General features: G+C 45.2%; 2 protein-coding genes across 9 annotated transcripts; one reads left to right on the top strand and one right to left on the bottom strand.

Annotated features, from left to right (window-relative positions):
• The first annotated feature begins 35911 nt into the window (after positions 1-35911).
• CHD2 (chromodomain helicase DNA binding protein 2) lies at positions 35912-100190 on the top strand. 8 transcript variants are annotated; one of them, XM_083713045.1, is made up of 41 exons: positions 35968-36703; positions 37052-37190; positions 52636-52855; positions 53982-54068; positions 54730-54795; positions 56936-57050; positions 60474-60535; positions 61992-62117; positions 62745-62894; positions 64589-64722; positions 65430-65655; positions 67104-67204; positions 67469-67513; positions 67651-67826; positions 68474-68598; positions 70045-70261; positions 71286-71375; positions 72458-72648; positions 73893-74081; positions 75165-75327; positions 76442-76594; positions 77699-77770; positions 78512-78661; positions 79835-79983; positions 80130-80226; positions 83885-83977; positions 84506-84679; positions 85746-85921; positions 86318-86359; positions 87381-87520; positions 87657-87795; positions 88641-88791; positions 89766-89888; positions 90389-90517; positions 91700-91840; positions 92047-92181; positions 92690-92868; positions 94163-94262; positions 95734-95947; positions 96990-97239; positions 98475-100190. In XM_083713045.1, exons 6-41 carry the CDS (start codon positions 56976-56978, stop codon positions 98806-98808), a joined length of 5211 nt encoding a protein of 1736 aa, XP_083569171.1. In that variant the 5' UTR covers positions 35968-36703; positions 37052-37190; positions 52636-52855; positions 53982-54068; positions 54730-54795; positions 56936-56975; the 3' UTR covers positions 98809-100190. The 8 variants fall into 8 exon arrangements, with proteins under 8 accessions (XP_083569168.1, XP_083569167.1, XP_083569169.1 ...); XM_083713041.1 differs by lacking the exon at positions 56936-57050 and having other exon boundaries at positions 35955-36703; XM_083713044.1 differs by lacking the exon at positions 54730-54795.
• Positions 100191-103271: 3081 nt separating this feature from the next.
• On the bottom strand, positions 103272-138958 carry RGMA (repulsive guidance molecule BMP co-receptor a). Its single transcript, XM_083713239.1, has 4 exons — positions 138754-138958; positions 128871-128986; positions 109431-109942; positions 103272-108355 (listed from the first exon to the last, which is right to left on the bottom strand). Exons 1-4 carry the CDS (start codon positions 138765-138767, stop codon positions 107645-107647), a joined length of 1353 nt encoding a protein of 450 aa, XP_083569365.1. The 5' UTR covers positions 138768-138958; the 3' UTR covers positions 103272-107644.
• Between the last annotated feature and the right edge of the window lie 4919 nt (positions 138959-143877).

Below are 143877 nucleotides of genomic sequence, written 5' to 3'. Positions count from 1 at the left end.
GATAAAATGGATGTCCTGCTTGACCACTTCAGCAGCCTCATTGGCTTCTTTAGATAAATCAGAGTTGTTTAGGGCAGATGCTGAAAATCCAAGGAGCTGATGTGCCACCCACAAACTCCACTGCCACCCAGAATCCCAACTCGCGATGCTCAGCAGCCACCGTGCTGCACTAAAGACTCCTATGCCACCCTACAGACCCCCATGGCGCACAAATGATCTTGCTTCATGCAGTACATAATCTCTGGAACTTGCTCCCACAGGAGCTTCTGAATACCAGTTGCTGGAATGGGAGAATGCTCTTGTGCTCAGGTCCCGCTTACAAGTTTCCCGCAGGCATTTGGTTAGCCACTGTGAGAACAGGATGCTGGACTAAATGAGTCATTGGTCTGATCCAGCAGGCTCTTAAGTTCTTAATAAAGGTCCACCTGGAGGTGTTCTAAATGGTTGGGGGTGGGCAGATTGTTGCATTAGCAGCAGTAACATGGCAGCATGGCAGAACAAAGGAAAGTAGAATAAGTTCACCACTATTGCACTATGATTGCACCAAGAACCTGCAGAAGAATGCATCTGCAATAATGCACCAATCTGGAGGGCCTCCTGTTTATTAAGCCCTTTGCTGATCTTGCAGTTATGTTTCACGTTTTTATTGTAGCAAAAGAAACAGCCCAAAGGTATTGTGGGGATCATCAAGGAAGCCTCTGTTCAGCTAGGGAAAGTTTGCTATGCACCAAAAACAAAAGATGCATGGGTTTTCTTGCAGAACGGTATTTGCTAAATGTTTTCCTTGTTAGGAAACTTGCATAAGGGTGCTCGAATAATGAGTTGGGTGTGTGTGATGCTGGCCCTTTAAGGGAAAAGTCTGTAGTAAATTTCCACTTTCTTGCCTACGTGGCAGGAATCATTTGCAAGGCATGCTGCACTGCATGATGGGAGGGGCCCAGGCCCAGATCCCCTTTCGCCAGTTGCCTAGCAACGCCTTTTGGTATGCAGGCTGCGTGCCAGGTTCCTCCTGGGAGGTGCTCCTGGCGTCTGGTGTGGGCAAGGAAAACAGCAAAAAAGAAATCCATGATAGAGAGCTCTTTCCAGATAACATTCTTAAGCTTGGAAAAAGGGAAGCCTGCCATGAAACCTGTGTGAAATGCTAGCTGCAGCAACGGAGTATGTTTCTGGATAATATGTCTTGTTATAATTTCGAATAAAAAAATAAAAAGAGGATATTGATAAAATGGATGTCCTGCTTGACCACTTCAGCAGCCTCATTAGCTTCTTTAGAGAAATCAAAGTTGTTTAGGGCAGATGCTGAAAATCCAAGGAGCTGATGTGCCACCCACAAACTCCACTGCCACCCAGAATCCCAACTCGCGATGCTCAGCAGCCACCGTGCTGCACTAAAGACTCCTATGCCACCCTACAGACCCCCATGGCGCACAAATGATCTTGCTTCATGCAGTACATAATCTCTGGAACTTGCTCCCACAGGAGCTTCTGAATACCAGTTGCTGGAATGGGAGAATGCTCTTGTGCTCAGGTCCCGCTTACAAGTTTCCCGCAGGCATTAAGACCCCCTAAAATGTCACAAAGTGAGGAAATCTTTGCTTGGGAAAGACAGACAGACAGACAGACAGACAGACAGACAGATGATGGCTGTGTGCACACCATACATTTAAAGCACATGGCTCCCCTCCAGGGATTCTGGGAAATAATTAACCATCCACAATGCTACAATTCCCATCATCCTTGGCAAACTAACACCTTCTTGCAAACTCTAGGCTTTGGGGACTGAGGTACTGCATTTATTAATTAAATACCTACACCCCTTCTTGTAAAGAAGCCCACAGAAGTATACACACTTCCCCCCTTCCACTATATCTCCAAAACCACCCTGCAAGGTATATTAAAAAATGTCCACTGTTTATTGACAATTCTTTCTTTACAGGGAGGTTGTAGGACATTGCAATCAGGAAATTATCCCACTCTTCCTAGTTACTTTCCTTCCAGCAAACCGCCTAGGGGTTTTGTAATTACAGTACATTTGTTGTGCAAGGTTGCCCAATTTGCTGTAGTTTTGCAACCTGAATTAAGACAACCTAGCCACTGAACCACAATGGAGTTCACACTAATCCCCCACCCCCACCCCGATTTGTTTTAACATTCAACATGAGGGAGACTTTGGGAGAACTCAAAAAGCTTGTTCTATACTTTGTTTTTTTAATGGGTCCTAATGCTTAGAGACGCGGGTGGCGCTGTGGTCTAAAAAAGAATGGGAAATGTTTATAATGTATATATAAAATCAGTGTGAACAAGTCAAAACATTAGCAGGATCTTAAACACACTTGTGGGATGCGGGTGGCGCTATGGTGTAAACCACTGAGCCTTGGGCTTGCTGATCGGAAGGTCGGCGGTTTGAATCCCCGCGACGGGGTGAGCTCCCATTGCTTGGTCCCAGCTCCTGCTAACCTAGCAGTTCGAAAGCACATCAAAGTGTAAGTAGATAAATAGGTACCGCTCCGGCGGGAAGGTAAACGGCATTTCCGTGCGCTGCTCTGGTTTCGCCAGAAACGGCTTACTCATGCTGGCCACATGACCCAGAAAAACTGTCTGCGGACAAACGTCAGCTCCCTCAGCCAGTAAAGCGAGATGAGCACCGCAATCCCAGAGTCGTTCGCAAGTGGACTTAACTGTCAGGGGTCGTTTACCTTTACCTTTTTAATGCTTACTAAATATTTATAAATCACACTTTCATTAAAAAAAACAACCACCAAAAACCCACCACAGAAAGGAACTGTTGTGCATCACACACAATTACAGTAAGAACAGTGAAAACATGAATAAATGCTAGCTGGCACAAATGTTTGTCTGAGTAACACAATTTTTAGGAGACTTCTAAAAGAAGGCGGAGAAGCATGCTGAGCCTCTTCTGGCAAAGAGTTGCACAAGGCAGGGACTGCCACACTCTCAAAGCAGAGGCCGACTGAACCTCAGGGGTGTGGAGAGAAGCACAATAAGTGCCCCAGCAAAGGACCTTGGTGATCAAGTTGGTGCGCAATAAATCAGATGGTCCTTAGCCAGGCTTTATTCAAAAACTCTAATCTACTTCTGCCTGCCCCTGACTGTGTACTGTATTCTGCTTTAGAAAGAACAAGTTTGACAAGTCCCTCCCTCCAAGGCACTAGAAATCTAAAAATTAGACATAAGGGGGGAAATGTGGAAAGGCAAGGAGCCCACATGTTAGTTTGCTTAGTTAAAAAGTTTCTGAAATGTTTGAAAAGGCCCTGGGGCCTGCTAAGAACAATGTAGCCCAGCAGTTGTGAGAATTGTGTGGCCTGCCGTTTGCTTGGCACTTCTCCACCTCACTTGGATCATTCATTCATGTAAAGCATTTCTATCCCACTGTTCTGTTGGAAAGGCACACAGAGTAGCTCACAGATAGCTACTTATTTCCTTCACATCTTAAGGGAGGGCATTCCACAGGGCGGGCGCCACTACCGAGAAGGCCCTCTGTCTGGTTCCCTGTAACCTCACTTCTCACAACGAGGGAACCACCAGAAGGCCCTCGGTGCTGGATCTCAGTGTCCGGGCAGAACAATGGGGGTGGAGATGCTCCTTCAGATATACAGGTATATCTCCATGTGTTGCCTTTTAGCCAAGCTACTGTTTTCTGTGCACGCACATGGGCAAATGATTTGGAGTGCTCCGGCATCCTTTTTCAGATTGATTTAAATGAAGTTCCTTTGCACATAGCAGAACTTGCACATTGTTCTTTTGAAACTGAAGCCCCTTGTGTTTTCAGTTCTCCTAGATGCTTTACTTCAGGGCATAATGTGGCTAAAAAGCTGTCTTTTCAGGCGGCTATAGAACACTGGAGACAGGGACCCTGCTGCAGAAATAGCTACTGGTCTTTGGCACCCTGCAACTTCAGACTACTACACACCAATCCTTGCCACCGTGTTTTAGAATTCAATGTAGGAGGAAGGAAAAGGCAGCCCTCCTGCGGCTAGCTACCCCAGTGGTAAGTCAGGGAGAAAAAGGATTAACTGGAGGAAAGGAGCGATTTATGGGATGATAGAGGGATTAATGGGGGAGCAAGGCTGCTTAAGTAAACAGATCTCAAAGGGTGGAGGCTCACCAGGTAGTTTCTGAAGGCAAGAGAGCCCCTGTGTCTCTGAAACCAGTGGGCTCTATAATGGGGACAGTAGAAGCTCTCACAGCCTGCATGGGAGCATCTCTGGAGCCCACCATACTTTTCACTACCAGGGGGACATGCAAATGTATTTTTCCTCAATCAAGATCCCCTCCAAGCTAATATCTGTTCTGTTTGCAAAATGCATGAATACAAGATGTAACAGTAGATATAATCTCTTCTCAATAGAGCAGATTTGTGTGATTCAGATTAGGGAATACGTTCTGAGACCAATTTTGTGGAATTTGACTCTTAGCTGGATTACTTCAGATATGATTTAGTGCATGGATAATTCCCTGCACATAGAAAATTAGTTATCAGGGCAGCCTTCCCCCTGAAACACTCAATTTCTAATTGGAAGGTTTTTATTTTGGTGTGAAGCACTAGCATTAACCTCTCCTGCAGCCCAGAAACAAGTTCATCAGTCTTTATTGCTGGGAAACTGTATTTTCTTAGTGCTCAGCTGGCAGTATTTTTTCAACAAGAAAGAAAGCAGCTCTTTTCCTGCCCAGCTAGGCCAGCCATTGATTGCTGCACATTTGTCCTCAGCAGATCATGCAAGTTTCATGATAGCACTTCCATGCTCCCAGTTAAGGAAGCATTGAATAGGGCTGCGTAGAACACATGAGCACACTTTATTTAGTTCAACAGTTACAGCTGCAGTCAAACGCAGGACATAGTAGTCTTGAAGAAGCAGGGTTATTTTGCTATGCAGCAGCCAAACCAGTTCATTGAGCGAAGCAGACAGAAGGACAAGATCCAAGTAGAGCTTTTGTTCTGGCTTTTGGGAGGAACAGAAGACCAACAGCCTTCCTTCCAAAAGGGCCACAGGAAAACCAACCTGAATTAAGTTTTTCTTTATTACTCTTTTATAGTGTCTTAGGATTGCTACAGCCCTTCCCTATTACATCAAAATCAGGTGCCCATGTGACAGACCCTCCAAGTGTCCCTATTTTCCAATAACAGTCCCAGACTTACAGAAGCCATACCGGTTTCTGATTTGATCCCGGAATGTCCCGCTTTTCCTTAGGACATGGGTAGGCAAACTAAGGCTCAGGGGCCGGATCCAGCCCAATTGCCTTCTAAATCCGGCCTGCAGACGGTCCGGGAACCAGCATGTTTTTACATGAGTAGAATGTGTGCTTTTATTTAAAATGCATCTGAGTTATTTGTGGGGCATAGGAATTTGTTCACCCCCCCCCCCAAATATAGTCCAGCCCCCCACAAGGTCTGAGGGACAGTGGACCGGCCCCCTGATGAAAAAGTTTGCTGACCCCTGCCTTAGGATGTCTCTATTTTCATCAGATAAATCAGGCTTCCTCAACCTCAGCCTTCCAGATGTTTTCAGACTACAATTCCCATCATCCCTGACCGCTGGTCCTGCTAGCTAGGAATCATGGGAGTTGTAGGCCAAAAACATCTGGAGGGCTGAGGTTGTCTGAGATAAATGATGGAGGGTATGGAGTTATGCCCCCCCCCCCAGCCAAGAAGAGTAACTATACAACCTCCACCCCTGTTATTTAAAAATGCCTTGTCATTTAGCTCTACAGCTGGTAGCTAGTGGTGAGACCCAGACTGTTCCAACTTCTCAAATCACTGAAATCACGTTCCTTAGAATCAAGAGAACCTCTTCAGATTAAGATTCAGGTCAGATAAAAACAAGTACCGGTACTTCTTTACACAGTGCTGTCAATAGCTGCTAACACTGATAGCTATGTTGATCCTCCCCTCTTAGAGACAGTGATGCTTCTGAATACCAGTGGCTGGAAGCAACAGGAGGGAAGAGGGCTCTTGTGCTCAGGTCCTGTTCGTTGGGTTTTCCACTGGCATCTGGTTGGCCACCGTGAGAACAGGATGCTGGACTAAATGGGTCATTGGCCTGATCCAGCAGGCTCGTCTTGTGTTCTTAAAGCCTTACGTGGCTCAGAACCCCAAGACTTGATGGAATGCTTCTTCTAACACAAAGCTAACCAGACTTTGAGGTCTTCATCCAAGGCCCTCCTGCAAGAGATGTTTGGATGGTGGCAAAAGGAGAATTTGGGGGGGGGGGTCATTCCCAATGAGTCCTGCTTGTCACCACCAACCTATGCTATCTATTTAGCTCCAGCTTTTAAGTGTTTCCTTTATGCTCAGGTATTCCTTTGTATCTGATGAGCTGTGAATTATTGATCACCTTCTATTTATTGACAACTGTGCTGGTAATAATTTAGGCCAGTGGTTCTCAATTAGCTAATTATTGAGGACCCCCTATTTGTCAAAAGCCAAGCCACGTACCCCCTAGTTTGCACAATTTTGATAACTCTACGTTGGTTACCTCTGCAAAGCAATTTTTTGAACAAAATGTGGGGTAGCCCCTAATAAGCAAAGTATTTTAGGTATACTAAAAAAACAGACAAGGGCTGAGCGGTATCTGGTTTTCAACATCATGCTATATCAGGAGCTAAACACTGCGATATTCCGATATATCACAATGTCTGAAATTGGAGATCAGGTGTGGGGATGAGGGAAGGAACAGTCATGGAGATTGCATGGGTGGGGTATAGCAGCAGGTATTGGCTGAGATCATCGTGCGATATAGAGGGTACCTTGAAATTGTCTGCTCTGTTCTCCCTTGCGTGAGGAACAATATATTGCTTCTTATTGTCAGGTCAAAATCATTATCGCGGTGTGATTTCAAAACTGATTTTGGCCAATATATTTTACAGAGTGCTAAAACAGACCATAAAATTTGAGGTATTATCATGCAAAAATGACCAAAAAATTAGTTGGGGTGGGGCCGTGAACCCCCATGGGAACCGCAGATCCGTGATTTGGAACCACTGATCTATGCTGTAATCCTAACCCCATTTACCTAGCTCCATTGAATTCTATAAGGCTTCCTTCTGAGTAGCCGTGGTTAGACTTGTGCTGTTTGGTATTTTAATGGGATGGTGTGCTTTTTTTGTATGCTTAAAATTGTTGTTTGTTTTTGTTACGTTTTTAGATTCTCTGTTTTTTATCACTTGTACAATGCCTTGAAACCACTTTTCCTTAGTTGAAACCAAGACTACGCCTCGCAATCCCAAGATTGTTGGGTGGATGGTGTTTTTAACTGTAGCTGCTTTTAAATGTTTTGAATTGTAATTGTTTCTAGAATGCTGTGACCTGGTTTATACTGCTTTTACTTTTAAATTGTGTAACTGTTTGCCACCCTGGGTTCCTCAGGGAGGAAGGGCAGTATAAAATTTCAATAATTATTTGTAGAAGCTGTTCAACAAATTGTATTGCACTACTTGTACCAGTCTTCGAGACACTGGTAATTGAGCATAGATAAATTCTCAAAATAAAATAAAAAGGCAATAATTAACAATTAATAACCACGTCCCAATTTGTGCTGCTGCTGAACGTGTGACACAAGGGAGCATTTCCCCCTTGTGCTGAGCATGGAAACTATGCAGAATACATTTTCACTTGGTTCTGATGGATCCATGTTTGTTAAGAGGAGGCTGTTCGCTTTTCGCCTCTGTAACTAGGGCACGGTAGCAGTTCTCTCCTCAGAGAGTGGGTGGAGGGAGGACGCTGTTTGCGAAGACTTTATTGGCTAGGGAAAAGGGCAGAGAGAAACCCGTGGCTCTTTTACACAGGCTATATTTAGTGAAGGCAGCAGCAGCGGAAACAAGAAGGTGCTTGTTATTTGGTTTGTAGAGCTTTCTATTGCTCCTAAATGGGAGTGGTTCAGGGCTGGGTTGTCTGCCCTAGCGCACCCTCCCCCATTTTTTGGGTGCGTGGAGGTGGGTGAATTTAAAGTTGCAGCTTGATACTAGTGGAACTTCTTATGGATCTCAGAAATTTATTGTTAGGAGGTCTTCACGTCCTTAAGCGAGGCATTCCAGGGACAGTACTCTCTTGAAGATTTGTGGTGGTCTTGTATTTTTTTATATTTAAGAAAGATACAAGCAGTGATTTTTTTCTTTAAAAATGTTTAGGAGTACTCAGGGCTGGATTTAGATTTGATGAGGCCCTAAACTACTGAAGGTAATGGGGCCCTTTATATGTCCAACAGTCCTTGAAAACAACAAATTGTCACTGTTTTTTGTGTGTTGAATATATGCTATATGGTAATTTATGGACCTAATAGGTATCTAAAGCCATTTGCACATGCAGAATGTAGGCACTCTATATATAGAAATGAGCAAACCAGTGATATTTTAGGGAGCAGACTAGCAGGCGGGGCCCATTACTTACATCATAGAAGCCTACACAACACAAAACACTGTTGCTGTATGTAGTATTTTATTTGTTTTTATCTCATATTTTGGAAACATACATCTACTTTTTTTTCTTTATGGGGGGGGGGGGCTAAGCTATAGCTTGTTTAGCTTATGTACTGGGGTATTCTCATTTTGACTCCAGAAAACCAACATTTATAGTTCAAATCTGGAAAAATAAATACAGTAAATGGACAAAAGTATAAAGATTCACAAAATGTTTAGGGGTATGTGTACCCCTGCATCACCCCAGGGAAAAAAAGCAAGTAAAATGCACATGGTGGCAAATAGTGTTGTGTTCCTTGAAGGTGGTAGATTCACTGTCCTACATTAGATTTATAGAGATACCAGCAGCCCAGGATGCCTCCTCCTCAAAGCTCAGACTTTTTTCTCTTTCTTCGAGCAGGTCCCTAGCAAAGTAGTAGAGCATCTGCTTTGCATGCAGAAGGTCCAAGATTCAATCCCCAGCTCTGCAGAACTGCTGCCAGTCAATGCAGATAATACTGAACTAAACAGTCTGACTTTGTTTAAGACAGCTTCCTATGATTTCTGGATCAAGAAACCATTTTCTTAAAGATCCCATGGAGAGACATCACTTGCCCATTAAGGAATATTAACCAGTCACTCTATCCCATTAACTCTCTTTAGATTAGGAATGGGGAACCTTCCAGATATTGCTCTACTCCCAACTCACAGCAGCCACAGCCAAGACAATGGAAGCTGGAGTCCAGCAACATCTGGAGAAGCAGAAAGAGAGAGCGCATGTGCACCCACAACCCCCCCTTTTTTTTACAGATTTTGCTGGGTAAAAGTCAGTTCCAGTAAAGTTAAAGAGAGCCTTGAAAAGCCCATCATGAAGAGATGGGAAAGAGTTCTACACTTCTAACTTCTTCCTCCATCTCTATAATTTTCAAGGAAGAAAACAGTAGCTACTATTTCATGGCCAATGGGGCAGTGAGGTGAAGGGGGCCTTCAGAAGCTTTGTGGGCACCGGGAGAAGAACCCAAGGGCACAATTACGCCCACAGACGCCACATTGGTGACCCCTGTTGCAGGGAACTAAAAACTTGTATGGATGCATGTTTGCTGTAAAGATGCTCCAGCAGTGATCCTAAATAGGCATGGATGGGGTGCACAGATGCAATAGTGCAAGGTGATTAATTGGGCCCAACAAAGGCATTTATTTGGGGGCAGTGGTGGTGAGGGGCTACAGATAGGTGTGGTGTAGGAGGCCACAGAGGAGGCGGATGTGGCAGTGGCAAGGAAGCAGATGCAAAGGAGGCAGGGTGGCATTTTCTGCATGAAGCAGCAAAACATCCTGGGCTTAAGAGGCAACCAAAGATGCTCTTAAAGATGATTGTTGCAGAAGGCTAGTCTAGCTGCTAACCTAAGCTTTGCCAAAGGAGCCAGCTATGACTTGGTTTTTTCCCATTCTGGGTGTGACATCCTGGTTTGACTGGTTTATGGCAATCGGGTAAGAGTGTGGAGTAATGCAGAGAAACTGGCTTCTGTATTTCATAATATCAGCATGGTTTGTTCACTCCGTTTTCACAGGGCATCTTCATGATGCGGGGTGCTTCCACACTAGGGGTGCTTTCTGACAGTTGTGTGATGGGTGCTAATCTTTGCCCCCCCCAAGTTTAATCCAGATTTATCCTTTATAATAATAATAATAATAATAATAATAATAATAATAATAATAATTTTTTATTTATACCCCGCCCTCCCCAGCCCAGGCCGGGCTCAGAGCGGCTTACAAGCAATAATAAAAACAAGATGAATGACTACAAACTTAAAAACAAAAATAAAACACAACAATTAAAATAATGGAACATTAAAATATTAAAATGTAGCCTCATCGCAGGAGGAGAAGGAAAAGAAGGGGAAAAGAGAGAGAGAGAGAGAGGGAGGGAATCAAATTGGCTCCAAGCCAAAGGCCAGGCGGAACAACTCTGTCTTACAGGCCCTGCGGAAAGAAATCAGATCCTGCAGGGCCCTGGTCTCATGAGGCAGAGCGTTCCACCAGGCCGGAGCCAGAGTTGAAAAGGCCCTGGCTCTGGTCGAAGCCAATCTAACTTCCTTAGGGCCCGGGACCACTAGGGTGTTGTTATTTATGGACCTTGAGGCTCTCCGTGGGGCATACCAGGAGAGGCGGTCCCGGAGGTACGAGGGTCCTAGGCCGTGAAGGGCTTTAAAGGTCAAAAGCAGCACCTTAAATCTGACCCTGTACTCCACCGGGAGCCAGTGCAGCTTGAAAAGCACTGGGTGAATATGCTCCCATGGCAGAGACCCCGTGAGGAGCCTCGCTGCAGCATTCTGTACCCGCTGGAGTTTCTGGGACAGCTTCAAGGACAGCCGCGCGTATAGCGAATTACAGTAGTCAAGCCTGGAGATGACCGTCGCATGGATCACTGTGGCCAAGTCAGGGCGGGAAAGGTAAGGGACCAACTGCTTGATGCGGCGAAGGTGGAAAAATGTCGCCTTGGCTGTTGCTGTAACCTGCGCCTCCATGGAAAGGGAGGCGTCAAGGATTACACCCAAACTCTTAACGGAAGGCAATGGCACTAATTGGGCCCCCGCAAGAGAAGGGAGTTGGTCCCTCATCCCCATGCCATCCCGACCTAGCCATAGGACCTCTGTCTTCGAAGGATTTAGTTTCAATCGGCTCCCACGAAACCATCCAGCCACAGCTTCCAAGCATCTGGTCAATGTGTTTGGGGCCGAGTCGGTGTGGCCATCCATCAGCAGATAGAGCTGAGTGTCATCAGCATATTGGTGACAGCCCAGCCCAAAGCTCCGGATAATCTGGGCAAGGGGGCGCATAAAGATGTTAAAAAGCATCGGGGAGAGAATTGCGCCCTGCGGCACTCCACACACCAAGGAGTGGCGCGACGACATTTCCCTCCCTAGTGCCACCCTCTGTCCCCGACCAGAGATAAAAGAGCACAACCAGTTACGGGCTATGCCCTGTATCCCCACGTCTGCGAGACGGTGGTCCAGAAGATCATGATCGACCATGTCAAAGGCTGCTGACAAATCTAAAAGGATCAGCAGTCCTGACCCGCCTCGATCCAGTTGTCTACGGAGATCGTCTGTTAAGGCAACCAGAGCTGTCTCCGTCCCAAACCCAGGACGGAAACCGGACTGAAATGGATCTAATGCCGATGTTTCCTCCAGAAACCTACCAAGCTGCTCAGCAACCGCTCTCTCAATTACCTTACCCAGGTATGGAAGATTTGAAACTGGGCGGTAATTGGATAGGTCTAAGGGATCTAATGAAGTTTTTTTTAAGAGTGGACACACCACTGCCTCCTTCAGTTCCCCTGGGAATGTCCCCGTGTCAAGGGACAAATTGATAATTTCAACCAGAGGGGTCCGCGCAACATCTGGACACTCCCTAATCAGCCAAGACGGGCACGGATCAAGGAGGCAGGTGGTGGGCCTACTAACTTGGAGGAATCTATCCACATCAGTAGGGAGTATCCGATCGAAATGGTCCAACACTGGACCTGAAGTCATTCGAGGGGCCTCCAGTTCAGTCACTGTATCTAAATTGGCAGGGAGGTCACGGCGGAGCAATAGGACTTTATCCGCAAAAAAACTCGCGAATGCCTCACAGCTGTGGGTCGAATTTGTGCTTAAATTTGATTGTCCTCCTAAGGACGTTATTGACCTAATTATTCTAAAAAGTTGTGCCGGGCGAGAGCTAGCGGATGCAATGGAAGCTGCAAAGTAAGATTTCTTAGCAGCTTTCATAGCTATCTCATAGGCTTTCATAAGCGTCCTATAAGATGTTCTTGAGGCTCCGTCACGAGTCCGTTGCCATACTCGCTCTAGCCGTCTGAGATCCCGCTTCATTTTCCGGAGCTCCTCAGTAAACCAAGGGGCCCGGTTTCGACGGGGTCGCAGAGGGCGCTTAGGTGCGATCTCATCAATGGCTGCCAAGAGCCGGTTATTCCAGTCCTCAACAAGGTCATCTAATGAGTCGCCAGGAGGAGCAGGGTTCCACAAGGCTTGTCGGAATCTATCAGGATCCATCAGTTTTCGCGGACGAGCCTAAATAGGTTGAAATCCAATAAGTTAAAAAACAACAACACCCTGTTGTCAACAACCCATTTATGATACCTCAATGACCCACTTTACAATATTAAGCCCTTGTCTGGAAGCATTCAAGGGATGCTTCCAGGCTGTTGCTATCACATACTTGCTAATTAAGTTTTCACATTTAGTTGATTGGGGCATCTTGCACGATGAACCTGCTTCCCCCCAAATATCAGACTTTTCACAATAGGGAAAATGGACTAGAAAGTGTAGATCAAGATGTGCTTTGATGCAACATAATGTAACCTCCCTACAAGCAAATCAGAATTAATCCCCAATAATGAGGTTGGCTGGTAGCACCCTACTTGTTTATTGTGAGATAGCCATGCTTTGTTAATTCACTTTATATGAGGATATACATTACATCTTTACCAAGTTGTTCTCTTCCTTTGGTTTTCCAGTGCTTCATCCATCTTATTTCAGATCTCAGTAAGTGTCTTTATTGTGTCTTTATTTATTACTGTTTTCTTTGATTCCATGTTCAAAATCCAAGCTTTCCAGAAGCTGAATAGTTAAATCAAATACAAACTTGTCCCTGCAGAGCTCCAGTCTTCTGAGACAGATTATTGACACAAGAGCCACTTCCTTTCCCATCCCCCACCCTTGCAAATACATATCCTCTGTTGAGAAACTGAATACTTTATGACGCAGTGCAGCTAGAACATTTCAGTAGCATCATAGCACAATATTTAGCGCACATGCAGGTCCTTTTATATCTCAGAACTAGAGGATAAGATTATTTTTTTAAAACATCCCTGTGAATTGCACAACAGTCCCATGCATGCCCTTGATAAAATTATGTGGAAAACTAGTGGGTGTGGAAGTCTGCTGTTGACAGCGGACACCCAGTACAGTATGAGTGATGTGGGAAAGTCCAGGCGGCTAATAATGTAGACAGCACTCAGCACCACATAATTTTTTCAGTTCTCTATTCAGCACGCTGTAGTTCGGGGGCTTCCTGTTTCAATTTCAATATGAAAATAAGGACAGTGAAGTCAGTGCAAATAAGAATACAGTGGTATTTTGGGTTACATGTGCTTCAGGTTACATACGCTTCAGGTTACAGACTCCGCTAACCCAGAAATAGTACCTTGGGTTAAGAACTTTGCTTCAGGATGAGGACAGAAATCGTGCTCCGGCGGCGCGGCGGCAGTGGGAGGTCCCATTAGCTAAATTGGTGCTTCAGGTTAAGAACAGTTTCAGGTTAAGTACGGACCTCCATAACGAATTAAGTACTTAACCCGAGGTACCACTGTACTACTTTTGTTGTGCTTTTAAGACTGAAAGCTGCAGAAACACCACATTGACCATGCAAATGAACAATAATCTGTAGAGGTTTTGAAGGGCAGTATGGGTAATGCATGTGCAGATTTATATGTGAGATGTGAGGTGTGAGGAATTGGTCCATCTAGCTCAGTATTTTCCACAACAGGGAGGGGAAAGCTCAGGCCTGGGTGCTAAATGTGCCCCTTCAGGTCTGTTTGTCTAGGGCTTGGGACTATCCTCAGACCACACACCTTTCCCAGACTGCATCCCTGCCCTGCTTTGCACTCTCCTTTACTGTTTTTGCCTGGCTGGACTGCACCCTTGAATGCTGATAATGCCTCTTGCTTGCCTGGATGGAGGATAAAGAGGACAGAGGATATTTCCCCACCTCATGTCTACAACTACTGGCAGTGGCTTCAGTGGCGTAGGGTGGGTTGTCAGCACCCGGGGCAAGGCAAGTAATTTGCGCCCCCTAACCCGTGGATTTGTGCCCCCTAACTCGTGGATTTGCGCCCCCTAACCCTAACCCCTAGATGTTGCGCCCGGTGCAGCCGGCCCCCCCTGCACCCCCCACGCTACGCCACTGAGTAGCTTTCCAGAGATTCAGGCAAGGAACTTTCCCAGGCCCATCTATAAATGCTGGGGATTTAAGCTGGGAGCTTCTGCATGCAAAGCAAATGCTCTACCACTGATCTATGGCCTTTCCTAATAGGTATTCCATTATGCGCTCAGTTCAGTACATTCTATGGGTGTGAGACCTCATGGGCAGATGATCCTGGTTTGGGGTTATTATCAGAGTTGTTGTCAGAAGAGGATCAGAGCCTAGTCAGAATAGCAAAGAAGAATCCGTGTAAATTGTGCATAATTACACTTTGGGTAATTGTAGTTTATAGAGAAAACAGAAGCAAAATAGTTACACCTGAAAGGATCAGGGGACTAGAATGACAAGGGAAGAACTCCAGAGAAACAATGTGAATGTAAAAACTCCATAGATTCGTCTACCAATACATTACAAAGAAATTGTTGAGGAGAAAGTATAATAGCCAGTTTCCTACAGTACTGTGGGTGCCTCCAGACCACCAGCATCTTCTGAGAGGGATTCAAGTGCATACCCAAACTTTGGGATTGCACTCTGTAATCCTAGCACAACAAATCCACTTTTTAAAATAACATACTTTTTTTAGTTTGGAAAGTAAATGTAAAATGCATTGGGGTAAAATAAATGTAAAATGTGGGATGAATGAATGATTACGAGGAAGACATGTAAACAGTTCACAAGAAAATCAAATGAATGCTCATTGTCATATAACCTCACCATAAGTAAATGCTCAATAAAAACCAGACATAGCCTAACTATGTTGTAAGCTTTATGTATGCAAATCAGGATGAATAAACAGGTTATCTGGAGGAATCCTATGTGACCATCCTTCTTTGTCTAAAGCAGGGGTAGTCAGCCTACTGCCCACTAATGCTTCTTTCTTGATGGTAAAATTTCCTTACTGCCCACCAGTGCTCGATGGAAGGAGGATTCACTAACTCTGATGTAGTTAGTGCCTTAGGTTCTTTGGCTGAGGCAGTTACCACAGACCATGTCATTTTCTTGAAGCTTTTTCTATGTGTCTAAACTTGCAGATACTGTATTTATCAAAGTCCAAATTCAGAAAGCACCCAGTCTGTGGGCTTCTAAGTGATCTACTGTCAGGTATTGGTTCAATGGACAAACTAATCTAAATTTTACTGGCAAACTAATATTTAGAATCAGAGAAGCTGAACTTTCACATTTGGTTTCCTCATTATCCTCTGGTGTTTGTTCTTAACATCCTCCTTGGGTCACAAGGCAGCCCCACTATTAGAGTGAATAAACTTTTTCAGCTGGCTGGTCGTGAAACGTCAACAAGATGATCATGCTGCTGTCTACTGTGGGTTCACCATCTTTGTTGCAAAGGCTTAAGGCAAGATCATCAGGAGCTCATGAGGCTTTGCAGCAGCTAAGTTAAAGCGCTGAAGAAACCTTGGTTAAGTAGCGACTTTCTGTGAAGAATAGTAATGATTTATAAAATCACAGTCTCTGGTTCTCCCTTGCCCCCTCCCCAATTGTGCAATGCCCTCACTGGCAAGTCGGCATTGTCATTTGACATCTATATCCCCAAGGCATTTGGACACCACCATTTCAGAACCCATGATCATATATGTGAAATTAAGGTGGAGGGGGGAGGTTTGGGCGAAGATGCATCACTTTACACTTGTTTACACTGAGTATCATTTGCCATTTTACTGCCCATTCACTCCATTTGAGAGGTTATTTTTGGAGCTCTTCACGATCCCGTTTTGTTTTTAATTATTTTATTGAATTTATATACCGCCTTGTACCCGGAGGTCTCAGGGCAGTTCACGGAAAAGAATCAAAATATAAAACCACAAAATATATAATTAACCCCGCCAAACTCCCACGTAGGATGTTGATAGAATCAACCAAAGTATCATAAGCAAAATTGGCCACCTAGTCACTGGCTCCCAACTAACTCTAGCTTATTTGTGAACAAGTTAAATAGCACAGGCGCCAATAGTTTCACTTTGCACCTCATCTTGCCCTGACGGGTCTGAAGGAAGGAGCTTGAGGGACTGTTACCATCCAGTGCCCTTAGTGGGCCTCCCCACAGCTGCCACCATTGGGACGACCTTGCCCTGAGGGGGGGGGGGGGAGTGCTTTTCTATACAAGTTGTCTTTTACATTCTTTTCTCACTTTTTAAAATTATAAATCTCTGTTCATTCTCATGTAAACCGCTTTATGAGGTCCACCTGAAAAGCGGCATATAAATACTACGGAAAAATAAAGCTCTCCATTCGGAATACTTTCCATTGATTCTTACTTTGATATTAACTTTGATTGTACAGGGATTTTATCGTCCCACCAAACACACACAAAAAATCATGTGAAGCAATGCATAAATTGTTTATTTAGTCGAATTTACATTGTGATGCGGCATCTGTGGGAGCGACACACACCGAACTTGACAGATGGAGGGAACGTGGGGGAAGGGCGAGTGATGACCCTGCGCGCACGCGCAATAACCGCGCCAACCCCCTCCCCCCACCCCATCAGCAGCTTCGGCAGCTTTCCCTCCCTTCGCGTATTTTCTGTAGCTCTGCAAGAAGCGTGAGAGGGCGGGGGGGACGGTGAGGTGTTTCGCCATCGAAGGGGCCGGGCGAAGGGTACAGAGAAAACCGTTGCAAAGATGCAAGGAGAGAGCGAGGGGCAGGGGGGCGGCGCGGGAGCAACCCTAAACCCGCCAATCAAGAAGAAGAGGCAGCTGAGGGACTCGCGTCTCAGCCAGTTATAGTTCGTGGAGGGTGGTGAGGAGGAGGCGGGAGCAGCAGCTGTCGGAGAGCAGATGACAACAAGGCGGTGGCGAAAAAACGAAGCAATAGGGGACCCCGCAGCCCCGTGACAGGCGAATGCCAAAGCAGAGCGACCAATGGGCGTGAGGAGGAAGGAAGGCCAATAGAAAAGCGGCTTGCCCGCATGCGCAGCTGGATGGAGGTGAGGCGGGTGGAGAGCTGCGTCGTGCGCGGGCCCCGCCTCCCTCCCTTCTCCCCCCTCCCCCTGCCGCAGAGCCGTTGCTGAGGGAGCGGAGGGCGGCCATTTTGTGATGCTGGGTAGGGGCGCGGGTGGGGGAGGGGGAGGAGAGGAAGGCTTCGCTGAGAGGCAATGAAGACGGGCACAGACTTCACTTCCCTCGCTCCCTCACACACACGCACATACGGCACAAGATGGCCGGGGAGACAGGAGCCTCCGCTGGTCGCTGCTGCCGTTTCCCTCCCTGTCCCGGGCGCCTGTTCCTCCGGCCACCCCCCTGGCCCGAGGCGGCCGCTCGCTTGAGGAGTGGGGAGGCTCTCCGGCTGGGCCCAGGCTCCTGAAATGGGGGGTGGCCTGTCCGACCCCCAACCCCTCAGAAAAACAACCGCAAAGAGAGGCGCCTATGCGGCGGGGCTGGCTCGGCTCGTCCTCGGGGCGGCGGCGGCGAGAGCGGCGGCTTCTGCGCCCGGCGAGCACCTTTCGGTATGCCCGCCTCGTCTCTCCCGCTTCGGGTGGTAAGTATCGTCCACCCTTTCAGCCCTCCATGTCCTCCTCCTCCGCCATTGTCTCTTTGTCCTTGAGAAAGGAGAGCCGCCTGGGAGAGGCAGGTGGTGGTTTGTCGGGAAAGAACCTCCGGCAATCACTTTTAGCCGTCCCTCGACGCCTTTTTTCACTCGGGGCAAAGGCGGATTTAGGGTCCTCTTCTTCCAATTGGGGGTCCTGTCTCCCCACCTCCCAATTAAAATCGGTGTGTGGGGGGGAAAGGTGCTGAGTGTTAAGGCTTCCTGGGACAGGACATGAGAACCGAGGCAGGAAAGACACAATTCACTCCTTCGCCTGGGATTTTTTATGATTATGGGAAGGAAAAGGGCAAGACCTAAGCCCCCTTCCTAATTTTCCCCATTTCGGGGCATCTTGGCAGCTGGAGTTGGGCGAGGGGGGTGCCACGTAAAAAGAGCGGCAGAGGACGGAAAAAGACCCGGTTCCTCGCCCTTTACCTGTCAAGTCTTGTGTATGTATTAAAACTCACACTTTGATGTGTGGTTTCTTAATCGGAATTAGGGGTGCCCATGAGAGGCTTCTGGGGGCAAGGGCAAAACCTGATAATCAAGGCTGGGGTGGAAAGAAGCCAACACCCTGGCTTCTTTCTCGCTTTATTTACTGAGCATGTTCTTGTTTGTAATTTAAAGGGGTGTTAAAGTACCCCTTCTCCATTTTGAAGGAGTTCCTAAATTGAATTAGGGGTTCTGTCTCTATGGACTCCCGATCTAGGCGCAGAACCTGGTCTTCAAGGATGTTGGTGTCAAACCAGAGCCGCCATTTCAGCCAGAGTTTTTCTTCTCTCTTCTCTGTTGCCTCCCCCCATCTTATGCACCATTTCTTTTTTTTGGGGGGGGGGCTAATTAATCCGCAACATTAAGGACTTGATGCACTTTCCCCTTAATATTGATTGAAAAAGGTCTGTGAGGGGTTTTTTTTGCAAACTATTTTCTTGCTATAATTAATGCTGAAGGGCAGATATTTTGTAATGCAGCTTGTTGTTGCCCCAATGCAGCATTTGTGTAGGGCATCATAGGGTGGGGGTCTGCAGCAAATGTAGACTGCACCCCTTTACAGTATTTGGAGGAGGGAAATCAAAGGTGCCTTATATGTCTTCTGCAAACTCCTAAGTACTTTGAAAAAGAACTGTTGTTCACCATTGCTTCTGAAAAGGGGAAACAATCCATTTCTATTTTGGTAAGAACAAAAGACGCCATGTCTGTTCTTTCTCTCAAATATAAAACTTGTTTTTCTGTATGTAGGGTGTTGGCTTTTAACTCTTTCTAAACTACCAGTAGAAAAACAGGCTGTGGAAAAAACTTTACTTTGAAATGATATGTTGAAAAAATATATACACAGAAAATTTATTTGTGCGTGTGTTTTAACCTGAAAGTGCCAGTGATGCCTTTTTATGCTTTGGGCTTAAGATGAAATATTTAGTGAGTTTATTTAAATGCATAAGGATTTTTGGTATGTGCCAATTGTACAGTTGAGTGAACTTCTAAATTAGAACTGGAAAACATAAGTGGAAAGTGCAGCTTAGTAAAATGGGATGCAGTAGGATAAAAATAAGAAATTAGGAGTTTAAAAGTCATAGAGGGGATTTTTTATTTTAAGTATGTCAGTATATCTCAGAAGCATCAAATTTTCTGTTGTTCTTAATGGAGTAAATTTAAAATCTATTTCCTTTTACCTGAATTAATAGTAAATGCTTAAAATGGAATATTGAGCAATTGCTTTTCCTTGGCTTCCTGGAGTCTTTTAATACTTGGATGCTATGCCTTAAAATTTGGGGTTTCTGTTTGTAGAAGAACTGCAATTATATTTTGTTCAGGTGTTGTGTTAACTACTTTGTCCTTGTTCTAGAATCTTCCTGTTCAGGCTTACCATTTAGGTGGCTTGGACACTGTGTGACATAAGAAATTTATCAGAGATAAAGTTCTACCAATGAAACGAGTAGCTGGTATATCTTTAGCATGTTAGCAAATTTATTTTATATTTTTGAGGCTTATTAGTTTAAACTGATGATAGAACCACTATTTGCCATTCAGATAACTCAGTTTTATTTTTTAGGTATGTATATATAATAAAGAATCAATATCAGTGGTTAATGTATCTTCTGAAATTGTGATCTTCTAAAAAAGAGGAAATTTATAGTGTGCTCTTACGAATAAAGTTAAGTGTGACCAAGTTACATAAAGACTTCTACATCAATGCAAGAAAACAGATGAATTCAAGTGCAAACATGAAGGTGGTAGAATTTAGATACTTCACGGGACTGATAAAGATGAAAACTTCACAGAGACTCAAAAACAACACTTAGAAGATTATCAGTTTAGGTTGTCTGCTTTGGAGTTTCAAAGTGGTGGTAAAATATTAAGTGTGTTGCTGTTTGATGTAACTACTCAGAATTTTGAGATTAAATACTGTATAAAGGGTAAACACTTTTGAGAGTAAATGCAAAGGGTAAGCACTTTTGACTAATACTTTTATCTTCAGATATACTCACACTAGCTTGAACAGTGGTTTAGGGATAAACATCCATAACGATGCTGTTACTATTTTGTATATGAAAGTGCAAATTGAACAAAAAGCCTGTTATGCCTTTATTAGTTATGTTATGCTAAGTTAGAAAATTGCTTAGCTTTAGAAATGCAGCTAGCACAGACAACCCTTCCAAAACATAATATGCCGCTACGACAAATATGAAACACTTTTAGATAAACCTAAACATGCTTTTCCTTGTTTAGGTATTCGTGAATGTTTACTACTTCTGTAACAACTGTGTTTCAGATGACCTGTACAGACTTGCTGTTTGTTAAGGTAAGAATGGTTCTGAACTTCATTTTTTATCCTGTACACTGTTTTCAGTATGCTGATTTGTTATATATAATTTCCCCTAATAAGAATGAAATAATGAATTCTGTTAAAATTTAATGCAGTGTGGTTGCTTCTATTTATCTTCTTAATTTTTAATTGAATAAAGAATAAATCTAAGATTTCTGACTAATAAAACGAATAGTGAGAATACCTAATTGGAAATATTTTCAGTTGAAAATCAACAGGACTTTTTCTAAGTAAGTGGCTTATGGTCGCCATCGAAGGTAGCAATAGGATATGCTTCAGGAAGCCAGTGATAAATAAGTGGCATTTACTTCTAAATTTAGATATATTTAGAATTAAATTGCAACTTTAGGAAGTGAATACGCAGTGGGCAAGAAAATGAATCTCAGCATTGAGAAGAAAAGGATGGGCGACCTTGAATACCCAATGTAACTTTAGAGAAGACAACATATATTTACTTAAAGTATATTCCAATAAACACCTCAGTAGAATGCTATTGGAATGTAGGACCTATCTGTAACTGTTTAAAAAGTTTTTAAATTTTGTGATTCTTTGGAACAAAACACTCGTGCTCAACAGCGCAGTTGGCTGTGTTGTGTGTTCCTATTTTAACACAAATTTGTATGTTTTCTTAAAGATCGCATCAGGATTCTGGTAACTGGGAAGATTCAGATGGCATCAGAAGAAAACATGTCATGCCCTTCAGGTATGTTAGTTTACCTAACTTCTAATAATAGCTATTTTGTATCTTCTGCGGTTTGCAGCTTGCAAGTTTTTTTTTTTTACAGAGTTCTTGCTTCTGTTTAAATTAAATACTTATAACTTCAAAGGCCCTGGGTAGTATTGCCCATGTCATCTTCTAAACAAGGCATCAACCATACATACGTCTTTTTAAACAACTGAGGCACTAGAAAATACGAATATTGTTTTAGCATTACAAATGAAAGTAGCTTGGAATAAATGTGTAGCTTTATATAGCACTTAAGTGCTCAAAATGACTTGCATATATTAGCTCAATCATTCAACAAGTCATAGGACAGATTATGGGGCCTAATGCCACCCGTAACACGTTAAGGTTGAGCAGAGATATTAACCAGACACCCCAGCCTATACTTTAAGCCATGACATGATCCCATTTTCTGATGCTGATTTCTAGTAATCCCATTTCTTAATGCATTGCGTCATATACAAAACTGAAGACCACCACGGTAAAGTACATCCTGTTACTTTACTTTTGGATATCTGCACTTTGGTAATCTCAACTATGTTCTGTCTTGCTCAGTCACTGATTTTTGAATGTGTTGTTTTAAGGTAGTTATAGTGCATAATATATTAAGTAAATGTACATATTTGTAAGCTGCTGTGGAGCCTTTTCAACTGAAGAGCACAGTAAAACGCTATAAAGCAAATGCAATACAAATTTGGAATCCCAAGTCTGATGGTTGACACAATTTTCAAACTAAATTTGTTTAAAGTCTTTTCATGTTTTGACTGAACAATAGCAAAAGTCAGTGCTGCTTTGTTTAGAAATAATTATTTAATATTCAAAAATATTTCTTATTAAAATGCACCTACATCTTTAGTGCAATTTAAACCCGTAATGCAGTTTTCCCCAACGTGGTACCTTACAGATGTTGCTGGAGTATAGTTCTCATCTCTTACTTACCATTGCCTGTGCTGCCAGAGACTGATGGGAGTTAGGGTCAAAACATCTGAAGGGCACCAGATTGGATTAAATAAATAAATATATAATGCTAATGTAAAACACACAATGGAATCCGATGCATGTTTGCACATAAGTAATTTCTACTGAGTTCAGTTGTGACTTGGACTCTTGAATGTGCATAGGATTGCAATCATAATTAAATAAAATGGACTTAAATTGGGAACACTTAACTGCAAACTGTCACATCTTTTGTAGAAGAGTTCTTCCCGGTACATATGTGACTTTACATCCAACTGAACAGCTTGATCATAAACATTATTTACTTCATTTTTTCTTCTAATTTCCCCTGCAGAGCTCAATTTTGGTGTCAATGTCCACCTCTCATCCTCATAGTTGCCCTTTAAAGCAAAATGGTAACTGCCCCAAGGTGACCTAGTAAGCTTTGTGACCCAGGTCTCCAAGGTTTTTAAGTCGGTACTGTACTATGTCCAGTACACCTGACTGGAATGATACACTGTAAACTAAATAGCAGTTTTAATAGTAATACAGGGATTCCACCTTTTTAAAAACAACAATAATAATTTTATTATTTATACCCTGCCCATCTGGCTGGGTTTTCTCAGCCACTCTGGGCAGCTTACAGAATACCTAAAAACATTCTTTGATGTAAAACTCACTCACAAATCTGCTTTTAATTGAAAGATAAATTTATACTTCCTGTGCCACTCTGGTGAATATCATAGAACACAGACCATGATATTTTAGTGTTGAAAGTTCAGAGGGAAATGCACAAAGTTTATTTGATTCAGTCTGTGCTCTGGATTCAACTGCAAAAACCTCACATAAATCCCTTTAGTATTCTAGATTAATTCCCATGGCATGTGACAGGAGATTGAAAAACACCTGTGCTCTCTTGAGGGTCTAGATGTGGTGCAATTGGAAGATAAGTGGTTGTATATGTAATTCAGAGATTGAGTTGAGGAGCTATTTGGATATTTAAATACCTGGTCAAAAGCAGCCCCCCCCATTGCTAACTTTTATAGTTTTTCTTGTTGGAAATTACCTGACTCTGGTAATTAAATAGTTCTGAATGAAGTAGCAAGTTATTAACATCTGAAAATTTTAAAATTATGTTACCTTAAGTTATCTTGTCCTTTGAATGTATTTAGTGTCATGTGTTTTATACCATACTTTATTCCCGAATTTGTGAATGAAATAATCTTAGTAGTTTGTTTGGTCTGAATACAATAATTTTTCCAGAAATTAAAAATTCCCAGTACAGCCAAACCTCTAATGTATATTTTTGGAAATGTTCTACTTTTATATATTGAAGTTAAGGTTTGCCAGGGGATCTCATTGTGGTCTGCTACATGGTGAGATCATACTATTAATTTTTTTATGATGTCTTGAACTTCTTGCTCATTCATCTTATTCCTGTTCCAATCTCTAAAACTAAAGCCTTTTCAACAATGGCAGATAAGAGAAAAACCTAAATTGTCAAGTGACTTAATAATGTATATGCCAAAACTGTTTTTTAAGCACAGCTGTCTGAAAATGAGTTCTGTGAATTTGTGGGACTTGAGTTGAAAAAGTACTCTGGGACAGGACACTCATACTTGAGGTTGATTTCTAACTGCACTCAACTCGCTAAGAAGCCTGGTGTTTTCTTTGGCACACAGCAAAACAAATGGATTCTGCTGTATTATATTTTAGCTACAAATTGGCAACATACTTACAAAACCTGTGCTAATTCCCATACTATTTTTAGATTTACATTTGGGTAAAGATGTTTTAACAGTATTGCATGTTGGAAACAGTTCATCTGGCTCAAATCTTGGCTAAATGTGTGTGTGTGTGTGTGTGTGTGTGTGTAATATAGCCAGAATAGATTGTGGAATGAGATCCCATGAAGGAAGAACGTGAGTCAAGTGCTGAACATTTTAATTACCAACAACTTTGACTGTTTAGAAAACAGATGACAAACTATAGTATATTTCACCTTTGAAATGAGGTTTTAAGAGTGATAGGGAACCTCTTGGCCCTCCAAATATTGTTGGCTTCCAAATTCCCTCAGCTCGAGCTAGCATGGTCAATGGTCAGGAGTGATAGAAGCTGGAGTCCCAGCAACGTCTGGAGGGCAAATTTGTAACTTGAAATTGCTTCACCTCTTCCTCCTAAAAAAAAAGTGGGGAGAAGACTGGCAGTAAAGGCAATACAATCACAAGGTCACTTTGTATCTTAAGCAGTTCTGCACACAGGGCAAATTCTGGTATTGTTGTACCCTGAGCGAGGGCAAAATTTGCTGCCCCACAAAATATTTCTTATTTTTACAACAATTCCTTTTGGTACAGCTGTTTTTAATGGAGGTATTATTATTATTATTATTATTATTATTATTATTATTATGCCCTTTGGCTCAGTGTCCTGTGCAAGGGAACTGCCCGCATCACCCTAACTCCAGTGCTGCTGCACGTCATAATAGTACAGTGGTGGTTCCTCTGTTTTGCTTCCAGAAATTCTTCAGCTTCATTCTGTTGTATTATGCTTCAGGTTTGGCTATGGAACAATAGGACAGGGAAATAAGCTTGCAGGATAAATTCTATATTGTGGTGGTGTCAATTTGATGATAATTTTTGACAGAGGAAGCTTATCATGATGTGAAAATTGTAGGCTGCTATTCAAAACCTGATACATACTGGGGTGTACAATTTTGGGGGACAGATAGGATTTAGCTTGGGGTGCAGTTTTGAACCTGATTTAAAGGGAAAGAACACTCACTAAACAAATAGCTTGACTTCTTTGTAGATGTTGACAGAATCATGTTGCTGATGTATTTAAAATCCATTCAATGAATCTAGTGTGTTAAAACATGTCTTTCCAGGTATGTTGAAGATCTGGATGTGTAAAATATCTGATGCTGATTGAAGCACTGGTAAGTCACTTTCTTGTGATTTAAAAAGTTTTTTTAATCATATATGTTGGATATTTTTATGGAAATGTCTTAAATTATGGATCTCTGGATCTATAATTTTAATCTTGATTAAAATAGCCATTCAAGAATGATAATTAGTAGAATCAACTGGTAAAACTTATAGAGCTACAGCAACCAACACGGTGCTCTTCAGATGTTCACAGAATCATAGAATTGTAGAGTTGGAAGGGACCCAGATGGTCATTTGTTCAACTCCCTATAATGCAGGAATCTCAACTAAAGCATCCATGACAGATGGCCATCCCACTTCTGCTTAAAAACTTCCAAGGAAGGAGAGTCAACTACCTGAGGGAGTCAGTTCCACTGTTGGACAGTTCTTAATGTCAGAAAGTTCTTCCTGTTGTTTCGCTGGAATCTCCTTTTTTTTCTTTTAACTTGAATCCATTGGTTCAGGTCCTATCCTCCAAAGCAGGAGAAAATGAGGTTGCTCCATCTTCCGTGTAACAGCCCTTTAGATATTTGAAGATGGCTGTCCTGTCATTTCTTCTCAAGTCTTCTCTCTACCAGGCTAAAAATCATACCCAACTTCCTCAACCGTTTCTCATAAAGCTTAGTTTCCAGACTCTTGATCATCTTGGTTGCCCTCCTCTGCACATTTTGCAGCCTGCCAACATCGTTTTTAAACAGTGGCACCCAGAACTGGAGACAGGATAGAGTGGTATTATTGCTTCCTTTGATCTGGACACTATACTTCTGTTAATGCAGCCTAGAAGAGCATTAGCTTTTTTTGCTGCTGCATCACATTTTAACTCCTTGTGGTTTCATGCTAAGCTAGGACCCCTCAATCCTTTTCATATGTGCTACTGGTAAGCCAGGTGTTGCTCATCTTATATTTGTGTAGCTGGTTATTACTGCTTAAGTGTAGAACCTTACATTTGTTCCTATTGAAATTTATTTTGCTAGTTTTGGCCCAGTTCTCCCAATCCTATATTCTGTGGCACTAGCTATCTTTCCTAATTTGATTTTATCTGCAAACTTGATGAGCATCCCTTCAATTCCTTAATCCAAGTTGTTTATAAAGATGTTGAACAGCAGGCCTAGGACAGAACTCTGTGGCACCCCACTCGTTACTTTTTTTTCCAGGATGAAGAGGAATCATTAGTTAGCACTTTGGGTTTGTCCGTCAACCAGCTACGATTCTACCTAAGTTTCCTCATTCAACCAGCTTTCTCGCAAGAATATCGTGGAGGACTTTGTCAAAAGCCTTACTAAAATCAAGATTCACTACATCCACAGCATTCTCCTGATCCACCAAGCTTGTAACTCCTATCAAAAAAAGATTCATATGGCATAACTAGATTTTGAGATACCCATGCTGGGTCTTGGTAATCACAGCATCTTTTTCCAAGAGCTCGCAGACCAGATGTTGAATTATCTGTTCTAGGATCTTTCCTGGTATCTACGTCAAGCTGACTGGTCAGTAATTATCTGGGTCTTCTTTTTTCCTCTTTTTGAAGATGGGGACAACATTTGTCTGCTTCCAATCTGAAGGGACCTTACCTGTTCTCCAAGGATTCTCAAATAGTATAGACAGAGGCTCTGAGATTACATCTACAAGATCCTTTAGTACCCTTGGATGCAGTTTATCAGGCCCTGGATATTTAAATTCATTAAAGTAGCTAGGTGTTCCCTTACTACCGATTCCTATCTTGGGCTGCAACTCCTTCTTGCATCATTTATTCTGTTATCACCAGGTTGAGCACTGCTTTCCTTTTTGGTGAAAACTGAGGCAAAATAGTTGCTGAGTGGATCCGCCTTTCTGTTACCTAATAGCATTTCCCCGTCTTTTCCACGCAAAGGACCTACCACCTGTTTTTCCTCTTCAAACATAGCCAAAGAAAACTTAGTTATTATTTTTAACCTCTCTTGCAAGCCTGAGCTTTAGTCCACCTGACCTTCTCCTTGCAAGTGTTGGCTATTCAATTATACTCTTCCTTTTATATTTATCCTTCCATTTATTATACATGTCCTCCTTAAATCTCAGCTCATCTGTTAGCTCCTTATGCAACCACACTGGCTTCTTTTGATACCTCCCATTTTTGTTTCTTGTTGGAATTGTCTGCACTTGTGCCCTCAGTATTTCATCTTTAAGAAACTCAAGTCCATCTTGGACTTCTCGTTGAGTAGTTGACCATATCTCATCCAGTAGTTCCTTAAGCTTTTTGAAATAAGCCTTCTTAGAAGCCCACAGTACATGTTGGACTACACTCAACTTTCCCTTGTCTCTTCATCATGAAACCCACAAGGACATGGTCACTTTCCCCCCAAGGTTTCCACTATTTCCACCTCATCGAGCAGTTATTGAGGATCAGGTCCAAGATTGATGAGCCCCCTTCCACCATCTGGGAAGGGAATTTGTCAGTGAGACCTTAAATTCTTGGTAGAGTTCGAGTTCCAACAGATATTAGGGTAGTTGAAGTCTCCCATGACTACTATATAGCTCTCCTTTTTTGAATGTTTGGTAATCTGCTTTAGAAAGACATCCAAGTCTTCAGGCTACCTTGGAGGTGGCAGTAAGGTCACTATTGTTTCCCTCTCCTACAGTCTTTGCCCATTTACTCTCAATCTGTCTTCCATGCTCCAGGTTGTGGATTTCTTCACTGGTGTACACATTATTTATATATAATGCTATTCACCCTTCCTGTTTAACCTGTTCCTTTTAAACTAGTTACACCCCTCAATTTCTACATTCCAGTCATGAGTCTCATCCACTGGGCTTCAGTAATGCCTACTGAGTCATATTTGCCATTCTGTATAGAGCTCAAAATCGTCTTCCTTGTTTCCCATCCTCTGTGCATTAGTATACAGACAACTGAAACAATTCCCTCCAGCTGCTTCCTTCTTGTTGTTTCATTCCCTTTAGCAGGTTTCTGTAGTACCACCTCAGGTTCCTGTGCATCAATGACACTATTATCCCCAGTACCAGGTGTTCCCCCAGGTGTAATATTGTTTCCCACCCCTTCAGGATTTAGTTTAAAGCTCTCCTGATCAGGTTTGCGAGATTCTTAGCAAACACAGTCTTGCCAACCACTGTGAGGTGCAATTTATCTCTTGCCAGAGGTCCTTCCTCAAGGAAGCAGAGACCATGGTCCTAGAGCCAAACTTTTCTTGATGACACCACCTACGCAGCCATTGGTTTACTTCCAGTATTTTCCTCTCTTCAAATGGAAGGAGTGATGAAAAAACCACCTTTGCTCACCTTTCAGTTACTGCCCAGAGTCTCATAGTCCCTTGTTATACATCAAAGGCTGTGTTTGGCAGTAATGTTTTTACCCACATGAATCAGAAGGAAGGGGTTGTGGTCAGTGGGCTTTATAAGACTCAGCAACTTTTCTGTCACATTGTGAATCTTTGTACCTAGAAGACAGCACACCTCCCATGTGTTGAACTGTTCTTGAACTAAAACTTCCATCATCCCTTTCCATCAGCTATGCTGGCTGGGACTGACATATTCTGTAGTCCAGCAACATCTGGAGGGTACTACATAGGCTATTCCTGCTCTGGGATGAACCACTGTAGGCTGCAGGGAGAGAAATTACACATTTGTATACTTATACAGAAATTACTAAGGACAACCTAGCACTCTGGGCTAGTCTGTAATATGTGCTGGTGTTTTTTACATGGGAGATGTTCAAATGCAAGATTCCCCTACTTGCAGCCCAAATTAGTTTAATCCAGGAAAAGCTTTACTCTTCTTAATTCTGTCAATGTTCAGTTTTGTGGGCTGGTTTATATGATTAACATGTGTGTTGATATGCAAGTTCAAATCCGTTGTGCATGTAGAGTACTAAAATTGTTGCCTGTTCCAGACTACTCTGGATTGTGTGGTTAAATCAGTTAGCCACTCTACCTTATGGGACTGAAAGTGAGTCTTCGTGAGAGATATAGTACATAAATTTCTTAATTTTCAAGTATGCTATGATATTTGCAATCCTGTAAGCATTCTAGAATACTTTCTGTCACTTTATGTCTGTTAAATTGAACCTTTTGAATGTGCATACTGGTTTGTATACGTCTTAAGATTTTTTTCAGTCATCTTTTTGTGCAGTAAGCAGAAAGAAGGGTATGCTAGACACTCCTTTAAGTTTAGGAAGTCCAGGCTTTATTTCCCTTATATTTCCTATAGTCACAAATGTTGGTGATCAAAAATGTATACTACTGTTCCAGGGTACCAACTTGTTAAATTAATTTGAGAGTGGTGGGAAACCTTTCAGTCTTTGGAGAAGAAAAATTGATTTTGCTTAAAAGAAAAAAAATGCTCTCATACTGAACACAAGTAGCACTTGTGTGGGAGAGCCACTTTAAATAGCATGCAGTGGACGTTGCCTTCATATGGATAGCCATTCTTCTAAAGTGACCCACTACATATAGAGAAGGCTAGTGTTAGATCAGTATATGGTAGCTCCGCCATGGAGTGGCTTGCTTCACAGATGCCACTTACGTGGTGTGATTTAAAATAGCTGTTAAGGTGTGAGGTGTTTTGTGGCTTTGCTCAGAGCAGAGATTGGGAACCTGTGACCCTCCAGATGATGATGGACTTCATCTCTTATCACTATACCAATGGTCAGGAACTATGGGAGCTGTATTCCAACAGCTTTTGGAGGGCTGCAGATTAGCCACCCCACCAGAACTTAAGTTTCATTTGCTCAACAACCTCATGCCACTTAGGCACTTTTTAGGACATTTAAGTTCGTTTGGTACTCTCTTGTGTTGACTCTTGCAACTATTAAGTTCCTAATTCCTAAGCATAACTCTCAGCATATTGCCATATTCTTAAGCATACTGCAGTATTCTTCAAACAGGTATATTTGAAATTCCACTTTAGCAGTAGATTTTAGATTCATAATTGGTAACTATAAGTCATTGAGTGAAAGTGCTTCCTGTACTAAAGTGCTATTATTCAGCATTTTTTATGCTATCAAGCTATTCTTAACTCCAAAACTATGACATTTATCCGGAATTGGTTGCTTTGAATTGAGTGCCATATTTCAATAAACGTCTGTCAAGACCAGTGCCTTCAAACCTTCTGTCTTCAGGGGAGGCTTTCCACATCATGCCTGCTGAGCAACCAATAAGTTGCATGGGATTCTGAGCATGTTCTAGGGTAGACAAACACCAAACATGATGAAGCCTGAATGACACAGAGATCTATGTATTAGAACCTGCCCAACATTCCTCTATGCCTGTTGCATTGGAGGGAGTTTGGTATTGGCATCCAGAGTGAGGCAGTCCAAGACATCTTGGTGTCTTAGAAAATCCAGAGGTGTCCCCCCCATAAAAATATTGGTATATGATATCCATAATTTGCTATCTTTCTTCACCTAGCAGTCCTCCTTTCAATTAGCTTGCCCACCATTTTGGATCTTGTTATGCTTCTGAGGAAACACAGAATTCCTTGGAACATTGCTCTAAGTCAGCCTTTAATTTGTGATCTCCTGCTGACTGTTCTTTACATTATTCACCCCACGAGTCTTCCTGTTGCTAACAAGTTCAAAAGTGTTTCTTAGAGATTTCTGTTCACCATCGGTCTCTTTACTCTTCTCCTTTTCCATGTTCTGTATCTACCATGGATTGCCAGTAGCAATTAGTAATAACCCAAATGTGTGTTTATCTTGGCACTTTGCAAAGTATCAACATGCGAGTCAAACCTGAAGCTTAACATTATATTTAGACAAAAATGTAAATGTTTGTTAAACACTGCTAATTAGTTCTCTTGACCTCTACATGCTACTTTCAACCGTCAGTCTTATAGGAAGCAAAGTATTGAATATGCTGCATAGCTTCCTAAAATATCTATGCACACACTTAAAATGCTGCTGAGCTTATTTTGCATCCTTTACTTCAGTTTACAATGTTGCTGATTTTAAAAGAACCTTTGTAGAGGTATATCCTTCTGAAAGTACTAAATAATAAAATGTGGAAGAAGGTCAATACTGCAATATTAGTGTACCTTGATCCAAAACACTTTTTTTAGTTTTCTCTTAAGACAGGGAACCTATGGCCCTGCTCTTGTTGGGACTTGCAGCTCGCATCATCCCTGACCATTGGCCATTCTGTTTAGGGCTGATAGGAGTTGGTAGTCCACAACATCTGGAAGGCCATAGGTTCTTCATCTCTGCTCTCCTAGTGCAGGTCAGTAATCACTAAATACTTGGTTACGACTTGGCTGAATTTATATTTGACCAGTTTTTTGTTGGAATGACCCAATGAAAAATGGATACAAAGGAGTGGTAAACTGCTCTGTATGCCATAATTGTAGAGTATATTGGAGGATAGGATCACTAAATGAAGAAAGCAGATAGTAGTTTCTAGAAATGGAGATAGGTTTCCTATAACCTACTTTGAGACAAGTGCTGCCCTGAGTTTTTGTGGATGTACCATAAGTCTGGCTATGGTCTTCTACTATGCTGATGCATCTACAGAACATTGTGGTAATGGTAGATCAAAATATTTTTTCTGGGGCTGAAAAAAACACTTGAAATGTTTTTATATCTGGGCGAACCAGTTAAGTGTTCTGTGAGGCCTAGCTTCAGTACTCACTTATATTATTAGACTTTTTGCTCATTAAATTTTGAATAGTTCCATGTTTCAGGTTTGGCTGCAGCAGGGTTTCTATGCTATAACCTGAAGTAAGGAAATCTCTGGTCTTGATATTGATAATCTTACCGTTTGTACATTAATATTTGGACAATGATTTTGTGAGAAGTGCCAACATGATTTAACAAATTAGCTTAAATTTGAAGTTTTCTTCAAAATTGAATTTGTAATTTCAAGAAAATGTGTTGCCCGAGAGCCAAAATATTATTACAACATTCTGTTGTATTGACAAATGTGCTACAAGTTTAAAATCATCCTTTTTTATTTTATTTCATAAAATTTATACACTGCTTGATGGTAAAAACCCCACATACTTCAAAGCGCTTTAAACCCTGAAGATCTCTCCACCATAATTGGTGCTGTCTCATTCTTTAAATGCTATTCCTTGAGACCACAGTCACACCCACTGTAACAGATGGGTACAGTTAAGAACTGCACAGGAAGGAGGTGGCAAATGTGAAAGGGCTACAAAACCAGACCATCCAGAACACCCGGTTGCCCTTGGGTGTCAATATAGAATTGAACCTGGTGAATAATCATTCTTAAATCAGGAGAATTAATTTGAAGGGAATACTTACTCCTCTTGGAATTTGTAGCAGGATTATAAATTTTTGCTGTTCTGTTTATACTATTCACAGGGATCAAAATGAAACAAATCCATTTTTCATTTGGATCTTGGGGCCAGTCATATAACCAAAGACCAAGCTGAGATAAATTAGTCTCTAGCCAGTCCTACCTTCTAGTAATGTTCTCTGCCCACACCTTCCCATGACTTCCTCAGTCCTTATTAAATCTGTAAGGACAGCAGAACTTGTTTAGTCCCCTAGTAGTACTGTATTGCTTATGTTTTAAGGCTATTTGAAATCTTCATTTTGTTGCATCTATATAACATCCAGGTGTAGTGCCCATTGGTGTGGGAGTTCACTAAACTGAACTACATATAACCAGGCCTTTGGCTGATTTTATGGCGTTTTAAATGTGTTCGTGGGAGAATATTATGTATTTTGTGTTCTAAATTTGTATTTTTATGTTGTGAACTGCTCTGTGATCTTCAGATGAAGGGCAGCACACAGATTCAACAAGTTAAATAATATTTAGGGCTGTGTCCCATGCTAGTTCTTCTCAGAGCAGGCACATTGAAATGGATAAAAATAAGGTAGCCATAGGTCTACTCAGTTTTCTTCTGACTGGCATGTAGCATAACCCATAGTTCTTAAAAGTTTGGGAAGTGATGTATTCGCCAGCTGTGCACCTTATGAATTAAATGTGTAACCACACAGAATTGTATGAAATTGAACAAAACTTTATGAATTCAAAACAAAATGTTTCTTTTATGGATTTTTTTAAAAAAAATATTCCTTATAGTATTTTTGTTGTGAATCTCATGATCATAAAGACTGTGTCTAGAACCAGTACATTTCCTTTCTTGTTTTCGTGGTTTAAAGTAAAAAAATCTGCCTATGTCCTTCCCTATAGCAATCTTGGAAAATGGCTGGTAATTTTCTCAATACCTTTTAAATGCTCCTCTGACGTCACTAATTTTCACATTTTTTGTTATTTGAAAATACATTAAAATGTGTTCAGATATGATAATTCAATGTTGTTTAAGGATAAAATTACCTGTATTCCAACAGAATTTTTCTTTTAATTTTTTTTATAAAGAGTCCAGACAAAGGAAGAATCTCAAAGGGAGACAACGAGTTCCAAATCAAGATGGCAGTTCCACAGATTGAGAGGTTGAGGAATGAACTATTGCATGATTGCTGATTATGTCCAACCAAGAGGGGCACTTTAGGATGAACTTCAGTATAATCTAAACCAGAGAAGATCTGGGCTAATGATCATCTGATAAATGGATTTTTAAAAAAATCAAATGATTTCTGACCCTTCCAATATAGCTTATTTGATATTGGGGATGGAATGGGCTGACTGAATTTTCAAACCAGGAATGTATGCATACTTTTCTCCCCTGTTGGCAGAAGTGCTGTGCTACTTTAAATGGCTTAAATAAAAGTGGTTTTTTTTACATTTTTATCTTGTTTGTCGTCTTTCAGGCTTAAAGGTTCTTAATGTATTGATCTTTCCTGTCACTGGTTGTATTGACAAGAACTGTTTGATTACCGAAATAATTTAATATTTTGTGAAATGATATTTCAAATACTTGCTAACTTTTCAGATTGCTGTCTGTTTTTAGTAGGATCTTATTCTTGGTTGGGGCTTTATATTCTGTGTTTTCTGGCTAGGTGCAAAAGGTTGTATCCTCCTAAGGGTTTCATGTCTGCCTAATCTAGGATAAATGGTGGTAGATGTCAGCAAGACATTTTCAGAACAATGCCACTATCTTAGAATGGTACAAATATGTGGAGTCATCTCACCATCACACTATGACCTAGAGTCTCCTATGACAGCTCTAGCGTTGGATAATATACACATATTGAAAAACTGACTCTTTTTCTAAACATTTAATTATAGTTTTATTTCCTTATGGTGTGGTATGTGGGTCTGATTTTCTTGATCATACTTAACAGTGTTTTAAATGAATTGCTGTTTGTACAAATCTGTAATGCTTTGATTCTACCATGTTGGTTAATCAACCCTAGCTAGATAAAGAAGTTAGGTTGAATAATTGCCTATGCACACCATTAAAGTTAACCTTATGCATTTTATCGTATTACTGAATACCTATTGCCACTTCATGTCTACCAAGTAACTCAGATCTGGTAGCTTAGTAACTTGATACATAATTTTGGGGTTAGAAGGTCCATTTTATTTCTGACACTGCTGTGAATAATCATTAAGGGGAAACTTGATCTAAACTGCCAGATTGCTGTTGAAGATTTTTATTGATGGGTATGATGTTCATGTTTCTGATATTAATGTTGTAGAGATGGCAGTTGCCCAATTACCCATTCTTAATGTGTATTCTGTATGGCTTGCCTAGTGGTGGTTTGGGTTTAGGCAAGACACCTGAGATTCTGACTAGTGTGATTCCTTGGGTATTTAATTCTGCTTGAGGTACTACTCAGAATCTCAGGTGGCCACTAACTTTGACCCAAAGGTGTTCATCAATTTGAAGACTTGGAACCTACCTTCAAGATTAGCCTTCTTCCATTGTAGAGAATTTTCAACTAAATTCTTCAAATTGCTCACTTGAAATTATGTATTGTGTACTAGCTTTGTTGGGCTGAAATAATGTGGGGAAGTGGCAACAGATTGTTTCTAGTGATGGAACTTGTCATTTGCTTGGACCTTCTGCTCTGTCACTGGAGGATAGACATTTGTCCATCCATGGTACTTTTCAATGGTATAACATGCTTTCCATATGTTTGGGGTTAGGACAAATACCCAATATCCCAATCAGGAAGGGAATGGTCACTGGACAGACAAGCAACTCTTGTGCCACATTTTCCATAGGAGTTCCAAATAGTTTTGTTAATTGTTGATGTTTTGAGATGTAAGCTTTTGTCATTGGAGTGTGGCTGAAATGAAGAGCTCAGGAAATGGGTCATAATACCATGACCATGTTAGAATTATTTTACACCCTCTTGGTAACCAGCAAATTGGAATTCCAGCACAACAATTTTGGCCTTTCCAAATAGAACCACCAGGGTGGCGCTACTGAGTCAAAAGGGCTAATAGATAACTCTTTTTGTGCCCATTGGAATTACTTTTATACAATTAATGGCTTTGGGCTATTTGTGTCTCAGTGCCTATCAGAAATAAGCTACTTGAAGAATTGCTTTAAAAATTACCCTTTGGGGGAATTAGCTTTCCCATGTGAACCACTGGTGCCAACCCACTGGATACCATTCTTGCTTCCATTCCTTCAAAATGGCTTGCTACACCACAACTTCCTGTCCAAAGAGGAAGTAATTTTAGCCCAAGGACAGTGATCTAAGGCAATCCTCTCCAACAAAAGCAACCAATAATATCTCTTTTGGCTTGGAAAGGGTGTCTGAACCAGATGGGGTTAAGTTGCCTCCTCCACAGATTGGAGTTGGGTATGAAGATGCCAGTGATGGGGGGTATGCACCCTTGAGGTGGAGGCTCCCCCTCTCTTTTTGGGTGGAAATGAAGGGGTGGGTCTATGGTACATCACCTGAGTTGTGGGGTAAATGTAGAGAGTGTCAATCAAAGGCAGAGCTCAGAGCTGGGAAGAAAGCTCTAGATGGCGGCTGTGCCTTGGAGAGCGCATTGAGCCTCCCTGCTTTTTCCCCCCTCCTCCGCCACTTTTGCGCAACTTTGCCCAACTTTTTGGCTACCTCAGGGGGCTCCTGCGGCCCCTAGCCTCTCGCGGGGACTGTCGTAGGGGGCATCGAGCGTTTTTCGGGCAGAAAAGCAGCTTTTTGGGGCGCTCTCCCTTCGCCTTGTTGGAAAGAAGCAGCCGTGGAGGCAGCCCAGGTCGTTGTTTTTCCTAGCTTGGAAGCCATGGCGTACCTCCATTTTTGTGCGCTCTCTTAATGAGCTTTTTTCTCCGGATCTTTTTTACCCATCTTTTGGCTTTAATTATCGCCTCTGGCAATTGAACGAATGCAGATCGTTTGGGATTAAACGCCTTATTTTATTGTTTTTCAAAAGAAATCCGGCTTTTTTCTTTCGTTCTCCGTGTTGCCGTTGAAATATTTTGGAGCTAATGTTTTCCCACGACCCGAAACTAATATCGGGTTGGACCTGGCGCCGGTGCCTGAATCAGGTAGGTGGGCGATTATTAATTACCATTTTGAAGGTTTTTTGTCCTTTTTGAATACTTTTGATTTTTTCCCCCCCTCGACCGGTTTAAACGACCCTGGAATGACGCAATAAAATACCGAGAATACTTGCTTCCAGGGTTACTTTAGGAAAGTTTGTAGGATGCTCCCCAGGGCTGTGTACCCTCGTGGTTTTTTTTTTTTTTTTAATGTATAATATTATCCGTTTTCCCCGTGTTGATCAGCGTTCTGCATTATTGTAACAAATACCATTGCAGCGTCAGGACTTTGTTCTTGGTATTGAAAGCCATAGGCACAAACTGGGACCTTACCTTTCTTTCAACTTTTGACAGTAAATACCTGGGCACAGGACTTCAAAGCAAACACAGCCACCTCTCTACCTTTCTCTTAAATATTTAAGAATAAAAAGATGATGAGAGATACGGATAAAAGCCAAGGAGAGGAGGGTTCAGTCCACAGCAATGCTTCGAGGTATGATCTCTCAACTTTATTATTTTTTTATTAACCTGATTTCATTGTTTACCTTTTGACACCCTTGGGTTACCACCAGGAGAGAAACAAAATATATATTTCAATGCTTTTGATTTTTTTTCCTAAGGAGTGACCTTGAGCTTGCTAATATGCCACACCCTGATTTTCTTTTTTTTTTTGGTTGCAATTTCTGGAAGTTGTGGTGTGATTGAAAGGCCCCATGCCATAGTTAAAAGGTAAAGCACCTTTCTACAGATGGAACATTTTCCTGTATATTATGCAAGTTTTAGCTTCTGAATTTTGTGTTTTTGAGGGGTTTTGTGCTGTGAAAAATGACCTTGCCTATATAGCCACTGCTGCATTGCACCATTTTACATATAAGGGATTTTTTTCCCTTTGAAGAATTTGTGAAGTCTAAACTTTAGTTGAAGGCCAGACAGAAGCCTGATAGTATTGTAAATAAGAAACTACACAAAGTTTTATGAATGAAAAAAAATTCATTTTATAATAAAAACCAGAACGTGTGTGTGTGGTTGACACCCTTTGCTTCATATTCAATTTGGCTTTACAGAACTTTGATACTGTTTTAGGTATTTTAATATATTTTGATACACTTTAACCAGATTTCCCCATTGATAGTAGATTCTTCCATTTAAAAGAGAAATGAACTAAGTGGGACACCTTGGAATCTTGTCTATTTTCTTTTTAACTTGGAGTAAATTTTTATGTTTGGGATTTTTTGTGTATTTTTTTTTCCAGGTGTTGGGATGGCAAGTCTAATAAAAATATTTTTAATTTGGATCTGTCACTTTTTTGCTTAACCCTGTAGCAAGGGAATTCTAGCTGTGTGTCCCTGATAATTCTGATGATAATTTTCTGCAACATATTTACTGACCCTAGCTTGTTTTGTTACTTAAAATCCCATTTTCAGCTTTTTTGTGTTTATAATCCTGAAAATAATTTGTGTACCAACCTGTTCCTTGTTGTAAGTGTATGAATGATATATTGTGATGTTTAGATTTTAATTCAATAGATTATTAGAATTTGAATTAATACCATGTGGTAGAAAAACCCTAGGGGTTGTGGGTGTTTTCCTATAGTATGTTATGCACTAAGAGATTCAAAGTTTAAGCAATGTAAAATATTACAGTGGATGTGGATATATTTAATTGATGATTAAAACAGAAGGCAGCTGCAATTTTTGATGGGGGTGAAAAAGCCATTTGATTCCCACACCTAGGTACAAGAAAGCATGGATCTCTTTTTAGGAATCCATAATTTTCAACTCACAATTCAGACATGCAGTTGTGAAAGTCAAATTGCTGACTTGGTAACAACATTGTTTTTGAAATTAGCTGGTTAATCGGTTAATCCACGTTGATAGAAACCCACTGCATTTTAGTAATAAATTTGATAAACTGAACAAAGGCGTTTAGTATCGCGAGGGGCAGCAAACTAAACCTTTAAAAAGCTGTGAAATGTGAATTGAATTAGAAAATTAGATTAACCACCCCTTTGACATCCCCCCTTTTTTTCTTCCCCATGGGTATATTATTTGCATAACCTCCACACATGAACTTTTGCTTTCCTGGTAAGCATTATGTTAACACCTTTTGTATTGAAATAAAGATCCCTATTCTCCCCCCTCCCCTTGCAGTTCTTCAAAGGAAGATATTTACTACTAGCAATACTTTCTCACGGGGACCAATGGAAAAAACAATATTTACTGTAAACAATTCCTCCTTGGAGTTCATTTTCTGAGCTGTTGGTTGTCTCAATGTTGTAGAAGGTGTATCTGTGGGGAAAGTACTTTTAGGAAGGCCACCTCAAAATTGTACACACACATCCTACTTGCAACTTCCTTTCTGTATCTGATTGGGGTGGAGAAACGTGTCATAGATGGTTTACATCAAGGCCTCTCTTGATTGGGAGTTAAGTGATAAGCTTGGGGTGCTGGTTGAAGGGTGGGTAAATGTGTATATGAGACAGAGAGATGGGACTAGTCCCATGCTCCTTATATTGTTTTTAGGAGAAAGAAGTAACTTACCTTCCTTTGCTTCCCCCACCATGCAAAAATTGGCTCAAGATTTCTTTCCCCTAAGTGTTTCCTATGCTTTGGTCCACAAGAATACATTATGCAGAGAACACAATTCCTACCGGGAAATATTTTGAGAACACATTTTGTTCTTGCAGGAAGTTTTGCTTTCTAATACTTGCTCCACAGTTTTGGAATAGGGATTCTATGTGGCTCATGATCTTTAGGGTCACTTGTTGTTCTCCTCTTCTTCAATATGCTATTATATTGGATGGGATAAAAATCCCAAATAATATACAACTCAAGTCCATGTTCTGATGCAGCTTGTCATTGCACAATGGTTGCCTACTATAGTTTCTCTGGTTTTATAACCTTTAATCCTATTCATAATTATAATGTTACACACTTCTTAGCCCAACAAGTGGATGCTGTGAGTGAACAGTGAATATTCTCATGTGGTTATGGGCAAGTATGTTGAATGTAAAAGCTGTGGTGGCATATTCTGCAACAAAACCTGTTATGGTTTAAGTTGGGTGGAGAACCTGTGGCTTCCCACATGCTGTTGACCTACAATTGTCATCATTCCTGACAATGGGCCACACTGACTGGGCCAAAGGGATTTTTTAGTCCAACATCTGGAGGACCACAGGTTGCCCACCTTTGGTTTAGGTTATAAATAGCTTGGAACACTTCCAGTTGTTTGGAAAAAAGATTTCTTTCAAAGCCCAAGCTATTAAGAACTTCACACAAGGTTTGTCATGGAACCATATTATTCCCAATATGCTCATGAACCAATTAATTTTAAATTCCCATACCACTGCATGTCAAAATGTTCTGCAATGCTTACAATAAAAACAGAAAATCAAAACACAATGCAATATTTTAAAAAGAATAGAGAAATGCACTCCCTCTTAAAACCTGGCTTAAGTCACAGTCCGATGCATGTTATGCGGAACTAAGTCCTGTTGAACACAGTTGGGCGTCTTGTGTTAATGAAAAGCACTTTTCAGCGATGAAAATGTTTCCTGTTGCTGCCTGAAAGCTAGGGAAGGAAGATACCAGGTTAATCTTCCTGGCAAGGGAATTTGCTAACTGGGGTGCCACCCCCAAGTAGGCTGTTGATTGGGATGGGCCACCAGTGCCTCTCCAGCTGTTGCTGTTCTGTACTTTCCATCATCTTTGATCCTTGGTCATGCTACCGGGGCTGCTTGAGTTGGGAGTCCCAACAGTTTCTGGATGGTCACAGGTTAGTTGCACCTCCTGCAAGATCCTTAGCTACACCATATTTAAGATGGGAGCACCTGCAACAAATACTACCTATACATAAGTTGTTCCATGAGGCTGCACAACCTGACCCTAAGTATAAGTTAAAGAAAACTTGCTTCCAAGTAAACATAGTTGGGATTGGGTTGTTACTTGGAAGTAAGCTCTGCTGTACCCAATGGAGTCCTGGTAAACAGTACACAGGATTGGGGCATTCAATAACACATGAGAGGAGTCTGCATAACGTTACGATTTCTTGCAAATAGCTGTTTGAGACTTGTCTTTTGTGCTGTTCGAAATGCATGCTCACATCGCAAATTCTTCGGTATGGCAACATTTTATGTTTTCCTCCATGCACCACAATCTATAAACTAGTTAAGACTACACATAGTTAATATAGCATTTTTGTTATGCCCGCTAACGCTCTCCCTGCAGGCTGGGGGCTTTATTTCCAGAGCAATTTCTCATTAAAGCTGTAAGCAGTAACTGTAAGCTGCATCTTGCAGATTTCTGTTAACAAGCACATTCAGCTAGTGGCGGCCATTTTATGAAGCACCACTCGTATTTAAAATGAGGATTTTTAGCTGGGGACAATGAGCAATGAGGGTGGAGGGGAGAGAGGGAGAGAATTACTGGCGGGGGAGGGGGGCCTTAATATCTCTTGCGGTGTGAGGCACAAAGCATTTATTTTGGGGGAGAATAAATGGGCTTGGTGGGTCGGAGCAAAATAAGAAAACACTAAGCATTTTACTGCAGGTCTGCTTTGTCACAAAATGGCTGTTCCTTTGTGCCGCAGAGCTGACAGACATACTGCATTGCACTGTGTACTCTTTTTTTTTTTAAGCACAGCAGGAAGTTGCTGGTGGATAGTTCAAAGGCCATCTTGGGCTGGACGAGAGCTCTGGTTGGCTGCCGGCTCACTTGGAAACAGGAGGGTCAACAACGGCAGAGCTCTGTGTCAGCCGGAGCCCTGCCTTCCTGATGACATCACAGTACTCTCATTTCTCACAGCCAGACAGCTTTCTGCCTGCTCCAGCCAACCAGGGCGGATTAGAAAGAAGCCTTTTGCATGCAGCGTGCTCACTTCTTCTGCGGTGCTGGAAAGCAAGAGGCTGAGAGCAACACAGCGCTTTAAAAGCATGAAGCTTTTTTAAAAAAACGAAACAAAAACTGTGTGATGGCAAAATAAAAAAAGGATGTGCGTCTTCATAGCCAGTGGAACATGACCAATAAACCAGAATATGCCGCTAAAAAATGCTGGGTTTTCCCTTGAGTAATCTACTTCCCCTTATGCTCAAACCATTTTTGGAAGAATAGCAAGAGAATGGCTTTTCAGGCAACATACTTTTTGAGGAACGAGCTTTTTTTCAGGCTAGAGCACACTTCATCGGCAGTCTCGTCAGATATTGGGGAGAACCCAACCATTTCTCCCTAAGCTATTTTGCTTTAATGGGTACAGAACGTGTGTATGTTTAACTATGTCTGATCTGGCTGCAGTTTAACAAAGGAGAACACAGTCCTTTATACTGAAAGAAGACTGCTATTTGGGGCAGCCTCACACATTAGATCAAATTTAAACAGGGATTTCACAACAGGAAGGTTATGTTAATACCCTATAATCCCCGGCACCTGGCCAGGTGTGGAATAATTCAGGTGAAGCACTTTTACAAACATTTGCTGAAATGTTTCAAATTGAGATTTAATAATGACATAGGTGTCCGCATTCACAGCTGCTGAAAAGCCACATTGCCTATCCTGGAAAGCTCATAATTTTGGAGGTGTTGTTCCCTCAGGTGTTTAGGGAAATGCATTCTATATATTTTACACATATTTCCTCAAAATAGGTGATATTCCCTTAACAATTCAAGCCAGCTGGTAGTGCTTTGGCAACCTTTGAACTGAAAAGTTTGTGTTTCCTGTACTGTGAACTCTTGCTACTTAATCCCAAACTTTTTTGTTTTGGATCCTGTCTGGTGCTCCATTGAACTTTCTGAATCATTGCAAAACTCACCCTGATCTCTCCTTTACATCAGAGGTTTACCTTGTGAAGAGTATAGGTCAGAAGAGTGCCTGTGAAGAACATATTTAATGCAGTTAAAGATGTAAGAGATCTGGAATGTCACAAGACTAGTGTTTGTCTTCCGCCTTCCTCTGACTTCCCCATTGTTTGAGATGTGAGTCACAGATGGCCTCATTCTTGCTGTTTGCAAGCTAGCAATTGCTGCTAATTAATGTAGAAGCAGCCCAAGTAACTGGATCTGGTTTAATGAAGAGAAGAGGAATGGCCTCATTCTGCATAACTTTAAAGTGCCATTGTCTCTTATGCCAATGAACACAAGTACAGGAAAACAAAAAAGCCCTTACTCTGTGTACACAAATAACCTGATTGCAGACTTGCAGGTTTTCAACTTGTGTGCCCTGTAACCCTGCCTCAATTTGTAATTGTTCGGTCATCAAAACTGTTCCCACCCCAAAATGGCAGAATATGGATCTGAGTTTTTAATTGCTCTGTGAATTTTCATCCGTCTTGTGGGCACTTCACACATGAAATGGTAAACGCCAGTGGGTGATATTCAGTAGGTTTGTCTACTCTTATCAGGACTATTTTGATCTATTGGTACATGTGCACCTTAAATCTGGTAGGCTGCTCGTCTACAAATGATTCATTGCTTTCCAGGCACATTTGCCTAGGCACCTGGGTAGTTTCCATCTTTTTGAGGTTTAATTATTTTTAGCAGACCATGCCCACAGCGGCTCACAATAAATATTTTTTTAAGAATCAACAATTAATCACCAGGCATGCTGACAGCTTCAAATAGGACAGAGTCAAAAAGTCAGCTTCAGTACTACAGTGACTAGAGAGAAAATGCAAATTTCAAAGGGGATTTGCATCTGATGGACTCTAGTCCGTGAAAGCTTGTGCCACAATAAATATGTTAAGCCTTTAAGATGCCACTTTTAAGCTTTTAATGAAGTGCAAATGCAAGATCAAAAACAGCAGCGAAAACAAAAAGACTAGCTAGCCAAACTCTCAATTCCAGTGCTGGTATTGCTGAACTCCAGGGGAGCACAGAAGAGTTCAGTCTGAATGCAGGTAAGATATTGTCAATTTGGAGGGAAGATAGGCTGTATGCCCTCCCTTCTAATCCCTGGATCCAGCAAGGGTTAAAATCTAAGCAAGGATTAATTTGTTGGAATAGCCAGGCCAGCTTCTTTGTAATGGCTCCCTAAGTATGGGTCATTAAGGTAACAAAGGAAGTGGCTCTGTGCCAGAGGCGAAATAGGTGCCCCCCCTCAACTGGCTGGTAGTTAGAAATACAAAGTCCAGAGTAGAAGCTAGAAGCAGGAGGCAGGCCAAAGCCTGAGAGACATGCTTGATTTCTGCTTGAATCCAACTCTCTGGCTATGGGAGAAGCAAGACCACTTTGGGGTGTTAATGCTTTCAGCACCTCTAGCATAGGCTTAGGTTGTATATGTGTGTAAATAAACCATATATCTTAAATCAGGCATAGGTAAACTCTGCTCGCCAGATGTTTTGGGATTATTACTCCCATCATCCCTAGCTAATGACCAGTGGTCAGGGATGATGGAAATTGTAGTCTCAAAACATCTGGAGGGCCGAGTTTGCCTATGCCTGTCCTATATAAACCACAGTCTCCTCTGTTCCTCATTCTGAGGAAACTAAACCCTGGGTAAAGGTAAAGGTACCCCTGCCCGTACGGGCCAGTCTTGCCAGACTCTAGGGTTGTGCTCTCATCTCACTCTATAGGCCGGGAGCCAGTGCTGTCCGCAGACACTTCCGGGTCACGTGGCCAGCATGACAAGCTGCATCTGGCGAGCCAGCGCAGCACACAGAACGCCGTTTACCTTCCCGCTGGTAAGCGGTCCCTATTTATCTGCTTGCACCCGGAGGTGCTTTCGAACTGCTAGGTTGGCAGGCGCTGGGACCGAACGACGGGAGCGCACCCTGCCGTGGGGATTCGAACCGCCGACCATGTGATCGGCAAGTCCTAGGCGCTGAGCTTTTACCCACAGCGCCACCTGCATCCCTGAACCCTGGGTAGGCACCTGAAATCACCCACTACTCAGAGATTGGGGTGGCATGCAACAATACATTGGGTATGGGTACCAAGCTAGCTTGTTTTCACTTCAGGGAGACCCTTGTGGCATCTGCAAAGCAGGCAGCCTGGGAACATAGGGAGCTGCTCTATGCTGACTTTGGTTCCTCTAGTTTAGTATTGTTCACTCTGATCATAGGGCATAGAATGATTGGTAGCAGCTACCTGGCATTCTAGGTTGCGGTCTCTCCCAGCCCTATCTGGCGATGCTGGGAATTGAACCTGGGACCTTCTGCATTCAGAGCAGGTGTTGTACCGCTGAGCTACAACCCTTTCCCAGGTTTATGGGCAATGGTTTAGGGTTAGGCTTAATTCTACAGCGAACCTGGTGATGTGGGTTTAATGTAAAATTATGAATTGGAAAATTGTCCTATGCAGATTAGTCTAATTTGATTAGGCTACGTTGTGTCAGGAATTTTCCAGCTTATATTGGAAACATTTTTGATGCTTCAGAAAGTGATCCAATTTAGCAGGTTTATTTGTGTTTGGCAAAACTTCCAAGTTTGTTTAATGTTGTATTTGCAATCACTCTGCATTTATTGTTCTTAAAAAAAATACTTGCATACATTCATGCAAACAGGAAGCAACCAATGAAAATGGCAAAAAAAGGCAGATCGGTCTCAAGGATGCTGAATAGCAATGCTTTTTATTAGTGGACATTCATAAAAAGTGTTACTCTTCAGCTTCTTTGAGATTGATTTGCCTTTTTTGGTCACTAATTAACTTGTGAAATGATTCCCACCCACCCCCGCCCATTCCATACTACCTGACCCTGCTTCCAGTAGAAGTGCTTGATTGTGGGCTGTGACTCACACCAGTGTTGCTTCCTAAAGGTGGTGAGAGGTGTGTTTGTGTGTGTGTGTGTGTGTGTGTGTAGAGAGAGAGAGAGATGGATCACAATTTCAGAAATTATGCTTAACCCTACTCAGTTTGGTTTCCCTTCCTGTTCAAGAAGACAAGAGTTTGCAAGATTCTTGTGAGGAGTTGTGGTTTGTGGGTAGGTCAGAGTCTTAACAGAGCCAGTGATACCACAGACCAAAAACTTGAAGAAGTGATACAACTTCTTTAATTAGAATTATAGTTGCTCAAGATTCTGGCCGTGAGTTTCTGCAGTCATTGAAAGCAAGATTATTATTATTATTATTATTATTTATTTATTTTAAAAGCTGAATTTCCTTGGTTTGGGTTCGAAGAACACAAAGTTCTACCAAGTTAACATTTTCCATGAATTTGTGTGTGTGTAACTTTGAGCCTGGGTTTTATCCACCTTCAATGTGCGTTCAAAGCAAATTTTCACCCTCAAAGAATTCTGGGCAATGTAGTTCACCCCTCACAGAGTTACGATTCCTAGCAGCCCTTAAACAAACCACGGTGCCCAGAATTCTTTGAGGAAAAGAGTGTGTTTTTAAAATGTCGTGTGTACCCAATTTATGTCACACCCAGAAATCAGTTGCATTCAGTTACGTTATACTCAAAACTAGGCCCACTGAAATTAATGGGCCTAAGTTAAGAATGGCCGTTAATTTCAATTGGATGCAACCCTGTATCTCCCCCTCCCCATGCTTATGCCTGAAAAAAGTATTGTGTAACTTGAAAGTAAGCTCTCATCTGTTGGGGTGCTCCCCACCCCCATCACATTGCTGGGACAATTACTTCATCTTTTGAGTCTAAAGTAGCCTTTGGTTTTTCCTCTCTCTTTAGTGAGTGTGAACTGGGAAGAGGCTTCCTATAGAAGTTGTCAGAGATGCTCTTTAATCATGGGTGGTGGTGATGGGCCATTATGCTTGATCTCTTTCTTTGCTGCACTTTTTGTTCACTCAGTAAAACATCCGTATCCCTGGCAACCTATTATTCCCTGATGGAGGCCACATTCACAGGGTTAAATCCAAGCAACTCCCCCTCTGGATGTTGAAACTCCAGATGTCACAGAACAACGGAAATCTTGTGGCCTTGCAGCAAAAGCAGCCTATGGGGGCGTATGCTTGGGAGTCAGGCCCCTCCAGTTTGCATTCAGTGGCTGTCTGGGAACGGGCCTGTGTGATGTATTAGGAAACTGAAAAAGAGGGTGAATATGAGGATCCTAGAGGGTTTTTTTGGGGTGGGCGGGCACAAAGAGGAAAACGGTTATGAGAAAGTTTCCTAAAAGCAATGCAAACCATGAGAAAAAGTGTGCTGTGACAGTGTGTCGCATGGGGGAGAAAAGGAACTTCCTGAAAGGTTATGCCATAGTAAGTTTTTTAGTCTTCAAGGTTCCGCAAGAAATCTCTTGTTTTTGCTGCATGATGCTAAGGCCACATTCATACATTTAAAGCACCGTGATACCGCTTTGAGCAACCAGTTGCTTTCCCTGGGGTACTCTGGGAATCATAGCTCTCTGATCTACACCCTTCATGATACAGAGTTTCCAGAATTCTTTGGGGGAACCCATGGCTGTTTAAAGTTGCATCACGATGCTTTACATGTATGGAGTGAATGTGGAATAAGATGGTCATTTTGAGAGAGCCTTCAGGTGTCCTTGGAGGAGAGAAGGGCCATCATCACTGTCCTCTGCAGATATCAGCTTAGCAGGAGGTCAATTCACACAATAGAGGAACCAGGACTTGAGCTTTGTGGCACCTGACCCTTGGAAATTCCCTCAGGTTAATTATCAGACAGAAGCTGTATCTGTTACCTTTTCTGTACCTTCTGAAGACAAACCTTTTAAGTCAGGGGTCAGCAACCTTTTTCAGCCGTGGGCCGGTTCAACCTCCCTCAGACCATGTGGTGGGCCAGACTATATTTTGAGGGAAAAAAATTGAACAAATTCCTATGCCCCACAAATAACCCAGAGATGCATTTGAAATAAAAGCACACATTCTACTCATGTAAAAACACCAGGAAGGCCCCACAAATAACCAAGAGGTGCATTTTAAATAAAAGCACACATTCTACTTATGTAAAAACACCAGGAAGGCCCCACAAATAACCCAGAGATGCCTGCCATTTTAAATAAAAACGCACATTCTACTCATGTAAAAACACTGATTCCTGGACTGTCCGTGGGCTGGATTGAGAAGGCGATTGAGCCGCATCCAGCCCACAGGCCTTAGGATGCCTACCCCTGTTTTAAGTGGAGATGTTTATCCCAGTCTATATCTGCTTTGGAATTGTCATTAGTATGTTTTATGTTTTTGTTTCGTCAGTTATGGATCTGCAGCCCTGGCCTCCTTAATAATAATAATGATGATGATGATAATCATAATCATAATCCTCATCGTTCAAGCTGGCTGAGGCTGATGAGTGTTGGAGTCAAACAAAATCTGAAAGGCACCACTTTGGCTACCCCTACCAACGAAAGTTTGAGTTTAGTACTGTACTACATTTTCAGATGAATATACATAAACAGAGCAACTTTCTTATGGATGAAATTGCTCGAGAGACGTGTCTATGAAATGCGCTCAGAGATCAGGCATGTGCACCACCTCTTTTAAGTTTGTTAATAGCAGCTTCCAGCAGTTGAAGGGGAAATCCCCTTTTCTACCAAAAGATGCATCACAGAACTGGGTGTGTGGCTAATTTTGCAGGTCCTTTGACTGTCGGTATGTGGTTTGTGTTAGGAATCTGAAAACCCTTTAGATTTCTCTGGGGAGGAAAAGTAGCTTCATTGTCCCATTTAAATCTTGCCTGTGGCTCTTGTGTTTGGCAGAGGCTGAGCCTTTTCAAATGCTGTCTATTTTCCTGTATTTACTTTAAAAACCTGTTGGTCCTTAAGAAAAATTCTAAAACATTTATTAGTGCAATATCTTTATTAGATCAACCAAATGATCACAAAATACTCAAAATATTTGCACACTATTTTGGGGACATTTTTGGTTGGTCTAATAAAGGTATTGCCCTAATAACTATTTTGGCTTATTTAGTGTTGCCCTATTTCAAAAAGTAAAAACCAGGGCATCCTGAAAGTTGTTAAACCCCCCCTCAAAATTTGGAAAACCCCCCCCCCAAATTTTGTAGTACCACCTTTCGGAAATCCCCCTCTGGACGTCAATTCCGCCTTTGAAATCCTGGTAATATGCGGGAAAATCTGGACCTATCCAGCCCTAGATCATTTATTTTTGGTAGCCCATTGAGATACTGATCTACCACAAAGTAGCCCATGTATATTCTAATTACGTTTATCCCCACTTCTCCCTAACACGGGTTGCCACCGACCCAGAAAGCACACACTCTGGTCTGCTCTTATGCCTTTAGTATCAGATTGATTTGTATAAATTGGAAAATGGAGATATTAATCTCTGTGCCATGAAAAACTCCTGGTAATTCTTACAGATCAGTTCACAGCTAGGAGGGTGCCAGCTGAAACTTTGGTTACTCTACTTTTTGCTTGGCAGCACCAACTGATCTCTAAGCTAGCATTCCCAGACCCTCTTCAGCAGAGGCATAGCTAGGGGAGGCAGGGGGCACTGGGTGCCACACCATGGAGGGTGGCACTTACCGTGGGGCCTGCAGCACGCCTGAGCTGCACGTTTCTCCTGGGAGTAATGCAGTGGCTTGGGTGGCGTGGGCCTTACGTCTGCCTGCCTTTTCTCTGCTCGAAAAAGTGCCGCGGGCCTGCAGGGCGCTTGTGCGGAATGTGGTTTGGACACTGGGATTCTGGCATGCCCTCACCTGTCCCAATTTGGAACGTCACAAATGTGCTGAAGAAGAATAATCACTAGAAAAGTGCCTCTAGGCACATGCAGAGTGCATTTCCCTCGCACTTGAGCAACCACAGCTTCCTGCATTGCAGCTAGGATTAGGAAGAAAGGCCTGAGGCTGAAATTCAAGCCCTGGGGTGCTCTATGTGGCCCTCAGAACTTTCACCAGGTGGCACCCAGCACTGGCCCGTTTTTCCCCACACTCTTGGTGACTGCTTCTGTCTGGCTGGAAAATGTGTTTGAACTCTGATAATGCCTCTTTCTTGTCTGGATGGAAGACACAAGAGGGATGTCTTTGTGTAGAGACCAGCCTCTGCCCAACCCACCACTGGTGTGTGGCCAATGAAAGGTTGCCCAGAAGGTAATATGGCCCTTGGGCTGAAAACAGTTGTTCCACTCCTGTTGTAGGTAAACAAACAATGGCTGGGCACATGCTAGCTTCTTCTCCCTTGTGAAACGGAACAGTTGTGTTTTGATAGCCTTTTAAGGTGTGGCATAGCTAATGTGGTGACCTTCAGATGCTGCAGGACTTCAGTGTCCATCATCCCTGGCAACTGGCCATGCTGCCCAGGGTTGGTGGAAGATGGAGTCCTATAGTATCTGGACATGGAAGTCCAATAGCAGGCCAGGATCATTCAGTGTGCACCTTAAAGGGTTACTTCTGTTAATTTGTCAACTAGCCAAGGGGTGTTGCTTAGCAACCAGGTAGAGTTGCATGATCTTCACTGTAGTAGCATGTGCACTGATTGGTTGTATAGTTCTGAGGGAGTTTTACCTCTGTACATTTGGTTGAGTACCTTCCTTCTGTGTAAAATACCTGAACTAAGAAAGAAAATCTCTTATTCCTTTCTCCTCGGATTGTACCGTTTTGTTCATTTTCCTCAGTTATCAGGTTTTCTTCTCTATTTAAGTGCTAACATTCTGGCGCTCACTGCATGGGCTGCCCCTGACCTAGTTTTATTTACTGCCAGTTTTGATATGTAACATCCTTTAGCCTTGCTGCCTGCATCCATGACTCCTGCTCCTGTTTCATCCTCACAGTAACCCTGTGAAGTAGGTTAGATGTACGTGTTACCCAGGGATATTTATGGAGAGTTTGAACACGGCTCGCTTTGCTCCTTGTTCCAACACTCAACTGCTCAACCACATTGCTTCTTTTACTCTTTCCCTCCAAAGACCCCGAGACTTCATGTCAAACTCAGCAGCCTTACATATGGAGAGTTTGGGGGACCTGGGGTAGCTCAGTGTAAAGAGCCCGAGACTTTTAAACTCAGGGTCATGGGTGCAAGCCCCACCTTGGGCAAAAAATTCCTGCATTACAGAGGGTTGGACTAGATGACCCCCGTGGTCCCTTCCAACTCTACAATTCTATGATTCTGTGTCTCAACTGAATCAGTCAAGACGCTGAGGATTAAGCAACTAAACATGGGGGCAACTCCCCTGGTTAGTTCAGAACACTTGATGATTACAATAAAGCCAGGAAATGGGATTTTATTCCTTTTACTCTTTGGGAGGAGGGCTCGGCTCGTGAACATATATTTGTTGCAGTTTGAATGTCCCCTTCTCTAGTTCCCCCAAAGAGGTAACGGAGGGAAGGGCCATAGTTCATTGGTAGAGTGGCTGCTCTGCATGCTGAAGCCCAGGCTCGGTGCCTAGAACACCCTCTTGTCTGAAACCCTGGAGAGCTGCTGCCAGTCTGTGTGGGCAATATTGAGTTGATGGACCAATGATCTGACTTGATATAAGGCAGCTTCCTCTGTCTAGGAAAGGGCTGCAGTTCACTGGTGGGGCGTTTGCTCTGAGTGCAGAAAGTTGCAGGTCCAATTCTCAGCATCTCCAGGTAGACTAGGAAAAACACCCACCCACCCACCCTCTGTTTAAACAGCTGTAGAGTCAGGACTCCTGGCACTTTGAAGAGCCTCTGCTGGTCAGTGTAGACAACCCTGAGCTAGATGGACAAAGTATGAGGCAGCTTCCTTGTTCCATGCTCCAAAACAGGCAGTGAATACATAGCTGCTGTCCAGTTCAGCAGCTAGTGTGATGCAGGCAGTTTTCTGAATCCTCTGCACATTTTTCTTAAATTTGCCTTCTGTCCTCTCAAGTGTTTTTCAAAGGCCATTCTGCTTAATTGTGCTTTTCACAACACACTTCTTCCCTTTGGGTTATCGGTGAAGAAAACAACGCAGGGAGATCTGTAAGATGGTGGAGAGAGGAACAGAGAATCTTTTAAAATGGCTTCTGGCACTCTGCCTCTGGAGCTGTTTGTGTCTGTTCTCCCCGCCACCTCTCTGCCTGAGTACCTCTATATTGCCCTCTGCCAGCTTCCCAAAGAAATGCATTTTGTGTTTTTGACCTTTTCCCTCTCATATTAAAATAATTCAACTTGTATTTTTTTTTTTTAATATTGTATTAAACCCTGCTGGAATAACATTCCAACCTCTGTGCCAGATATCAGTTTAAAGCCATTTCTTATTTTAGCCACAAATATTTGGATTTGAAGTATTTCTTAGTTTATAACCTCCCCCTCCCCCTTTCTTAAAGAAAAGCACAAAAAATGCAGTTGGCAGTGGTTCTTGAACTTTCTTTCTCTTTGGGCCACACTTTCAGGAGAAAAAAATTGCTTGCACCACAACAAATTTTTATTGATGAGAAATACATCGGAAAGAAACAACCCACAGCAGTGTTGGATTTTGAAAAGATATCTGTTTGTATTCTGCAAATAAAAACTATATTTTGATGCTATACTATCACGTACCCACTTTAGCAAAACAAAAACAAAACAAGGCCACCTAGAGCAGTTTAGGTTTACAATCAAAAACTGCCTTTCCCATGGAAAGCGAGCGAGGTCCCAACCAAAAAAGAATGGCAACTTAAAATGATGCAATATGCGCAGCTTGCGGACCTAACTCATAGAATAAGAGAACAAGAAGAACATAGGTTTAAAGAAGATTGGACAATGTTTATTGAATATATGGGGGGAAATTGTGTACATTCGAAAACGTTGGCAGCATTAAGATAAATTCAACAGTGTAAATAAGTTATGATGGATGTAATAATGGAATACACTGAATGGTTTAGTTTATATAAGATATGCAGGGATTTATGTTACGCAAAATGAACCAGGGAAAGAGAAGAAGGGAAGTCGTTGATATTTTATGGTAGTCCAGCAGCATCTGAAGCGCACTAGGTGACTCACACCTGCTTAAGAATAATAACAACAATAACTTTATTATTTGTACCCTGCCCATATGATTGGGTTGACCCAACCACTCTGGGCAGCTTCAACAGGTCTTAGGTGTGTGAACTTGCAAGATGGTTGACAATGATGAAACCCTCTCTTCTTCCTCCACAAGTCACTCAGCATCAGAAGAGGTCTCGGGGTCTGACTCGGCCAGCCAGTCCGACAGCGAGCAAGGAAGCGAGCATGGGAGCGAATCCAACAGCAGCTCGGAGACTTCCGAAAGCCAGTCTGAATCCGAAAGCGGCTCGACGGGCTCAAAATCTCAGCAGACACCTCTGGAAGCCAAGGAGAAACCAACATCCAAGAAAGAAAGGCTCGCCGATGTCAAAAAAGTATGTTGTTCCCTTGCTGGTGGGTATGTCTAACTCAGTTGGGTAGCCTTTGGCGGAGGTGGCAAAGCACAGCTTGGTCTCTTGCCAACTACTACAAGGTCTTCTGTTTCCGGGGTTTCAGGTTTTGGTTTGATATCCTGATATTCATCTGCCTTTGCCAACCTGCTGGCTGTGGCTGATGGGAGTTGTAGTCCAAAAGGTCTGGAGGGCAATGACTTGGCAAAGCCTGAATTGTGTACCCTTCTGGATTATTTTGTGTGTCATTGGAATTTGGCTGAGTTGCCTCTTGGGTACCGCTGAAGGAAATTCTGAAAAGAAGGGACAGTTTGATTGGAAGGTTTGCAAAGAGCTAGTCATGATGCGTTAAAATAAAATTTAAAAAGTGGCAGGGAAAAGACATAGAATGAGGAATGTATTAAAGGTCTGCAGAATTAGAAAGAGTTTGTAGGAAATTCTATCTTGAAGGAGAGGCGAGCTTGCAAAATCCACACACTCCATGCTATTCCTACTTTTGTTAGATAAGAATTTAAGGGTTTCTCTGCTGGATCAGGTGAAAGGCCTATCTAATCCAGCATCCTCTTCTGACAGCAGCCAAGCATTTGCCACTTTTGGAAGCCACAAGCCATCCTTGAGTGCCGGCGATGCACCAATATAGGGGCAGAGGCAAGGAACTTGTAATCAGTCTGTGGAACTCACTGCCACAAGATAATTTTGTTTATTCATTATTTATTTAGCATATGAGTGATGGCAATCAACCCATCTGCATGGCTTTAAAAGCAGATTGGACAAAATCACAAAGCCTTGGTATGTTAGCTGGCCGTGATAGTGGAGTTGAACCTCCATGTTGTTGTTTTTATTTTGATTATGTACTTTGCGATTTTATATTCTGATTTTATCCTGTGAATCGCCCTGAGACCTGTGGGTAGAGGGCGGTATATAAATTCAATAAATAATAATAATAATAAAGTTCTTTTGAGTACTGATCCCTGGTTGTAAGTGACAAGAGGAAGCTCGCTTCTAGCCTTGCAGAGTTCTTGGGAGCATAAGAAAGAGGGAACATCTGTTGACTGCCCTGAATCCATGGATGAAGGATGCAGTACAAATGTGATTATGATTTATTTTGCAGATGTGGGAAGAATATCCAGATGTTTATGGGGTGAGGAGGTCGAACCGAAGCAGGCAGGAGCCCTCGCGCTTTAATATAAATGAAGAGGTAAGGGGAGGGAGGATAAAGAGGAGGGGAAAGACATTATTGGGAATGGCCAAGCCATTCTGTTCAGTGTTGCCTTTGAAACACAGAGGTGGCACCATGGCAGCTGCATTTTTCCATTGGACGTGCCACGCGCCATTCCTGCAGTCTGACCTGAGCAAGCAGCACCCATGGAACGCCCCTGAACTTTCAATGTTATGGTTAAAAAGTTCCAGTTGCATAATCCGAATTGGAAGTCTGATGTGGTTGTGATGTAAATGCTGGGAAAATGATTGCAGGAACGGCTGTGCTTGGAACCTCAAGAGGGACACCATTGAGATGAATTCATGTTGTGTGTATGTAGGAGTGTGTGTTTGCATGATGTTTCATTTCACTAAATCATTTCCCTCCCTTTCGCACCTGTAGATAATTAGTCATCTCTTGAATTCAGTTCATGAAATGAACTCAGTTTGGGGTTTTAATCATCTGTTGGCTGAGACATTTCTCTCCTTCCCTGCCTTCCATCAAATTCTGCTAAGAACAATGTGGTTCTGGAACTTGCGACCTTTTATTTGCTGTCCATTTTGTGAGTTGCTTTTTCCTCCCCCCCTCCCTTCAATATTCCCCCACAGCCTACCAATTTTTAAGGAGGGTAAGCAGTGGTTTCGCCTTCTGTTTTTTACAGATGGAGAAAATGAGGCTCAGGAAAGTTCAGAGTCACACTGAAAATGTCCAAGTTGGAAACCCAAAGGTAGGCACCTAAATTTATATTCAAGCACCTGAAAATATAAGCGGCACCCGCATCTCCCATTCGGGAGTCCTCTGAAAATGGGTCCATTTATGCTTGGGTGCCTATATATGGATTTAGGTGCCTAGCATCAGGCACCCACGGTTGAGCATTTTGTCTCAAAATGCAAATTATTGTTCTTGGCCCCTTGCGGCCAACTTGGAGCTGAGTTTTGATTAGATTTGGCTTTCCTCCGTGTGCAACTTGATAGCACACTGACTTGTGTTGCATCTCCAGGGTCAATGCTGGGATGCATCTGAGGACCAGTTGCTGGGGTGCACAAGTGAGGGAAAGTGCTGTGGCATTCATATCCTGCTTGCAGGCTTCTCAGATGCATCTCAGAGCATGTTGCAGGACTAGATAGCCTGTTGGTCTGATCCAGCTGCCAGGCTGTTCTTACATTCATAAAAAAGGTGGTGCAGAGTTGGCCAGAGATGGTCTTGTTTCCTACCTTTTAATACACCTTTTAATAGACACCTGCCAAAACCCTCGAGGCATTTTACATTTTTATAATAAGCACTTCTGGATTTAAGATCTGTCCATCAGGACAAACTCACATACTAACACATAAGGTCAAACACACACTTGCATATTCAGGTTAGGGATAGGGAGCCAGTGGCTCTCCATATACTCCTGGACTACAACTCCCAGCAACCCTGACTATTGGCCATGCAAATTGGGGCTGATGGGTGTTGGAGTACAGGCAATTCCCTGTTTGCGTGGGAGTTGCGTTCCAGGTCATGGTTCGTGTTGGCGGTTGTGCATCAATCGAACACACACAAAATAGCCTCTACCTGTATATCAGCATCTCGAGGGCCACAGGTTCTCTATCCCTACAGTATATATATCTGCATTCTGCAGTGTTTCTCCCGCTTGACTCCCCAACACTTTCCACAAATACCAGCTGTGTTTTACTCTGTAATGCATGGGGTGTGTTTGTGTGTGGACGCAAGGAAAGTGCTTAAGCAAATGCTCCCCTCTATTGTCCACCCAACTTCCCCTCCTTTTTCTGCTGCTCTGGGGAAACCCCCCTCCCAAGTCCCAGATGTGGGTGGTCCAACATCCCTTCCTCTTATTGCCTCACAACAGTAATTAAGCAACCAAGCGCCCTTTGCAATGGTGCTGCCTGCCAAGTGCCAAAGCCTTAGAGCTGCCTCCACGTTTTGTTTTATAACTTTCACAGTAATGGTAAGCCTGTATTCTCATCTCCCATATTACAGATGAGAGAAAACAGACTTGCTCACTGAGTGAGTTAATGATGGAGGCAGAATTTGAATCTCAGTCTCCTAACTATCACACTGAGCCAGCTCTCAAGATGCTGGCAAAGAGATGCACCCCGTTTCCATACTACTCACCCATGGCACCCATTTTTCTGCAGTACTCTGTGGCCAGATTGTTGCTCCCTTCCTGTCCTATGATACTTAGTGATCCCACGATCACAGATGGTGTGTGTCCCCCACTTCAACTCCTCCACCTCCCAAGCTTCCTAGTTTCCATTATGAGATGGGAAATGAGAAAGCCGGGAGATACTTTGCAGACCATTGTAGTTGTTTGCTTTAGGGGTGATCAGGTTGCCTGTGGCCCTTCAGAGGCTGCCAGGCTTCCAGCCATGCACACAGGACAAAAATGAACAATGAGATTTGCTAGCACAGGAGATAGTGAGGGCCACCAACTTGGATGGCTTCAAAAGAGGATTAATTGAGGAAATGGCTATCACTGGTTACAGGCCAAGATGCCACATTATGCCTCTGAATACCGGTTACTGAGAATTTCAAGTGTGGAGAGGGCTGTTCCATCCAAGTCATGGTTGTGTGCTTCTCAAAGGCTTCTGATAGGTCACTGTAAGAACAGCATGCTGGTCTAGATGGGCCTTTGGCCTATCCACCAGGGTTCTTCTTATCTTCTTAACTCTTATCAACACAGACCATCATCCACATTGGTGGGGGCTACTGGGAGGCAGATTCCAAGAAAGTCTGGAGAGTTACAGGTTCCCCATTATTGACAAAAATCCACAGATCCTCCCTCCCCGTCCCCCAAGAAAGGTCAGATCCAGTGGGCTGTTAGCATGCCATTTATGCCAGCTTTTGTTTTCCTTTTTCCCAAGTTCTGCAAATACTAGGCTCTCTCTGTAACGATGGCCCAGCATGCACTGTGCTGGTGATGTCACACCCACCTCAGATCTCCGCTGCAGACGAAAGCAGCTCCCCCTAGGGGCTCAGGTAAGTCCTGTCCTTTTTTTGTTTTACAATATTATGTGGTCTCGTAACTATTGGGCCCATTTCCTCCATTGCCATTGGCTATGCTGTAAGACAAAGCGTTGAAAACAAAAAACAAAAAAATACACACATATGTGTCGTTCAGTAGGAAACTTTTGCTTATACCACACAATATTGTAAAACCCAAAAAAGAACGCTCCTCTTCCCTTCTGAAATGGAGGTGGAAACGCAGAGTAGGCCCATAGCTCACCACATGGAACAGAGGCTTCCTTCCATGGAACAAGGAATGGGGAAGTTTGCTGGCGCACAGTTAGGAAGATTCACTGCTCCCTCACTCCTGCCACCAAGTGATGGTTTGGCTTACTGTTGTGTCCCAACCTGGGTTCGGGATTGGTCTCACTTCAAAGGAATCACAAGCAGTAAGCCGAGAACAAACCTTGGTTGCAGCTTGTGGTTTGTTTGGAGCGACACAAAGCCCAGTGCCGGGTTGGGACATAGTGCTAAGCCCGACCTGTGCAAGTAGTAAAGCGGCTGCAGTTTTGTCACTGTGCGCCAGCATGCTTGCTCGCTTGCCTTAAGCCATAGTTTGCCCCAGCACTGTGTTACACCAGCCTCCCTCAGCCATGGATGGAGTTCAAATCAGTTAAACTGAGCTGATGCAAAATTTCTGCATGTGGACACTGTGGTTGCTAAACAAGAGGCATTTCTTCTTAGGCTGTTCTGGGAATTCTGTCTCACTTTTATGTTTTTTAAACCAACACCATTCAGCGAAGGAACACCTTCACCTGCGTCAATTTGCACATAATCCCAGAAGACACGAAACCTGTTTCTAACTGGGACATAGATACATGAGATACTGGGAAATACATATTTAGTGTTCTCTTAGCTGTCTCCCACCCCCAGGTTCGTCTCCTTATCTGATTGGAACAGGACAAAACGGGGCACTTAAACCTCCCCCCCTTGGGCAACTTTCTAATTGAAATTGCTCCCTCCCAGTCCATTTCCCACTGCTGTTTTGCCCATGTAACCCTAGAAGATCCCTTGCTGTCTTACCTCGTTTGTCTTTCATTTAAAAAAGGTGCTCTTTTCTTCATTATAATGTACACAAAATAAAAATGAAGGAGACAACACCTACAAGCATGTGAGGAGTCGTATGGGTGGAAACGAGACCTCTTGTTTTGGCCTGAAAATGTCTGAAATAGACACAACGGGTGTGTAGGCAAATGTTGGGGAAGGTTTGGCAGGACCCCTCTCCAAAATAAGCCACAGAATGAAACTAAGCTCTTCCATGTCCACTAGCAGTGGTTTGATTTTGCTGGTATGTTTTGGATTCGACCTCAGGACTTCTGTGGTTTTCAGGTCCACACCGGCCACATGGCTGCCACTTTCTTCTCATCTCCTCTCCTGCCCCACCCATAGTGACATGACCCTCCACTTTTGTGTGGGTGTTGGCAGTTGGGAGGATTCTGCGAGTGCCATCTTAGGACAGACTGGGCACGAGATGCCCTACTAGGCTTCTTGCCTGATGACAAAGCTCTGAGTTCAACCTCTGGCCTCCAGATACTGTATTTTGGATGACAGCTTCCTGATAGGAGTTACCTTAGACAGCCAGGACCTGAAGCAAAGCTTGGGGAGGCTCTTATCTGCAGCAGAGAGTGCCAACGAAGGGTGAGACATGCCCACTAGCACAGCACAGAAGCTTTGTGGTGATCGGTAGCTGGCAGGTGGGACTGCCTCGTGTTTTGGGGCAGGGAGCCTTGAAGTTGACAAGTCTGGGCCTGTACGTTGGTGCATGTTGGTGCTTGCAAAAGGGGGCTTGCTTAGGGTTGGCTGACATGTCAAGCATTAGTGGTTCTTGGGAGGTGAAGGTTGCTTAAAGTAAGCAAATGGTTCACATCACAGAGCCATAGAACCGTAAGGTTGGATAGGACTCCAAGGGTCCAGCAGCTCAACTCCCAAATCAAGGATGTAAGTGACAGCGAATAAGCATGTTCCCTTGCCTTTGAACTCTGCAAAGCTCTATTTCATTCTGTTTTGGGTTTTTTTGCCCCCGATGTGCCTGCCTCAAACCCCAGAGAGCTGCTGCCTACCCGTGGAGACAACACTGAGCTCTCACCCCCCCCTTCTTGACCATCTCCCTATCCCCTGTCACATGACTCTTGCTTCTGCCCCTCTTCAACCCCCCCCCCCATGGTTGTTGATTGCTTTCTCAAGGATCTTGCTGGTATGGGGGCAACTAGGGGTGTTTTCTTGCCATGGTGCTGCGTGTTTGTCCATTGTTGAGAAGCTACTTCTCTTTGCCTTTTAATTGCAAACCGCACTTGTATGTAACACATGCCCCCTTCTTTGGGGTCCTGCAGAACAACGGTTTGAACTTTCTGGAGACGGGTGGCTGACCCTCTTCTTCCCAAGGGACAAAATTCAGCCTTGGAAAAGCCTTTGGGGGCTACATGCTAGTGATGGATGTGGCCTCACACACAGGAAACCCAGCTGCCCTCCTCATCTTTGTGGATCAGCTGAGGAGGGTTTTTCCTTTTCGCTCTTGCTCATCAAATGATTCATCTCATGACCAGGGAGGGGGCATAATCAGGGTGCTCCACTGGGTGGAGATATTTCTGCCTACCCTAGTACTCTTTTTGCATTTATTTTTATTTTTGCTACCACTGACAAAATGTGTATGTTCTTACTGGAGAAGAGAGGAGATGCAATGGAAACAAATTGCTTGGGAGGCTGAATCAGGCCAGCTCTGATCTAGAGCCTAGCCCGTCACAAACTTTTTTAGACATGGAAACCCATGTCCTTTAGAGAGGTTGTCAGAGTCACACGTGGGGAAAGGCTGTAGCTCAGTGGTAGATGATCTGCTTGGTATGCAGAAGGTCCAAGGTTCAATCCCCAGTATCTCCAGATAGGGCTGGAAATGCTTCCTGCCTCAAACCATAGAGAGCTGCTGCCAGTCAGTTCAGACAATACTAAATGAGATGGACCAAGGGTCTGACTCTGTACAAGACAGCGTAAAGGTTATTGATAGCGTAAAGGTTATTGATAGATTGCCTTGTGCACTTGGTTTTGTTTTGTTACTCATTTTAGTCTCCTTGCCTTTTGGGGTTTTTATTCCTTGCTGTGTACCCCCTTCTTCACCCATTTGTGCACCTGTAGCAGAATAGACCTTCTTTTTGGGTCAGGGCTGCAGGCGTTCAGGTGCTTGCCCAAATGGCAGATTTTTTATTTTTTTGCTTAGGCAAGGAGAGCCATCTTACTAGTGTTTTGTCCCGAGTAGTTTGGTGTTGCAGCTTTTGCAGTTTGGGTGTGAACGACTTCCATGTCCGACCACCGTTAGCTGATTGTGAGCATTCAGCAGCAGCCAGGTTGGCCTCCTGCGACCAGCCTCGTTCACGGTTCCCCTTCCTCTCTCCTTTTTCGTTTAAGGGAAATAGCGAGTCTGAGAGCGAAAGCCCCAAAAGAAGAGGCCAAAAGCAAATGAAGAGAACGTAAGTTTTGAGGGCCCTGTAAAGCTCTGCATCCTTATTTCTATGATTGATTGATTGATTGATCACATTCTAAACCACCACCTCAAGGTGACTTCCACATAAGAATATTAAAAACAGCTAAGAACACAAAAAACAACAAATGCATTTATAACAAGACTAAAACCCTAACAGATTGATCCTCATTGTGAAGGCCCATTTGTCCAGCTGAGAAAACCAGTTGGAACAAAAATTTCATCCATTGATTCCAGAAAGTACAGCTAGGCTGGGAGTGGGCTGTCATATCTCAACAGGAATGCTGTTCCACAAAACATGGGCAGTCACACTAAACACCATGCTCGCTGAGTTCCTTTTTCAGGAGGGCTATAACATGGGCTGTATTGTTTTTAATGTTTCGCCCTCATATGCCTTTCTCTCCTTCTCTAGGGCAGGGGGATCATATAGCCCTCCAGATGTTTTCAGGCTACAGCTCCCACTATCCTTTGATCCATTGGCCATGCTGAAGTCTAACAATATCTGGAAGGCTACAGGTCTCCATTCATACTCTAGATGCAAAAGGGGGCATCTTCTGTGTAACAGTTGCACAGAAGAGAGAATTTTGGATGGTGCAACTTTTTCCTCACTCTAAAAGCAAAGAGCCCTCCTTGTTGTTGTTTTGTTTTTAAAAAGGAAAAAAGGCAGGGGGAAAGTTCTAGCCAAAGGAGTGGTGGTAATGTTTTTCAGTGCAGTCTTCCACCCAGGCCAAGCTGTGAGTGCTGAGCTTCTGGCTGAAGACCAGTAACTCTATATCAGTGGTATTAGTGTAATGATCAAGAGGCACATAGAGCACATTATCCTAATGTGTATAATAGAGTAAAAAGAGTCAAATCAAGTACAGTTGTACCTCTGGTCACGTATCCTTCCGGTTACATAAACTTCAGGACACGTAAGCAGCAAACCCGGATGTATATTTCCGGGTTTTTGCCACGCACACATGCACAGAAGCGGATCCTCTGGTTGCGGAAACCTCAGGATCCGACCGGAGCTCCAGAACAGATCCCATCCGCAACCGGAGCTACCACTGCACAAAAAAACACCATAGAATGAAATAAAATGAGTGTCAACATTTTGCTCTGTTCACATCACAAACTCCAAAGAGGAAAAATGGCAAAATGTCTGGGGTCAGTTCCTGGTGGGTTTTCCCTTGCTTGCAGCTTAGTACTTGGCCGCACTGAGTGCGACAGATGCCTTTTGATCTGAGACGAGTGAAAGGACATAAAACGCATCTGATCATCCTGGCAGATTTGACGAGAGGGGCTCTGCAAATGTTTTGTTGCACATCTCAGTAAAAAGGAGCAAAGCAAGGAGGACCTTGGGTCACCGACTCAACTTCTCCAGAGTTGCAGGAGTGCTTGTGTGTTCCTTCCGGAACCAGACATTATAATGATAACCCTTGTTGGCGTTCTGCTTATAAATCTAGGGAACGTTGGAAGAGGGAGGGCTCTGAGGACGATGGTGAGGAGGAAGACGGACAGGAACAAGGCACCAGCGCAGAAAGCGAACCAGAGCAGAAGAAAATAAAAGCTCGGAGACCTGTTTTGAGGAGGTAAGAAGAGGTTGGGCGGGTGCTGCCTTCCTTGGGTTTTCCATGCTTCCCTCACCCACCCACAGACTCTGCTTCTGGGCTCTTTTAACAAGTAGCCTGACCTACATATATGTTCAGGAAATGAAAATTTTCCTGCCCTTCCCTGGCTGGGCTTGAGGCTCCCAGGGGAGACTGGGCTTACCTCCCCCTATCCTCAACTGCTTCAGTTGGGCCCCCTTGCTCTCCCCAGCTCCTCTCCTCCCCGACACACCTCCCCTCAGTAGGAACCACCACCACCAACAACCCCACACAAATATAAAATGGTGGAAACAATTGATGGGCTCCCATTAGCCCCAGACAGCACAGTTAATAGCCAGGGATGATGAGTGATGTAGTCCCAACAACATCTAAAGCAAACTCTGGCCCTCCAGATGTTTGGGACTGCAATTCCCATCATCCCTGACCACCGGTCCTGTTAGCTAGGGATGATGGGAGTTGTAGTTCCAAACATCTGGAGGGTGGGAGTTTGCCTGTGCCTTATCTAGAGGGCACCAAGGTTGGGAAAGGCTGTCCTTGCTCAGCAGCTCCCTTTGTATCCCACGGTCTGTATAATACACACCGTGGTATGTTTTCATGCTCGTTTTTTAGAGCAGCGAGCAAAGCGATTGCGAAAAAGGTCTACAAGCCCCAGCGTGGAAAGAGGCGGAGGAAAACAGAGTCATCTGAGGACGAAGATGATGATGAAGATGACGAGGCACCCAAAAGGCAGACCCGGCGCAGAGCAGCCAAAAACGTCAGGTAATGGCAGGCAGGAGCCCTGGTGCACGGAAAACGACCATTTCTAGATTTGTATATGGGCAAAAGCAGACCAGTGTCTGCATGTGAACTCCTGTGTTGTCTTCAGTCCTCTACTAAGAGTGGCCTCTTGAGAAAATTCCCCAAAAATGTTATATTGATGGTATTTGATGCCTTGGAAAGTATAAAAAATGTACAAAAATGTCCCAAAAAATTGTTGGAGATGTGAGGAACCAAGTGTCAATATGTTCCATATGTGGTGGGTGTGTAAAAAGATTAAAATATTTTGGAGTGATATTTATTTGGAACTTTAAAAAAAAAAGTTAAAGGTATCCCTTCTTAAACAAACCAGAATCATTTCTACTCGGTATAACAGGCCCTGACATTCCTCAGAACGTAAGAAAGGTTTCCCTATATGCTACAGTAGCTGCAGGAATATTTATTGCTACACACTGGAAAAGTGATAAAGTCCCCTCCAAATCAGAGTGGCTATTGAAAGTTGTAGAATATGCTGAGCTAGATAACCTTTCAGAAAGGATCAAAGATAAGCCAAAGCAGAAGTTCATCTCAAATTGGGAAGTTCTCAAGAAGTATCTTGAAAACAGCTGCTGTGACTTAAATTCTGTAATAGCCTTTGAATAACCTCTGTAAATAATTTCTACAACAAGAGAATGATACAATTATTTGTACTTTATTACTAAACAAATGGACAAATCTATGCAATAGGTTTCAAGAGAACAAAATATGGAAAAGACGGGAAGTCTGACGCTTTGGAAGAAAATTTATTGTTAAAATGTTAGTTTTTCCCCCTTTTTGTATCAGTTTATTGGTAACAATGAACTCAAGTTTATGTTGTACAGTTGTAAATAAGTATAATAAAGCATAATGAATTTTTTTAAAAAGAAAAAAAAGTGGCCTCTTGAGGGAATGTTTTGTGTATCAAGTCGGAAGGTGCTTTACACTGAGTCAGATCACTGGTCCATGTAGCTCAGTACTGTCTACATCACTGGTTCCCAGTTAGCTAAGTGCTGCAGACCCGTTTTTCAAAAGCCAAGCCATGGCCCCCCTGCTTTTGAAGATGTTTATACAGTGGTACCTCTGGATGCGAACGGGATCTATTCCAGAGCCCCGTTCGCATCCTGAGTAGAACATAACACACGACTGCGTGGGTCGTGTTTTGCCACTTCCGCGCATGCACGTGATGTCATTTTGAGCGTCTGTGCATGTGCGAGCGGCGAAACCTGGAAGTAACGCGGTCCATTACTTCCGGGTTGCCGCAACATGCAATCCCAAAATGCTTAACCTGAAGCTACTTCAACCCGAGGTATGACTGTACGTTTTTGTTATGTGAATGGTGCCACCATAACCTCCAACACATCTCAGCGTAAACCTGGGGCGCATTCCCATGCAAGAGCGTGACACCCCAAAAATGAGTGTTTTTGGGTGCCGCAGTCTCATGTGAGTCGTGCGTCTTGCACGTTTTGGGGTGCCGTGCTCTCATGCTAATAGGACAGGGGACCCAACACGTCAGCAGCCATGGGGGTTGAACCCAGCACTGCCTTGTGACCTCGCCACTCCAAGAGGGATTGGAGCCCCACAGCACAGCAGAATATAAGCACATTTGTTTTTATATATATATATATATATATATATATAGAAAGAGACTTATGCTGTTGCCTTTTTGGTCCTGCCCGAAGTTATAAGGAAGACGATGACTTTGAGACGGACTCGGATGACCTGATTGAAATGACAGGAGAAGGGACTGAGGAACAGCAGGATAACAGCGAGACCATCGAGAAAGTGATAGACAGCAGGGTGGGCAAGAAAGGAGGTGAGTGTCTATAAGCAGGGGGCACCTGCCTTGTGCCAGTGGTCTCACTTGGTATATTTAACTAAACTTGGTCAACTCCCGACAGGGTGATGCACAGGTACAGATAGAAAAAAAAAGCCCCCCATGCAATAGCGTTCAGCAATAAAACAACATAAATGCAAAAAACAGCAGTGCCATTTAACCAACTGAATTATAAAACAAAAAACTTAAAACCAGCTGTTCAATATGCTGGAATGTCTGGCCAAAAAAACAGAGGCTTCAGTTGGCTGCGAAAAGACAGATACCAAATTGGGATGATTTTAGAAGGGGCCAAACAGACAACAGAGAAGGCGCCCGTCTGGTATTTAATGGGAGGGAGTTCCCAAGCATTTTTGCAGGTTTGAAGTTTTCTCACTGCAAAACTCGCTTCTGCAGGAGGCCGTGATGGCCACCAACTTGGACGGCTTAGGAAGTGGATTGGGCAAATGCACAGAGGACAAGGCTTTCTGTGGCTACTAGCCAACGGCTACGCTCTGGTTGGAGCCAGATGTTGCAAACCAAAGGGGTTGGTGGGGGAAGAGTGCTTTTGTGCTGCATCCTGCTTGCTGGTTCCCCACAGGGATCTGAGTTGACTCCTGAGAAAACAGGATGCAGGACAAAGATGGGCCATTGCCCTGATCTGGTGGGCTCTTCCTAACGTTGATTAACTTCTGCTGTCTCTTTGACAGCCACTGGCGCTTCCACCACTGTCTACGCGACAGAAGCAAACGGGGACCCTTGTGCCGACTTTGATCCTGAGAAGGAGGAAGGGGAGCTCCAGTACCTGATTAAATGGAAAGGCTGGTCGTACATCCACAGCACGTGGGAGAGCGAAGATTCCCTGCAGCAGCAGAAGGTCAAAGGGCTGAAGAAGCTGGAGAACTTCAAGAAGAAAGAGGATGAGATCAAGCAGTGGTACGTCTCCTCTGTATTCAGGGGTCCTCTTCCCTAGGAAGGACACTTGCATGAAGCAGGATGCAGGTCTAGCCACACGGAGCGAGCTCCCACACCACTTCCATGTTGGTGTAGTGGTTAGAATGTTTGACTAGGACCTGGGAAACCAGGGTTCAAATCCCCACTTGGCTGTGAAGCTCTCTGAGTGACCTTGGCCCAGTCACGATCCCTTGGTTTAATTTAGCTTCACAGGGGTTTTAAAGGTAAAGGTAAAGGGATCCCTGACCATTAGGTCCAGTTGTGACCGACTCTGGGGTTGCGGCGCTCATCTCGCTTTATTGGCTGAGGGAGCTGGCATACAGCCTCCGGGTCATGTGACCAGCATGACTAAGCCGCATCTGGCAAACCAGAGCAGCACACGGAAATGCTGTTTACCTTCCTGCCGGAGCGGTACCTATTTATCTACTTGCACTTTGACGTGCTTTCAAACTGCTAGGTTGGCAGGAGCAGGGACCGAGCAACGGGAGTTCACCCCTTTGCGGGGATTCTGATCAGCAAGTCCTAGGCTCTGTGGTTTAACCCACAGCACCACCCGCGTCCCTTCTCACAGGGCTGTTACATGAGGATAAAATGGAGGGCAGGGAGCCTGCATGTCGCTGTGAGCTCCCTTGGAGGAATTGTGGGATCAACTCTCAGTGTCACGCCTGAAGTAGGTGTAACATCCTCCCCGCTTCCAGATATGAAATTGGGGCTCTGAACGCTGCTCTTGATTGAAACCTGCTTCAGCTTTTCAAGTGGCTTTAAAATCTTCATGGAATAGTTTGGGCAGGATAGCGCTCAGATGCTCTGGCTCTCAAGGGTCGCCAACCTTTGGGGGCCAATGTCCACATTTGGAGTTTTAAGGGGGTGCCAGTCACAAGATGGCAGCCACGGGGTGTGTGGCATAACACAAAATGGCTGTTGTTGGGGGCATGGCACAATGCAAGATGGCTTCCGTAGGGGTGTGGCATAATGCAACATGGCTCCTCTGGGGCCATGGCATAACACAAGATGGCTGCCACATCTGAAAGAGCAGAAAAAGAGAGAAGGATACAAAATGGTGCAAGACTACCAAATCAAACACACTCATCGGTGAGGAGGAAAGGCACCTATTGTCAGCCACTGCTCTTACAGAAAGAAGCTCCTCTTCTCTGTTTAGAATAGGAGAGAGGGTGGACGTTCAGTTTTGGCACCCAGTAGAAACATGGTCACGTTTAAGAGTGTGTGTTCAGTGTAAGAGAGACTTGAGCCAGTGCAAACAGGAACTGAGCAGGAAGAGCAAACAGTCTCTTTCACATTGTGGATTTTTGAGGAGTTAGGTTTGGAGACCTTTTGTGGGCACCTCAGGGCAGCACATTGGCAGCCTCCTGTTCTAGCTTTTACCTGCACTCACTCTGCAAAGGGCCTTTATCTGTCTCTTTCCTGCACAGGCTGGCAAAGGTGACTCCCGAAGATGTGGAATACTATAACTGCCAGCAAGAGCTGGCTTCCGAGTTGAACAAACAGTACCAGATAGTGGAGAGAGTGATTGGTGAGTCCAGAGCTCTGTGTTCGCCCCACGTATGCCACTGAATGCTAGTTACCAGAGTCGCAGGTGGGGAGAGAGTGCTCTTGCACTAGAGTCCTGCTTCTGAGCATCCAGTGGATGCTTTTAGCCACTGTGAGGACAGGGTGCTGGACCAGATGGGCCCCCTTTGGCCTGGTCCATCTTCAGGGCCCTTCTTACATTCTTTTGATGGTCTTCACAGTTCTACATCGCTGTATTTATTGGTGCTGTTCTGTTCTTGATACGCAGCTGTGAAGACGAGCAAATCGGCAATCCCCGGGTCTGAATTTCCAGGTAACTTTTAACGCTTTTAATGGCTTCACTGAAACAAACGTCGCCAGTTTTTTTAGAAGGGGCCTCGTGTAGGGTAGCACCTGTCAAAGATGACACCAGGCCTTTCCTGTTTTGTTGTTTTGTTTCAACACCTGTAGCTCACAACCGCAAATCCTCCTCCACTGATCCCGAATACCTTTGCAAGTGGATGGGGCTTTCGTACGCAGATTGCAGCTGGGAGGATGAGGCCTTGATAAGCAAAAAATTCCAGCACTGCATTGACAGCTTCAACAGTAGGAACAACTCCAAAACGATGCCCACCAGGGATTGCAAGGTTTGTCTGCTTTTCCTTTACCTCTCTGGACTTTGTTTTGTCCACACACACATAAAATAGATTTGATTTCTCTCCAGCGGATAGTCGCCAGCTGGAAAAACCATATGCTTTCCTTCGTAAATGTTGGTGAACCTTTCATCTATGTGATGCACTCTTTGTAATAACAACAACAACAATAACAACAATAATAATTATTATTATTTATACCCCACCCATCTGACTGGGTTTTCCCATCCACTCTTGGCGGCTTCCAACAAAATATTAAAATACAATAATTCATCGAATATTAAAAGCTTCCCTAAACAGGGCTGCCTTCAGATTGCTTCTAAAAGTCATATAGTTGTTAATTTCTTTGACAACTAATGGGAGGGCGTTCCACAGGGGGGCGCGACTACCAAGAAGGCCCTCTGCCTGGTTCCCTGTAGCTTCACTTCTCGCAGTGAGGGAACCGCCAGAAGGCCCTCAGTGTTGGATCTCAGTCTGGGTGGAGACGCTCCTTCAGGTATACTGGACCGAGGCTGTTTAGGGCTTTAAAGGTCAGCACCAAGACTTGGAGAACCTGCACGGAGAACCTGGTTGCCCTTTCCAACTTTCAAACCCTTCAGTTTTATTCAGTTGACCAAGAGTCGATTATCTTGCCTTCCCAGGTGCTGAAGCAGAGGCCTCGATTCGTTGCCTTGAAGAAACAGCCAGCTTACATTGGTGGTGAGAACCTGGAGCTCCGAGACTACCAGCTGGAAGGCCTCAATTGGTTGGCTCACTCGTGGTGCAAGTAGGTGAAAGGAAGTTGGCTGGAGGGATGATCGGGTTTGAACTTGAGAGTGAATCCAAGCTTTTCGGGACCCTTTTCCTTGGCTTTGCCCAGTGTTGTTCAACCTGGGCTGGTGGTGGTGGTTCACCTGCAAATCACAGGCATCCTCTGTTGTCATCAGAACGGGGGGGGGGGGGGGCTGCTTTATCCTAAGTCAGGCCTTTGGTCCATTTAGCTCAACGTTGTCTACACTGACTGGCAGCATCTCTCTGGGGGTTTCAGAACAGTGTGTGTATGTCTTTCCCAGCCGTATCTGAAAATGGCATGGATTTAACTTGGGACCTTCTGCATGCAGAGCAAATGCTTTGTCACAGAGTTACAGCCCAAAGCCCAGATTTGGGATGTGTTCCTATCCATGCCTATGGTCCACTTAACTTCACCTTTTGTTGTGCCCCTGGCATGCGGACCTGGGAGGTTAGCTATGAAGGAGTGTGGCCCTCCAGCTGAAAAAGATCCCCCACCCCTGATGTAGACAAATGCTGAGCTAGATAGTCAGCTTCCTTTGTGATTACATTTCTGAAAAATCTACTGCTGTATATTGTATATTCAGTGACTGGGGCCCATTTAATTTTTTTAAATAGTTGCCCACTGAGCAGAGTTGGGGTTTTTTTGGATATAATTGTTGGAGGTGGATGGGAAGTGTCTGCCGTTTCCTGAGCTCTTTGCAGGATCGTTTGGATAAAAAAGCAATTAACAAATGAACTAGAAGTACCTGCCAAATGTGCAAATCTGTTTTCTTAAAAAAGAAAAGAAAAGGAGACTTTGACCTTTGCTGAGAACATTATATAGTTGTTAAAAGTTTGTTTTTTTTAAAGTAAGCATGAGACATGCTCTTAAAGGGAGATGCCCTCTTCCCCCAAATCTGTAATAGTAATATACTGTTTCATCTGATGAGAAACGCAGGCTATTCCCAAAGAATGTTCTTAAGGTACTTTGCATTTTTGCAATGCAATGCAATCTTTAATATAACTTTGTGGAGGTCTTGGAAGCCTCACCATGACCCTGCTAAAATCTCTTCCCTCCCACTTTCCCTTTCTTGGAAAGCAAGAAATGGCTCCTCTGGCTATTGGCTTCGTCAATAGGAACCAGTTGGTGGATTTATTTCGGATTCTTTTACGCTGCTACTCATGTGTGCAAGATTCTTGTGGTATCCACACGATGTTGTCCTCGTCAAAACGTTTCTGCAGAGTTGGGTTAAAACAAAAAACCCTTTCTGTATTTTCCACGAAAATGGTAAATCTGAATTAAAAGAGGAAAATAAGGAGGACAATGTTTTGATTAGGATGGCATGCATGAAGAAGAAGTATAAACCTTCTGGCTTATACGAGAAATGCGTTGGAAATGTGAGCTGACCAGTGAGTCGTGGGCATTGATCGTTTCCTCCTCTCTTCTCCTGTGTCCTTTCAGGAGCAACAGCGTCATCCTGGCAGATGAGATGGGCTTAGGGAAGACCATCCAGACCATCTCTTTCCTCTCCTACCTCTTTCATCAGCACCAGCTGTACGGCCCCTTCGTGATCGTGGTGCCCTTGTCAACGCTGACCTCATGGCAGAGGGAGTTTGAGATCTGGGCCCCGGAGATCAATGTGGTCGTCTATATCGGAGATCAGATGAGCAGGAACGCTGTAAGCTACAGCCCAAGAAGCTGGGTTAACACAGAACGTGCAAATGGGAGCGTATCTCGGGGTGGGTTTTGCAAACACAGGGTCAAAAAAAACTCAGCATTCCTGAAGGACTGGGCTGGCAGTGCATTGAACAGATAATTACTTTTGTAAAAACTACAAACTGTTTCATGTCAATGTGTTTGGCTTTTCTAAAGAAGTAGTAATGCAAAGTGAATGTTGAATCGTCCTCCCCAGGGCAAGCCTATATTGACTGTGCAATCATTATTTCTCTTTTCTCCTTATTTGTATTCTTCTTATTTGTAAGAAAGTGCTGAAGCCCCACTAGAAATCTTGGCATACATTCAAATGTGGGGAATATTGCATTAGTTTTCCTCACTACCGTATTGGCCTGAATATAAGCCACACCCGCAAATAAGCTGCACCTTTAAAATTCAAGGGGGGGGCGGGGGGAAAGACAACAACCTGAATATAAGCCGCTCCCTTAAAATTGGGTTACAGGCTGAAAATTGCTGTGGTTGGTAGAATTGTAACTCCGAGCCAATTTTAAGCCTTTGATCTTGCAAACCTGCAAAAGTTATCGTACGATCGCTAAACTCGCAAATCGCTATTCAATTGCTACAGTTCCGCAGGCACTCATACCCGTAAAGGGCAAATGTAGAAGAAAACCCTACGGGTTAATTTCACAACAGTCTCAAGCTCACAAACCGGCAATAAAGCATTTTTTTTTGTTCCGTTTTACCGTATGTCTGTTTCAGCAGTGATATCATAAAAGCCCATTTTTGTAAGGTCACGAATTTAAGCTGCACTTTAACTTCACAGTTGGAATTTGGAAGAAAAAAAGCGTGGCTTATATTCAGGCCAATTCGGTATCATGCTAGCACTGCTTTCCTTTCACACTGATGGAGCAGCTGCATTGCATCCCAGGTCCAATCCTTGGCCTCTCTGGGTAGAGCTAGCAAAGACCTCCGTCTAAGAACGTGCCTTGCCAATAAAGCTCATGCTTGAACTTTTGCCTCCTCCTCAGATCCGTGAGTATGAGTGGATCCATGCGCAGACCAAGCGGTTGAAGTTCAACGTACTCATCACAACATATGAGATTCTCCTGAAGGACAAGGTGATTGCATAGACAAGGGCAGGACTGTTGTCTTTCTCCTTGGAAATGGGCACTCCTTTGTATACCACTGGTGACAAGAACCTCCTCCTTGTTTTCATTGGCTCTCCTCTTGCAAAACGTCTGTGTTCAATGGTACATCTTCAGCTTAAAAACAGGGCATGTTAAATGAATTGCGGAGCAAGGATTTTAACCCGGGTCTTCTGGGCCACAAGGGACTCTGACTTGTTAACGCAGCTTCCTTCTCTCCATGCAGCTCCTTCCTGGGTTGCAATACTTGGGGGGCCAAGGACCCTCTGTAAAAAGCGGCTTGCTTGCTTTGTGTCCCTCAAGGCACCATGAGGTAGCCATAGATCTCCTCCTTGCTCCCAGAGACACAGCACTTAAGTTTTGCCCTGCTCTGAAGTTGCCATTCAGACATGGAGGATAAGGCAGCCAGCCACGATGGCTCTGCTCTGCTGCTGCCGTCTGAGGCAGTTACAGTTCTGAATATGCTGGAAGGGGAGAGAGTGCTCATGTGCTTGAGGGTATCCAGCTTCCCTGAAATGGGAAGGGGGCCAGGTCTCAGCGGCAGAGCAGATGAGTTACGTGCAGAAAATCCCCAGCTCAATTCCTGCAACAAGCTTGTTGCAGGGGATGGGAAAGTTCTCCTTCTGCCCAAGACTACAAGGAGCTGCTACCAGTCAGAGTAGACAGTTCAGAGCAGGATAGAACTGCTGTTGGTATGTGGGCAGAGTGTGTAGCCTAGAACTTCCCCCAGAAACTTCTGCAACACACTGGCCCCACCTGCATTATAAAGCAGTATCCTATCCCTTTAAACAGTCAGGAAGAGTGACTGATGGTCAAACCGTTCTGGAAATTGTAGCTCTGTGAGGATAGTAGGGGTTGCCTCACAATTCTCAGCACGAACTACAGCTCCCATGATTCTTTGGGGGAAGCTGTGGCTGTTTAAAGTGGTATCATAGTACTTTAAATGGAGATGGGGCCTGCGATTTTCTGTGCAGAGTTCCTTTGGCAGATGTAGAAAAGAGCTTGCCAGAAGAGCTAGTAGGTTTGAAAAAGACCTTGTTGATGTGTTTCTCTAGACCGTTCTGGGGAGCATTAACTGGGCCTTCTTGGGTGTGGACGAAGCGCATCGCTTGAAGAACGACGACTCCTTGCTGTACAAGACGTTGATCGACTTCAAGTCGAACCACCGGCTGCTCATCACTGGGACGCCCCTTCAGAATTCTCTCAAAGAGCTCTGGTCCCTGCTGCATTTTATCATGCCGGAGAAGTAAGCCTCCTTACTATGCATCAAAAGTTACACCTGCCCCCAGGGCAAATGGAGCACAAAGGGCGCAGAGCGGTAGGAGCATGAGAGTTTGGAAGAAGCTGTGGGGGTGTTATGAGATGTTGCAGAGGGAGCCACCAAAAGTGCAGGGATAGGTATTCTGAGCAGTCTCTTAAGCCTTCCTTCCTTTGTTCCTTTTTTGGAAAGGGCTTCTAGACTCTATGGTCAAAAGTGAAAATAATAATAATAATAGTAATAATAATAATTTTCTCATTATTTATACCCCGTCCATCTGGCTGGGCTTCCCCAGCCACTCTGGGCGGCTTCCAACAAAATATTAAAATACAGTAATGCATCAAACCTTAAAAGCTTCCCTAAACACGACTGCCTTCAGATGTCTTCTAAAAGTCTGGTAGTTGTTGTTCTCTTTGACATCTGGTGGGAGGGTGTTCCACAGGGTGGGTGCCACTACCAAGAAGGCCCTCTGCCTGGTTCCCTGTAACTCAGCTTCTTGTAGTGAGGGAACTGCCAGAAGGCCTTCGGCGCTGGACCCCAGTGTCTGGGCAGAATGATGGGGGTGGAGATGCTCCTTCAGATATACTGGACCGAGGCCGTTTAGGGCTTTAAAGGTCAGCACCAATACTTTGAATTGTGCTCGTAAACGTACTTGCATGCTTCTAGTCCTTAATACAGAAAGAGTTGGCTTGAAAGGACATTGCCAGTGGCTGGGCAGGGAGCTCTGTACAGAGCTCCTTGCCCCTTGCCCCCCATGATTAGCAGCAGAAGAAAAATAGAGAATAAGATAAAAAAAGAGAGAGATGCAAATGTACTCAACAGAGCTCCAGTTCTTCCAAGCACAGAAAATGGCATAGGAGTTTGTGGCTGAGTGTGAATGCATGCATGGACATGGGTGTGTGTGTGAGCATGTTCCCAGGTGAGTGTGAATCCAAGTGTGTGTGCCTGTGAGTACAAGTGTGCATATATGTGAGTGTGCAGACTCGGGGAGGATGCCCGGCACCTGCCCCTTTCATCTTCACCCTGCAGCCTCTTTCCTTCCTTGCCAACACAAAGTGAGAATCTGCTGCAGATGGTTTTGAAAGCAATTCTGTTCTGAACCTGCAAACTAGTGTAGAATTTGGGTAGCCTTTGATATTTTTTGAGGGTGGGTGGGTCAGAAAGAGGAGGAAGAGGGAGTCCTGCTAGCTCATCTTCACCATCCCTTTTTTGTGCCCTGTTTTCACTGTCAGGTTTGAGTTGTGGGAAGATTTTGAAGACGACCATGGGAAAGGGCGCGAGAACGGCTACCAGAGCCTCCACAAAGTCTTGGAGCCATTCCTCTTGCGCAGAGTGAAGAAGGACGTGGAGAAGTCCCTCCCTGCCAAAGTGGAACAGATCCTGCGGGTTGAGATGTCTGCCTTGCAGAAACAGTATTACAAGTAGGTGCCTGGTGTCATGGCCAGGACTTCCCAGAGGCTGTGCTGTAAGAAAGATTCTCAGTACGCCTCAATGCACCATGGGGAATAAGTTTATTAGATAAAGGCCCCTGTGAACCCCAATATCTCCCCACAACCCGAAGAGGTTGCCTGATGTATCTCTGTGTGATTTATCCATTCCCCATCTCTGCATGTGATTTGGAGTATTTGTTTCCCTCCTGATGCAAAGATAGAGTAGCATTAGCTTCCCGCAGGAGGTTCCCTGTTGCATCTCTGCATGAGTCACTGCCAGAGTCCTATCTGGGCCAGTGACTCGTGTAAGGGCACAGGAGGCAGGTTCCTCCAACACTAGTAGTTTTTGCTCCTGGCATCCTCTTTGCCAGCCTGGTCACCCTCTATATGTTTGGGCCACAAGTTCCACCAGCTTCAGCCACCTGTGGTTCAAACTGTCTGAAGGGCAGCCGTTGACAGAAGCACAAACACCCTTTCAGCTTTACAAGTGGCCTCTGAGTTTTAATTCAGAACCAATGAGGCCCTCCGCTTTCTAGAAGACACGGGGTTTGCGTAACGTCAGGCTGTTTAAATTGCAAGTGGCAAAAGCTGCATTGTCCTTAAATTCCAGGACCATTAGGAAGCAGGGAATGCCTTTCATAGTTATAAGTGAAATCTGCTGCAAAATGCAGCAGTATGGAGTTTGCCCGGTCAGCCACACCCTCGTCCAGGATATTCCCTTCTCCCCTGCCCCCCTTTTATCCTCCCATCAAATTTCTGTGGTCGTGGCACTTTCTCTGTTTTCATAGTTCTCATTTGTAGGGCCCTTCCGCCACCTCAAATACCTTGAGGGTTTTCCTCCTAAATATTATCTTTTGTACTTTTGCTTTGAGCATGATTGCTACAATTGTGGCTGAATTCAGGACCCATGCTCACATATGAATGCCTTACTTCCCTTGTGCTCAGTCTCTGTGAACTTGCAGCACACCCACTTGGTTAGGATCGTCTCCCCAAGTCCCCTTACTAGCCAGCCTTGGAAGTAACACAGTTGGGAGTTCATGTCTCCTGACGCCCCGTTCCCGGCTTGCTCTGCAGGTGGATTTTAACACGCAACTACAAAGCGCTCTCTAAAGGCACGCGCGGGAGCACGTCCGGCTTCCTGAACATCGTGATGGAGCTGAAGAAGTGTTGCAACCACTGCTATCTGATCAAGGCCCCCGAGGAGAATGAGAGGGAGAACAGGCAGGAGCTGCTGCTGGTGGGTAACGTGGAGGGAGGGAGGGAGGGAGGGGGACAGCAAGGAGGGAGCACATTGGCCCATGTGCTGGTTACATAAGCCTGTGGTGCGGCTGCATTCAGAATGCTGCTGCACAGCCGCTTCACTGCAGCAAGGTCTTGCAGAGTTGGAGAAGGGTCAGAAAAGGGGAAACCAAATGGTCAAGGGCATGGAGCAACTTTCCACTATGAGGAAAGATAGTCGCATTTGGGACTTTTTTTTTCCAGCTAAAAGACAAGTAAGAGGCAACATGATAGATGTTTATACAATATGCAGCATATAGTTAAACTGTGGAACTCCCTCCCACAGCATGGTCACCAACTTGGATGGCTTTAAGAGAGGACTGGGCAAATCCATGGAGGAGTAGACTTATCAGTGGTACTAGCCATAGCGGCGATGCTTGGCCGTCATGCTTCTTACCACAGGTGGAGAGAGTGTTCTTGCACTTGAATCCTGGTTGACGGTTTCCCACAGGCAATCTGAGAACAGGATGCTGGACAAAATGGCCCATTGGCCTGATCCAGTAGGCCCTTCTTATATTCCCCATTGCACACTGCTTCTGGACATCTGCTGTGTTAAATGTGTACAAATGTGTAACACTTGTATAGCAGTTTTAAGTGTTTGAAATCCTTCACATGTATTGTCTAGCTGTAATCCATGGGAGAGCTCCGTAAGGCTCTGTTAGGCTACATTCCAGTAGCCCCACATGACCCAGAGGTTGCTTCACACCTAATTTCTTCACCCAGGCAAACAGAATCACAGTGCAAGAATGCTTTCCGGCCATGCAGAAGTACTTGAGCAGGATATGTGAGGTCTGTGGCCTGGAGCAAGTCCTAAGGGCCAGATAGATTATCTTAGAGGGTCATACTTGGCCCCTGGCTCTTAAGTTCTCCACCCCTGTTGTAAGTTAAGCCAGCAGCATTGTCACCCATATTACAGATGGAGACACTGAGGCTAAGACAGATCGGCTTGCCTAAATCCCCCTATGTCAGTTCACGGCTGGCTAGGCGAGATTCAAACGAGGGATCTTCCTGATTTGTAGGGCTCAGTCCAGGTTGGAAGCGCCATTTGCAAATGACCACCATGTCCCCTTCAGTCTTTAATCAGGAGCAGCGGGAAGCTCATCCTCCTGGACAAACTCCTGAGCAGGCTGCGCGAGAGGGGCAACCGAGTCCTCATCTTCTCCCAGATGGTGAGAATGCTGGACATCTTGGCAGAGTATCTGGCCATCATGCACTACCCTTTCCAGGTGAGGCTGCTGGGGTGAAACAGGCACGAGCTGCTGGCTTGCTTGGTTCAAAGGAGACGGTCTTAGATAAGCTTCAGACGTGGAAACCAAAGGGGCATGGGAAGAAAAAGAGGGGATGATGCATTTTGTATTTTTATTATTGAATTTATACATCATCCATCCTCCCCAAAGAACCCACGTACTCCTTATGCATCACACATAAGTCTGCAGAGGACTTCCCTTTGATGTTAAGATACTGTGGGCATACAGAGACAGTGTAGTTCGGTTTCCTGAGAATCTCGGCTTTTATTTTAAAGCGAGCAAGTTTCTAGTCCTTACAGTGTTCAGGGGGCACATCTCAGCCCAGCAAAAGTACATTTGCTGGTTTGGCATGGGACTTCATCCAGTGAAGCTGAATGATGGAATATTCAGGGTGCATAGAAGAAAGTCATTCAAGCACATCATCAAACTATGGAACTCACTCCCACTGGAGGCAGTGATCGGATGGCTTTAAAAGAGGATTGGACAAATGCATGGAGGAGAAGGCTATCAATGACTACTAATTGCAAGAGCTGTTCTCTGCTTCTGCATATCAGAAGCCACAGGGCGGAGAGTTCTCTTGGCCTTGGGTCCTGCTTCCCACAGCCATCTGGTTGGCCTCTGTAAGAACAGGATGGTGGACTAGATGGGCCATTTGCCTGATCCAGAAGGGCTCTTCTTATATCCTTATGGGACCCTCTGCACTGAAATCTGCCACTGAGCTTTCCCCTTTCCACGTGGCCTCTTGTGTCTTATGCCTCCTCATGCATTTTTTTTTTTTTAAATAAGCGCTTCCACAAGCAGTTCCTGGCTCAGGGCTTGTAATGGGAGCTGCGGAGGCACCTGGTGCCTGTTGAGGCTTCCCAGGCACCGTCCCCTGCGGCAACAAGGTTATTTTTAATCACTGTTATTTTTAAAGTGTTGCCTTGCTCCAAGCTGGTAGAAGCTGGACAGGGATTTGAGTTTCTGAACCATCCACTGCAGCAGTACCCAGGGTATTGTTTGTTTTTGTGTGAGTGTGTGTAAGTGTGTAAAAGCAGTGATTCCACCAGTGTCCTTTGATTCAATCACTGTTGTTCTTTGCAGCGCCTGGACGGCTCAATCAAAGGCGAGATCCGAAAGCAGGCGCTGGATCACTTCAATGCTGACGGCTCAGAGGTAATGATCATTGTGACCTGCCCATTCAGAGGGAGGGCAGCAGCTGGCGAGGTCTTCTGAGGGGAGGCAGCGAGTACCACAAGAAAGGGCATGTCGTGTTTATCATCTTTATCAGCCATTCGTCGCTGATAAAGAGGGTGGATTACACCGAAATGGCGAAAATGACCGGGAATATCAGAAACCAGGAAGATAGAAACTTTAACAAGGAATGGGGGCAATTTATAAGTTATTGAAGAGAACACTGTAAACGACTAAAAACTTTGGCAGGATTATAGTAACACTTCTAATGTAAAAATGGATTTTTAAGATAAATGGAGAAACTATAAGATGCAATAAAAAAAAGTTTGACAGTGGAAATCATGGAGGGATGAAGGGAAGCCTAAGGGTTCAGGAAATCTTATTATTATGATTAATGTTTAAATTCAAATGTATATTGTAAAACTGAATTAAAAAAATTAAAAAAAGAAAGGGGATATTGTTGCAAACATTCTGCAAAAAGTTTTTCTGGGGATTGAAACTTTTCCTTTCTATCCATGCTTTGTCCCTGGCTAGCCTACCAGATCTTTTTTTCAGCCTCTTATCAGAAACATCTCTGTGCAGAAATCTTCCCTCTAGTTCCTCAAAGGTTTTCCCTCCAAAGGAATATGTGTGTCTATGTGGTTATTGTATTGCATATCACTTCTTTGGAATGCCTCAGGGATTCATGTCCTTAGCGCTGAGGCCCCTTTTTCTTCTCCTCAGGACTTCTGCTTCCTCCTGTCCACGCGAGCTGGTGGCTTGGGGATTAACTTGGCCTCTGCTGACACGGTGGTCATTTTCGACTCGGACTGGAACCCTCAGAATGACTTGCAGGCTCAGGCCCGGGCTCACCGGATAGGGCAGAAGAAGCAGGTCAGAGAAAGAGCCGAAGTTCTCATGTTGCAGCCATGGATGGGTGGCAGCAGCCCCTAAGATTCTGGAACGCCCACAAAGTTCCTGCAGGCCGTTTTCCAGGGTTGTTTTTCTTCGGACATGACAGTTACCTCTTAGTTCTGTGCCAGTTATTTTCTTCATTCCGTAGGTGGAGAGGGAGACGGAAAGATAGAATTTGAGGTAACACCAGGAGAAAGGGATATTTTCTGCCCAATTTCAGTCATGGAATCCTTTTTTTGTTTTTTTAGAGGTTTAATAAGACGCTGTTATTCATTGCTATCACTGAATTTCTGTCCCGTCCTTTCTTCCAAGGGTGCCCAGGGTGGCAGACATCTAAAAGTTTAAAAGAGGATCAGACAGATTCATGGAGAAGTTTTTTATTGGTATTTTAAAAACAATATGAAGACCAATAATAATAATAATAATAAACATTTGAAAATCATCTAATAAGTTTGTTGGGAGACCCCCCTATTTCTCTCCCAGAGCTATATTCCCAGAGTTTTCTGGGAAGAGGGCTTGATTGTTAAACCTCCCTGGAATTGTAGCTCTGTAAAGGGAATAGGGCAGGCATGGCCAAACTTGGCCCTCCAGCTGTTTTGGGACTACAATTCCCATCATCCCTGACCACTGGTCCTGTTAGCTAGGGATGATGGGAGTTGTAGTCCCAAAACAGCTGGAGGGCCAAGTTTGGCCATCCCTGGAGTAGGGGGTCTCCCAACTACTCTCAGCACCCTTACCAAACTACACTTCCCAGGATACTTTGAGGGAAGCCATAACCATTTAAAGTGGTATCATAGTGGTTTAAATGTATGGTACAGACGGGAGCCTTTGTAGAGAGGTATTTCCACAGTTGGTTCAGACCTCTACTTTAGAAGCAGCCACAGTCGTAAGACATTAAGGGGAAACAAAACCTCTAAGCTGTTTACGTGTGGCACCTCCTCTGGCTTGCAGGGCAGGAGTCAGGGGCAAAGTAGTAGCTCATCATGCAGAAGGACCCCTCAGGTTCAGTCTTTGTCATCTTCAGTTAAAAGATGTTGTGTTTACGGGAGAAAGAAAAGCTTTTGTTGGCTTTCATGCTCTGGGGTAATAGAGGAACCGGTATCTGACTCTGGAAAATGGAGCTTTTATCTGTATCCCCCCCCCCCCCCGCAGGTGAATATTTATCGATTGGTTACCAAGGGGACGGTGGAAGAAGAGATTATCGAAAGAGCCAAGAAGAAGATGGTATTAGACCATCTGGTGATACAGCGCATGGACACCACTGGTCGAACTGTTCTGGACAACAACTCTGGCAGATCCAAGTAAGGGGGATGAGAGAGGGTGGGGACAGGTTCTCTTGAGGACTGCAGATCCAAACTAACTAGTCTCTCTTGGGTGTATATCAGCCTTCCTTGAGATGCTGCCCTCCACTAGGTCCAACGTCCACTTCCTTTTTGTTCCCTTTCAGCACAAACCCCTTCAACAAAGAGGAGCTGACGGCCATCTTGAAGTTCGGTGCGGAAGACCTGTTCAAAGAGCTGGAAGGGGAAGAGTCTGAGCCACAGGTGAACCCAGCCGGAAGGGTTTTTGGTTGGCACACTTTGTTAGAGATGGTTTCCCCCTGAAGGTTGTATTCAAAGCTACAGTGGTACCTTGGTTTTCGAATGTCTTCGTTGACGAACATTTCGGTTTTGAACACCGTAAACCCAGAAGTAAATGCTTCGGTTTTCAGACGTGCCTCAGAAGTTGAACCGGAAATGCTGCTTCCATATTGAGTTTTCCGTTTTGAGGCTTCCATACTGAGTTTCGGTTTTGGAATTCGAATGGTCTTCTGGAATGGATTACGTTCGAAAACCGAGGGTCCACTGTAGTCCTACCCAGACCCATAAATCAAATCAAATCAAATCTTTATTGTTACAGTCAATGACCAGTATTCAGTAGACCCATGAAAGTTATTAGAGCTAAGATAGTTGTGTTAATTAATTTCAGTGGGTTTACTCTGAGCAGGACCATCCCAATGAAAAAAAAATGCAAGAAAGCAAAGTGGCTGTCCAACGAGGCCTTACAAATAGCGGGGGAGAGAAGGCAAGCAAAATGTGAGGTAGTGAAAGATACAGGAAATTGAATGCAGATTTCAAAAAAAAAAAAGCAAAGAGAGACAAGAAGGCCTTCTTAAACGAGCAATGCAAAGAAATAGAGGAAAACAACAGAATGGGAAGAACCAGAGATCTGTTCAAGAAAATTGGAGATATGAAAGGAACATTTCATACAAAGCTTACCATGATAAAGGACAAAAGTGGTAAGGACCTAACAGAAGCAGAAGACATCAAGAAGAGGTGACAAGAGTATATACCAGGTAGTGGGGTTGCTGACCTTGAGCCAGACATCCTGGAGAGTGAAGTCAAATGGGCCTTAGAAAGCACTGCAAATAACAAGGCCAGTGGAAGTGATGGTATTCCAGCTGAACTATTTAAAATTTTAAAAGATGATGCTATTAAGGTGCTACACTCAATATGCCAGCAAGTTTGGAAAACTCAGCAGTGGCCAGAGGATTGGAGAAGATCAGTCTACATCCCAATCCCAAAGAAGGGCAGTGCCAAAGAATGCTCCAACTACCGCACAATTGCACTCATTTCACATGCTAGCAAGGTTATGCTTAAAATTCTACAAGGAAGGCTCAATCAGTATGTGGACCGAGAACTCCCAGAAGTGCAAGCTGGATTTAGAAGAGGCAGAGGAACCAGAGACCAAATTGCAAACATGCGCTGGATTATGGAGAAAGCTAGAGAGTTCCTGAAAGACATCTACTTCTGCTTCATTGACTATGCAAAAGCCTTTGATTGTGTTGACCACAGCAAACTATGGCAAGTTCTTAAAGAAATGGGAGTGCCAGATCACCTCATCTGTCTCCTGAGAAATCTCTATGTGGGACAAGAAGCTACAGTTAGAACTGGATACGGAACAACTGACTGGTTCAAAATTGGGAAAGGAGTACGGCAAGGCTGTATATTGTCTCCCTGCTTATTCAACTTATATGCAGAATTCATCATGCGAAAGGCTGGGCTGGATGAATCCCTAGCCGGAATTAAGATTGCCAGAAGAAATATCAACAACCTCAGATATGCAGATGACACAACCTTGGTGGCAGAAAGTGAGAAGGAATTAATGAACCTTTTATTGAGGGTGAAAGAGGAGAGCACAAAATATGGTCTGAAGCTCAACATCAAAAAAACGAAGATCATGGCCACTGGTCCCATCACCTCCTGGCAAATAGAAGGGGAAGAGATGGAGGCAGTGAGAGATTTTACTTTCTTGGGCTCCATGATCACTGCAGATGGTGACAGCAGTCATGAAATTAAAAGATGCCTGCTTCTTGGGAGAAAAGCAATGATAAACCTAGACAGCATCTTAAAAAGTAGAGACATCACCTTGCCAACAAAGGTCCGTAAAGTAAAAGCTATGGTTTTCCCAGTAGTGATGTATGGAAGTGAAAGCTGGAGCATAAAGAAGGCTGATTGCCAAAGAATTGATGCTTTTGAATTATGGTGCTGGAGGAGACTCTTGAGAGTCCCATGGACTGTGAGAAGATCAAATATCTCCATTCTTAAGGTAATCAGCCCTGAGTGCTCACTGGAAGGACAGATCGAGAAGCTGAGGCTTCAGCACTTTGGCCACCTCATGAGAAGAGAAGACACCCTGGAAAAGACCCTGATGTTGGGAAAGATGGCGGGCACAAGGAGAAGGGGGTGACAGAGGACGAGATGGTTGGACAGTGTTCTCGAAGCTACAGGCATGAGTTTGACCAAACTGCGGGAGGCAGTTGATGACAGGAGTGCCTGGCGTGCTCTGGTCCATGGGGTCACGAAGAGTCGGATACAACTAAATGACTAAACAACAACAACAACACTCTGAGCAGGATTAATTTTTGATACAAGCTTGTATGTTTCTATGATACCAACAGAGGTGAACAACCCATACCAGTTCCCAAGCTGGTGTCCCACAAGGAATAAATTGATTTCATTTTTTATTCTTTCATTTATAGGATTCCTTACCTACCCCTTTCACTGCAAGGTCCCAGGACAGGTTACGACGATATTATAATACAGTTATAAAATCAAATAAATCAGTTTATGATTGTAAAACTAGCAAGACCTTTATAAATGGAACAGGGGACTTTAAATTCAACAAAAGGAAGTGGATCCGCCAAAACAAAATACGGTGGTACCTCGGGTTAAGTACTTAATTCGTTCCAGTGGTCTGTACTTAACCTGAAACTGTTCTTAACCTGAAGCACCACTTTAGCTAATGGGGCCTCCTGCTGCTGCTGCACCACCAGAGCACAATTTCTGTTCTCATCCTGAAGCAAAGTTCTTAACCTGAAGCAATATTTCTGGGTTAACGGAGTCTGTAACCTGAAGCGTATGTAACCCGAGGTACCACTGTACCTTAACTTCCAAGGGTCAGGGTAAAAGAGGTGTGTCTTCAGCACTGGGTGGAAGCTGTGGAACAATGATGTCAGGCATTGTGGGGAGGGAGTTCTAGAACTGAGGGGCCATCACAGAGAAATCCCTCTCCTGGGCTACAACTGCCAACACTTCTGAAGGTGACGGAGCGACACTTAGGTACTCCTCTGCCAGTAGCCTGGGAGGGCCTGTAGGCAGCGATGGAGACAACTTTTCAGATATTTGAGGCCTTAGTAGTAGTTGCTCTGTGAGCAATGCAGAAAATTATTTGTTGTGAATCTTAATTTTGGTGTTGAAAGGGGCACATTTCTTTACAGTCGTACCTTGGTTGCCGAACGCCTTGATACTCATATGTTTTGGCTCCCGAATGATAGAAAACTGGAAGTGAGTGTTCTGGTTTTTGAATGATTTTCAGAAACCGAACGTCCGGTGTGGCTTCTGATTGGCTGCAGGACACTTCTTCAGCCAACCGGAAGTCGTGCCTTGGTTTTCGAACAGTACCGGGAGTCGAACGGACTCCCGGAACACATTCTGTTCGAGAACCAAGGTACGAATGTACTTTTGAAAGAAGCAAAAAACCAGGTGTCTTTGCTTTTAGAAAGTTTGGGAAATGCTGGACAACGCTATGCGGTCTCCTTCCATCTTCTCTAAAGCACTGAGCACACTTCTCCCACATCCCACCCCACTGAGTTCATTCTTACTCAATATTCGGTTATTGCAGATTCTCTCTTATGGGCTGTGATTCCCTCCTGTCTTCCAGGAAATGGACATCGAGGAAATTTTGCGCTTGGCCGAAACCCGAGAGAACGAAGCATCCACAAGCGCCACAGATGAACTTCTGTCTCAGTTCAAGGTATGGATCTATGTGGGTGGAGCATAAAGCAACGTTGGCATGTTTTCAGTTATTATTTATTGAATTTATATCGCAGCCTTCCTCCCCAAGGAACCCAGGGGCAGAGGATAAGACAATTTAAAAATGAAATGAGAGCATTCTCAAATAGGAGCCCAGGAGTGGAATATGACCAACCCTGTGAAGATGTGATGGTTTCAGATCTTACAAGAAGTACCAGCACAGATGGCAGATAATTTTGCCAGTGGCAGTAGAGCAATTGTGTCCAAACTTCATCCCCACCTCACTCCGGAAAAATTCCTGTAGACACTCATGATTGTGACCCGGGTTCAAATTCCTTCACGGTCCCGGTGGCCTTGGAGAAGGCATGCACTCGCAGCCTCAGTTTCCCTTCATCTTAGCAGGTTCCTTCTCACATGGTGTCATTGTGAGGAGAGACACACACACACACAGAGGCCATGGGATTGGTTCGAAATATTTTTTAACCTGGTGATGAGGAATGAAACCTGGCACGTGTTTTATCCTTTGTAGGTGGCCAACTTTGCAACGATGGAGGAGGAGGAAGCCGAGCTGGAGGAGAGGTCTCAGAAGGACTGGGACGATATCATCCCGGAGGAGCAGAGGAAGAAGGTGGAGGAGGAGGAGCGGCAGAAGGAATTAGAGGAGATCTACATGCTTCCCAGAATCCGCAGCTCAGCTAAAAAGGTATGGCCACGGCAGGGCGTGTCCTCCTCAAGTTGAACCCAGACCAACCACTGCCATGTCCCAACAGCTCTTGTCAGCTAAAAATGTAAGAAGAGCTCAATTCATTCAGGCCAAAAGTCCATCTAGTCCCCCTGCAGCCACTCGGGTGCCTTTGGGAATCCCGCATGCAGGAGCTGAGTGCAGCAGTGCTCTTCTTTTCTACATTTAAGGCATTCACACAGAGCCTGCTGCTTCAGTGAGGGACATACAGCATTTATTATTTCCTCTTAACAATGTGGGGCACTTGATAGGGAGATGTAAGCAAAGGCGGGTGATTGCCCCCGAAGGGTTTACATTATAAATTTAGGGAGTTGGGGACGTCGGAGACTGGGCTTAGGAGGTGAGAGAGAGGGCAATGCAGGACTGGAGACTGCAAAATGGGTTAAACGGGTCCCTTGCAGATTTCAGTTTCCCCTCTTGCACAATCTGCTTTTTGAAATGCAAAGCATGGCCCCTCGTTGGGAAGGAACATAGGAGGCTGTCTTACATTGAGCCAGACCATCAAGCTCAGTATCACCTACTCTGGCTGGTAGCTGCTCTCCAGGGGTTCAGACTGATCTCTCCCAGCCTTGCCTAGAGATGCTGGGGATTTCACCTAGGGCCTTCTGCCTGCAAAGCAGATGCTTTACCACTGAGCTGTGGTCCCGTGCCTTTAAGGAATAGCAGCCTTAAACCGAGTCAGACCATTGGCTCATCTAGCTCAGTATTTTCTACACTGGTACCAGCTCTCAAGGGTTTCAGGCAGGGGGCAGTCCCAGCCCTAGCTGGTCTCAAACCCGGGGCCTTCCTCATGCAAGCAGATGCTTACCACTGAACAATGGCCCTTCATGAACAAGTGGGTCTGCTTTTATAGGCAATAGCCAGCACATCAAAGCTCCAGCAGGACACTGGAAGCCTTTCACCCTCCTCCTCTGCCAAAATATCTGGGGAATCCTGAAGTGATGAGAGCTCAGGGGCTAAGATACCTCCTGCTGCAAGCAAGCAAGCAAGCAGCCTGGCTGATCTGTTGTCCTTTCTGCCCCCATAGGCTCAGGCCAATGACAGCGACTCCGATGTTGAGATGAAGAAAAAGCTGCAGGGGTCGTCCGGCTCGGAGAGCGAGACGGAGGACTCAGACGATGATAAAAGACCCAAACGAAGAGGGCGGCCCCGCAGCGTCCGGAAGGACATGGTGGAAGGCTTCACGGACACGGAAATCAGGAGGTCAGCACTGATGCCTGATGGGGTTTCATCTGCATTTATTCCTCCCCCTGCCCAGGAGTCTTGAGCAGGCTCTGATATGTCTTAAACTCATTTTCATTTAAGCGAAAAAGCCAGCTGGTTTTTTTTACAATCCAGAATTACTTTATTTACCTGGCAGCTATTCCCCTCCACACAGCCAGCAAAGCTTTGTGATAACCCTTGGAATTCGAGGGAGATTGTGGTACTCTTGGGATGGTGGCACAATCATGATTTGGGAGCTGGAGTTAGTAGGATCCCTGAGTGCCTTTTGCAATAGTTAGGTGACCAGCTCCACAGAACAAGTTTATTCAAGTAGGAATGCACTTGCTGGAACTCTTCTGACAGCTGTTGCCCCATTCTTTTGTTTGAATCCCGCAGGTTTATCAAGGCCTACAAAAAGTTTGGCGTTCCCCTGGAACGGTAAGTGCTGATCTATTTAGTTGGGGGTGCCAGGGATTACACTGAGGGTACTGTTACTATTTTTAATTTTACTGGATTTTTCATCATGGCTTTCCTCCCGGCGAAGCCCAGGGCAGCAAACCATACATTTTTAAAGCAAAAACATTACAAAACAGATTATAATATTCTAAAAACAATTAAAAAACATGTTAAAACAATTAGAAACATTCATTTTTTATTTTCTTATACGTCACCTTTTTTTACGATGTAGCATATTTTAATAAAAAAATTATAAACAGCAGCAATTGCAATTCCATCCAATGATCTTGAGGTTGCCACAACATTTGTGGGCCACCAATTTTTGGATAGACTGGATAGTTTTCAAATTCTGCCTGAAAGTTGATAATGATGGAGGCAGACATACCACACTAAGGAGGGTAATTCCCAGAGTTCCCTGGGAAGAAGGATTGATTCATTAAACCACTCTGGGAATTGTCACACTGTGATGAGAATGGGGGTCTCCTCACAACCCTCCGCACCCTTAACAAACTACAGCCCCCAGGATTCTTTGGGGGAAGGGTGTAGGATGTGGCATTTCATTTTATTATTTCATTTTTATTGATTTATCAATAGACATGTGGTACAGACTAACACATGATACAAACCATAACAGAATGATACACAGAGCATATTCAGTATATAAGTCAAATTAAAGAGATGCAATTTAATATGGCCAGTTTCTTAAGATGCGTCTACGTAGCCCAGGAGTGAGTCATAGGAGGAGTACATCTATGGGTCTCCCTATTTATATAATTAAAAAAAAAGGGGAGACCTGTCTGCATCAAAAATGTCTGATTTGGCTCTGCCCCAGATTACACGTCTATGTCTGACCAGATGTTCAGATAAAATCACATCCCATACATTGATAAACGATGCCTCTGGAACTTCTGATGAGTTCCAGTGTGGCACTGGGCTATGAACAGTCTGCCACCACAAGGGAGCTGTTTCCATTCACTTTATTGTCCTCTTCTCCCTCTTCCAGGCTGGAATGCATTGCCCGAGATGCGGAGCTGGTAGACAAATCGGTGGCCGACCTCAAACGCCTCGGGGAGCTTCTTCACAACAGCTGCGTTTCGGCCATGCAGGAGTACGAAGAACACCTGAAAGAGAACCCTGCAGAAAGTAAGTGGAGAAGAGTCTTGCATCCAGGAAAAAAGGATTGGTCAAAGCACTTGGATCCTCATGCTTTTCAGATAAGCAACTCACCCCTTCCCCCCCGTTGCTTGTAGCTGAAGCATCTGTGGCTCTTTTTTTCCAGACAAAGGACCAGGGAAGAGAAGAGGCCCCACCATTAAGATTTCTGGCGTCCAGGTGAACGTGAAAGCCATTGTTCAGCACGAAGAGGAGTTTGCAATGCTGCACAAGACCATCCCAACGGACCCGGAGGAGAGGGCAAGGTGAGTCTGAAGGTTCCTGGGTACGCAGGGAAGAAGAGTGCAAGGAGGCGAGAGTTGGCGTAGAGCAGGGGCAACAGACTTTCAGCTGCTTTCCAGATTGCAGCTTTGGTTAACCTGTAAATTAATGGGACTCATTGAGCTTCAGGCTCACTCCTTCATCTTGAGACTCCCAGCTTACTTTCCTTTCTTGAATGAGATAGGCAGAAGAGAATATTCACGAGGGAGCCCTCAGCGGGTCCAGAATGGAGTCCTGCCTCTCAGAAGGGGTGTTCATCGTATGTTACATTCAAACCAGTGTACCATCTCTGGACATATCTAGTTGGGGTGCACAAACAGTTGTGCTGTGGACTCGTGGTTATTTGTATGTAACACTCAATGTATCTAGCTGTGTACACACCATAGTGGAGCTGTGCTCAACAAGTGTACACTCTTTTCACACACCAACACTTGTACATGTGTTGAGGAAGCTTGCACCTCAGTGTGATGGGTGAAGAAGCCTAAAACACTGGAAAGTTTAAGTGAGAAAAACACAAATTTGTGCCTTGTCTCTCTCTCCCTGTCCCCCTTCTGTTGCAGACCTTTAGAGGCATAGAAAAATAACTCTGATGTAAAAAGTGAAGAGAGACACTGTTGTTCAGTGGTTATAGTGTTGGACGTAGACTTGGCAGGCCCGTGTCCAAATCCCTACTCAGCCATGGGTGACCATAGGCCAGCCACCCTTAGCCTAGCTTACCTCACAGGGTTGTTGTGAAGATAAAATGGGGAAGGAGGAAAACCATATATACCATCTTGAGCCAAACAACAAAACCTCTTACCTGTTTTTCTGCTCTCCCATTAAATTACAGGTTCTGCCTGACTTGCCGTGTGAAAGCTGCCCATTTTGATGTGGATTGGAGTGTGGAAGATGACTCTCACTTGTTGGTGGGAGTATATGAACATGGCTACGGGAACTGGGAGCTCATCAAATCAGACCCAGAGCTGAAATTGACCAACAAGGTACAAGAAACTTCACCTGCAGAGGGAGGCCTGGTTTGCATGTATAGCACTAAGCCACGGTTAGTTTAGCCAAAGAGTGGTTTGTTTGGCTGTGCAAACTCAGCCAACAGACTAACTGAGGTTTGTTTCCTCCCAGCCAAATCACAACGTGAAGCCACAATTTGCTGTTGGCTTACAAACTGTGACATGTTATGGCTATGGTTTAGTGTTACGTTTGAAACCATAGCCTTGCTTAACCATGGTTTGTTAGGCCACTCCACCCTAGACGCTCACTAAGCTGTGGAGGCAAAGCTAGCTGGAAAACGAAAGCTTTGGAGAAACAAGATGCGCCTTGTTTTCAGGTCTGTGAACATGGTTTGTTGAACGAGCCATAGCTACAACAAACCATGGCACACTGTCATGTGTGAATGCAGGCAGTGCGTGTGTGTCTGCAGACAAGTGTTTGGCTTCCTCCAAAGACAATTCCAACCCTCCACTGAGCAACCAGGCTTAAATCAAAACAAGTAATAGCAATAATGGTGTAAAACAACATGTCTGGAAGTCTGTTGTGCTCAGGGAAACTGGGTATAAATTTTGTGGTTCAACTGGCAATGTATTTTGCTGTTGACTACACCCCGCAAAACTCACGGAAATCTGGGCAGAAGAAAAAGAAACGAGGAAATAGGAAGCAGAGGGAGGATTTCTGATTGCTTTGATCCTGACATGGCGTGAGCTTCTGTGCAGACCTGGCCATTTATTTATACTCTTAAAGAATGCTGCCTTCTAGAGCAGAAAACACTGCTCTAGTGTCTGGATTACTGATGGGTGTCCAATTCCCCCCACTTTGAATTCTTAGTCCACTTCCCCATTTTCTTAGTTGTAGCTTTCTGTATCTTATAATTGGAAAGTATATGGGGGGGGGGCTCTTGCTGTCAGACCTTTGCTTTCGTTGATGCCCATGTCCTTAAAAACATTTCTCTCCCCCCCCCCCCAAGATCCTTCCTGTTGAGACAGACAAGAAGCCTCAGGGGAAGCAGCTCCAGGCACGAGTCGACTACTTGCTGAAACTACTCAAGAAAGACATGGAGAAAAAGGACGGAACGAAAGAGGTGGAAGAGGTCAGTTCCACCATGGATGAATCGCAGCAGAAAAGGCAGAGTCACTAGACCAGGCCTTGTGCATTTCACACATCTGACTTGGCACTTCAGTAGTGCACAGGTCAGCTTTCTAGTCCCTGTGGAGGCAAATGCATGATTTGGAAACATATGGATGGGGCTTTGCAAAATCTCTCAAACCAGAGTGAGGGCTGAATAGGACCCCCAGGTCTTTTAAAGCATCATATGCCAAGCCTGGTGCCTTCCAGTTTGGACCACAGGTCATCAGCCCCAGCCAGCACAACTGTGCTTCTGTTAACATCAGCATCATGCAGCCATGCCGCCTAGGGCTGATGTGAGTCGTAGCCAGTCCAGAACTCACGAAGAGGGGGCACCATGTTAGCAGAATGCGCCATGTGCCACAAGGCTCTGCATCTCGGTCTGTGTGTCATCTGGGAGGGAAGCTTTCCTTGGGAAGTTGCAGTTCTCCTGCTCTTGACTGACTTCTTCTCCTCTCGCTTTAGACCAAGGCGAAAAAGAGGAAGCCCCGCACAAAGAAGGAAAACAAGTCTCTCAAAGGGAGAGATGAGCATGGGAATGAGGTCTCCTCTCCTCGACACTCAGACAACCCCTCAGAAGAAGGAGAGGTCAAGGTGAGCCCAGTTTGGCAGGTCTCCTGTGATTCCACATGCCCACCTGTGTAATATCTGATGTGCAGATTCTATTGTGTTGAATAATATATACAGCTGGCAGATGAAGAATTGGAAATTCTCTTTTTTGTCCGTCCGTCCCCCATATTCTTTTTTCCCTCTCTGTGGTGTAGTGTGTAGGGAGTCAGTGTGGTGTAGTGGTTAAGAGCGGTAGATTCGTAATCTGGGGAACTGGGTTCACGTCTCCGCTCCTCCACATGCAGCTGCTGGGTGACCTCGGGCTAGTCACACTTCTTTGAAGTCTCTCAGCCCCACTCACCTCACAGAGTGTTTGTTGTGGGGGAGGAAGGGAAAGGAGAATGTTAGCCGCTTTGAGACTCCTTCGGGTAGTGATAAAGCAGGATATCAAATCCAAACTACTACTACTACTACTACTCCTACTCCTACTCTTCTTCTTCTTCTTCTTCTTCTTCTTCTTCTTCTTCTTCTTCTTCTTCTTCTTCTTCTTCTCTCTCGCGCTCTCTCTCTCTCTCTCCTTTTCTGGTCTGTGTTTTTATTTAGATAAGCTTTTTAGCTTTGATAAAACAAGTATTTGATATTTTTGTATTCCTTTTAAAATTTATCCCTCCCCCCCCCCCAAAAAAAATTCCACCAGGAGCTGGTGGCTAAGATTTTGTTTCCCAGATGCCTCACCTCAGGCACAGTCAACAGAGCCCCTTCCCCTGTTCAGCTTCTGTAGTCTTTCTCCGCTCCCCACAAAGATAGCTTTGAAAACTATGTGACAGGTTTTTTTAAAAACAACAACAACAAACAAACAAACCCATAATGGCTGTGAACATTAGCCTCATGTGGATGATCCATGCCATTGCTGTTCTTTTCAGATTATGGCTTGTATAGACTATAAATTGGCCCTTCAGATGTTTTGGACTACAACTTCCATCATCCATAGGCAGAGGTGTTATCACAGTTCAAGGATTCATTCCAGCTAGGTAGAAGCACTTAAGGGCTGGTGAGGAAGAGAAGGTAGGATAGAGGAGGGGCCTGGATAGAGTCACTAGGGCCCGATACAGAGGCGCAGGGGACGAAATACACCACCACCTAACCTGCAATCCCTCAGCCCTGAAATAAATGAAATAGGTTTGATTTTTCCCCCCTCCCCTTCCTGCTTTCCCCCTTTCCTTGCAGGAGGATGGCTTAGATGGCAGCCCTGTGAGAAAGAAGCAGAAGAAGAAAGAGGACAAAGAAAACAAGATAAAACAGACAGCAAGCAAGAAAGAAAAGGAAGAGGAGAAAGAGAGGAGGAAGACAAAGGGCAAAAGAGAAAAGGTACTGGAGATTGTCTTTGCTCCACAAGGAAAAGTCACATAGGAATCAGTTTAGCAACCCTGGGTGAGATACTGAGTAATAATTTCTCACGCAGAACTGTATCAGGAACTGGCTTCAGGCTGGCCTCATCCCTCTCCTGTGTGAAACTGCTGCAAATTCTGTGCTTTGTTTTTATGTTTGCCATGCCTCGTTTTGTCTTTTTACAGGCCAAAGGCAGCGATGCCAAATCTGTAGGCAAAGGGAAGAGATCTCAGGGCCCCGTCCACATTACAGCTGGGAGTGAGCCCATCCCCATTGGAGAAGAGGAAGAGGATGACTTGGACCAGGAAACCTTCAGCATAGTAAGTTTTTCCTCATGGGGTCAGAGAGGAAGGGGTCCCATTCATTATTCCAGCCCCGTATGGTTTAGACTAGTTGATCTCTTGCATCTTTGGGCTTCAGAATTTTTGCAAGCTACTTTATTCAAGTCAGCAGCATGTACCTTTTCATTCATTTATTTAGAAGCATTTTATATATGGCTTTGTATTTCAAGAAACCCTTAAGCAGGGCACAGTAGGCAGTGGTATGAGCAGGTTGGGTTTATGGCGGGTGCTTTGGACTACAACTCCCAGCATGCCTAGGTCAGGGCTGATGGGAGCTGTAGTTCAAAACATCTGGAGAGCACCAGGTGTCGAAAATGTTGAAAAGGCAGAATGAATGCTGGAAGTTCTGTCCCATATGTGGTGGCATGAGCACAAATCATCCCGAATTCACAATTTTCAAAAGATGGCTAGGGCCACCCCCTGTAGGAAGGTGGTAAATAATCCTCAATAACGTCTAGCTTTGCTCTCTCTGCTGCTCCCCTCCCAGTGCAAAGAGAGGATGAGGCCTGTCAAAAAGGCTTTGAAGCAGCTGGACAAGCCAGACAAGGGACTGACGGTGCAGGAGCAGCTGGAGCACACGCGCAGCTGCCTGCTGAAGATTGGCGACCGCATCTCAGAGTGCCTGAAAGCCTACTCAGACCAGGAGCTCATCAAGCTCTGGAGAAGGTAACCAGCTCCACCTACCCACTTGCCTTCCTGCCTGTCAGACCTTCCACTGTGCTCTCACGCTGGTTAGCTACTGAGGTCAGGTTTAAGGAAGCTGGCTTGGCCCACCTAGCTTGGCCCACCAGGTTTGATCCCTTGGAGATCTGCCGGTCAGTATGGACCTTGGTGGACCATAGATCTGACTTGGTATGAGGTAATTTCTTTGGTCCCTATACCTTTGGGGGAAAGAGCATCCAATTTGTGTGCAGAAATCCCCAGATACAATCCCCAGCTATTCCTGGTAGGGCTTGGAAAGACTGCCTCTCTAATGGCCTGGGGAGCGGCTACCGGTCAGTATGGACAATATTCAGGTAGAAGGATCAGTGGTCTGCTTCTTTTATAAAGAAGCTTCCTGTTCATTTCATTTATTAGACTTACTAGTTGCTCGTCACCTGAAGGTCTCCAAGCAACTTAGCAGCAAGGACAAGATATACAACGCACCCTGTGCTGTAAGCTACCCTGGCAGAAATGTAATATAGGGAGTGCAAAATGTAGGAAGTTGCCTTATACCGAGTAAGACCATTGGTCCATCTAGCTCAGCATCATCTTCTCTGATTGGCAGCAGCTCTCCAGGGTTTCAGGCAGGGGACATCGTGTCTCTACGTAGAGATGCTGGGCATTGAATCTGGGACCGTCTGCATGTAAAACAGATGCTCTCCCACTGAGCTTTTACATTGCAAAATATGTTGGCTTAGAATTTAGATTTAGGGGTTTTTTTTTAATGAAAGAGTTAATGATACCAGAGTTTAGACAGTAAAAGCATGTGTTGTAAAACAGCTAATAAAATGGAGTAAAAAAACAAACATCAGGGAAGGGCAGGGTAGGAAATCAAGAAGAAATAGGTTTAAAAATGTTTAATGTTCTGGAATATTTTTGGAGGTTTAATAAAAATGATTGGGGGCGGGCGGGAAGAATTTAGATTTAGTCTTATAAGAATAAAAACTATAACATTACTGCCACACACAGCACGGCAGGCTGGATTTCTTGGGTTATATTTGATTTGACGTTCTGCATGGCTCAGGCCTTGAATGTACAAAGTAATCCCAAAGAGAAGAGATGCCTCCTGAGCATATGCAGAGTGTGCCTCTCCAGTCTCAGCTGGGTGATCTCCAGATAGACTGCATTCAGGTGGAATCAAGGGATGGGGTCTCATCCGGGCTAGACTGATAGAGGAAAGGGGTAGGCAAATTGCTGTTCTGTCAGTTCGCTAAAGGGAGGGAAATGAAAAAAATGAAATCCATTCGCCTCCTTCCAGGAACCTGTGGATATTTGTGTCCAAGTTCACAGAATTTGACGCGAGAAAGTTGCACAAGTTGTACAAGATGGCTCACAAGAAGCGGTCGCAGGATGAGGAGGTGAGTCTGAAAAGCAGAGAAGAGTGGGGGGTGGGTGGGAGAAAGAGAGAGAGAGCACGCTAGGCTCTTGTCACTGAAAGGCAGGATACAAATCTAATTTTAAAAAAATAAGCAAAGGAGATTTGTCCTGTAGAACAGACTTTGCCAAGCTGGTGTTTTCAAGACGTTTTGAAGTACAACTCTGGACAGCTACCTCTGTGATGCTGGGGCTGATGGGAGTTGTGGTCTAAAACATCTGGAGGCGGCAACAGGTTGGTGAAGGCTGCTGTAGAAAATAGGCGGTGCCCTTGAGATCCCTTCCACCTCTCTAGTTCTGTGATTCTGTGATGCACCCTTAGAAACCAGAAGGAGCCTGGGAAAAGCTTTCTTGATTTGGTCTGCAGATGTACAGTATTCTCTTTTGGTTCCAGACACACTCTGCATCTTTTGCATGGGCTGGCTGGGAGTCAGAAGGCTCAGTAAGGAGGCTATAGAGCCAGAAGAGGGCTGGAGCAATGGTTCTGCCAGGAAAAGTTGCAGTTTTGGGGAGGTCGTTTGTTTGCTTTGATAAATAAGGGGAGATATGCTGGATAAGAGGTATATAAAGCTATGCGTGGTTTAGAGCAGTGGGTCCACAAGTGAGTCACCAGGCCATGTAGGATTCATCAGCGAACACAGGTGGTGTGCTTACCCGCCCATGAATAAAAACTCTGAATAACTTTGTTAAGTACTATAACAATTTCAATGAAGTCCAGATTGATAGGGACGTTAAGTAAACTTTTTGCTTGGAGGCCTCAAGTAATGGCAAAAATAGGCAAACTGGCAGTTAAAATGCACCAGATTGATGGATGCCGAAGATGCAAAGTTAAAAATTCACGTGACAGTCGAATCAATGGGTCGCCATTCTGAGTAAATTTGGACCAGCAGCATACCATAGTAAAAAAAAGGTTGGGATCCTCTGGTGTGGAGAGACAGTGAGCAGAGGAATGTTTTTCACCTTTTCTCGTAATACTAGAGCTCCATTGAAGCTGAATGTTGGGAGTTTCAGGACAGACAGAAGAAAGGACTTCCTCATTCAGCAGCATAGTTAAACTGTGGAACTCACTCCCACAGGAGGCAGATTAGCCACCAACTTGGATGGATTGGGCAAATGTGTGGGTTATCAATGGCTACTAGCAATGATGGCTATGCTCTGCCTCCGCAGTCAGGCCTTACACCTCAATACTATTCTCTGGGGCTCACAGGAGGGGAGATCTACTAATGCACTGAAGTCCAGCTTTGGGGGTTCCCATGGAGGCCTCTGGTTGGCTGCTGTGAGAACTGGATGCTGTGCTAGAAGGGCCCCTGGCCTGATCCAGTTCAGGCTCTTCCTATGTTCTCACGACAAGATTTGTGTGGGAAGGGCCCATTCGCGCTGTCCTCAGGTGACTCAGTCAGTGCCAGGAGCCTTTTATTGTGAATTAACTGCCCCCCCTCCCCTCGTCACCCGCAGCAGGAACAAAGGAAAAGGGAGGAGGCCCTGGGAGGCAAGAAACCGTTCCGGTCGGAGGCATCCGGGTCCGGCCGAGATTCCGTGATGTCTCAGATACCTCATGGACCTCATGCTCAGAAGCTCCACCAGCCTCCGACATCGCATCCTTCCCAAATGCACGGGCACCAGAGGGAGAACTACAACAACCCAAACAAGAGGCATTTCAGCAGTGCAGGTCAGAGAGCAAGCAGGAGCCCACAAAGAACCTCCTCTCCTTATTCCTCTAGGTAGAACTTCTCCCTCCAGATTGAATGGATGGCCATTGCTCCCCAACCTGGCTTCTTCCAGATGTTGCTCAAGTCCTGTCAGCCCCAGCGAGTATGGCCAGTTAACAGGGAGGATCCATCAACCTCCAGGCTGGACTACTATAATGCACTCTATGTGGGTCAGCCCTTGAAGGCAGCCTGGAAATTGCAACTAGTGCAAAATACCGTGGCAAGAATGCTGGTAGGGGCAGGAGGCTCTGAGCTTATCATTGTCCTTTTAATTTTTTTTGCCTCAAGATGCCTTCAGGAATCTTTTATTGTAAAAAAATGGCATTTTAGAAATTGTGTTTATTTAGCTGTATACCGCTTAAGGGAGCGGGTGGTGCTGTGGTATAAACCACTGAGCCTCTTGGGCTTGCCGATCAGAAGGTCGGCAGTTCTAATCTGTGTAATGGGGTGAGCTCCCGTTGCTCTGTCCCAGCTCCTGCCAACCGAGCAGTTCAAAAGAACGCCAGAGCAAGTAGATAAATAGGTACCGCTGCGGTGAGAAAGTAAACAGCATTTCCGTGCGCTCTGGTTTCCGTCACGGTGTTCCGTTGCACCAGATGCAGTTTAGCCATGCTGGCCACGTGACCCGGAAAGGTATCTGTGGACAAATGCCAGCTCCCTCGGCCTGAAAGTGAGATGAGCGCCACATCCCATAGTCACCTTTGACTGGACTTCACTGTCCAGCGGTCCTTTACCTGTAACCTTATACCGTTCAGTGCGAAACAAGGCTTATAAGTGCTTCACAAAGTATAAAAGCCTATGATACATTTTGGCTTAAGGGTTTGTACGGAGGGACAGGCAGGCTTTGTACAGTCCATTGTGTCAATGCCCAGGACTGATCTGATCGTGGAGAACCCCCGCCGCGCACATCAGCTTCCAGGGACCCCTAGGGATCCTGTGCTGCCCATTCAAGGGCGTTTCGTGAAACCGAGTTGAGCCTTCCCCTCCCTTCCGTTTGTGCAGAGCGAGGTGACTGGCAGAGAGACCGCAAATTCAGCTACGGCGGCAACAGCAACCAAGTGTGGGGTGGAGAACGGCATCATCAGTATGAACCTCATTGGTACAAAGAGCACCACTACGGAGACCGCCGGCCACGTGGTGAGCCTCGTGGTGAACCTCGCAACTACCGGCTGAACAACCCAAGCCGCAAGCGGCCATATGAGCAGTACAACAGTGACCGAGATCACCGGGGCCACAGGGACTATTATGACAGGTGAGCCACCAGCAGCAGACCTTGGTCGGGTAGCTGATTCCCTGCACTCAGCAACCAGGCCTCTCCAGCTCGGCCCTGAGCTGTTTCGTGTCCTCCTCGCCCCCAGGACTCGCCACTAGGTGGAGGCCTGGCTTTGTTGAATGAGGTGACAACTTAATTTCTATCCAGGCCCCAGCATCGAGCAGCGACGTCAGAGTATTCCAACAAAAATGGGAGAAGTGGGAGTGGAGATGGCCAATGTTGGCTTATTCATCCCACGTTCAGGACTGAAATCAATCCAGTAAATGCAATCTGTATTCACTGTTGTTTTTGTTTTCAGTTCACAAACCATACGCAGTTGATTAGTAGGAGTAGGAACAGTTTTGTTTAGCTGTAAGCCAAAACAGAGAAGAAAGACGGATTTGAGCCACAAGCTTGGCTCTCAATTTCCTGTCAGCCAGTGCAGTAGAGAAACATACAAGGTAACATCGTTTTCCTTGTCCGTCTGCAAAAAGCACATGCGCTCACTTGGTGGAACAACACCCCCACCCCGGTCGCTAAAGGCAAACATTAGATTACTCCCCCCCCTTTATGCACTGCATTTCCTTTGCATTGAAACGAGCAGGGTGGAATAACGTCATGACGATGGAATGAATTTGCATAATCAATTATGTTAGTTGTGTAATTTCACCACAGTCAGACAAATGACATGGTTCTGGGCAGAAGATGACTTGCAGTGGACTGGAAGCAGTGCCGCATGTAGACCAGCAATAGGATGATCTCCTGCTCTCAGCTTCCTCCTGTCAATTACTGTGTCTTGAGGAACTCAGGGTGGGGGGAGCCAGTCAGAACACTATTACAGAGTGAGGCCAACAGAGATCGGGGGAAGGCAACTTTCCCTTAAGACTGGCTGGAACTCTAAATGTTTTCTTGATTATTTGAATGGGTTGGACATAGTCTTGTTTCGGTAGACGTGGAGCCCTGCACTTCCCAAAAAGAGGCGAGGAGAGAGCTAGTTGGGGACTAGGGGACTGCTTTCTCCCATACAAACTGCCCCAGGTCACTATGGTCTGCAGGTAGGTCATTGCATGCGGACATGGGCCTGTGATTTGCTTCTCTCCAAACAAACCATGTTGAGAAACCAGCCTGGTGCCCTGATGGCCTGTGGCTCCCACCAGCCCCGGCCATCTGGGAATGGGATGTTTCCTCAGTCCCCACTTCTGAGCCGACTGCTCTCTGTGTTTGCTTCTGCCTAGGCATCACCATGATTCGAAGAGACGGAGATCAGACGAGTTCCGGTCTCAGAATTACCACCAGCAGGACTTCAGGAGGATGCCTGACCATAGGCCTTCCATGGGCTACCATGGCCAGGGTCCCTCAGACCATTACCGGCCTTTCCACCTGGACAAATCGCCGGATTACAAACAGCTTCTCCCCCCTCCTCACTCCCAAGTCTCGGACCCTCGCTCCCCACCCTCACAGAAATCCCCACACGACACCAAGTCCCCTCTAGATCACCGGTCACCCCTAGACAGGTCATTAGAACAAAAGAACAATCCAGATTATAACTGGAGCAGCCGGAAAACTTAGATTTCATGGTTGGGAGATCAGGCGAGAACCTCATCTGAGGTAATTTGGCCTGAGGTAAAATGGCAGCTGCTGTGGTTCGTAACCAGAGACACTGAATGTGCTGCTGTTGGGTCCTACATTTGCAGAAGGATCATAAGAGCTGGACCAATTGTGGGGGGGTTGCCTGGATTTCTGCCCCAATTTCTCCTCACATAATCCTGCTGGCCAAATGTTTGGAGAGTTGACTTCCCTTCACTCGAGTGACCTGTTGCGGGGAAAAGGCCAGGCCCACCCTGGGTTTTTGTTTTGTTTTCTGTGTCTCGCGGCCTAACTGGTATCCCATGGACATTTCATGGAACTTGAATCGATGGCTGCCTGAGGCACAGACGGAGGAAGGAGACCTGTATGGCCTCGCTATGGAGATCCAAGTCATTGGCTGGGATGGAGAATGGGAATGGAGGTGCTGGCCTGTGTGGGTTTGCCCCTCTTGAACGGTGGAGGTTTGCAATAGGGGTGAGGGATGGGTGGAGGGGAACAAGTCCTGAGGTGGCTGGCGCAGCCTTTCAGTAACAGGACCTGAACATCTCCAACTGTAGGTGCCCGAGACTTGCACATATATATATATGCAAGTCTCTGTCGCCTACAGTTGGAGATGTTCAGGTCCTGTTACTGAAAGGCTGCACCATTCATCTCAGGACTTGCTCCTCCCCACTCCTCCCTCACCCCTATGCCAAACCTCCACCATTCAACAGGAGCAAACCCACAGGTGCCCAAGCCTTGCAGGACTTTGACATCTCCAACTGTAGGTGCCCGAGACTTGCATATAGTCTCAGGCACCTACAGTTGGAGATGTTCAGGTCCTGTTACTGAAACACCAGGGCTTGGGGGGGGGGGGAAATGCACTCCCCCACTGTAGGTTGATTCTCATTTCTCGTTTTCCCAGGAAAGAACATTAACTGCACATGTTAGAATCTGTATTGTCTGCTGTGTGCCAGGATTGAGGAAGTAGCGCTGGGTTTGGATCCCAGTTTGGATGAATTCTTGATGGATTTGGGAATGGGGGAGGAATATTATTTCTGGGGTCCATTCCCAACATCTGCATGGCAGTATTGTCCCCCACCCATTTTTTTCCAATATCTACAGGCTGGAAGGACTAAGCTGTGGATTTTTGAGGGGGAGGGAGAAACAGAACATTACCCCACCGGCTAAAAGAAAAACAACAACATCCGCAACCAGTTATTGATAATTAATTTATATTTGTGACAAAAAGAATTGCCACTGTCCTAGTGATTTCTGATGTAAATATGTTTGTTTATAGAGTATGTATTAAAAAAATTTTCCTACATTGTAGGCTGTACTTTGGATTCTTGTATATTAAAATGTGACATGGACATTTTCAGAAATCGGACTGACTGCTTGTTTTCTGTTTGCTACCGCCGTGCGATGAGTTCCTTGTGTCGATTTGTTGGATGGTTTTGAGGTTTGGCTTATCTGGACTGATTCCAGGCTACAGCAGACATGTCCAAACACACTCTCACATGCAGTCCTACATGTGCAGGCACATGTTCTCACACACATACTTTCTCTCACCCATGAAGCACTTGGCGAGGGGGAGAATGCTCTGTTTCCTCGAGTTCCTTGGATGAAAGGCAGGATATAAATCTTGGTCTTCCCTGCTATTTCCTGTGCAGAAAATGCAGGACATTTTTCTGGATGAACCCACCATGTAGGCACACGTTTTCCAAAATGAGGCTCACCACTTCATTGAAAACCTCATTTTATGTGCACATGTAACAGCGGGATGATGAGCGAAGGGTATCCTGCCTTCCAGAATCTTAAAAAATGCTCCTTAAATTGTTTGTCAGATGCTCAAGCTCCAAGCTGCGGAATATTCTTGAATCTGACCTTTTCATCAGATCCTGCACCAACTCACCATCTGTGTTGTAAGCACTACATCTGTATAAAGCTTGCCTGACCAATGACCTTGCATGGGTGTTGTCTCCTGGCTAGTACCTGAGCAAACTGGCTCAGTTCCCAGGTGCTGAAGAGGCATGTACACTGCAATTCAATAGATCAGGATGGAGAGCCTCGTCTGAATGGGAAACTTTATGCCCCAAGTTTGGCCTCCAAGTCTATATATGGCCCTCAGGATTCTCTGAAGCACGCGCGCGTGTGCGCACACACACACACACAAATAAATTCACCTTGCTTTGCACTTTCCTGGTTTAATTTTTTTTTTGACTGGCTGGCCTGTGTGCTTGAATTCTCACACAACTTTTTGCCTGCCTGGATTGAGGCTAGAGAATTGCGGCCCTCAGACTGAAAAATCACTCGGATGACTTCATGGGGTCAGCCAAAAATGCGATAAATGAATCCATTGACATAGAAGACAACAGCTATAACATGATGGTATGTATACTTATGGCAATATTTTAGAATCTTGAGTTTTAGCTTCCGTATTTGTGGGCATTGACTACCAGGCTTCCATTAAACTGAAGGTAGTGGACTCGCTGGAGGTTTTCAAGCAGAGGTTGGATAGCCTTCTGTCAGGGATCCTTGAACTGTGATTCCTTCTTTGCAAGGGGTTGGACTCGATGACCTTTGAGGTCATTTCCAACTCTACAATTCTGTGATTCTATGCTTTTATGCATCAATCATTTCTTCAGATAACATGAAATGTCACCCTGCATTGACAAGTATATATGTAGGTTTAGAAAGGGGCAGACATTAGCAGCTTGGAGGGTAAGGGGAAGCCTTTGGAGTTGGCTCTTTCTGGCTAGAGCTGTCTTTCCACATCACTTTTTGTAACAGAGGCTTTAAGGTTTAGTGACAGGATGTTGGACAAGATGGGTCTTTGGCCTGCTCCAACAGGACTCCTTCTTAAGTGACAGTGGAGCAGCGCTCAGCAGAATAGGATGCCTTGAGTACATCCTGGCAGCCCTGGTCTTTAATCCTCTGCCTTACTTAACCCCTCCAGGCCAGTGCATTTTACAGAAAACACACCTCTGACTTCTGTCCCTTGGGCAGTTGTACATAGCACAACAGATGGGGGAAGTCCACCCCCAACTAACTGGTTTCCTGCCTTCAGAAACAGTTTTGTTTGGTTGTTGGTTGGGCTTGTTTTCTTGGAAACCTGGCTTTGTTGAGACCAAAAGGGATTTACTGGCCTTGCCCTGTTGCTCAACTCTCACAGGTGCTTAACTTGCCTGGCTGCTTCCCATCTTCCGTGAAGCTTCCTCCGCTGGGGCTCTGCCTTACACCCTGGGATTCCTCAGAGTTGAGTAAGAGCAGAAATAAAAGCATTTTCATGCAGCAGGTCATTCATGGCGAGAGGACAGGAGGAGAGAGCCTAACAAAGGATTTTCCACACCTGTAAGCACTGGAAACAGGAGTGAAATTTCACAGCTGAGACGTGTTCCCCATAGAGACAGATTTTATAATGGAAACACTGACTCAGCCATTTATTCCAAGAGTCTTGGCAAGGGCGAGCAGTCTGGTTTCGCAAGGAGGCCCAGAAGTGGAAGAGAAGGGGGGTATTCAAGGAGGGAGAGTTCATCTGAAACCTGTTGGGTCTGTGGGAGGTATTAAACCCCTGCGTAGTTATTATTAGTGTGGATCGCACCCTTTTAGTTCCATAAATGCTCTATCTAGAAGTTTGGTCGTCTTATTCTTGTGATAGATCTCCAAAGGTATACAATGGACACATTTCTCTAGAAACCCAGAACATACATAAGTAAAGCCCGTTAAGTTTTCTGGAATTCTGAAGTTTGTGGATGTTTATCGGAGGTGGCAGGCCTCTGCACACCAGTTGCCAGGAATTGTAAGGGGGCAGAGCACTGTTGTGTTCATGTCTTCCTTCAGGGATTCCCAGAGGCATCTGGGGCTGATCGCTGTAAGAAGACGATGGACTGAAGGGGCTGCTGGCTTGAGCCAACAGGGGCCCTTGTATTTTTACAGTTCCTAGATCACACTTCAGCTGAAACATACTTGGCATAAGTTCTAGAAATTTGACGGCCGCAACTCTAAAAACTCACTCGAAAGGAAGAGCTATGGGGTGGTTTTGTTTCGTACAAAGGGGTGGCGGGGAGGAATCAATGTTAGTTCCTTAATAATTTAGCTGGAAGTTTCAGTAAGCTGATTCACACAGAACACAGGTACAAGCTGCCTCTACATATACACGCTTGTGGGGAAAAGTGTATGTTTGTTGATCTGCACAGACCAGCTAGTAAGTACACAGGTACCCAAACTGTACACATGTGAGCATCTCTAGGGTTAGGACAGATTGGGAAGACATTTCAGTTCTTTAAGAGACCTCACACTGCCTGGGGCTGATGGGAGCAGTAGCACAAAACATCCAAAGACCACTGGGTTGGGGGAAGTTAGGCTAAGCAGTTAATGAAAAGGAAAGGAAGGCACATGGTTTGCGACTTTTCTCACTCCTACAGTAAACTGCATCACAAGAAAGGAATTCACTGTCCATATGGTTGGGAAGAAAATGTTTTACTTGCACTTTTCATCAATAAATAATTTACAGTATTTACAGACAAAATTCTACACACAAACACAAAAGAAGCTGGGAAGGAAAAGGGTCAGTGAGGCTGGAATTGTGTCTCCCCCCCACCCTTGTGTTTTTGTTTTTTTTTAAAAATCTATTGGGTTTTTATCAGCTTCACTTCACCTGCAAGCCAGAATGAGCCCTATAATGTAAACCAAAATAAAGTGCTTAAAAAATATTTTTTAACATTAGAGATATTCCTATAGTTGGAAAACCTTGTTGAACTTTTTGGACTGTGAGGTCAACTGGAGAGTAGGAGGAGGAACTGCAATGGCAATGAAGAAGGGCCATCGCTACCTAATTTGAAGACCTTACAAAGGCCATATACATTTAAAGCACTATGGTACCACTTTGGTCAGTCATGGCTTAACCCCAAGAATTTGGGGTTAAGGAGGAGACACCCTAACTCCCTACCAGAGCTACCATTCTCAGATTGTTAAACCAATCAATCCCTCTTCCCAGGGAACTCTGGGAATTGTAGGTCTGTGAGGGAATGTGTGTTGAGGTCTCCTAACAACTCTGAGAACCCTTAACAAAATATGGCTTCTGGGATTCTTTGGGGGAAGCCACAACTGTTTTAACATGGTCATCACAGTGCTTTAAATGTATGGTGTGAACGTGGCCTCCATTTTTCCAAGTAAGACAATTTTGAACTAAATATGGTGAAATGAAGCTTATGAGCCTCATCTCCAATATTGCTCCTACTCAGAGTATGCCTGTTGAAATTAATGGACATGGCCAACTTGAGTCTATGAATTTCATTGAGTCTACTCTGAGTAGCACCCACAATTTTGAAACACAAGCAGCATTAGCTGTTGCGAGTTGCCGGTGGATTAGAATGAACCACCAAGGTGGTGAGCTCAACTTGCACACCAAGGACAGAGAAGCTGTGGCCCTCCAGAGATTGTTGGGACTCCAACTCCCATCAGCCCTGACAGTTGACCATAGCGGCTTGCAGGCTGATGGGACTTGAAGTCCAGCAACATCTGGAGGGGCAATACTTTGTAGCCCCTCTAGCTACAGTGAGCGCTTCTAGAGTACATGAAGGCCAAGTCCCACTTTTCAGCCTTAGCATCTGCCAATCTCCTCGTTCCTTCCACATGACTCCCGAGTTTGCACACTTCACAGCTCAAGTTGAGAGCTCCCAATTTCAAGATCAATGATGAAAGGAGGAGGAAAGGGCCATTGGTGAACAAACCATAGAATGAAACAGTCAACATGTATTTTTCTTTAAACCGTTCAGGAAGGAAAAGAAAACTACACCCCTGTACAGTCACCAATGTGAGGGCACTCTATATATTAGAAGACACAATCCTATACATCAAATGGCTACTAAATTGTGTTCCTCTGCTGCTTTTTCAGTGTGGGCAGCAGAGATGCTGGTGGGTGGAAGTTTGACTGCTGGGCAAATTTCAATTGATCACCAAGTATTATGGGGGTAGCACCTTCCATGTGAGCTGGTTCCTCAAAGATGCTGCTCTTTGATTGCTTAGTCCTCTGGCCCACTACAGGGGTCTCCTTGGGGCAGAGGAGATGCTGTAGCAAACAAATGAAAGAATTTGGGGTTATGAGCTCCATCTCTTTCCCACAGAGAAAGAGCTTCTGTATAGGAAACAGCACAACACCCACACGAAGGTTGCCACATGTGACATTTTGCATATATGCAAGTCACTGCGTGTACAAATGATGAAATACACAGGTGTGCAGTCACTGTGGAACAATGTCGATGGCTGTGTTTTATGGGTGTGCATCTTCTGGGCTTTGGGATGGTCCAAGGAGCACCTCAAGCTTGTCTTCTGTGGTTGACCTGCTGGCTGGACACATCTGGGAACTTCCACCACAAAACTGGCACGGCTGGTGCACAGATTGCATTTGACATGTACAATGTGGCCCTAAGTGAGGATGGGAAAAGTGGAAGAGGCTTGAAATGTCACACTGTGAGCTGCCAAAGAGAGTCAGGGGGCAGGGGATCCAAGCTGAAGATGCCATTTGCCTGGAATCTCTATCCAGGGTCAGTCAGAGTTTTCCTAGACACTCCCTGGCTTGGAAACTTCCATGCAGGAAGACAAGGTGATGAGACACAAAGGAGAACAGGCATGCCAAACTGTTTAAGACTTTTCCAAAATACTGAGGCTTACTTTCCCTGCCCCCCCAAAAAAACCCCAAATTAAAATAGAGGTATGGTTTGCTCTCAAACCTGAAAAGGTCAATATTTTGAATAGTGCTGTGCAGGAAAAAAAAAATTTCTGCATTTTATTTGACCCTTTTCTACCAGTTAATGAGAAAGGGGGGGGAATCAAAAATTAACACAGGGAAGAAATACTTCTGATTAAATTCTCATGAGTTGAGTGCAGGGGTTTTTGTTGGGCTTCCCTTACTTTGGAGGTGGTTAAGGGTGCTTGTGAGTGACCTTTCATTCCACAAATCATCTCACCGGTGGTCTGTGCTCTGCAGCCTTCCTGGGTGCCTGCATTGTCAATCAAAGCCCAGGGGAAGACATCACAAGGCAACTCCTCCCTTGGGTTTTTTTCATATCAGGATGCCCAGGCAGCTGGGGAGGCTGCAGAAAGGCTGGAGAATGTTACTGGAAATAAAACAAAGACTACTCTTGGCCACTTTGCAACCATAAGTCCCAAATCTTGCACACACGGACAACTGAAGCACCCTGAGAATGAGGTATAAAAACTGAAGCACCTTTAGCAGGTGAAGAAAACAAAGAAAACAAACTGGAGGACTGATATCAGCACAGCACTAGTTTAAAGTGATCAACGGTGAGACTTTACCCATTTTCTAAGGAATCTACTTCCTGAATTTCTGCAAACCCAGAGCAGGAATGCAGAGATCCAGTAGGTAGCCTCCTCAGAGGGCTTCTCTTCAGCAGGAATTATGGATCATCTGATCACCACACCTGTGGCTCATGCATAAAGGAGGATTTCAGGGAGCAACTGCAATCTTCAAACATAGGCTTGGGAATCAAACTGGAGTGTAGGGAAAACAAGCACGTCTTTTTGGAACTCTGAAGGTTCTCCCCCGGGCTCCCGATGGCTTGGTGTGATTTGTTCTCTACAGCACAAAAACCCGAAGGAGGATTTTGGGTCACCTAAGCAAAGGACTCTGAAAGGAAGCAAGTTCTTGATGCCCATTTCTTGGACACCACGGTAGCCTTGGTTGTACCAAAAAGGAAGTGGCACTTTGGGCCACCGAAATACTGGCCTTGTTTTACCCCTCTGAAAGCACCAGAGGAGGATAGGAGGAAAGAGGAATTAGCAAATAAGACAGCAATCCTTGAAGAAAAACAAAGATCTGAGCTGTAGGGAAGGCCTTCTACAAAGGTAACGCTGGATCCATGTCAAAAAGCACAGCATCATCCCACAATGCCTTCCCTATTGGAATTCTGTTCTTTCCGTTAAAAGGGACTACCATCCCCTTAGGGCTCCCCCACTGCTGGATGCTGAGAAAGTGGTAAGAAGCACGTTCTTAGAGACTGGGTCTCCTGTACACCATCCTTCTGGGGCCAGAGGAGGTGAAGGCCTAATGCTCATCCTTTTCCCCACCCACCTGTGCAAAGGCAGCTGCCAGCAGCTGCACACAAACAAGATCACAGAAACTGGGTGTGCACCCACAGCTGTTTGCACGTGCAATGGCAAGTCTCACATGTGTGAGGGTGTGAGCACGCGAGAGCCAGTTTGCCAAGAGCGTTCGGCACACCCCGGGAAAAGCAGGTGCATTGAACTAGAAGCCAGCTGTGGAGGAGAGAACACGACTCTTCTGCTGCCCGTGCCTGACTAAGCTCTGCTCGCACATAACCCTTTGAACGGATCTTTCTTTCTTTCTTTCTTTCTTTCTTTCTTTCTTTCTTCCACCTCTGTTCAGTCATGATCCTGCAGTTCATTTCTGGAACTGGCAACTTGCCACTGCCTGTCTAAAAAAAAGCAGCAGCCTACTTTGACTTTTACACAAACGCCAATGTCACAATCACCACAACCATTTGTAGTACAGCAAACATGGAGGGATCGGGGTGGGGGGACAGTGAGAAGCCTCCCATTATCCTTTCATATCAGAGGAGGAAGGGAACAAGAGCAGGGGTCAATCACAAGTTCAGAACTCTTTAACATAAAAGGAGGCCTTCACTTGGAAAGAAGGTTCAAACCTATTCGATCAATTGCTTTTTCTGGGGGTTTTTCCCCTGGAGAAAAAGCAGTCACTAAAACTGTTGGCTCTCAGCTGGCTCAGCCTCTTAGTTACCCAGTACAATTGTTCTCTTGTTTTCCCCAACTCAGGAGGTCTGCCACAGATGTAGGCCTATAGGAAAACAGCTGTCCACTGGCTCAAGCATGCCAACACCCCCAGAAAAAGGAGAAGTGTGGGAGGCTCCAAGGGGGCCGTATTGCCTGTCTCCAAGTCTCGTGTCCGTTCGTAGAGGTGCAATTTGTCTTTGTTGGAGTGCAGCATTTTGACGTCTTCAAAGGCATAGTAAGCAGCAAGGGTAAAGTTGACGTCGCCCGTCGTCAAGAGGTCGAAGACACAGGACTGGAAGTATAAGTCCTCCACCGGAAGCTTCTCCCGGCACTTTGCTGTGGCTGTCTCATAGGTGAAATGCTCTGGCAGAGACGGAGAGCTGGCCCCTTTCTGGCGAGCCCGGTTCTCTGTGGTCTGCGCGGTCGAACGGAAGGCCTGGAAGTCTATCTGCTGGTTAAGCGGGCAACCCCAGAGACAGAGGTAGAGGCCCTGGTTGTCTCCGTCTTCAACCGCTTTCACCACCTCTTCAGGCATCCTCACAGCAAAGGTGAGGTAGCGACCCACCTGCCTCACCACAATGGTAGTGCCAATATACTTGGCCTGGATCTCAATGTGTTGGCCGGACACCTTCTCAGTGATCTTCAGGCTGTTGGCGCCATGCTTGTCACCACCGTTCTTGGAGCCATCAGCAAAGGCCGCTGGGAGTTCATCCGTTTCGGCCTGGTAGACTTTCTGCTCCACACATTCTTGGAAGCTCTTGAAAATTATGGTGAGCTAAATAGGGAAGAAAGGTTGGAGGGTGGGGAGAGAGATGGTATGAAAAGGGAGAGTTACTGAGATTGGTAAGAGCTCATTGATCCAACCATAGCCACTCATACACTTCTGTCCCTTCAGTGGAGGGGTGGCTAACTTGCCCCCCAGTCCCAGCCAGCATGGCCAATGGCTGGGGATGATGGGACCTGTAGTCCCAGAACTCCCTAGGGAATGGGGATTGATTGTTAATCCACTCTAGGAATTGTAGCTCGGCAGGGGAGGGGAGAGAACAGCTCTCAGCACCCTTAACAAACCACAGCTCCCAGAATCCCTTGCAGGGATAACGTGATATCCCAGTGCTTTAAATACATGGTGTGACCAGCGTTAGAAACTCAGATACATAACCTAATCGCCAAATGGCACCTTAAATCTAGGTTGAACAACTGAATGCCTAGGAAGCATTTTTCCCCCTGTGGAATTTAAAAAAACTACTATTATTCATTTCATTTCTAATCTGTTTTATGTTTGAAAAAAATAATAATCTCCAAGTGGTTTACAATATATTAAAACATTGAATACAACAATCTAGAATAAATCAAATTCAAGGGAAATATTTTGGATCCTTCTCCAAGTGTCATTTTGCTTTCCCTGTATTTTTTTACCTACTTAATTTATAGAGCTGCCGCATAGCAGAAGTATTCTAGGAAGCCAGTGTGGTGTAGTGGTTAGAGTGTCTAACTAGGACCTGGGAGATCAGAGTTCAAACCCCCACTCACTGGGTGACCTTGGGTCAGTCACAGCCTCTTCACCTACCTCATAGGGCTGTTGAAGGTATTAATTGGGGAGGGGGTAAACCATGTACTCCTTGGAGAAAAAGGTGGGATATCAATGCAAGAAATAAGCTCTTCTGGACCCATGCCAATTGCAAAATGCACCTGGCACCTGGGGAAATTTCAAACATACGGCGTGAATGTGGACCTAGAGATGTGCCTACTTTATTCAGCTATGTGAGACACAGAAGTGGGAATTCTCAGCAAAGCTGCTGTGAGGTATCGTCATCTTGAAATAACAGGCACTGAATAGGTCATGCCTTTACCTTGCTAGTAGCTGTCGCCGTGGAACCTGGTAAGACAGGTGTGTTGGTGACCTGCACATTCAGGTAGTTGTTGTTGATGAGCGGCCACGCCCCTTGGACTATGCAAGTCTGGAAACTGTCAGAAAAAGTCCTCAGGTGGGGGTCTCCAAACAGCCCACAGTGCGTATAGTTGGGAGGAGGAGAGTGTTTGTGGAAGCTCTTCTCATAATGGCAGATTTCCGGGCTGTCTGAGCGCTCCTGGCTGTCGCCTCGGGGCAGAGGGCGGACCCGCGGCTGGGAAGTGGGGCCGTCTTTGGAGCAGTTGTGCTGGGCCATCAGGTCGTCGATGCCGTGGACGGCGGAGTGGTAAGCCAGGTCTCCGCGGCAGGTGCGGGCGGTGCGGTGAGTGCAGTGAGCGTAGGCTCGGAGGGCCGTGCAGAACTCGGGGGTGTCCTCTGCCCCCACGTGGTGGGGCCCCGAGGTGGCCGCCAAGAACTCAGAATTGCACTTCATGATTTTACACTGAGACGTCACTGTGGGGGGAAAGGAAATAAGGCAGACACCTTTAAAACACGGAGAGATTTTGAGAAGTTTTAGGCAGGGGAAAGAGAGAGAAGAAACTGTTCGAGGCCAGTAGGGGGAGATGTTTTCCTAAAGGTTTTATGTAGTTTTAAGTTCTGGGGAAAACAGCTTGATGTGTTGTTTCACATACACGTCTCCATATAAGGCCAAATTTCCAAAGCCAGGTGTCATACATAAACTTTCAATAAGACGTGTGTGTATTAGAGAGAGAGAGAGAGAAGAAAAAGAACAAATGCAAAAGTCATACTTTCCCCCAACCTCTCAGACTGTCACTATTTTGCAGGACAGATTCAAACACAGGCTAGAAGTTTAGGTTTGTGCTTTTAAAGTGAATTGAAGCACTCGTGTCAACCTAACACAACAAATCCACTTTAAACACACACACACTTACTTTTTGCTTATTGGACAGTGACAGGGGTATGCTCCGAAAAGTGTGGAATAAGAAAAAGCAACGGGACAACACATTGGAAAAGTGCGGGGTGACCCTTGCTTTGATGCAAAGTTGTCTAACTTCTCCACAAGCAGATCAGAATGTGTGCTCACTGAACAGCCAATGTCATCTAATCTCCCTACGAACCAGGATGAAGACTCAATAAGCAGGTCATCTTAGAAGCAGCCCCTTCAGCTGTAGAACGGAATAACGGGCATCTTCTCCTGTAACTGACAGGCAGCATGAAGCTGCCTGATTGGCCAAGCCTGGTATAAATTCCAGGAGTCAGTCCTGTGTGCTCTTTCCTCAACAAGAGAACCTTCTCCCTGGAGCGTCAGGAGCTGTCTAAAATACTGAATCAGGTCATTGGTCCAGCTAGTTCAGTTCTGTGTCTACATTGACCAGCAGTGGTTCTCCAGGATATTGGACGGGTCTGTGTCATCAAACCCTCCCCCTGCCCCCCCACCTGAACGAACTCTCATTAATGCACCTGATCTGAGAGCTGGAAGCAGCCCCTCCTCACTCATCTCCTCTCTCCTGCTTGAAGGAGATAAAGGCTTTTACTGAGAGTTGAGCATCGCTGGGCCACTCAACCTCTGCTGCAGCTGGTTGGCCACTCTAATTGGTTGACAAAGGGCCGCCTTCAGCACCTCTGCTCAGTGCCAATGCCTTCAGATTGCAAAACACCAGCGTGACTAAACCCCCTTGGCCCGCTAGTGCAGAGGAGTCAAGATCCTGCAATTTGCTCTGTGTGTGTGTGTGCGCGCGTGCAGAGGGAGGGAGACATGTGGAACGAGTAGCACAAAACAGCAGAGGAGAAATCTATTACAGCAACTATGCTGACACCCCACAATACCACAAGGGAAATCCAGGCTGGATAGTGGTGTGAGTGAGAGGTGGTGATATTTATCTTAGCCGAGAGCCAGAGGTGTAAATCCAGAATTCTCTGCTCCAAAATCTCCAGCTGGGCAGGATTGTAGGTATACAAAGCACACAGCTCACATTATCTCAATCATCCTTGCAGCAGAATTTAAGGACCTGTGTAGGACATACATAGTATAAAAGGGGAGGTCCCTGCCCCAACCAGCTTACAGTCCAAGGATTGTTGTAAGGATTACTGCAGGAGTGAGGAACCTCAGCCTTGTGACGTAACTACCTCCTCCCAGGCTGACCCTTGGGAGTCTGCACAAACCATTCCCTTATCCTCTTGATGCCTGTCATCTCCACCATCTAGAGATAAATGCCTGGGGATCATGAATACCACATCCTGTGAAATTCTATCAGTTGTATTTTATCTGCACAGTCAGAATGAATTTCAGGAACCCAAATGATTTTTCTGTGCAGCCTGAGAACAATGTTATAGTGAATTGTCATCACATGTCTTCACTTACCCACCTGCCTGGCTCACAGTTGTGAAAAATATTATTACATTTTATGAATGGTCCATGTCACCATTAAGAAAGCGGTAGGAACAGGCCTATATAGATGTGGACTGTCCCTGGATCAAGTGACTTTTCTTCTTTTACGTTCTCAACTTTCTTAACCTAGCTCAACGCTGCCATCTGAACAGAATCAATCACAGTTGTGATTGAAAAACAAGACTTTTGGGCAGCCTTGCCCCCAAATGGCAACTAGACGTTCAGTTTGGGTGACTGTAACCTTGGTTGAAGGAACTATTTGGTGCCTGGCTTAAATATCTGAGTTTCTAACACTGGCCACTGCAGCTGCCCCCAATTGCTCTGAGTCAAGAACCCTGCTGGATCAGGCCAATGGCCTATCTAGTGTAGCATCCTGTTCTCACTGTGGCCAATCAGATGCCTGTAGGAACCACACAAGCAGGACCAGAGGACTCTCCCTGCCTGTGGCTTCCAGCAATGGTATTCAGAAGCATTTACAGTGGTACCTCGGGTTAGTAACTTAGTTAGTTACGGGGGTCCGTTCTTAACCTGAAAGTGTTCTTAACCTGAGGTACCACTTTAGCTAATGGGGCCTCCCACTGCCGCTGTGCGATTTCTGTTCTCATACTGAAGCAAAGTTCTTAACCCGAGGTACTATTTCTGGGTTAGCAGAGTCTGTAACCTGAAGCATCTGTAACCCGAGGTACCACTGTACTGTCTCTGGCTGTGGAGGCAGAGCACAGCCATCTCTGGCTAGTGAATCGGTGCAGTCTAGATGGTGGGGATCCTGTCTTCCCCCCACTCCCCCAGTCTCCCATCTGGAATCTGGGCAGGGCTAATGCCTGCTTGCCGTAACTCCATCTCCTCCCCTCCTCTCCACCCACCCTCAGGGCAACACGCTCCGTACAGCCAGCAGCTTTGGCGCAGCTCTGGACAAACGGATTTGATCCGAAGCCAAGAAAACCCTGTTTGTTCAATTTTACATAATCCATTTTCCATCAACTCACAATACATCTGCGTTTCGGCCGCGTATGACTTAGCACAGGAGCAGGCTTCGCTGGCTCCAAATGCTCAGGGAGAAGGAAAAACTGAACCACAGGACTTGGGGGTGCAGTGGGGGGCAGGCGGCGGGTGAGCCAAACGAGATGCTGCCCTGTGCCACAGTCTGCGCAAAAGCAAATCCAGTATTATCTGGCTGTGTGCACGGTCTGAGTCCGCACGGGCACAGAGGATAAATAAATGCAGGATGTTGCTGCAGGCTTTAATCCCGGGATGTTTGTGTTTGCTTTTCAAACGGCCACGTAACCATTACACACATCGAAGATAGGCTTCCCCAAACTGGTGCCCCACAGATAGAATCACATAATTGTAGAGTTGGAAGGGACCGTAAGGATCATCTACTCCAACCCGCCGCAATGCAGGAATCTTTCACCCGTGATGCTTGAACCCACAACCCTGAGATTAAGGGTCTCATGCTCTGCCGATGGAACTATGCTGCCTGATGCTTGGGGGAGTTGTAGTCCAAAACATCTGACGTGCAGCAGGTTGGGGAAGGCAGCTCTAAGCTTTAGCATGGTAGCCTGCATATTTCTCTTCATTTCATTGCCTTCTAACCCAGTGATTGCCAAACTTGGCCCACCAGCTGTTTTGGGACTACAACTCCCATCATCCCTAGCTAACAAGATGATGGGAGTTGTAGTCCCAAAACAGCTGGAGGGCAAAGTTTGGCCATCACTGCTCTAACCGCACTGCTTGTCATGCACAAGATAAACCCATGTGCTGATCTGCCAATGATGTGAACTTTAGTCTACGACAGTGTCTGCCATAATGCATTAGTTGGTCCAAAATACATACATCAGCTCCAAGGTTGGCATATATTTTTCCAAGTTTGGGAGTGTGAATACCAGTTGCTGAGAATCACAAGTGGGGAGAGGGGCTGTTGCACCCAGGTCATCCCAGAGGCTGTGAGAACAGGTTGCAAGGCATACGAAAGGCAGAGAACATCAGGCCATCCACACCATACATTTAAAGCAGCCTTTTAAGCAGCCATGGCTTCCCCTAAAGAATTCATAGAATTGGAAGGAATCCCAAGACTCATCTATTCCAGGCATCCCCAACCTGTGGCCCTCCAGATGTTTTGGCCTACAACTCCCATGATCCCTAGCTAACAGGACCAGTGGTCAGGGATGATGGGAATTGTAGTCCAAAACATGTGGAAGGTTGGGGATGCCTGATCTAGTCCAACTCCCTGCAATGCAGGAACCTTTAGCCCAAGATGGGGCTCAAACTCACAACCCTGTGGTTAAGAGCCTCATGCTCTACCGACTGAGCTGTTCCAACTGCTGCGTATTATATGAGAGGGAGACAACCTCTTCCCTATGCACTAGCTACTGTTGCCTGGAGCCTCCCTTGCCCCAGCCCTCCTGCCCTGGTGGTGATTGATGCCTGCTTTGAACAGCGCCCCTCCATAGGCATGGCAGGGCTGAAAGGGACTCACAGGAGGCAGGCCAGTCCTGCCAATGACCAGAGCAGGAATGAATGGGGTTTGTGGGCTGGCCCTGACAGGCCATTAAGCTTCTGAGCCTTTGAACTGCTAATCATTGAGCTGAAGACCTTTGCCAAAGAATAGGGCGATTATCACAGGCTTGTTTGCATGACAAAAAATCAGGGAGCAGGGGGAAAGGGTCCCATAAAACTGATTTGAAGGGGGGAAAGGGACTGGGGGAAGGGTGGGAAGACCCCCAGAGACCCTAGCTAAGGGGTTGGCTGAAGAAAGAGAGACAATGAAATCTGCGAAATCTTTTGGGTGAAAAAGAAAATGAGGACTCCAATACAGGCCAATAAAGTTACCACCACGTGCAAAGGAATAGGGTCAGATTTCAAGAGCAGAGGGAGAGGCGTGAAAGTAGAGGAGGGGGTGAAAACAGAGCCAACATTCCTTACATGGCAATTTTTATTGTGTAATGGAGCAGAGGTTGCAGGGTGCAGAGAGGAAAGAATCTTTTTCGGAGGCAGGGGGGCACCTGGAAGATTTTAGGGCTGGGATTCCACAGTGTTCTTGACATTTGCATCCTTCCTGCCTTTCCTCTTAAAGCGGGGCTGGTTTTCATGGACCTGGGCATCATGGACCAGAAGCGAAAGTGGGCAGAGGGCTGGTAAGGAATATAGTCTGAGGAGAGTCTCAAGACCTGGATACAGAGAGTGCCTCACCTGCGCTCTAAGGAGCTGAATATCCCTCCTCACTTAAACCCAAGTTAGTTAGATTTTTTAAAAATTCCTTTAAAAACTAAAGAGATGTTCTGCAAGGATGTGCTCTACGGGGAGCCAGCTTCAGGGATCAGGCCCGTTAAACAGTATGCAAATTTGAGAAGAAGGTTGGCAACATCAACCTCATCCTGTGGTTGCAGACAAGAGAGATCGTCAGGTTGTGCACCCACAGCAATGACCAGAGAAGGAATGATGGTGGGGAGGAGTGCAGAGAGAAGAAACACCGTAGTGCATCTGTAGCAGCACAACTGGACGCCTTTGTCTGCCCCAGCTGAAACTAAACATGTCTCTCCTGCATCGGTCTCCACAACCGCAGCAGGCGCTGTAACCTTTGAACACTCTGACTTCACCCCCAAAGGCCCAGCCCCCTCAAGTACTTTATTGTGGGGGCCGAAGCCCCCATGGCCCCTAGGAGTTGGCTCCTAAGGACCAGAACATGGTTCCTCTAGAACACAGCATCTCACTTCCAACTTTTCCTCACTCTGTTATGGGACTACAATTCCTATCATCCCTGACCACTGTTCCTGCTTGCTAGGGATGATGGGAGTTGCAGTCCAAAGTTTGAAGCTGGAGTCCAAAGCCTGAAGATTCAAGTTTGCGAAACCCTGGCATAAACAGAGAGCCAACAATCAAAGCAAGGCACCCTCATAGGCAGGGAGGAATACCTCCCCCCCCCAAAAAAACTGCAAAAGGTAAACTTCAAAGCCTTTGGAAAAGGAGTGTTTCTAGGAAGTGAAATCATAAACCTGGGCTTGAAAAAATGATTTTTCCCTTTTTTACATTACAGGCCTGAATGGCACCGCCATGCCCATGGCTGAGATAGTAAAACATTTTAAAAGAGGGTACCTCCCTCCCTCCCTCCCCCCTCTCTCTCTCACACACAAAATCTTCCCTTAGCAGCTAGAAAGCAACAAGGGGCACTTCAAGACAGTCCCAATTTTCAAGCAAGATTCAATCACATACCAGCAACTTTAGGTTGCACAATTACAGCTGAATGGGAGGTCTTGCACAATGAATTTGCTTCCCTCCAAAGACTGGATTTTTTTTGCGATAAGTTACCAGAAAGTGTGGGGCAACACCTTCATTGATGCAATGTCATCTAATCTCTGTGCAAAAAATCAGGATGTGTGCTTGCTATACAGCCATTGTTTTCTATTCTCCCTGAAAACAAATCAGAGCAGATAAAAAGGCCACTTGGAAATGCCCCAGGCCTGGCAAAGATCGGTTTATGTGCTGCCTGGGGCTGATCGGAGCTCTAGTTCAAAACAGCTGGAGGGCACCAGGTTGGCAAAACCTGGAGAAACAGCTGCTGTGATGGCAAAACCTTTCACAGTAAGACCCCTTTTTTTCTCACAGTGGTGCCTACCCTGTGCCAACTCAGGTATATCAGGAGGACCCACCAATATAGTATTTTAGGCAACTAGTAAAGATAAAGGTTTTTCATTTTCTGTTCATATGTTTTAATTCCGATTGCCCTTTTTGGAATTGCTACTATAGTTTTGGCTTTGTTTTTTAAAGTTGATTCTTTGATGTTATGACAGGGTTTGGAAGCAGGGATTGCAATATATATTTTAATTTTGTTATGATGTCTGGATTTGTTAGATGCCTTGAGTTTCTTCTGAAAATCAGGTGGGATGCAAGTTAAAACGATTTTTTTTTTTTTAAAAAACTTGTTCTCTACTCTGGGCGCCTCCGTGTGTAGACAAACAGTGCAGATTCTATTGGATTCTTGCAGTAAACAATCTTGCATTATGGCGGAGATTTTGCATATAAATAACACCTGCATATTTCACTCCAGCTCCAGGGACTTCAAGAAGCTTCAGCTTGCCTTCACCATGAAATTATTGGCAGCAAGATGCTTCATTGTGGGAACTCATGCTTTTGGATTGTTCAGCTCAACTCAATGCGCATGCGCACGCACAAACACACGTTTGCTCTGCCTTGCACACATGCACTCCCAAAGAAGTACAGGAAAAGAGCCCCAGGCACATAACTCTCAACAAAAACAAATGCATACAACAGATCACTGCCAAAACATTGCAGCATTCTCAGGCGGAGGTGTTGATTCCAGTGAAGGGTGGGGTATAAAGGATCAAGAGCTGAAGATTAAAAAAGAAGAATAAAAATGGGTGTCTGGCAGAGCACAACAACTTGGGCTTCTCAGCAAAATCGAGAGGCAAATCGTTTGCGGGAAATGGGTTTCTGCTGATGTCCCCGCTCCGCAAAACTCCCTTCCTGTCCCCACTCCCTTAGAAACTCTCTGGAACATCTTTCAGAAGTGCTGAAGTATTAGTGCAAGATCTAGCTGTCTAAGCAAGAGCTCATCTGGAAGCGGAGAGGTTGGTTTGGGAAAAAGGGCACTTTTAAGGAGGGCTTCATGTGTTAAAGAGGATGTATCAGCAGCATTCATCAGCCAAATATCCATGCCAATAACCTACGCAAGTTACTAGGCCACAGTTTTTAGCTGATCGTCACACCTGCCCAGATGCTGTGACAAGAAAGGAGAAGAACTGGATCCCCTCAGAGCTGATTCTTAAATAGCCACAGCAACTGGAGATTTACAACTTTGATTTAAAGATGGTTTTCCTTTCAAGTGCACATCCAAAGGTTGCGGCTAGGACCATGTCTGGGTTCCCCCTCTGTCCCCCTCATAGCCCTCCCTTTCTCCTCCTCTCCTGACACCACCTATTAGTCAGTGGAGAGCCAGTGTGGTGTTGGAGAGCCAGCGTGGTGTAGTGGTTAAGAGCGGTGGACTCGCAATCTGGTGAACGGGGTTCGCTTCCCCGCTCCTCCACATGCAGCTGCTGGGTGACTTTGGGCTAGTCACACTTCTTTGAAGTCTCTTAGCCTCACTCACCTCACAGAGTGTTTGTTGTGGGGGAGGAAGGGAAAGAAGAATGTTAGCTGCTTTGAGACTCCTTAGGGTAGTGATAAAGCGGGCTATCAAATCCAAACTCTTCATCCAAACTATTAGTCAAAATGGCTACATTCTACCTCCACTGTTGGAGGCGTTATTGCCTCTGAATAGTGGTTGCTGGGAATCCCAGGTGGGCAGAGGGCGGTTGTCCGTGGGCTTAACCACAGGTATCGGGTCAGCCAGTGGGAGAACAGGATGCTGAGCTAGATGGGTCATTGGCCTGATCCTGCAAGGCTTGTCTCGTGTTCTTATCTGTGGCTATCACTGACAGGGAAGCCGTGAGTAGGAGGACAGCAAGCCAGGCAGCTGTTTCTACATCATATCAGATCAGATCATCCAGCATCGCCCAGAGTCCTGTTCTGACACAAAGCCCTCCTTAGCAGGGAGGGGAAAATCTGCCCATGTTGGTTTCTCTCACTTTCTCATTTTTCCTGTTCACCTCTTCTTCATCAGTTTGTAACATTTTTTTTTTAATGAAAAGGCATACGTTTCCCTCTGCATTCCCAATGCACACATTTTTTGCCCCTAATATCGTGCATTTTTATAGTGCATTGGTTGGGCAAAAGATTCCTGCATCGCAGGGAATTGGACTCGATGCGACCCCTTCAAACTCTACGATTCTGTGATTTTAAGACTCTACGATTCTCTAATATAATGCATGGTATTTTCACGAACATGCATATTCTCCCATGCACACCTTCCCATAACATGTGCTTTTTTGCACCTCCTTTTTTTGCTTGAAAGTGGCATTGCAACATTTAGAGAAGCAGAAATTTCCAAGGATAGCTGCGTTTCAGTTTTATGTGGACTGGGATTTTGATTTGGCAGTTGAACCTATCTACCCAGCCACCCAGGGCCATCCTCACTCCTGAGGTATTCTGTTGGTGCGCAGAGTTGTAGTTCTGGGAACAAGTGCACTAGCTCTGCCTGCTTGCCTCCTGTACCTGCGGAGGTTTACATTCCCCTGGCAGAGAAGGCTCCATCCTTCAGACTGCCACTCTCCAATTGGCAGAGAGCAATGAGAATGGCAACTAGGGTTGCTGAGGCAGAGCAAGTGAGCTTCTCCATCCAGTCACCCCTTGCAGGCTGGCTTAACACACTGGACCGCAACAAGCCAGGAAAAAATGCTCCATGCCCTGGTAACCCCTCTGCTGCGTTGCTTGCCTATTTGCTACCAGGCCGGTTCTTGGGTTCATTCACAAAGGCCTGAACAACTTGGGCCCAAAGCACCTTAAAGACCATCTGATCCTTCAAGCTCCACCTTGATCACTGAGACTCTCCAATGGGGCACTGGATAGCTCACTTGGATAGAGCGTAGTGCTGATAATGCCAAGGTTGCAGGTTTGATCCCCATATGGGACAACTGCATATTCCTGCCTTGCAGGACATTGGACTTGATCCTCAGGTTCACTTCGAACTCTACGATTGTAGGATATCTATGATACCTTCTGGAGAGGTTTGGTTGACCTTGGGAGTGAGTTTATATTGTGGCAAGCACTGCCCTGTGCAGACCCTCAGCAGCTTCTCCCTGTATTATTTAGACAGGCCTTCGCAGTGCTTTGTTTCTTTTATTTTCAACTAACCAGTGTTCATTGGTGTTTTATTGATGTTTAACTGATTTTATTATAATCCTGCATGTTGCTTACCACCTTGCTGTGCCTTTATGAAAATGTGGGTTATAAACACACAAACAGCACGCATTGAAGAGGGCTCGGGTGCTTCTACGAAGCCTAAAAACAGATGAAGACAAAAGATCCTCTTCCATGTGGTTTCCAGGGGTATACTGCATCTGAAACTGGAGGTTTGACTAATAGTCACTGATAGGTCAAGTCTTTTCCCTGCCTTTGAGAATCCCCTACCAAAGTCATCTCAGCCAGTGGCCATCATCAAAACTCCTGGCAGTGACTTCCATAAATAATGTAATGAAGTCCTTCCTTTTCTCCACCCTGAATTTATTTACCGTATTTTTCGCTCTATAAGACGCACCAGATCACAAGACGCACCTAGTTTTAGGAGGAGGAAAACAAGAAAAAAAAAATTCTGAATCTCAGAAGCCTGCATTCGCTCCATAAGATGCACACACATTTCCCCTTACTTCTTAGGAGGGAAAAAGTGAGTCTTATAGAGCAAAAAATACGGTATACACTTCCCCTTGCCCTCACCATGCATAATCTGTTGGGGTGGAGGACCTTGACCAGGACCCCCGTTTTGCTGGCAGCCCTGGGTTTCTTCTACTATATCTTTGCACCCACCCTTACGCCACATCAGAGAGCACACTGCCCAGAAGGAGCCATTTCTCTGGGACGGAAGCAGAACCTTTTTCGTGGTGACTCCATGCCTTGGAAGTGCTCTCCCCAAGAAGACTTCCTTGCTATCACTTTAGGTTAGTGGTGAGGAACTGGAATGCGCCCTTGAACCCTGATAATGCCCCTCGCTTGTCCAGATGAGGGGTGTGTGAGCATGTGTGGAAAATAGCCCTACTGTACAAAGGTAAGATTCATATTTGTGGCCCCACCCACCGCTGGCACGTGTCCCCCCCCTCCCAAGATTGCCCCAGAGAACAATACAGCCCTCAGGCTGAGAAATGTAAGCTCCTCCACACCTAACTGAGGAGCCAGGCAAAAAACACTTCCGTTTTCCCAGGCTTATAAGAACAGCTAACGTAAGCATTTAATTATTTTTTTAACTCTTAAGAGCAATTTGATTTTGCCATCCATTTGAATGGGCTGTTGTTGCTTTAGTTTAGTTTAGTTTTCTTTGTTGGCTGTGTTAAGTCAGAATGCATCCAGCTGTACCAGGATTGCTGTATTGCAGTGTTAGTTTCGGTGTACCCTGTTCCTGGGACTGTGGTTGGTTTTAGCTCAGCGGCTCTCAAACTACGGACCACTCGAAAATCACGGAGGGTCTTGGTGGACCACTTAATAATTTGCATGCCTGTTGTAGCAACTGTTATGTGCTGTGTTAGATACTGTATGCTTTTTAATTCTGGTTTTTACAGACACACACACACCGTGGACCACATGAATAAAGAACTAATTGTGAACCACAACTTGCTTTAGACCTTTGTTTTAGACTGCTTCAGTATTGCATCTTAAATTGCTGTAACCCACATTGGGACCTAACGGCAAAGGGTGGGTAACAAAGTGAATAAATCACCATCATCATTGTACGTTATTTGTTTGTTTGTTTTTGTTGTTGTTAAATAACAATAAATTATTATTATTATTTCTTAGCTGCTCTGGGAGCATAACTGTAATTTGAAGGTTGGGGTATACAGTGGTACCTCGGGTTACATACACTTCAGGTTACAGACTCCGCTAACCCAGAAATAGTATCTAGGGTTAAGAATTTGCTTCAGGATGAGAACAGAAATCATGCTCCGGCGGCGCGGCGGCAGCAGGAAGCCCCATTAGCTAAAGTGGTGCTTCAGGTTAAGAACAGTTTCAGGTTAAGAACGGACCTCCATAACTAATTAAGTTCTTAACCTGAGGTACAACTGTAAATGATAAGTAAACACATCAAATAAGTGTGTGAACTAGCAAGGGACAAGGGACAAGGGACAAGGAAGGCTATTATGGATGTCTTTATGCACAACTTTGTCGCTGTCATCTGCCAGGCTTTTTTGTTGGAAACCACAGTGGGCATCAGGTATGATAGAATCATAGAATTGTAGAGTTGAAAGGGACCCTGAGGATCATCCAGTCCAACCCCCCTGCAAGGCAAGAATATAAAGCTGTCACTTTTCCTTTGATCTCATTCAGCATGGCAGCCCTTATCGCTATTATTACTAGCAGCGATTGTTAAATAGAGGCTCTGTTACTCGAGGCACTAGCCCTTGGCTATCTGCTCTGGCTTGCAAGCTTTCAAAAAGGCTAGAAACACTAGGAGACAGAACAGGTAGGGAGGTCCTTTGGCATATTCCACCTGTGCAATCCTGAGGTTCACTTCCCACTGCCAAATTACCCCCATCAAATTTTACTGCTTGGCAGTATGGAAGGGCCATAGCTCAGTGGTAGAGCATCTGCCTTGCAAGCAGAAGGTCTCAGGTTCAATCCCCACCATCTCCAGGGAGGGCCGGGAGAGAACCTTGCTTGAAACCCTGGAGAGCTGCTGAACTAGAAGGACCAATTGTCTGACTCCCTACATCCCTATACAGTAGTACCTCGGGTTAAGAACTTAATTCGTTCTGGAGGTCTGTTCTTAAATTGAAACTTTCTTAACCTGAAAGCTAACTTTAGCTAATGGGGCCTCCCACTGCCACCAGAGCACGATTTCTGTTCTCATCCTGGAGCAAGGTTCTTAACCCAAGGTACTATTTCTGGGTTAGTGGAGTCTGTAACCTGAAGCGCCTGTAACCCGAGGTACCACTGTATAGCTCCCATGCTTGTGGTTGTGAGGAGAGAGTCAGTCCCACACACAACTTCCTCCCCATCACAATCACACATGTGTGTACATGTGGATGCATACATGCGAATGAGCCTTTGTAGTTATGTAGCCCTCTGGCAAGCGGCCCCTGACTTCCCAACCCTTGCTGCATTTGGCCCTCGGGGACATAAAGGTTACTTGCCACTGCTCTATAAGAGTAACCAACTACACTTTCTGTGCTAACAACCCTGTGATGTCACCCAAGAAAACACATCTGCCTTGGAATTCAATTCCACCGCAATGACACCAACACGCCCTGTGGAAGCCCTGGTTAAACGGACAGTACCTTCCCGGATGTGATCATAGGAAACTGGCTTCTACAGAGTGAGATCATTGGTCCATCTAGCTCAGTACTGTCTACACTGACTGGCAGCAGCATGCCAAGGATTCATGCAGGGGGTCTCTTCAAGTCCTACTCAGAGATGCCAAGGACCGTCTAGCAGGGGTCAGCAAACTTTTTCAGCAGAGGTCCGGTCCACTGTCCCTCAGACCTTTGTGGGGGGCAGACTATATTTTTGGGGGGGAAATGAACTAATTCCTATGTCCCCCAAATAACCCAGAGATACTTTTTAATTAAAAGCACACATTCTACTCATGTAAAAACACCAGGCAGGCCCCACAAAATAACCCAGAGATGCATTTTAAATAAAAGGGAACATTCTACTCATGTAAAAACAGGCTGATTCCTGGACCGTCTGTGGACTGGATTTAGAAGGTGATTGGGCCGCATCCGGCCCCCAGGCCTTAGTTTGCCTACCCATGGTCTATAGTTCTCTTCTGTCCTTTTCTGTTCAAAATGGATGCAAAGCTGTGCTAACATTTACTCTAGGCTGGGTTGTTCTTTTTTATTATCTTTTTTTTTTTTAAAAAAATGGCACTGTTACGGGATTTCCATTCTTAATTACGATATTTGACAATTGCAGGTTGCAGAGCCTTTAAAACTATTTTACGAGCAAATCTGGGTCCCAGTGAAAGGAGCAGGGGCCCGGCGCTCATTAAGCTGACGAGTGAGAGCAAATCCAGCTCCTCCGAGCCAAGCGAGCTGTGCCAGGGCCTCCGTCCCGCTTCCAGCCTCTCGCCTTCATGTACCACAACCCCAATTTTGCAGCACCCTCCTGTGGTTTTTGGCTCCTACGTCTCCCTTCCCAAAACCCTGCCCACACAGCTCATCCAAGGCAACAGATGCTCTCCCGGTTCCTGCCACCTCTCCTCCACAACCTGTCCGTCCTCCAGGCCAGTAATTCCAGTCTCAGTGACATATTTATGCACACACACAAACACCCCCCCATACTCAAGGATGAAGACCTCCCCAGGATCACGTCACTGCGAAAAGGTTTACGCTGCATGGGTGTTGCAGTTTTGCTGCCAGGCCAGGCTCAATATTCTTTTGTTAATTCACAAAGCTCTAAACAGCACAGGCTCAAATCACCCTAATGATTGCCTGGTTTCTTATCCTTCACCTCCACCGCTGAGGTCTTCTGATGGGGCACTTCCAGTGGTAAATTCTTTATTTCTTATTCCTTGGATATATATCTTGCCCTTCCTCCCAAAGGAGCCCTGGACGGCAAACGGATACACGATTTATAAACAAAACCCTTCAAAAACAGCTTAAACCTTCCAAAAACAATGACATCTAAGAGCAGTTACAATTTGAAACATTCTGAAGCCAGTTAAAAGCATTATTTCATCCAATCTTAGGGTTGCCAAGAACGGTATTCTTCAGCCACTTGGATAAACAGGAATGTTTTCAAATTCCTTCTGAAAGTTACTAATGATGGAGACAGGTGCAACTCAGAAGGGAGGGCATTCTGCAACCAGGGAATCACCACCAAAAAGGCCCTGCCACAGGTCAGCACCAACTAAACAGCCCCTAGTGGCGGCATCACCAACATGACCTGCCAATCACAGGGTTGATATTGAAGAAGGTGCTCTTTTAGGTACTTGGATCTCAAACTATATAGGGCTTTCTATGACACCACTAACACCTTGAACTGGGGCCAGTAGTTCACCCGCAGTTTATAGTGTGGCAAGTACTGCCCTGTGGAACTCCTTACCAATACAAGTTTGGAAGGAGCCATCCCTGCTCGCTTTTAGACATCTTCTAAAGACAGGTAACTCACAACTTGCATGCATTTAACAAGCACAATTTCAGGTTTATGCATTTGGTGGGTGGCCAGCTGAAATCACACAAATTAAACGCACACAGCAGAGAGCTTAAAAGCACTTCACTTTGCATGGGAAAGCTAGGGATGGTTGCACTGGGGCAGGGGACGGGATAGAAGTTCTGGTGTTGTTCTGGCTATACGTGATTTCAGCTTTTATGCACAGTACCCAGAATATAACCCCCATGCAATCTGTGAGTCATGTGTATTATTCAAACAGGCCTTGGAGAATTGGAGAGCCTGCGCCATTCAGGTCTCACAGAAGCGTCTGACATTTTTATTGAAATACTGTGTCTGCATAACTGCCTTGTGGTATTGTACAGGACAGTATGATCTGCAAATGTTTAAATAAATTAACAAAAATCAATCAACAAATAAGGGCTGTGCGTCATGCTCTGGCCAAGTCAGATTGCAGATCCATCAAGGCCACCGCTGACACTCTATGGACCAGCCTTCCCCAACCTGCTGCCCTCCCATCATTCTCAGCCCAGCAGAGTCAAATCATCAGGAGAGTACTTGGTAGCAGAAGGGCTCAGTATGGCCACATTCACACCACACATATAGATGTGGACAGGGACCTAAAGAATAAAGAACCCATTTCATACCTGTTAACATCAGCAAGAGGAACTGTGGCAAAACCCTGGGAGACATTTGATTCAGATAACTTACGATTACCAGTATTCAAAAGTCTGGCAAACTGCTCTTCTAGAAAACTTCTACCCAAAAGTTGAAAGTAGCTAGAGCATATGCTGTAAGAGACTGGTGTTGTTGTTTTTTTGGTCACAGGGCATAACTTTTTATTTTATCTACCAATAAAGAAGTCTGTAGCCATATGGCCTCTCCTGCTTATTCCAAGGGGTGGATTTTGTGAAAATATGTTCAGGTACGTTTCTGTTGAACTACTACTAATTGGGAACAAAGGGAAATAATGATGTTAACTCTTCGTTCCTTCATTTTTTTTCCATTTGGCAAGTCTGTATGTGAACTCCTTAGTTTAAGGAAGTGCCACAGAAAACATTGTAATTGTTTTGTCTTCTGCCGGATCTTATATTACATATGATTTTGGCACTTTGTTTTCTTGTTATTTCTTTTATGTAAAAGTCTCCCCTTTTTGCTATAATTTACAATTTTTAAAAGAAAAGTATGCCCATATTCACAGCATGCATTATAAACATTGTGGTGCTACTTTAAACAACCATGGTTTCCCTCAAAGAATTCTGGGAGCTGTAGCTTAAGAGTGCAGAGAGTTGTCAGGAGGTCCCTATTGTCCCTCACAGAACTACCATTCCTGTAAAAACTGCTCTAAAAATTGTAGCTCTACGAGAGGAATAGCAACTTTCTAACAACTCTCAGCACCCTTAGCAAACTACAACTCCCATAATTCTTGGAGGTGTGGTGGAAACCATGAAGTGTTATCATAGTTCTTTAAATATATGGCATGAATGCCTCACAAAAGTGCTTTACAATTCTTTGTTGTGCCCAACAGTCTCCTTTGAGAAATGATTTTAGAGTCACCGAGAAAATATCTCTCTCTCTCTCTCTCTCTCTGTGTGTGTTTAAAAGCTTTCTTCTTTCTGATGTGCTCCCAAAGCAGGAGCAGAACAGGGGCAGTTCTCCACTGTCAACCTTTCAGAGATGTGACAGAACTGGGCCAACAACACTCCCCACTTTCCTTTCTCCTTTTATATCTTCTGAGAAGGGAAGCACAGCAGAGGCCGTTTTTACCAAAAGGAAGGCCTGCATAAAACTTCCCTCACTAAACAACTGTGCCCAAGCTGGGAATGGAGCCTGGCCACTTAAGTGAACGTCTAACTGAGCAGGATTTGAACCCAGACCAGCCACTGCCGAGCACAACACTCTGTCAGCTAGGAATATAAGGAGAGTCTGACTGCTGGATCAGGTGGGCAGCCCATCTAGTCCTGTTCTTACAGTGGCCAGTCAGACACCCCAAAGAGAAGACTGCAAGAAGGACTCAGTGTGCAACAGCAACGCTCCCCACTTATGATTCCATGGTTAGAACATAGCCACGATGGCTAGAAGCCTTTCCCCCCGTGAATTTGGCTAATCCTCTTTTGAAGCCAGTGCAATTTTGCAGCGTATTATCTCAGAACTATTAAGAAGCTGTGTGTATGTGTCAGTCACTAGGAGCAAGACAACTAAATCCTACACCATCCTTGTAGGGTAACACAAACCCCCTAGTCGTCATTCCCACCCCAACTCCCAACCAACACAGACTACTGACAAAGGGAGGCCCCGGAGCCAATCGTGATTAATACAGCTTAATTGCCGCAGGGGTGAATAATAACGAATCACACACAATCTGCTGCACATCCCAGATCGAAGATCAAGTTCCTTCTTGCAAGGTGATCTCCGGCTCCAGCACGTTTCTCAGAGAAAGAATTCAATAATATCTCAGATCAGATAGCACCTTCCCAGCAAATCTGCATGAAGGGGAGGGCTGGCTTGTACACACACTTGCAAAGGCAATTCCAAGGCTGCGGAACCGAGCTCTCTCGAGTTTTTCCAAAGCATCTCATCGGAATTGCTTCAGTGTGTGAAGGCTTGGAATGGATTTGAAGTGGGGTGGGGGGAGAGAGAGGAGAGATTTTTTTTTGCTACATGATCAACCAAGACAAACACCAAATAGTTAGGGTGTTGCTTGTGTGTGTGTGTGTGTTTTAAAGGATACTTCCCTCCCCCCCCAATCCAATCATTTCACACTTTGCAAAGAAGAGTTTTGCAATAAATCAATATACGCACAAATGGCAGTTATACCAGGAGCTCCAAGCCCTAGAGCAATTAATAATTCCTTCTGCTCTCTGCGCCCCCCACCACTTGCCTCAACGAAAAGGGGGGGGGGAGAACCTTCGAGGTAAAGAAACTGGAGAGTTTTTGGAAGGGAACAACTCTCCCTGTGTGAAGTTACTTTCCCCTCCCCCAACAAAAACAAGCCTTCATAGCTTGAAGGAATTTGCAAGCAAGAATCCGGCAGAAACACGGTGGAAAAGCCAATGGGGGGATTCATTGGAAACAGATGGCGTTTTCAGCTGTGATTCTGAAAACCCGCTCCTTTTTCTGACACCGTAAAAACAAACCATGGGATTAAAAGGGGGGGGGGGGCGATGGAGAGGAGGGGAGCAAAGGAGGTAGACCCAAATGTTAGCAGAGAAAAGCTTAACTCTGGCTACTAGAGAAAACATGCAAATTTGCAACAGCAAACAAGGAAGGCTACAGGTCAATAATAATAATAAAGAGGCGATAAAAAACCTGCCAGTGTATCCCCCTCACAGCGGGCAGCCCCCCTCTTTTTTTCTTGCTTTGAAATATTGAGTAGATATTTGCATTCAGCAAAGGTTTCCAACTTAGCAACAAGTGGCAGGTTTGAGCAAGATCAATGCATCTGCCAACATGTCCCAGAAAGAAAGGAAGAAAAATGTGTCAAGAGGTTCATTCCTTGCCTATCTGGGACCCCAGTCTTGGATCTGGTTTATTCTACATCTGAGCTGAGCAACACCACCAAACCCAAATTTAGGTACACACATATATTCCAGACATGCACATGTAAACATTTGGTCCAAGAACTTTCCCAACCAAAATCACCTGAAAATATCCTTCTCACCATCCCTCTGGCTTTTAAAAGTCTATAAGTCAACATTTGCAAAACAAACAAACATAAGAAACAAGGTGCCAAATGGTGTGTTTTTTGATCTTTCACTAATGAGGAGGAGTACAAATGCTTTCTCTCGATCTCACAGCCATCTCTAAAGTCTTTAACGGAAGAGTAAGGTAGTAGTCAGGGATCCCCTCCTGCTTCTCTGTCGCAGAGACGCGCAATTCTCACATGGGCACTCAAGAAAAATGCTCTGGGGACGGAGAACCTATGGGACGGGGAAACTTTCTCGGTGCCTTTTGTTAGCTCTGAAGCCCAGCTACAACCCCCCGGTACATCTGCCCTCTCAGTTATGCTGAGCAAAAAAGGCATCTTGATGATGCGGACAAAAGTCTCTAGGCTAACCGATGCGAAGCAAAAGAAATTTGCAAAGAGGTGGGTCTGGTGTGCCTCTGATCGATTCAGGCTGGGTGCCTGAACACCACCAGGTTTTTCAACATGTGGCTAAGTGCTGTGAAATGAGAGCAAATGGGAGGCCCACAGATTGGGGGCTTGAGGGAGGATGGGAGAGAAACCGAAAAGGCAGTTCTTGGAAAACTGGTCCCCCCCCCCCACAAAGATTTTTTTTTAAAGCAAAACAGAAAAAAAGCGGGGGAGCTGGTGCTCCTTACCTGTTGGGAAGACGCAGAGAGAGAGAAAGAGGGTCTGGATCAGTCCAAGGGCTTGGCCGCTTGCCCCTTTCCCCATACCCATCCATCCAGCTTCAGCTCTAACCACTAGCCTCTCCCTAGAAGAAGAGTTTTGGTTTGCAAAAGGAGAGAGGGAAAAAGAAAGAGAAAGGTAAGAAGGAGGGAGGAGCGGGGAAAGAACTCAACTGAACAGGAGAGGAGGCATGGAGGGGAAAATAAAAAATAAAACACCAGCACCAGCAGGACACAGAGGGGAGGGGGAAACCGGAGCCTGACTCTGAGCGGGGAACTCCAAGCGTCCGGGCAAGAAGTGAGCAGCGCGCACCGAATTCCACCCGCCTCGTTCTCCCTGGAAAACAGCCCCAGCCATCAATCACCGCGCGCTCCCTTCCAATGCGTAAAGTCTTGCTCCTTGCTGGCAGGGCCTGGCCACTCAGAGGCCTGGTCCCGCCCGCGTAGTCAAGGCACGTATCCGGTTACAGAGCCAACGTGAAGAAGGGGGGTTGGGAGAGAGGAGAGATGTGTTACAGCTGGATTCCAGCACTCCATCTAGAGACAGAGAAGGCTCCCCCCCACCTCTCTCTCCAACACCCCTTCCAAAGGAAGCAAGAGGAGAAGGAGGGCAGCTCTGGGGAAGGGCTGTGGCGCAGCAGGGGTAGAGCATCTGCTTTGCATGCAGAAGGTCTCAGGTTGGATCCCCAGCGTCTCTCTGGGTAGGGCTGCGAGTGGCCCCTGGCTGGAGATCTGCTGCCAGTCTGTGCAGGCAGTACAGAACTAGATAGACCAATGGTATGATTCGGTCCAAGTCAGATTAATTGGCATGGAGTTGCGGCAGATGGGGAGAGCATCTGCTTTGCATGCAGAAGGTCCCAGATTCCATCCCTGGCATCTCCAGGTAGACCTAGGAATGCCCCCAGCCTGAAGCCCTGGAGAGCAGCTGCCAGTCAGTGTAGATGGCATTGACCTAGCTGGACTAAGTCACTAGTGGAGAAACCTTTGGCCCTACAGGTATTGCTAAACTACAACTCCCATCAGCTCTAGCAAGCATGGCTAATGCTCAGGGGTGATGGGGAGTTGTAGTTCATGACATCTGGAGGGTCAAAGGTCTCCCCAAGAGCTGGGCTGAGTAGAAGGCAGCTTCCTAGGTTCCTGTGCAGAGGCCTCCGAGCCAAATCTGGCCCTGGCTGTTTGGTTTCATCAGCATCGCCAGCACACGCACCCAGGACCAAGAGGGAAGAGGTGGCTGCAAGATTTGCCAGAAGTCTTCTTCAGTCAAGCTAGTTGCTGAGAGGGGACATGTTAATATGTCAACATGGGGAAAAGAGATATTGGGGGATCAGGCTAAATGTCCACCCAGTCCTCTGCTTCCAACAGAGGACAGCTGTGTGCCTCTGAGAAACTCTTAAGGCAGGGCACGGAAGTGTCAGTCATCTCTAGGAGTTTATTCTCAGCACTGGATATTCAGGAGGGTCCATTGCCTCAGCTGGGTGGATCATAGCAGCCTAATGCCATTAAAAATGGGGAAGAAGAAAGTTTTGTCACCGACGCCTTACTTTTATCATCCTTGTGTTGGAAAACAAATGCAAGGGTCAAGGTGTCATTAACAGCCAGGGGGGCCGTGTGGCCTGTTTTACAGAGGGAAGTCCTCTGTTTGCAAGGCTGTCAGAGGACAGTCCTCTATCTGAAGGCGTTGTCTGTCCAAGTCCAGTTTATAGATAAGGAATAATGAAGAGTGAAGGGGCTGTGCAGTTGTCCATCAACAGCCTGTGCCTGGATAGCAAGCCAAGCTGGTGGATCCAGGTCACCCAACCATAGCCTTCCCTACTGTTTTGTCATGTATTGCCATGCCAAGTATTGCCATGCTTTTTAAAATCACAGGAATTGAGTGGTATGAATGTGGCACAAATGCGGGTGGCACTGTAGTCTAAACCACAGAGCCTAGGGTTTGCTCATCAGAAGGTCGGCAGTTGGAATCACTGTGACAGGGTGAGCTCCCGTTGTTGGTTCCCTGCTCCTGCCCACCTAGCAGTTCGAAAGCACGTCCAAGTGCAAGTAGATAAATAGGTACCACTCCAGCGGGAAGGTAAATGGGGTTTCCATGCGCTGCTCTGGTTCGCCAGAAGCAGCTAGTCATGCTGGCCACATGACCCGGAAGCTGTTTGCAGACAAAACACCGGCTCCCTCGGCCACTAGAGCGAGATGAGCGCAGCAACCCCAGAGTCATCTGCGACTGGACTTAACGGTCAGGGGTCCCTTTACCTTTTAATGTGGCACAAGATACAGACTGGCAACTCTTGGGGCAACAATGCCTTTACAAAGAGGGTTAGACAAGCTCATGAAGGATAAGGCTGCTACTAGCTTTATCCTACTAGCCACGATGGCTAGGCCATAACCCTGTGTGTTTGAAGGCAGTATGCCTCTGAATATCAGTTGGTGGGAATCACCAGGGGGGAGACTTGCCGTTGCTCTCAGGTTCTGCTTGGAGACTTCCCATAGGCTTCTACCTGACTGGCCACTGCAAGGACACCATGTTTGGCTACATCAAACTTGGGTCTCCAGCTGTTCTTGGACTACAACTCCCATCATCCCTAGCTAGCAGGACCAGTGGTCAGGGATGATGGGAACTGTAGTCCAAAATCAGCTGGAAACCCAACTTTGGGTTAGATGGACCATTGGCCTGATCCATTAGGGCTCTGAAATATACTTGGAGTTGAGTGTGGATTTCATGCTCTTTATTCAGCTCATAGTAATGAGGAATGGGGATGTTTCCCCGAACTGTCTGCTTTATATACATTAAATAATAGGCCCCACATGATTGGCTAATTCCAGGTTTCTCCTCTAGGCCAATCAGGTTGCGGATTCACTTCCACCTGGAGTTGGATTGGGTGGCTCCTGCGGACCAATCAGACTGCTGCAATTTGGATCCTATTCAACTCAGTACATAACAAGCTCCTTTTATGATCTTAAGCCTTTCATTGCCCACACCTCCTCAGCAAGACCCAACCACACATAAAAGGGCAGGAGGAGAGCCTGATGGATCTAGGCCCATCTTGTCCAGCAATGCCTTTGGGAAGGCATCAAGCAGGACAACAGCAAGCAACAGCGACTCTCCCCTCCTGCTACTCCCAGGCAAATGTTATGCTGACTGTAGAGGCAGAGCATGCTGTCCTGGCCAGTAGCCGAGGGACAGTGGCCCCTTCACCAACCTCCTCCCTGACAGGGCAGAGAGATATTTGCAACAGAACAAAGCCTTCCTTGTCAACACAGCTTGGCGGCGGGCACTGCACTTGCCTCCTGCGGGAGACCCGCCGTTACAAAACGAGATATAAACTTCACACATCGCAGGCTTTATTCTAAACCGTTCATCAGAGGGTTGGCTGGGACTCTCCCTCTGTATATTTTGTTCTCTGTAGGGAGCAGTCTGCCATGCACCCCCCCCTCTACCATTCCCCCCTCAGAGCCAGTCCTAAACAATACCCTCCCCTTTGCACACATTTCACATCTCAGCAAACCTCTAGTAAACAACTGGGCATCATCGGTGCGTGGAACCAGAAGGGGAGGCTATGAAGAAAATGTATCCCACTGTGTTACAAACCTGGAGGATTTTTGAGCTGGAAAATAACCCAGAAAACCCAAAGATTTAAAATGTGGCAGTTGAAAAAGCCTCTTCTTACAGAATCGATCATATGGGTGGAATGATGAGAAATGAATGCTGCTCTCCAGGACCAAATGGTCAGATTCCAGTTTTGGGGTTTTCCAAAACTCCCCCAGAAAAATGGCAAAGGCTCTCTCACAAAGAGGAAAGGCAGGATAATTTCATGGGACAAACATTCAGTGTGATTTGAGACTCCTTAGGGTAATGATAAAGCGGGATATCAAATCCAAACTCTTCTCCTCCTCCTCCAAGGATTTTAAACGGCAACTCAAAGGTCTGCATACTCCATTAAGACATGCAGAGCTTGACACTACAACCAAAGTGTATTTAGGATCTGGGTGTTGAGGCAACGAGGTCTGGAAGTAGGAACTCTCGTTCAAAATTTTTATTTATTTGATCTGCATCAAAAGATCTCAGGGCGGTTCACAAAATAAAATTTATGGTTCTCAACTGACTAGAAAAAATGCAGCCTGGCCTGCTCCCGTGCCTTTAGTGTCAGCTTTGATTTGCTGAAATCAACCGGCGAACTTTTTCATGGTGTAGAGATAAGCACCACTACTGGCAAATTCATTCATGCTTAGCTGCTGGTAACAGCACAGGAACCCAGGTCCAGTAAGAAGCTGGCAATCTAATGCAAAGTTGCTTTAACTCAGAGGTGAGGAACCTGCCTCATTCCCTAAGTTCTTGGACTCCAGCTGCCCCCATCCCTCAACACTGGCCATGCTGGTTGGGGCTGAGGAAATTTAGAGCAGAACAACATCTGGAAGGCCACAGTTCACCATCCCTTCTTTAAATGAATGCCAAAGATTATCGAGTTAGCCACGGTCTAACAAAAAGCTGGTTGTATTCATCATTACATTGATACCCCATGTCCCTCCCAAGGAGCTTAAGGAAACATACATGGTCTTCAATTTTATCCTCACAACAACCCTGTGAGGTAGGTTAGGCTAAGAAACAGTGATTGGCCAAAGGTCACCCAGTGAGTTTCATGGCTGGCTGGGGATTTGAACCTGGGTTTCCCAGGTCCCCATCAGACACGCTAATGGTTAGATTTTGTCTGGTTTGTATTTTTTCTGAACAAAGAGTTGATGTGACTTCTGGTCAAACACAGTCGTCACCCCACAAAAGAAGCACCAGCATGTTGACTACATTTGAAGAGAAGTCAAATCAATTATGTGGCTTGTTCGCTGTTTTTAAATTACAAGTGGTTGCTTTCTTCCTAAAGCTTAAATACAGTTTGAGGTTCATTGGTTCCCAGTAGATGGCACTGCTCTCCCTGGTCTGCTTGTGGGGGTGGGGGTTGGAGGCAAGAAAAAGACCTGCGCCTTGAATAAATGCAACCCTAAGCCTCCTTAAACCACATGACATAACAGCCGTTTGTGAGCTTCCCATTAAAATCTCAATTTGGGGAAATTGATTCCACCTCGAAGCAATTGCAATGCAATTACTCCTACAGGCAGCAATCAAGAATCACATCTAAACAACACCAAACTTTCATCTCTTGCCTGAGTAACACAAGCAAGAATGTCATACTCTCCCAGACACACGCCTTTGCAAGCACAAAATAATGCAGATTTATTTAAGAAACTAATAAATATTGCAATCTGCTATAAAAGGAGGGGGGGAGATCACTGCCACTCTGACTCCTTATTAAATGTCTCCCTATGAATTCTTATTAAATGCCACTAACATCTGACACGTGTGTGATGGTTGTATCAGCTCCAATTACCTGTGACAGCTACACTGAACCTCCATAGATAGGTGCACTATATCTTTAAGTACCAGGTGCAGGAGGTAGTCAATGTGTTCATTCTTCACCTCTATGTGCTGTTTGTGAGCTTCAGCAGATCATTGTTGGGACCATAATGTTCACCAACCTGGTGCCCTCCAGATGTTTTGAATGGAGGACAGCAGATTGGAAAGCTGCTCTAGGTGGATCTTTGGTTGTGGCCCATAGAATTATACAATTGTAGAGTTGGAAGGGACCCCAACGATCATCTAGTCCAACCCCCTTGCAATGCAGGAATATGCAGTTGTCCCATACAGGGATCAAACCTGCAACCTTGGCATTATCAGCACCATGCTCTAACCAACTGAGCTATCCATCTTATACTATCCTTAATACTCTTACAAGCCACTTGATCTGCACATATTTGTAAAGAGCTGCTAGCTTCTGCACATCAGGTTGCCATTAATGGCAGAAAAGCACATCAGGCTGCCTGCCCTCCATAAGTTGGCAACCTTATTTGACATCTGGACTTCCTGCAACCAGCGGGCAGCTAGCATGCATTTATCAGTTAATAACTGTCAGGGAAATTGAGCTTTACTCATCTGATTTCCACCCTTCCACCACCTGGGACTGTCCATCATGCTATTTAACTTTGCACTTCATTTAACCCCCCCTTACAATTAGTCATATAAATCAGGAACAATGAACCTGACAGTAACTGTATTCTGCCTCCTGCCCAGTGCCATTTGTAAATGTACATATTTCTATATATGTTTATATGTTGCTGCTTCTTTTAATGTGAAAGCACTACCATATTTTTTTTTGGGGGGGGGGCAACCTGTGGCTCTCCAAATGTTAAGACTGCAGTCGGGATTTCTAAAACTTGCTAGCTGTTTTGGACTACAATTCCCATCATCCCTGACCACTGGTCCTGCTAGTGAGGGATGATGGGAATTGTAGTCCAAAAAACAGCTGTAGTCCCCTGTTTGGGAAACCCTGGACTACAGTTCCCATCATCCCTGACCAATGGCCAAATTGGCTGAGGCTCAGTCAGAAAACATCTGGATGACACCAGGTGCCCCAAAGAGTATTCATTAATGGTTCCTTGTTATCCTGGGAAAAAGTGACCAGTGGGATGCCTCAGGGTTCTCTCCTGGGCCCGTTGTTGTTCAACGTCTTTATAAATGACTTGGATGAAGGAATTGAGGGGATGCTCATCAAATTTGCAGATTACACCAAACTGAGAAGGGTAACTAATGCCGCAGAAGGCAGAATCATAATTCAAAATGACCTTAACGGACTGGAGAACTGGGCTTAAGCTAACAAAATGAATTTCAATAGGGACAAATGTAAGGTTCTGCACTTAAGCCAGAAGAACCAGGTGCACAAATATAAGATGGGGGACATCTGGCTAACTAGCAGCACATGTGAAAGGATTTTTGGGTCACAGCGCACCACAAGCTTAACATAAGTCAACAGTGTGATGCAACGGCAAAACAGGCTAATGCCATTCTAGGCTGCATCAGAGGCACACAGCTGTCCTTAGTTGGAAGCAGATGACTAGGCTAGGTGGACATTTAACCTGATCCCCCAATATATCTTTTCCCCATGTTGACATATTAACAAGTCCCCTCTCCGCCACTAGTTTGACTTCGGGGAAAGTGGTCACATGGAAGAGGAAACAAACTTGTTTTTTTCTGCTCTGGAGGGTAGGACTCGAACCAGTGGCTTCAAGTTACAAGAAAGGAGATCCTGACTAAGCATACAGAAAAACTTTCTGACAGTAAGAGCCGTTGAACAGTGGAAAGGTCTTCCTTGTGAGGTTGTGGACAGTTCTTCCTTGGATGTTTTTAAGCAGGCATTAGATGGCCATCTGTCATGGATACTTCAGTTGAGATTCCTGCTTTGCAGGGGGTTGGACTAGATGACCCTCAGGTCCCTTCCAACTCTACAATTCTGTTGTACCTGGAAAGGCCTTTTCCAGCCTGCACCCCGCCCCCAAGGCTCCAAACTAACCTCATGGCTACAACACCAACCTAATTTCTGGATTTGCCCCCCTCACTTTCATCCCAATCTCCCCCTGCTTTGCGCAACATCTTGTCTGGTTAAGAGGCCCAGAGAATTCAAATGCTTGCCCCACCGCTGTGACATTGTGGTTTGTCCCAATGGAGCAGGGATGGCTCACCAGATGTTGCTGGACTGCAACATCATCCTTGACCAGTGGCTATGCTTGGTGGGGATGATGGGAGTTGGAGTCCCACAATACCAGAAGATACCCTATCCCTGCTATAAGGGCAGCCCACTGTGAATTTGTGAGGGGGGCACTTCTTTCCTGCAGGGGCAGCTGTTCCACTCAAGGGGTGCCAACTTGAATAAAATATTGGGGGGGGGCAGGTAAGCCCAGTCCCACATACATAATCAATCACATGATGTGGTGTGCACACACCATTTGAACGGCAATGGCCATCAACTTTGTGGGGGCGGCCCACTCAAATATTTTATTTGAGGGGCTGAAGACCCCTAGGAGTTGATTCCTGTTGACCAATCTTTGCAACTGCAGCCATGTGCATGTTGAATTGCAAGACAATCCTATTATTATTATTATTATTATTATTATTATTATTATTAATTGAATTTATATACTGCCCTATACTATTGAGAAGGGACACGGGTGGCGCTGTGGGTTTAACCACAGCACCTAGGACTTGCTGATCAGAAAGTCGGCAGTTCAAATCCCCGCGACGGGGTGAGCTCCCGTTGCTCGGTCCCTGCTCCTGCCAACCTAGCAGTTTGAAAGCATGTCAAAGTGCAAGTATATAAATAGGTATCACTCTGGCGGGAAGGTAAATGGCGTTTCCGTGTGCTGCTCTGGTTTGCCAGAAGCTGCTTAGTCATGCTGGCCACATGACCCAGAAGCTGTACACCGACTCCCTCGGCCAATAAAGCGAGATGAGCACCGCAACCCCAGAGTCAGCCAAGACTGGACCTAATGGTCAGGGGTCCCTTTACCTTTATACTATTGAGTTTGATGAGTAAGTTGCACAGGCCTGCAAGTTTTAGAATGTCCGCTGTCCCCAATTTGGGGCCCTCCAGATGTGGTTGGACTACAACTCCCATCAGCCCTGACCATGGCCATGCTGACTGGAGGGAGCGGGACTTCAACAACCTCTGGAATATCTCTGGTTTGGAAGCTGAGAGCAATTCTCCCCTAATGCTGCTAAATCTCACACTTTCAGCGTAGCAAGCAAGTATTAAAGAGGGAATGGGGAATAATACTTCGGGAGGAGGACTTAATATTGTACAAATAGGTATTATATTATTGCAGATGAATCAATGGCTACATGTTGTTATTTTTAAACACCACTTGTGAGATCCACCTTCCCGCCCCCAAAGGGCAAGTCCAGAGGGGAATCTGTTTAAAATTCTAAATCGGTGATTGCACAGTCACTCAGGACTCATTTGGTACCCGGCTCATGGAAAATGGCAGTGGAGCAATGCATATCTAGCGTGCCCTAAAAGACATGCCTGCAGTAAAATGTCATCAGTGTCAATGGGGCAGGTTTGTTTGGAAATAGGAGTAGGATGGAAGATTTGAGAGGTGTGTGAGAGAGATGCATTTAGCATAGGAACACAGGCAGCGTCAATTTAGGTGGCGGGAATAGAGAGTGGAAGATCAAGGAAGATATCTGAGCGGGTGGGGGTGGGGGAGAGGGAGGAATACCTGTCTTTTTCTTCTCTTTTCTTAGGAAAAGAGAGTTGTATAGTTTGCATGCAGGCTCCAGCATGACTAAATCTGGAAATGGCAGAGGGCAGGGGAAAATAGGGGAAAAGATATTTTCAACAGGAATTACGCTTCAATTCGAATCGCTGTGCTGACATTTTCTTAGGAGCAAGGAATGGGAGCAAAAATGGGGGGGGGGGGCTGGGATACGGAGTTTTAAAGCGCGGATCTGTGCCTGGAGAGAGCGGGTACAAAAGGTAAGTGTGAATCAGCTCCAACAAGGAAGATGTCCAGCTAACTGCGCCATCCTATGTCTACTCAGAAGTCAGGTCCTATTGCATTCAACGGGACCTAGTCCCAGACACATCTGTTCATATCACTGCAAAAACTGACTATATTAAAAAAAGAGAGCGAAACTCAATTCCAGCGGAATGCAAGCACCAGAGTGATCCTCAACAGGTTCCGCGTGCAAATCGGATTAGGGGAGAGGGAGGAGGCTTTGCATCGGAGAGATCAAGTGTCGAAAAGGGAGTTGGAAAAACGGAAAGTATGCAATTCAGCATGAGAAGCAGAAAGCAATGGAAAAGGGAATTTTCCTTGGGGGATGGAGAGAGATGCAATCAGGAAAGGTGCAAAGAGGACATTACCTCTTTTTTTGTTTTGTTTTCCCTTCATACCCCCCATTAGACCTTGCATGCCGGAAATTCCCCAGTCCCCCCTCCCGTACGCACATCATTATCACCCACCCACCGCCGCTTACCTTAGCCGCTGCATGAGCCTTGCACCTGGAAGGGAGGAGAGGGCTGGAGCCAGCTGCAAACGCCCCTCGGATGCACGAGACCTGGAGAGGGAGGGGGCAGATGTGCAGGATGGTCCACGAGAGAGCGAGCCCCTCCTCCTCTGCAGAACCTGCTGCGCCCCTCTCTTCCCTGTAGAGATTGCTACGCGATGCCCCTCTTCACCCCACCCCACCCCTTTAGCAACCGCAGGAGCCAGCAAGGAGGTCTGGCATCTTCTGTTGTTGCACCAGCTGCATCTCTCTGCAAAAAAGAGAGAGAGAGGAGAGAGGGAATCGCAGAGCGATTCTCAATGCAGATCACTCGCTGAGGCTGGGAGCCCAGATTAGGCAGGCAAGCAAGCAAGCAAGCAAGCAAGCAAGCAAGCAAGCAAGCGAGGAAGATGCGCCTCTCTTGTGGCTCTCCGTGGGTTAGGGTGAGGAGGGGAGCTATTTGCAGAACAGGAAGCAGAGGGGAGGTTGGGGAGGGCAGGGGGGCTGCAGGCCAAGGGAGAGAAAGGTGGGGAGTGGGCCACGGCCACCAACTTAGATGGCTTTAAAAGAGGATGTGGCGACTCCATTGGGGGATAAGGCTAACAGTGGCTACTACAGTGGTACCTTGGGTTACATACGCTTCAGGTTACAGACTCCGCTAACCCAGAAATACAGTGGTACCTCCGGTTACAGATGCTTCAGGTTACTGACGCTTCAGGATACACACTCCGCTAACCCAGAAATAGTACCTCAGGTTAAGAACTTTGCTTCAGGATGAGAACAGAAATCGTGCTCTGGCGGCGCGGCGGCAGCAGGAGGCCCCATTAGCTAAAGTGGTGCTTCAGGTTATGAACAGTTTCAGGTTAAGAACGGACCTCTGGAATGAATTAAGTACTTAACCCGAGGTACCACTGTACTAGCCACTACGGCTGTGTTCCACATCCACAAATGCATGTAGGATCAGGTTGCTGGGAATCGCAGGTGGGCAGAATGCTGTTGTTGTGCTCAGATCCTTATTTCCGGTTGGGATGCCTGGCTGAATTCGGCAGGCCCCTGGCCTGATCCAGAAGCAAGGGGTCTTTATTGCGCTCTGAGGAGAGAGCGTCCAACCGCCACATTTCACAGGTTGAAAATGGAGATCCCTCTCACCCGTGCATACATAAGGAGGTAGGAAAGATCTGGCCAATGGTCCATTTAGATGAGCATCCCGGCTGACCAAATGCCCTGCTAGGAAGCCTGCAAGCTGAGGTGCCAACAGGAATAAAATATTGGGGCGGGGGCAGGTAAGCCCCACCCTGCATAATCAGTCACAGGATGCAGTGCATGCACACCATTTGAATGGCAATACCCATCAACTTGGGGGGGAGGGTCCCCAGTCCCCTCAAATATTTTAGGGGGGTCTGAAGGGACCTTGGCCCCTAGGAGTTGGCTTTTTTGGCTGCAAGCTCTCCCCACTTAAGTCTCGTGCATAATTCTTCTTGTCCTGCATCTAGAAAGCTCAGGTCCAAGCAGTTTTGTCTATGCTTTCTAGCTATGGATCTAAGCGCTCTTGCCAGGCAGGGAGTAGCAGCAAGACGTTGGAGGACAGAGCTCAAAGTGCCACCTGGTTGCCCCCCTAAGCTACCATACCTCCCATGGAGGACTCTGCCCTATTGGCCTGCTTATTTATATCCCACTTTTCTCTTATATTGGGGTTCAAGGCAATTTTCAACATCGAAAAACAGCATTATAAAATACAAAGGAATAAGAGCAAACTGGTTAACAACGATGATTTTAAAAACATCAGAACACATTTAGTGCCAGCAATTAAAATATAGTCTGCCCTGCCATTTTGGCACCTGAGGTGGACCCCAAAATAGTGTCCGTCTCCCTGCCAGGGAAGAAGGGGTGAGGGGAGATCTACATCAGGAACAAGGGGGGGGGGGCAGGGAGAATGTCTGCTGCCTCATTTTGCCTCATGTGTGGGCTGGCCCTTATAAAGATCTGCCCCTGTGGATTCTGTTGCAGTCCCCTCACTTTGCCACACGGGTGGGCTGGCCCTGGCCCTGACGGTAATCCAGTGATCAGCAGCATCTGCACCTTAGTTTTCAAAGGCCTTTCTGAAGAGGAAGGTCTTAACCTGCCAGCAGAAGGGTAACAGAGAGGGAGGCAGTTTGACCTTGTTTTGGGAGGGAATTCAACCACATGGGAACAGCCACAGAAGAGGCTCCTTCTTGCCTTGCCTCTGATGTTGATGGGAATGAGAGAAGGTGCTCATCAGAGGATTCTAGCACCTGGGCAGATTCATCTAGGGAGATACGATCTTTCAGATAACTTGGACACAAGCCAAGGTGGCATCAACCACCTTCCCCAAATTTAATCTTAATTTACTTATTTACTTGGGTTTTTTTTTTTGGGGGGGGGGGGAGAATTCCACAAAGGAAAACAAAAGATCTGCTGCCAGCGCCCCGTTTTTGATATCTTAACAACCCATTTACAATTATGAGACCCCAATGGGACATGCCCAGAGAGAGAGGGAGAGAGACCAAGATTGTAAGGGTTGCCCTTCACTTTCAAATCAATAAAAGCCAATCTGTTTCTAACAACAGATAGTTTACTTAACCTGTGCTAATATTCTGAATGCGTGGAGGCAAACACACATTATTGCTATTGCTATATTTATTTATATCTTGCCTTTCCCCCTGGCAGGGCCACATAAAGGCAGTCAGTACACACCCTTATCTATAGACACCCAACAGGGTTCTTTTTTGGCAAGCACTATGAATGATCCCACATGCTCTCATTGTGATTAGGTATGCACATATTGCAAACAACTCACTAGTTAAAGCACATAGATTGAACGTGTTCAGACACGTTGTTTTTCTGTCTTTCTCAGTGCAGGAAACTAAAACCTTAAGCAAGCCAAGCCACACAATTGAATTATTTTGGGGGTAGGCGGGGTGGGAGGGAGAAGATACTGGGAGCGCCTGTTTTCTCACATAAGATTTCTGCCCTAGTTGATTCAATCCTTAAAAGAGAAAAGAGAGAGCGAGCTTTCTGGCCTCTCCAGACTGGTGTTTTCTCTGGGTGTATTCAGATGTGGCAAATCTTGATTATTTTTCCTGATTATAATGCTAGTGCTTTTGTCACATTTTCCAATGTTCTTTTCACACTGCAGTACCTGTTCTGAACAGCTTTTTGACTGAGATACCATCAGGTTATGCTAAATTTCATTCACACCAGTGGGGCAAGGTGTGACTCAACAACAAACTCCCCTGTTCCCCCACCTTTTCTGCAAATGCATGCTTCTGTTTCCTCATGAGTCAGGCATCAAAAAGGCAGGGAAGCACCGTGTGCTGGTATGCCACCCCAGATTTCCTTACTTTACTTCCATGATTTTCTGGGTTAATGGGTTGCAAGTGGCTTATATATGGAACTGATTCACATGGATATGAGCACTGAATTTCTCCGATACTCTGCTAGAATGCCAAACTGGCTTTTACGTCACATGAAAGCTCAAATATAATGCAGAAATTAACAGGAAATGGGATAAATTGCTGCATCTATGCAGCCTCTCACATGCCATTGTACATTAGTCATGGGCTTATTCCCAACCATCATTCCACTTGATTAGTAGTGCTTCCCCAACATGATTGCGTATCAACATGATATGGAGGGGCACTCTTGTGCTATAGTGCAACACTGGCATGCTTTCGAATTGCTAGGTTGGCAGGAGCTGGGACAGAGCAACGGGAGCTCACTCTGTTTACTTTTATAGTGCAACAAAAGTGGGATAAAAATAATAATAAAGCAACACATTTGTGGTATAAAATGTTTTGGGGTTTCGGCAGGAAGTTACAGGACAAGCACTGATTGGAAATGAAACACAATGTCCATCCTGAAAACTTTGCAGGCACAAAGGGTATTGAAAGCGGGATCATGTATGGCCGGTATATGATGGGCGTTCATTAAAGATTTTCCCTGGTGTACTTCCCGTGGACTGAGAGAAACGAAACTGGGCACAGTTATTAGTCCTTCTCCACATAGCTACCAACAAGAGTCAAACACTTCTCCCTATGGCTTTATGCAGTTGTGGAGACCTCCTCTGTAGAAGTCGGCAGGTTGCGTCAGAAGCCACAACTTGACCTCAGAAATAAGCATTTCATCGTCTGGAAAAAGCTTGCCTTTCAAAAATAACTTCATGGTTGGAAAGAGGTGGTGTTTGATGGTGCGAGGTTGGGAGAATAAAGGGGGGGGGTGAGGAAGGATTTCATAGCCACAGGATTTCATAGCCACCGGGGCATTATCCTGCACCTTTGGTCAGCATACCACACCTCTCGATTTTGATAGTCTTCTGCAATTTCTGCAGCAGTGAAGCATAGTATGTCCCAGTAATTGTAGTACCCTTTGCCAGGAAATCCATCATCACTACTCCACGCTGGTCCCAAAAGACTGTGAGCATGACCTTGTCCGCTGGCAGTTGGACACATGCCTACTTTGAAGGTGGTGAGGCAGAGTGCTTCCATTGTTTGGACTGGAATTTAGACTCTAGGTCATAATGATGGACCCATGTTTCATCCTGAGTAATTAGTCTGGCAAAGAAGTCATCATGGTTTTTGTGACACATGGCCAAAAGAGCGCGTGAGTATGTGACTCATTCCTGCTTCCGGAAAAGTGCCAGGAGCCGGGGAACCCACTGTGCGGACACCTTTCCCATGGTCATGGATGATTTTTTCTACAGAGCCCACACTGATTTTGACATCTGCAGCTAGTTGGCGAATGGTTATGTGGCGATCCTCCAAAATGGTGGCTTCCACTTGCTGGAAGGTGTCTTCATCAGTGGCGGACTGTGGTTGCCCAGGAATGGGAGCCATTCCACCAAAGTCCAACCACACTTGAACTGATGATGCCAGTGCCTGACTACATACAATGGGGCATCCTCCCCATAAGTCCCTTTCATTTCACTGAATATCTCCCGTAGCTGTGCCCTTTGAAGTACAGGAACCTGCATTCAACTGGTTCCATTATCAGATGTTACTCCATGTTAGCACCTGTAGCAGAGAAACTGTTAGGAATTCAGAGCTACAAATTACCACATTACCTATGGAGAGATGTATCATTATACATGTGCAATTT

The sequence above is a fragment of the Podarcis gaigeae genome (genome assembly GCF_964106915.1).
Source record: "Podarcis gaigeae genome assembly, chromosome: 14".
In the NCBI taxonomy this organism is placed as follows: Eukaryota; Metazoa; Chordata; class Lepidosauria; order Squamata; family Lacertidae; genus Podarcis; species Podarcis gaigeae.
Note: the sequence above shows the minus strand (reverse complement) of the source record. Positions and strands in the feature narration are given on the sequence as shown.

Coding starts and splice junctions, on each gene's coding strand:
- CHD2 (XM_083713041.1), top strand. CDS start 37,129: ATGATGAGAGATACGGATAAAAGCCAAGGAGAGGAGGGTTCAGTCCAC. Junction 52,856..53,981: donor GGCTCGCCGATGTCAAAAAA/GTATGTTGTTCC, acceptor TTTATTTTGCAG/ATGTGGGAAGAATATCCAGA. Junction 86,360..87,380: donor TTTGGCGTTCCCCTGGAACG/GTAAGTGCTGAT, acceptor TCCCTCTTCCAG/GCTGGAATGCATTGCCCGAG.
- RGMA (XM_083713239.1), bottom strand. Junction 109,943..128,870: donor TCTCTGCGTCTTCCCAACAG/GTAAGGAGCACC, acceptor TTCCCCCCACAG/TGACGTCTCAGTGTAAAATC. Junction 108,356..109,430: donor CGGCGACAGCTACTAGCAAG/GTAAAGGCATGA, acceptor TTCCCTATTTAG/CTCACCATAATTTTCAAGAG.